Source organism: Annulohypoxylon maeteangense (assembly GCF_022496945.1).
Source record: "Annulohypoxylon maeteangense strain CBS 123835 unplaced genomic scaffold GGS22scaffold_33, whole genome shotgun sequence".
In the NCBI taxonomy this organism is placed as follows: domain Eukaryota; kingdom Fungi; phylum Ascomycota; class Sordariomycetes; order Xylariales; family Hypoxylaceae; genus Annulohypoxylon; species Annulohypoxylon maeteangense.
The window spans coordinates 1-131,560 of NW_025953280.1; the positions used below are offsets into that span (position 1 = coordinate 1).

At 42.8% G+C, this 131,560-nt stretch overlaps 38 protein-coding genes across 38 annotated transcripts in view; 12 read left to right on the plus strand and 26 right to left on the minus strand.

Annotated features, from left to right (window-relative positions):
• Positions 1-9,185: 9,185 nt before the first annotated feature.
• On the minus strand, positions 9,186-11,769 carry GGS22DRAFT_176130 (uncharacterized protein). The gene is made up of 4 exons (XM_047963364.1): positions 11,569-11,769; positions 10,689-11,464; positions 10,011-10,628; positions 9,186-9,956 (listed from the first exon to the last, which is right to left on the minus strand). The coding sequence occupies exons 2-4, from the start codon at positions 11,141-11,143 to the stop codon at positions 9,242-9,244; spliced, it is 1,788 nt and encodes a 595-aa protein (XP_047813811.1). The 5' UTR covers positions 11,144-11,464; positions 11,569-11,769; the 3' UTR covers positions 9,186-9,241.
• A 53-nt stretch (positions 11,770-11,822) lies between these two features.
• Positions 11,823-14,425, minus strand: GGS22DRAFT_176133 (amino acid transporter). The gene is made up of 2 exons (XM_047963365.1): positions 12,444-14,425; positions 11,823-12,376 (listed from the first exon to the last, which is right to left on the minus strand). Exons 1-2 carry the CDS (start codon positions 13,773-13,775, stop codon positions 12,116-12,118), a joined length of 1,593 nt encoding a protein of 530 aa, XP_047813812.1. The 5' UTR covers positions 13,776-14,425; the 3' UTR covers positions 11,823-12,115.
• Positions 14,426-15,181: 756 nt separating this feature from the next.
• GGS22DRAFT_100931 (uncharacterized protein) lies at positions 15,182-18,405 on the minus strand. The gene is made up of 2 exons (XM_047957679.1): positions 17,533-18,405; positions 15,182-17,473 (listed from the first exon to the last, which is right to left on the minus strand). Exons 1-2 carry the CDS (start codon positions 18,119-18,121, stop codon positions 15,480-15,482), a joined length of 2,583 nt encoding a protein of 860 aa, XP_047813813.1. The 5' UTR covers positions 18,122-18,405; the 3' UTR covers positions 15,182-15,479.
• Positions 18,406-19,159: 754 nt separating this feature from the next.
• GGS22DRAFT_176138 (uncharacterized protein) lies at positions 19,160-21,109 on the minus strand. Its single transcript, XM_047963366.1, has 5 exons — positions 20,685-21,109; positions 20,240-20,606; positions 20,068-20,185; positions 19,927-19,991; positions 19,160-19,871 (listed from the first exon to the last, which is right to left on the minus strand). Exons 1-5 carry the CDS (start codon positions 20,826-20,828, stop codon positions 19,459-19,461), a joined length of 1,107 nt encoding a protein of 368 aa, XP_047813814.1. The 5' UTR covers positions 20,829-21,109; the 3' UTR covers positions 19,160-19,458.
• A 422-nt stretch (positions 21,110-21,531) lies between these two features.
• Positions 21,532-23,627, minus strand: GGS22DRAFT_176142 (FAD dependent oxidoreductase). The gene is made up of 5 exons (XM_047963367.1): positions 23,087-23,627; positions 22,730-23,011; positions 22,417-22,642; positions 22,229-22,341; positions 21,532-22,120 (listed from the first exon to the last, which is right to left on the minus strand). Exons 1-5 carry the CDS (start codon positions 23,544-23,546, stop codon positions 21,762-21,764), a joined length of 1,440 nt encoding a protein of 479 aa, XP_047813815.1. The 5' UTR covers positions 23,547-23,627; the 3' UTR covers positions 21,532-21,761.
• A 196-nt stretch (positions 23,628-23,823) lies between these two features.
• On the minus strand, positions 23,824-25,878 carry GGS22DRAFT_176145 (outer membrane protein, OMP85 family). Its single transcript, XM_047963368.1, has 4 exons — positions 25,758-25,878; positions 25,583-25,693; positions 25,321-25,507; positions 23,824-25,257 (listed from the first exon to the last, which is right to left on the minus strand). Exons 1-4 carry the CDS (start codon positions 25,788-25,790, stop codon positions 24,023-24,025), a joined length of 1,566 nt encoding a protein of 521 aa, XP_047813816.1. The 5' UTR covers positions 25,791-25,878; the 3' UTR covers positions 23,824-24,022.
• A 569-nt stretch (positions 25,879-26,447) lies between these two features.
• On the plus strand, positions 26,448-27,602 carry GGS22DRAFT_101036 (ubiquitin-conjugating enzyme). The gene is made up of 3 exons (XM_047957680.1): positions 26,448-26,673; positions 26,760-26,839; positions 26,893-27,602. The coding sequence occupies exons 1-3, from the start codon at positions 26,647-26,649 to the stop codon at positions 27,575-27,577; spliced, it is 792 nt and encodes a 263-aa protein (XP_047813817.1). The 5' UTR covers positions 26,448-26,646; the 3' UTR covers positions 27,578-27,602.
• Positions 27,603-27,880: 278 nt separating this feature from the next.
• GGS22DRAFT_101042 (potassium/sodium eff) lies at positions 27,881-31,675 on the minus strand. Its single transcript, XM_047957682.1, has 3 exons — positions 31,120-31,675; positions 29,070-31,023; positions 27,881-28,991 (listed from the first exon to the last, which is right to left on the minus strand). The coding sequence occupies exons 1-3, from the start codon at positions 31,593-31,595 to the stop codon at positions 28,212-28,214; spliced, it is 3,210 nt and encodes a 1,069-aa protein (XP_047813818.1). The 5' UTR covers positions 31,596-31,675; the 3' UTR covers positions 27,881-28,211.
• Positions 31,676-32,512: 837 nt separating this feature from the next.
• GGS22DRAFT_176153 (amidohydrolase 3) lies at positions 32,513-34,681 on the minus strand. Its single transcript, XM_047963369.1, has one exon. It carries the CDS (start codon positions 34,493-34,495, stop codon positions 32,855-32,857), a length of 1,641 nt encoding a protein of 546 aa, XP_047813819.1. The 5' UTR covers positions 34,496-34,681; the 3' UTR covers positions 32,513-32,854.
• Positions 34,682-34,983: 302 nt separating this feature from the next.
• GGS22DRAFT_101073 (carbohydrate-binding module family 18 protein) lies at positions 34,984-35,866 on the minus strand. The gene is made up of 2 exons (XM_047957683.1): positions 35,300-35,866; positions 34,984-35,179 (listed from the first exon to the last, which is right to left on the minus strand). Exons 1-2 carry the CDS (start codon positions 35,644-35,646, stop codon positions 35,104-35,106), a joined length of 423 nt encoding a protein of 140 aa, XP_047813820.1. The 5' UTR covers positions 35,647-35,866; the 3' UTR covers positions 34,984-35,103.
• A 1,328-nt stretch (positions 35,867-37,194) lies between these two features.
• On the plus strand, positions 37,195-38,001 carry GGS22DRAFT_182626 (Metallo-hydrolase/oxidoreductase; the record flags this gene model as incomplete). Its single annotated transcript, XM_047963988.1, has 1 exon — positions 37,195-38,001. One exon carries the CDS (start codon positions 37,195-37,197, stop codon positions 37,999-38,001), a length of 807 nt encoding a protein of 268 aa, XP_047813821.1.
• Positions 38,002-38,146: 145 nt separating this feature from the next.
• Positions 38,147-39,658, minus strand: GGS22DRAFT_101083 (uncharacterized protein). Its single transcript, XM_047957684.1, has 2 exons — positions 39,584-39,658; positions 38,147-39,263 (listed from the first exon to the last, which is right to left on the minus strand). Exon 2 carries the CDS (start codon positions 39,199-39,201, stop codon positions 38,293-38,295), a length of 909 nt encoding a protein of 302 aa, XP_047813822.1. The 5' UTR covers positions 39,202-39,263; positions 39,584-39,658; the 3' UTR covers positions 38,147-38,292.
• Positions 39,659-42,298: 2,640 nt separating this feature from the next.
• On the minus strand, positions 42,299-44,407 carry GGS22DRAFT_182628 (arginyl-tRNA synthetase; the record flags this gene model as incomplete). Its single annotated transcript, XM_047963989.1, has 4 exons — positions 42,299-42,716; positions 42,770-42,919; positions 42,974-44,031; positions 44,117-44,407. The coding sequence occupies 4 exons, from the start codon at positions 44,405-44,407 to the stop codon at positions 42,299-42,301; spliced, it is 1,917 nt and encodes a 638-aa protein (XP_047813823.1).
• Positions 44,408-46,511: 2,104 nt separating this feature from the next.
• GGS22DRAFT_176159 (HET-domain-containing protein) lies at positions 46,512-48,722 on the minus strand. The gene has a single exon (XM_047963370.1). The coding sequence runs from the start codon at positions 48,306-48,308 to the stop codon at positions 46,569-46,571; it is 1,740 nt and encodes a 579-aa protein (XP_047813824.1). The 5' UTR covers positions 48,309-48,722; the 3' UTR covers positions 46,512-46,568.
• A 949-nt stretch (positions 48,723-49,671) lies between these two features.
• Positions 49,672-50,972, plus strand: GGS22DRAFT_182630 (uncharacterized protein; the record flags this gene model as incomplete). The annotated part of the gene is made up of 4 exons (XM_047963990.1): positions 49,672-49,792; positions 49,918-50,019; positions 50,101-50,277; positions 50,353-50,972. The coding sequence occupies 4 exons, from the start codon at positions 49,672-49,674 to the stop codon at positions 50,970-50,972; spliced, it is 1,020 nt and encodes a 339-aa protein (XP_047813825.1).
• Positions 50,973-52,021: 1,049 nt separating this feature from the next.
• Positions 52,022-53,878, plus strand: GGS22DRAFT_101136 (uncharacterized protein). The gene has a single exon (XM_047957685.1). The coding sequence runs from the start codon at positions 52,233-52,235 to the stop codon at positions 53,772-53,774; it is 1,542 nt and encodes a 513-aa protein (XP_047813826.1). The 5' UTR covers positions 52,022-52,232; the 3' UTR covers positions 53,775-53,878.
• Positions 53,879-59,548: 5,670 nt separating this feature from the next.
• Positions 59,549-61,339, plus strand: GGS22DRAFT_198407 (uncharacterized protein; the record flags this gene model as incomplete). The annotated part of the gene is made up of 1 exon (XM_047966130.1): positions 59,549-61,339. The coding sequence occupies one exon, from the start codon at positions 59,549-59,551 to the stop codon at positions 61,337-61,339; it is 1,791 nt and encodes a 596-aa protein (XP_047813827.1).
• Positions 61,340-61,744: 405 nt separating this feature from the next.
• GGS22DRAFT_176165 (uncharacterized protein) lies at positions 61,745-63,521 on the minus strand. The gene has a single exon (XM_047963371.1). The coding sequence runs from the start codon at positions 63,460-63,462 to the stop codon at positions 61,765-61,767; it is 1,698 nt and encodes a 565-aa protein (XP_047813828.1). The 5' UTR covers positions 63,463-63,521; the 3' UTR covers positions 61,745-61,764.
• A 175-nt stretch (positions 63,522-63,696) lies between these two features.
• GGS22DRAFT_176168 (Thioesterase/thiol ester dehydrase-isomerase) lies at positions 63,697-65,194 on the plus strand. Its single transcript, XM_047963372.1, has 8 exons — positions 63,697-63,806; positions 63,957-63,997; positions 64,050-64,065; positions 64,122-64,187; positions 64,253-64,367; positions 64,434-64,499; positions 64,559-64,637; positions 64,695-65,194. The coding sequence occupies exons 1-8, from the start codon at positions 63,768-63,770 to the stop codon at positions 64,771-64,773; spliced, it is 501 nt and encodes a 166-aa protein (XP_047813829.1). The 5' UTR covers positions 63,697-63,767; the 3' UTR covers positions 64,774-65,194.
• A 205-nt stretch (positions 65,195-65,399) lies between these two features.
• GGS22DRAFT_193693 (fatty acid transporter) lies at positions 65,400-67,716 on the plus strand (the record flags this gene model as incomplete). Its single annotated transcript, XM_047965410.1, has 4 exons — positions 65,400-65,412; positions 65,514-65,636; positions 65,713-67,216; positions 67,476-67,716. 4 exons carry the CDS (start codon positions 65,400-65,402, stop codon positions 67,714-67,716), a joined length of 1,881 nt encoding a protein of 626 aa, XP_047813830.1.
• A 1,245-nt stretch (positions 67,717-68,961) lies between these two features.
• On the minus strand, positions 68,962-70,114 carry GGS22DRAFT_182634 (uncharacterized protein; the record flags this gene model as incomplete). The annotated part of the gene is made up of 3 exons (XM_047963991.1): positions 68,962-69,059; positions 69,136-69,397; positions 69,449-70,114. The coding sequence occupies 3 exons, from the start codon at positions 70,112-70,114 to the stop codon at positions 68,962-68,964; spliced, it is 1,026 nt and encodes a 341-aa protein (XP_047813831.1).
• Positions 70,115-71,240: 1,126 nt separating this feature from the next.
• GGS22DRAFT_182635 (amino acid transporter) lies at positions 71,241-73,057 on the minus strand (the record flags this gene model as incomplete). Its single annotated transcript, XM_047963992.1, has 3 exons — positions 71,241-71,690; positions 71,820-72,778; positions 72,871-73,057. The coding sequence occupies 3 exons, from the start codon at positions 73,055-73,057 to the stop codon at positions 71,241-71,243; spliced, it is 1,596 nt and encodes a 531-aa protein (XP_047813832.1).
• Positions 73,058-73,488: 431 nt separating this feature from the next.
• GGS22DRAFT_198414 (uncharacterized protein) lies at positions 73,489-74,527 on the minus strand (the record flags this gene model as incomplete). The annotated part of the gene is made up of 1 exon (XM_047966131.1): positions 73,489-74,527. One exon carries the CDS (start codon positions 74,525-74,527, stop codon positions 73,649-73,651), a length of 879 nt encoding a protein of 292 aa, XP_047813833.1. The 3' UTR covers positions 73,489-73,648.
• A 630-nt stretch (positions 74,528-75,157) lies between these two features.
• Positions 75,158-76,794, minus strand: GGS22DRAFT_198416 (uncharacterized protein; the record flags this gene model as incomplete). Its single annotated transcript, XM_047966132.1, has 7 exons — positions 75,158-75,253; positions 75,308-75,594; positions 75,835-75,942; positions 76,013-76,111; positions 76,188-76,261; positions 76,320-76,565; positions 76,630-76,794. 7 exons carry the CDS (start codon positions 76,792-76,794, stop codon positions 75,192-75,194), a joined length of 1,041 nt encoding a protein of 346 aa, XP_047813834.1. The 3' UTR covers positions 75,158-75,191.
• A 728-nt stretch (positions 76,795-77,522) lies between these two features.
• GGS22DRAFT_182637 (HET-domain-containing protein) lies at positions 77,523-79,555 on the minus strand (the record flags this gene model as incomplete). Its single annotated transcript, XM_047963993.1, has 3 exons — positions 77,523-78,391; positions 78,521-79,222; positions 79,276-79,555. The coding sequence occupies 3 exons, from the start codon at positions 79,553-79,555 to the stop codon at positions 77,523-77,525; spliced, it is 1,851 nt and encodes a 616-aa protein (XP_047813835.1).
• Positions 79,556-79,843: 288 nt separating this feature from the next.
• On the minus strand, positions 79,844-81,481 carry GGS22DRAFT_176189 (uncharacterized protein). Its single transcript, XM_047963373.1, has 2 exons — positions 81,008-81,481; positions 79,844-80,866 (listed from the first exon to the last, which is right to left on the minus strand). Exons 1-2 carry the CDS (start codon positions 81,433-81,435, stop codon positions 80,014-80,016), a joined length of 1,281 nt encoding a protein of 426 aa, XP_047813836.1. The 5' UTR covers positions 81,436-81,481; the 3' UTR covers positions 79,844-80,013.
• A 427-nt stretch (positions 81,482-81,908) lies between these two features.
• Positions 81,909-83,156, minus strand: GGS22DRAFT_198418 (uncharacterized protein; the record flags this gene model as incomplete). Its single annotated transcript, XM_047966133.1, has 1 exon — positions 81,909-83,156. One exon carries the CDS (start codon positions 83,154-83,156, stop codon positions 82,104-82,106), a length of 1,053 nt encoding a protein of 350 aa, XP_047813837.1. The 3' UTR covers positions 81,909-82,103.
• Positions 83,157-84,720: 1,564 nt separating this feature from the next.
• GGS22DRAFT_101329 (transcriptional activator of glycolytic enzymes-domain-containing protein) lies at positions 84,721-86,606 on the minus strand. The gene is made up of 2 exons (XM_047957688.1): positions 85,543-86,606; positions 84,721-85,372 (listed from the first exon to the last, which is right to left on the minus strand). Exons 1-2 carry the CDS (start codon positions 86,110-86,112, stop codon positions 84,842-84,844), a joined length of 1,101 nt encoding a protein of 366 aa, XP_047813838.1. The 5' UTR covers positions 86,113-86,606; the 3' UTR covers positions 84,721-84,841.
• Positions 86,607-94,904: 8,298 nt separating this feature from the next.
• GGS22DRAFT_193701 (uncharacterized protein) lies at positions 94,905-95,687 on the plus strand (the record flags this gene model as incomplete). Its single annotated transcript, XM_047965411.1, has 1 exon — positions 94,905-95,687. One exon carries the CDS (start codon positions 94,905-94,907, stop codon positions 95,685-95,687), a length of 783 nt encoding a protein of 260 aa, XP_047813839.1.
• A 512-nt stretch (positions 95,688-96,199) lies between these two features.
• GGS22DRAFT_101357 (P-loop containing nucleoside triphosphate hydrolase protein) lies at positions 96,200-98,730 on the minus strand. The gene is made up of 3 exons (XM_047957689.1): positions 97,044-98,730; positions 96,725-96,965; positions 96,200-96,665 (listed from the first exon to the last, which is right to left on the minus strand). Exons 1-3 carry the CDS (start codon positions 98,511-98,513, stop codon positions 96,565-96,567), a joined length of 1,812 nt encoding a protein of 603 aa, XP_047813840.1. The 5' UTR covers positions 98,514-98,730; the 3' UTR covers positions 96,200-96,564.
• Positions 98,731-105,382: 6,652 nt separating this feature from the next.
• On the minus strand, positions 105,383-105,969 carry GGS22DRAFT_176197 (uncharacterized protein). The gene has a single exon (XM_047963374.1). It carries the CDS (start codon positions 105,744-105,746, stop codon positions 105,531-105,533), a length of 216 nt encoding a protein of 71 aa, XP_047813841.1. The 5' UTR covers positions 105,747-105,969; the 3' UTR covers positions 105,383-105,530.
• Positions 105,970-106,343: 374 nt separating this feature from the next.
• Positions 106,344-107,377, minus strand: GGS22DRAFT_176200 (uncharacterized protein). Its single transcript, XM_047963375.1, has 2 exons — positions 106,732-107,377; positions 106,344-106,654 (listed from the first exon to the last, which is right to left on the minus strand). The coding sequence occupies exons 1-2, from the start codon at positions 107,210-107,212 to the stop codon at positions 106,635-106,637; spliced, it is 501 nt and encodes a 166-aa protein (XP_047813842.1). The 5' UTR covers positions 107,213-107,377; the 3' UTR covers positions 106,344-106,634.
• A 2,422-nt stretch (positions 107,378-109,799) lies between these two features.
• Positions 109,800-114,236, plus strand: GGS22DRAFT_176201 (uncharacterized protein). Its single transcript, XM_047963376.1, has 2 exons — positions 109,800-112,080; positions 112,141-114,236. Exons 1-2 carry the CDS (start codon positions 110,236-110,238, stop codon positions 113,782-113,784), a joined length of 3,489 nt encoding a protein of 1,162 aa, XP_047813843.1. The 5' UTR covers positions 109,800-110,235; the 3' UTR covers positions 113,785-114,236.
• Positions 114,237-114,554: 318 nt separating this feature from the next.
• GGS22DRAFT_176203 (uncharacterized protein) lies at positions 114,555-117,038 on the plus strand. Its single transcript, XM_047963377.1, has one exon. It carries the CDS (start codon positions 114,949-114,951, stop codon positions 116,674-116,676), a length of 1,728 nt encoding a protein of 575 aa, XP_047813844.1. The 5' UTR covers positions 114,555-114,948; the 3' UTR covers positions 116,677-117,038.
• Positions 117,039-117,296: 258 nt separating this feature from the next.
• On the plus strand, positions 117,297-120,404 carry GGS22DRAFT_176206 (glutamine-dependent NAD(+) synthetase with GAT domain-containing protein). Its single transcript, XM_047963378.1, has 10 exons — positions 117,297-117,511; positions 117,593-117,673; positions 117,744-118,281; positions 118,402-118,425; positions 118,476-118,859; positions 118,922-118,959; positions 119,091-119,578; positions 119,631-119,645; positions 119,705-119,736; positions 119,833-120,404. The coding sequence occupies exons 1-10, from the start codon at positions 117,458-117,460 to the stop codon at positions 120,339-120,341; spliced, it is 2,163 nt and encodes a 720-aa protein (XP_047813845.1). The 5' UTR covers positions 117,297-117,457; the 3' UTR covers positions 120,342-120,404.
• A 4,859-nt stretch (positions 120,405-125,263) lies between these two features.
• On the minus strand, positions 125,264-125,795 carry GGS22DRAFT_101474 (uncharacterized protein). The gene has a single exon (XM_047957691.1). It carries the CDS (start codon positions 125,692-125,694, stop codon positions 125,407-125,409), a length of 288 nt encoding a protein of 95 aa, XP_047813846.1. The 5' UTR covers positions 125,695-125,795; the 3' UTR covers positions 125,264-125,406.
• A 102-nt stretch (positions 125,796-125,897) lies between these two features.
• Positions 125,898-128,192, minus strand: GGS22DRAFT_193707 (ubiquitin fusion degradation protein UFD1-domain-containing protein; the record flags this gene model as incomplete). The annotated part of the gene is made up of 1 exon (XM_047965412.1): positions 125,898-128,192. One exon carries the CDS (start codon positions 128,190-128,192, stop codon positions 125,898-125,900), a length of 2,295 nt encoding a protein of 764 aa, XP_047813847.1.
• Positions 128,193-129,503: 1,311 nt separating this feature from the next.
• The window catches only part of GGS22DRAFT_176219 (uncharacterized protein), a 2,929-nt gene continuing 872 nt past the window's right edge, over positions 129,504-131,560 (plus strand). Inside the window, exon 1 of the mRNA XM_047963379.1 lies at positions 129,504-131,305. Coding sequence (XP_047813848.1) covers positions 129,941-131,305 — 1,365 coding nt within the window. The 5' untranslated portion in view covers positions 129,504-129,940. The remainder of the gene's footprint in view (positions 131,306-131,560) is intronic.

The following is a 131,560-nucleotide window of genomic DNA, read 5'->3' on the forward strand; positions in this document are numbered from 1 at the left end:
GATTAATTTAATTCGATTAATTTAATTCGATTAATTTAATTCGATTAATTTAATTCGATTAATTTAATTCGATTAATTTAATTCGATTAATTTAAAGTTAAGTTTTTAATTTAAAAAAAAATGAAATAAAAATTTATTTAATCGAATAAAAAACTTTAAAATTAAAATAATTAAAATAATTAAACGGTTTTAAAAAAGTTAAATAATTAAAAAAGTGGTAAAAATAAAACCGGGTTTATTTATTCGAATATATTATTTAATAAAAAAGTTAAAATTTTATAACGTATTAATTATTTTTTAATATTAAGTTCGAATTTACCCGCGATTTTTTTTTTAAATTAAATTTATTATATAAAATATTTATAAAATAATTATTAAGTTAAATCTTTAACTTAATTTAAAGAAAAAAACTTAAATAATTAATTTTTAATTAATTATTTAATTAATCGATTTATTTACATAAAAATTTAAATAATTTAATTAAATTAATTAAATTAAAAATTAAATTATTAATTTATTTTAAAAACATTTAATTATTTATATAATTAAAATATTATATTTAAATTTAAATAATTAATTATAAAAAAAGTTTAAAAGGAAATTAAAAAATCGTTAAAAATTTATAAAAATTTATAACGAGGTTAATAAAAGAAAATCGAAGGATTAAAGTTAAAATTACGTCCGGGTTTATATTTAAGTTTAAATTTAAGTTCGAAAAAATAAATAAAAAAAAAAGTCCGGGTCCGGGTTTAAGAAAAACGGGGGTTAAATCCGGGAAAAGAAAAAAAAATTAAAATCGAAAAAAAAGTTAATATTAATAATACGAAAATAATTAATTAAACGTTTTTACGAACACGAAATAATAAAAAAAAATTCGAACGAATAAATATATCGAAAAATCGAATTTTCGTATAAATTAAAATAAATAACGGTTAAATTTCGAACGTTTTTTAAAATTTAAATTATTATAATTTTTAATTAAAAAGTTTTTTAATTTAATAATATATTTAATTTTTTTATTTAAAAATAAATATATTAATTAAATAAATAAAAAAAACGAAACTTTTAAAATTAAAACCGAAATTAATTAAAAAACTTTTAAAAATAAACGTAAAATTAAAAATAAAATTAAAAACGTTAAACATTATTAAATTAAATACGAAAATTTTTAAGTTAAATATTTAATTAATTATTATAATAAATACGATTAATTTTATAATTAAAAATAATAAAAATAATATAAAAAATATAAATTTTAAATCGAAAATAAAAAAATTTTTAATAAAAGTAATAATAAAAAAATTAATATTATTTTAATAATAAAAATTAAAAAAAATTAAATTATATTAATAATAAAAAAAAAAAACGTTAAAAATAATTAAAAAAAATTATAAAAATTATTAATATAAAAAATAATCGTTATTACGAAAAAATTTTAAAAATATTTTTTATTTTTTAACGAAATATTATTATACGGTTAATTTAATATAAAGTAAATTTAATTAATTTTATTATAATAAAATAAATAATTCGTATTAAAATTATTAAATTAAAAATAAAAAATAAAATAAAACGTAAAAATTATAATTATTATTTTTATAATTATTATAATTATAATTTAAATAATATAATTTAAAATTTAAATTAAAATTAAAATTAACATTAAAATTATAATTATTAAAATTATTATTATATACGAAATTACGAAAATTATAAAAATTTTTTAATAATTTTAAATTTTTATTATATTAAAAAACTTAATAAACGAACGATTAATTTTAATATTTTTTTAATAAACGAATTTAAAACATTAAAAATTATTAATTTTAATATATTCGTATTTTAAACTTGTTATTTTTTTTTCTTTTTTAAAATATAAAAATACCGAAATTAAAAAAAAAACTTAAATTTTTTTTAATTATATTAATTAAATATAAAAATTTAATAATAATTAAAAATTATATAAAACGTATAAAAATTTTTAATAATAAAATAATAAAAAACGAAATTAATATAAAACTAAATTATAAAATAAAACTTAAAAAAATATAACGAATAATTTAAAATAATTTAAAATTAATATTAAAAAATAAAAATAATAATTAAAACGGTAATTTAATATTAAAATTAAATATAAAATTTAATAAAATAAAAAAAAATAATAACGAAATAATAATAAAAATAAATAACGAAATAATAATAAATTATATAATTATAAATAAAATCGAAATAAAAAAAATAATAAAAAAAAATATTTATAATAATAAAAGAGCAATGCTAGCCGCGCAGTATGGGGTTCGGCTAAGTTCCCGCGCAGTAACGCTAAAATAGTGCGTTCGAAAGAGTACCTGATCTCCCATAGTAAAAACCATACAACTGTATGTACTCTCGAAATAAGCTTTTCGCGCTAGTCCCACGCTAATTCAATTGAACTTGTACAGTTTCCGACAAGTCCACACTTGTCTTTTCTCTTGTATCAACCCATCTTTAAGATCCCTTTCTCGATTCAATTTTCGATTCAACCTTTCGAAACTGACTTCATAGAAAGCTGTTGTATTGACTGATACATAGTCGAAAGGACTGATCAAGGCGAAGATTTTTCGATGCGAAAGGCTGGCTTCAAAAGAGCATCTACTTCCAGTTTCTGGATGTTGATCCTGTTGCAATGAATGCGATCGGCCTTGAATTCAACGATGCAGCAACCTTTCGATCTCTAATCACGGTGCAACCTGAATCATTCAATTGCTCTCCTCGATGCGATTACGTCAATAGTAATTATTAAGGATTTGACCTTGAATTGATCGAGAAACAATTGATTCAAAGTTGAAGGTGTTTAAAAAGTTACAAGTGTTAGAATAAGGTTCGAGACTAAAACAGGTACATGCTCCCCCATACAAATCAGTATGGGACAAAATGTACACCGTTCGTCGGCATTTCTTTTATCCGATACTGCGCGGGAAATTAGCCGAACCCCATACTGCGCGGCTGGCATTGCTCTAATAAAATAATTATTAAAATTTAATTTATCGAAATATAAATAAACGTAAATTATATATATTTAAAAAGTTTTTTAAAATTTATAAATATTAATAATTTATTTATTAAAAAATAAAAAAAAAATATTTAATAAATTTCGAATTATTCGAAAAAAAAAAAAAAAAAATTTTTTTTTAAGTTTTAAATATTTAAATAATTTTTTTTAATTTTTAAATATTATTAAATAATAACTTTTTTATTATAAAAAGTTTTAAATAAATAATAATAAAATTAAAAAATCGAATATAAATAAAATTTTTTTTCGATATATATAAATAAAAAAAAATAAAAAAATAATTAAATTTATATATAATTATAAATTAAAAATAAAAATAATAAATAATTAAATATAATAAAAATATATATAATTACGTTTAATAATTTCGATTAATTATTTTAATATATTATAAAATAATATAATATAATAATTAATTCGTAATTTTTTAAAATTAAAAAAAACGAAAAAACCGAAATAAAAAAACGAAAAATATAAAATATATATATATAAAAATTCGTTTATCGTTTTAAAATAAAATAAATAAAAATTTACGTTAAAATAAATTAAATAAAAATTAATCGAAATATAAAATTTTTTTAACTTTTTTTTTTATTTTTTAAAGTACGGTTTTACGCGAATTACGGGGATTTTAAAAAATAAAAAAAAATGTTAAAAAAATTTTTCTTAACGGAAAGTTATATATAAAGGTTTAAAGGAAAAAAAAGTTTAAAAAAAAAGAAAGTTAAATAAAAATAAAAAGTAATATCCGCTCGAAAGATTAAGAAAATTTCTTTACGATAAATAAGTTTTTTAAATTTTTAAATTAATTTAAAAGTAAGTTTAAAAGAAAGTTTAAAAGTTAATTAATTAATTTATAAATTAATTTTTAATTTAATTTTTAAATTAATTTAAAAAATTAATATAACGATTAATTAAATTAATTCGTAAATTAATTTATATATTAATTTTTAATTTAATTTTTAAATTAAAAATTAAATTAATAATTCCATTAATTTAATAATTAATTAATTAGTTTATAAATCGGTTTTTAATTTAATTTTTATATTAAATATTTAATTAATTAAATAATTAATTATATAATTAATTAATTAATTATTTTATTTATTCGAAAATTAATTTAAAAATCGGTAAATTAATTTTTAAATTAATTATTCGATTAATTTAATAATTAATAAATTAATTAATAAATTAATTTAATAATTAATTTAAAAATTAATTAAATTAATTTTTAAATTAATTCTTAAATTAATTTTTAAATTAATTTAACGATTAATAAATTAATTAATAAATTAATTCGATTAATCTTAAAATTAATTTCAAAGTTAATTTAAACGTTAAATTAATTTTTAAAAAAATACGATATTTATTAATAAATCGATTTTTAGTTTAATCCTTAAATATAATTAATATTTAATTAATAAATTAATCGCTACATTAATTAAATAATTAATTAAATAATTAATTAAATAATTAATTAAAAAGTTAATTAAATAATTAATTAAATAATTAATCGAAAAATAAATAAATAAATAAATAAATAAATTAATTTAATTTAAAAATTAATCGAATCGAAATTAACGTAATTAATTAAAAAAAATATATTTAATTAAAAACGTAAATAAATTTAAAGTTTTATTAAAATTTAATAACGCGTTAAAAAAAAATTAAATTAATTAAATATATCGAAATTTCTTATTAATTATTTATTAATTAATTATATAATATTACGTAATTATAAAAGGGGTTTTATAAGTAATAAAAAAAGTTTAAACGTAATAATATTTTTCGAACGGAAAATTATAAAAAAATAATATTATTAAAAAAAAATAACATTAATATTAATATTATATATATAAATAAAATCGAAAATAAAAAAAAACGAAATAATAATTTAAAATAACGTTACGAAATTAATATTAATTAAAAAGTAATATTGCTTACGTTATATAAGTTTTAATAATACGCGCGTTATATTAAAAAAAAGCTTAACGTTAATTCGAACGCGTTATAAATTATACCGAAATTTTATTATATATTTATTTAACTTTTTTTCGTTTTAATTATATTAAATTAACGTTTTAATCTTTAAAACTTAACTTAATTAAAAACTTTTAATTTAAATTATTTTTTATTTTTTTTTTAAACTTTTAAATGTAAATTTAATGGTAAAATTTAAAGTTAAAAACTAGCCGTAACTTTAATCGATTCGAATTAATTTTAGCTTGCTTTAAGTTTAATTACATTTTATCGCTTCGTTTTTTAACTAAATTAAATATAACTTATATTATTTAAAAACGCTTTTTAAAAATAATTAAATAATTATAATTATTAAATTTTTAATTATAATTTAATTAAGAAACAATTAATTAAAAATTCGATATAATAAAAAAATATAAATGTTAAAATAACTTAAATTAAGGTACTTTAGTTCCCACTTAAATTATATGAAACAATATATACACCTTTCGCCGGCGTTTTTCCGGGCCCATACAACGTAACAACTAACGCCAACCATACAACGCAAGCAGTATTACTTTTAAATTAATAATAATTATATAAATTTTTATATAATTTAATTAATTAAAATTTTTAAATAAATAAATTTACGATAAATAAATAAAAAACAATTAAAAATTATATAATTACGAATATTTTATTATAAATTTTATTATTATAATTTAATTATAAATAATTTAATAAAAAATAATTAAATATATTTTATAAATTAAAATTATATATATAAAAATAATAAAAAAATAAATTAATTTAATTTAATTTAAATTAACGTTAAATTTAATTAAAATAAAAATTATAAAATTTTATTTATATTATTATTATATATATTTTTTTTTAATTTAATTAATATATATAATTTTAATTAATAATTTAATTTTTATATTAAATATTAATTTAATTTTATTTTTTATTATATTTATTATAAATTTCGTTTTTTTTATTTTTTATTTTAATAATTTATTAAATTTAATTAAAAAAAATTTTTTTTTAAAAAATAATAATATTTTTAAAATTTAAATATATTATTATATATTTTATATAAATTATAATATCAATTTTTATTATAATTTAATTATAAGTAATTTAATAAAAAATAATTAAATATATTTTTTAAATTAAAATTATATATATATAAACGGTGAAAAAAATAAATTAAATTAATTTAATTTAAATTAATATTAAATTTTATCGAAATAAAAATTATAAAATTTTATTTATATTATTATTATAAATTTTTTCCTTTTTTTTAATTTAATTAATATATATAATTTTAATTAATAATTTAACTTTTATATTAAATATTAATTTAATTTTATTTTTTATAATAATTTTAAAAATTTTATTTTATACGAAATTTTAATAATATATTATATATATAATTATTTTATTAAATTAATTATTAAAAATTTATTATAAATTTAAAATAACGATATTTTTATTTAAAAAGTTTTTAAAAAATAAAATATTTTTAAATATTTTTTAAAAATCGAAATAAATATATAAAATTAAATTATATTAAATTTTTATTTTATTTTTAAATAATATTATTTACGTTATATAATTAACGTTAATTATTATTTTATATAAACCGGAAAAACGCCGGTAAAAAATGTATATATTATTTTATATAAATTTAATAAAATTTAAAATATTACGATTTAAATTTTTAAAATTAATTTTAAAATTTATATTTTTTTTTAACGTTAAATTTTTAATTAATTATTTTATAATTAAAATAATTTTAAAATTTCGATAATTATTATTATTTAATTATTTTCGTAAAACGTTTTTAAAGAATTTTAATTATATTATAATTAAAATTTAATTAAATTAAAAATTTACGATTAAAATTAAAAAAAAATTAAAATTAATTTAAATTAATTAAAATAATATTTAATTTTTTATTTTAAATTTTATAATTAAATTTAAATTTAAATATTTATAAATAATATAAAAAATAATTTAAAATAAACGTTTTTAATTAAATTAAATTTCGAAATTTAAAACGTTAATTTAAAAAAAAAATTAATTAAATATAAAATAAAATTTTAATATAATTTATTATAAATTTAAATTAACGTTATATTTTTTTAATATAACGCGTTTATTAATTAAAACGATATAACGTAAATAATATTATTTTTATTTTTATTTAAAATAATTAAATATAATTTTTTAAAATTAATAAATTAAATATTTAAAAATTTAAAAATTTTCGAAAAAATAAAAAATAAAAAATTTAATTTTTAACATTTTTTTAATTATTAATTAATTAATTAAATTTTATTTTTAAATAATTATAAATTTAATTAAAGTTTTTACGTAATTTTAATTAATTAATTAATAATTAAAAAAAATTAAATAAAAATTATTAATATGTTTTTTAATTTTATTTATAAAATATTTTAATATATTTAATTAATTTAAATTTTTTTTAACCCGTCGTTAAGTTTTAATAAAACTTTAAATTTATCCGTATTTTTAATTAAATGTATTTTTTTAATTTATTATATAAATTTCGATTTAATTAATTTTTTAATTAAATTAATTTATTTATTTATTTATTTATTTATTTAATTAATTTTCGAATTAATTTTTTAATTAATTTTTTAATTAATTTAACGATTAATTTATTAATTATATATTAATTATATTTAAAAATTAAATTAAAAATCGATTTATTAATTATTAAATTAATCGTTAAATTAATTAAACGATTAATTTAAATATTAAATTTAAAATTAATTTACGAATTAATTTCGAAATTAATTAAATTAATTTATTAATCGTTAAATTAATTTAATTAATTTTTAAATTAATTTTCGTATTAAAATTTATAATATTTAATTAACCGTTAATTTATTATAAATTTATAATTTAATAATATAAACGTTTAAAAAAAAACCGTTAATTACGTGTTTTTTTATTTAATTATTTATATTTTAAATTAATATTTTTTTTTATAACGTTTAAAAATTTTAAACGTTTAATATAAAATTTTCGATATATTTAAATGAAAAATTATAAAAATTAACGAATAAATAAAATTAATAAATAAACGAATTAAATTAAATTAAATTATTTAATTTTTTACGAAATTTTTTACGTATATAAAAAATTATTTATAATTTTTATAATTATAATAATTATAAAATTATTTATTTATTTATTTATTTATAAAAATCGTAATTAAATTTTAAATTATTAATAAATCGAATAAATTAAAAGTTTTAAAAATTTTAAAAACGATTTTAATATATATAAATAAATTTTCGGAAATTTTTTTTAAAATTTTAAAAATTTAAAAAATAAAAAAAATTAAAATTAAAAATAAATAAATAAAATTAAAGTTTTATATAAATTAAAATAATAATTAAAATAATTATATATATTAAATTAAAAATTTAAAATAATTCGAATTATTATTAAATATTTATTTAAAATAAACGTTAAATTTTTTTTAACGTTTAAAAATATATAACGTTTAAATACGAATAATTATTTAATTTTATAAATATTTATAAAATTAAATTATATATTTATAAATTTTTAAAAAATTACGCGTTAATTAAAATAAAATAATTTAATTAAATTTTTAATTAATTTATTAATTAATTTATTAATTTTAAATTAATATAAAAATTAAATTTAAAATTAATTTATTAATTTTTAAATTAATTTTCGAATTAATTAAATATTTAATTTTAAAATTAAATTAAATATTAATTAATTAATTTTTTAATTAATTATTTAATTAATTAAATATTTAATATAAAAATTAAATTATTAATTATTAAATTATTATAAAAATTAATTTAAATTAAAAATTAAAAATTAATTTATAAATTAAAAATTAATTTATAAATTAATTAATTAATTTTTAAACTTTTTTTTAATTTATTTTAAATTAATTTAAAAATTAAATTTAATTAAAAAAAATTATTTATCGTAAAAAAACTTTTTTAATTTTTCGAACGAATATTATTTTTTTTTTTTTAAACTTTTTTTTCCTTTTAAACTTTTATATATTACTTTTTACGAAGAAAAAACTTTTCGACCTTTTTTTTTTTTTTTTTTTTTTAAAAAAAAAATCCCTTCGAAATTCGAACATAACTTTCGAAACTCGATTAAAATATATTAAACTTATTAAAATAAAAATAATTCCTTTCGTTAAACTCGATTACATGTTTCATTTTCAATATCGTTTTCTAGTCCCCAATCTTTAAAACCTGAGCCTCGCGCCCAACTAACCCCTTTTTTAACGTGTGTCTCGCGAATGGCCCTTGCATCCCTTTCATATACTGCGCCGGTTATAGCAATAGCTAATACAAATATCCACACGTCTCCTCCCTTCATAGCACGCCACCATCGTCGCTTAACACCTACCTTCCACAATGAGTCCACGCTTGTTCGTGCGCTGTATAAGAATACGCTTCTTCCTTCTTTACGCTCCACCCATGCCCATAAGCCCGCCAAGAACCCGCCCAGGAAGAAACGTTGTGATGGTAGGAATCCACGTGGCAGCCAGGTCTGGAAGAAGCAGATGCTTGCCCACGCCGTTGATATGCCCCCTGTAGCAAACATCGACATCCGGAGAATCCTAGTTATGAGGCGATTTACAAGGTACAATGGTGAATGGTATAGTACTTTATATCGTGGAAGCATGAGTACTGAATAGAACAGCAAAAAGAACCGGCTCATCCGTGGAAATGATCGTACCCAAAATGTAAGATAGGTACGAAGACAGGAGGGGTCCGAGGGATGGAGGGTAGCACAGCTCAAAGAAGTGATTAGAGGGTGAGCTCGTGAGACTAAGGGAGCGACAGCTGCGAGTGTTGATGGTAAGGTTTCCTGTTCCGGGAATAGTGTCGGTGGAACGAATGTCCTTTGCAATCGTTAGCAGCATGTCATATATAACACGGAGTGGAATTTTACGTACGGCCAATTCAGTTTGGCCATCTGAGCTAAATTATCAGCAATCTCCCAAGCGTTAGGCCACTGGTTCCCATCGGGAAGATTTCTAGGCGCCCCATGAATATAGGTGGTGGAGTTCTTCCAGATCATGTCGACAAAGGCAACTGGAGATGACTCCTGGTCGAACACTACTGCGTGCAATAGCTGTCCAAAAGCAAATGGCTGAAGCATCCAACTCCCCCACCACCACGGACGCTCTCGTTTGACTACCCCCTTCCCTCCTGCACGGACCTTCCAGCCCCAAATTAGCCCCTCGTCCTCGCATAGGTTCCAGCCAAATTCTAGAGCACGGAATATAGCTGCGATGGCTACTGTCACGCGCAGCTGCTGAGAGGGATATATGCCTAAAGCTAACCCTGCAAGGCTAGCACCAACAGCCGGCGCATAGGGGGATGTAAGTGCTTGTGTTATCCTAGGGTTTCTATTGCGGAAGGGGGCTGCCGACTTGTCTAGTAGATGGGCTCGTAATCGGCTGAGAAAGCGAAATAGGAGGCGGTACATTAGTAAGATGGTAGATAGCGATAGCGACAATCGAAGACCAGAAGACTTGTAAAAAGGGTGTTTCTTCTTCGGTGCAGCCGTCCTATAAACATGTTAGCATTTGGCGTCACTTATTCCGTCGACGCATGTTATCACTTCTTACTCTTTCTGCGACTTTAACCTCATCATCACCGCCTCGTAAGCTCGTACTCCCAGGCCAGTGGCCATAAATACACGCAAAGAGTCCCTGATAGCACGCGCATTATACGTGTCTCCCCCATCGTCACTGCTCTTATCTGGCCTCTCTTTCCCTCCATCGACGTCTCCATCTACCATGGAACCCCTCCTTATCCCACCGCCCTCCATATACCTTTCGACGGCGTTTACGCTAGGTACCCTCTTTCTCAGCAGACGCGACCGTGATAAGACATATTTATGGAGAGTTTCATATTCGCGAGCTGAGATGGTATATCTTATGGCATTGCGAAGGACTGGGTCAACGGGAGACTTATATTTCGATTTCGAGTTTGCTCTGGGTCGCGATATAACCTCGTACTGACTTGGAATCTCAATCGGGGGAAGGGTAGGCATTCTCGAAGCCTCAGCCTTGGATCCCATATTTATCTAGATTGAATGAACAAGTTTCGCGACACCGTGGCGAATTGATGCCTAATGGATGGTTGCGGCGAGATTCGAGCGAATATATCCGATAACTCCTTTTCTTTCCTCCGTGCCCAGCTAATTACAGAAAACGCAATTATCACTTTGTCTCAGCTCAGCTAAGTATGGAATTTTTGGTGAATCATGTCAATTCAGCTGCAGCGATTCGACGTCGCACCCGGCGGGCTGGTGTTCTTAACGATGTGTCGGTCGATAACAGCCTCGTAGCGGTAGAGGGGTACACGGTTCGGATGAGACGAACAAACATTGATGATTATGCTAAGCGTTTTGATTTTAGAACTTATGTGTACAAAATAGAAAGTAAGAGGGGCTTGGAGATGGGCTTGATGGGGTTTGGTGGTGGTGGTTTTTCTTGTACATACAAAGTAAGGAGGAAGGGCACAAGACGATAGGATAAGAACCGAGCTAAGTTAGGTTAGGGAGGAATCGTCGCGTGTCCAGGCACGACGTAATAACATTAGAACTTTTACATGTGCAGGAACTATACCTACTAGCTAATTACCGTATTTCGTCCGATGCAATTCGTCCCGTGCAATTCGTCCCGCTGGCTACCTACTCGGCACGTAAGATTAAATGATATAACTAAATAAGTAACCACAATGCAACTTCGAAGTACATGGTATATTTGCTTTGCCTCGGCTCGACTGGCATGTGAGCGACTATATTGTGGGGGTGGCACCCATAGCAAAAGGTATGTATTCTCATACCAGTCCGCCCTCATTACCCATTGCGACTGTCGGTGCGACTTACTATACATATGTAATTATACATTTTATTGAGAAATACTGCATATTGTATATACGCGCACGCACGCACACGTATATAGTTGTCCTATCCTGTCTTCATCCGACTCCACTAGTTACGTCGGGAAGATGTTGGATTATCCATGAACTTTTACCATAGGCTTATTCATGCTGCAGCTTTTGAATCAGTCTCGGTTGCGTGCTCCAGTATGGCTTCTACGCCCTCGATCTTGCCCTTATCTAGCCCCTCAACGCTTACATGCGGCCCCGTGTAATTCTTGCGACCGTCGAAGATCCATGTAACCATGGCGATGATTAAAATAACACCAAATGCAACAACGCAGTAGTTCATGTTCTCGCTTGTAACCGGCAACTCCGGTGGAAAGACGAACAGGACAGTTGTCAGGATTGTCCAAATTATGCCAACCTAATTTAGCAACGAGTTAGCTTTTGTGATCTCCGTTGCCAGGACTCGGATGGGAGGGAATACTGACTAAGTTCAAAATCCAGCCGACCACACCAGGTAACTTGAACGCGCGATTCTCCGGTAACATCCTACGTCCACGCAGCACGTTAATAGACGGCGGGATGGCGTACGTCACGCCGAGAGCGACAACAGATGCCGATGTGATAGCGTTGAAAGTGCTCGATGACCCGAGGAAGATGCACCCGAACACGACGACCCAGGCGGCTGTCCAGAGCAGCGCGTTCAGCGGCACGTCCAACTTTGGATGAACTCGCGCAAAGATATGGCTGAATGGAAGCCCGCGGTCTCGTGCAAACGCGTAAGACATACGGCTGCTCGTCGTCATTAGTGTCGTCGCAGTGAAAAGCATGCATACGAGGGGGAACATTAGTAAGCACACGCTGCCCGCGGAGCTTTTGGTGGCATCCATAAATATTTGTAGTAGAGGGCCAGCGCTAGACTCGATTACGTTGTCGATGTTGTCGACGCAAAACAGTAGGCAAGATAGAAACACGAAGCCTGTTCCCATGCCGATACCAATGCAGTAAAGCATGATCCTCGGGCCACGGATATGTGGTTGCGGGATCTCCTCAATCATGTGAGCCACGGCATCGAAACCGGTGAGCGCGAATGCGCCCTGTAGCAATCCTAGCAGCCAAGACACGCCATCGGGCCATCCGACCTCATTGATGAATTCGCCGTAGACGAAGGCACCGCTTTGGTAGTTTGGCGATGCGCACGCGAGTATGGTTATGCTAATGACGACGAACCCTGTCAGACTCCAGAAGAAAGCGGCCTTGGTGAACAAGGGTAATAATCGCGTCGAGAAGGCATTGATAAAGAGCGCTATGAAGGTAAAGCCGATGTAGATTAGGAACTGATGCCAGGACTTGGTCTCGTAGTCAGGATGCAGTAGCGAGATGATGTTGATGATGAATGTGCTCCCTAGCAACCCCCCCGTGGCCGTCAGCGCGACCCACCCGCTTACGTTAATCCAACCAGTGGCATAGCTGATGCTCCTGCTCCAATTCTTCCACGCGACAATGGCGGCCCAGTGATACTGTCCTCCGGCAGTTGGGTAGGCGGAAAGAAATTCAGCTAACGAAGCGGCGAGACACAAATTGCAGATACCTGCTACCATGAGACCCCAGACGACAGAACTGGGTCCACCTGAGGGCAAAGCGAGGGAGATAGAAGCAGCAAGGGCGGTCCATGTATTAAGGATGGCGAAGGCGAGCCCAAGCATAGAGATCATAGAGAAATTTCTCTTGAGTTCTTGTTTGTGACCAAGATGCGCTAGCGCTGCAGCATCCTGAGCGATGATGCTGTGGCGCCGACCTCGTTCTTCGATCTCACCCATAGTTTTCCTTTTCCTTCGACTAGCTTGGTTCTGGTCCTGGACCAAGTTCCTTTCCTTTCCCTACTTTCCTCTATTACCCCCTCCTTCTTTTTCTTCTCTCTCTCCTTTCTCCCTGATTTACCGGATATGACGAGTTTTGAATTTGCGTCTCGATGCTCAATATGATCGATGTCGAATATATAGAATATATGATACTCCGAAGATATATCCTAGCGGGAAGACGTCCCGGATAATATATAATTTAAATTATAAACATATAACCATACCTGCCTACCGACCTAAATATGTGGTATTTGGTAGAGGTACAATATATTGTTTAACCCGACAGCAGAATGAATAGAGAGGGAAGGGAAAACAAAAGGAAGAATGTAGAGAAGAAGAGGGTGATTATGACTTTGGAGGGAAAGCGTTCTCGGCCCTGTTAAAAAAAAGCTAATTCTTATCAAGCATCCTTAGGGTTTGATCTTGTTATTCTATTACATTACATATGTGTATTCTATGATCTCTTTGTTCACCGAGTTAGTGGGTCCCGTATCTGCTACTTACATGTATTTTACGTGAAGTCTTGCTCCAGCGCCACGCTACGCGGGGCAGACGGAGACTAAAAAAGCTTGAACTCCGGAGCCTCTGTTTCGGCCGGGGTATCGATCGTGCCATTGCCTAGCGGACTCTTGCGACGTCATGCCTGTTTTCGGTTTAAGATTGAACCTTACTCCATACTTACGTACCTTGTAGACTCGGCTTCCCCGCGCTAATCTAGAACTTAGCTAACGTTAGAAGGAACAACTCATTATTTATTACCAATTTAGGAATGTATACCCGTAGTGTACCGCATCTAAGCTCCTGTACTAGGTAGTACATATGTGTATGTATTACATAATGTAGTAAACACTATCCCTCATGTCGATGATAAACGAAGCCATGGATATCTCAACATAGTTTTGATCTTCATATTCATCATCATGGATGACGACGAGGTTATCATAAAAACACTTTTAACAGGGCCTAGGGTATCGGCTCTACGAACATATGTAGTAGATAAGATGGCCCGGATTCGGCACCGTCCACCCGCTTTTTTCCTGTTTATCCTTAATTCACACGTAGCCATGCCTAAGCAACTCCTTACATTCCCACCGCCGCCTTTACCCTACGTGCAACTTCTATGATTCAGATCCAACCGAGCAATTCCGGCCGGTGTATCAAATGTGAACCTGTCCGCATCCGCATGCCTCCCTAACTCCGGTGCCGATGGTTTTATGCTCGAGAAAAGAAATGGGAAAGGGGGGGGGGGGGATGAAGAACTTTAGCGGCGGAATTCGCTTGCAGAAGACGTGGATGAAGTGAGTGAGATGAATGGGGTAGATAGGGTATTGCAAAATAAAAAATGGTGCTCGTTAATCCTTTCCTGCTATTCGCAATCCTCCTGTACTGTTTAACCCCCTTTCCGACCTATCATTGCCCGTATTCACGACAGTAGTAATTAGCTCGACCGAGCGAGTATTTTTTAGTTGGTTTTATGGAGAACCTTCATACCCGGGGTGAGTCGATAGAGAGATGGTGAGCACCATAGGAGATTTGCTGTTAATAAGAAAAGACAAATGACAGAACCGCCATGCCATGTAACATAGGAACCTTCATTCCATTGTGTCGACCAAATCTGCCACCCAATCATGAGTCCCGCTACGCGATACTCGAGTCGGGAAGCTAAACCATGGAGTTCCGGGACTCGTACTGTAGGGGCTTTAATTGGTGCTGGGACCCGTCGGAAGCAACGGCGAATTGCGAGACCCACGTACGTACCATCCGAGGAAGCTCGGCACCTGTGGGCTGGATTACGGTCTCCTCCCAATTCAGCACGTCCCATGGCTCGACTATGGCGTAGCGGCGTTGAGCTGACAGACGTTGTTGGATGTCTTCGGAATTGGGAACTAGTCCGGCACGGACCGCTTCAACAGCGCGTAACCGTCGTGCCTCTCTCTCGGCAACCACATCGGCAATCGCATGGTATCGAATTTGTGCTGTATGCATACCCGGGATCCCGTCGTTCTGCGAAGTGAGTACCCTGCAGAGTTCGTTGAACGGCAAGTTGAGTAATATACGTGAAAGGGCCGGAGACGAATTATCAAGATCACGGAGAGGACCCGCAGCATCGTCTGGATAGGCAGCCGGGAGATCGCCGAACTTAATGCTGGTTAGACGTTGGGATTTTGTAGGACTGCGCATATTCGTGCCTCTAGCGATGGTAGGTATAGAGCTCATTGGCGAAGGTGTAACGCCTGCAGCTGGCGGGATACGCGCAAGTTTTGGGGGGTCATAAACTGACGGGTCGAATTCGAAGTCAACGGGAAATGCGTTGACGATGAAATCCCTGATTATATCCCGAAGGAACCCAACGTCCGGACCGTACACGTAGTCCAACTCAGCGTCCTGGTCATCATCGTATTTTTCATGGCGCTGTATGGCACCTTCAAAAACGAAAGCGAGAGCATCTTCCGCAGTGCTCCAAGTGAGGAAGTCGGCTGCCATCCGCAAGCCGCGCAAAAAAACGTCGTGCATGTTCAGCAGGTGGCCGGCGGCGGCGTAACCCAGACAGAATTCGAACCGGTCCGCTTTATCATCACTCAATTGTAGAGTATGAGTTCTGCTAGTTAGCATGGCAGGGGTGAGTAGAGGGTAAAGGTACAACCGCCGTACGGCATTCCACCAAGCGTCAGAACGCAGATATTGGTCATCTGACTCGACGGTGATGGTATGGGAACCAAGATCGGTAGCGCGAGCAGCCATGATATGCTGCCTTAGCGCCGGGCTACGGGCAAACACAAGCTTGTGGCCGGTAATCTTGACCGGGTGGTGTAGCCGTTTAGTGGGGACCAATTCCAGGACGCAGTCGGTAAGTTCTTTGTTGTCAAATTGATCCTGAAAGTACGCAATGCTATCCCCTAGACCATTGTCGCTAATGCCGGGGTATCGGGAAAAAGGGCCTGGGGGCATAAAAAGCGGAAAGTGAGGGCCTGCATGTGGATGCCCGACGGGGTGCTCGTGATGACCATGACCGGCATAGGGAGGGCCGTTAGGATGATAAGGAGGCACTGCCACATTCTCGATGCCATTCAACTCGCCCGAAGCATGCGAGCCGTGGATGCTGTGAGGCGTCTCGAGGCCATATCGAGCGACGCTGGGGGAGAATGGGTCGAACGGGGCGGGGGCGGGGGCGGGCACCTGCCCGTACGTATCGATAGTGGATAACGACATGACATCAGGGCGAAATTGTGTGTTGATGGTACCAGGGAAGCCATTTCCGGAATGTGCGTGGTGATGGCCGTTAGGTCGCGGATGTATACCATTCTCGCCGTTGATGGCCATGGTTGGAGGATGTGGGGGTGACACGAAACCGCTAGGGGGAGGTACCGGCGAAGGTGTATGCGAACCGGCAAAGCCGCCAAAAATGACACCGCCACCATTGCTCACATGGGGGTGGTGTTGAGCTTGGTGTTGACGTTGGTAATGGTTGAGGCGGGGCGGGCCGTGAATATTTGAAGGATCTGGTATCTCGTCGGTCGAAATCTGATGCTGTAAAGGGTGGACAGGCAGATGGTGGTGACTGAGGGGGGGTTGCTGTTGGTTTAAGAGAAGACTAGGCGAGGATGGATTTGGCTGCGGCTGTGGCTGCAAGATATGTTGAACTGCATCGCGCGCGCCTATGAAATGTAAGAGTTTATAATTTAACAGAGGAGCATTGACTGGAGATGTGGGTTACCTTCACCGATGTCATTCGCCGAAGCAGTGACAGAAGCGGAACTAGAACTTGATCCAGCACTGGGCACAGCATGCGCTACGGACGGGATAGATGCGTGTTGAATAGTGGTGTTTGTCCCATTTATACCATTTACGGAAGCGGTGGTTAAGGTTGGGCCGGCAGCGATAGCGGCAGTGGAGGCGGAGGTAGAGGTAGAGGTGAGAGCATAGAAATTCTTGTCGTTACGTTCATCAAGTGCACCGTTGGTAACGTCGGTGGCGTTTTCGGGCTTCTCCACATTTGAACCGTTAGGAGCCTTGGCTGGCCGTCGGAGAGCTTTTACGCCATCTAGAACAGGACCCAGAGTAGAGACGGGAACAGCGATATTATCACCATGACCGGCAAGTGCTGCCTCTAGCGACGAGGCTGGGAAACCGTTGGTCGAGGAGGGTGTCGAGGTATGTTTGGCTGGTTTCGTATGCTGCTTAGGAATCATAGGAAGAGGAATGGCTGGTTGCACAATCGTTCGGCCTTGGGTTACGGCGGACGGTTTCTTCACATGGCCGGAAGAGACTTTCCCAGGTTTAGCCTGGCCCTTGTGAGGCGCCATGGCGAAGGTTCCCAACTCAATTGTCGCGTATCTTAGTCGCCAACGGTCATCCAACAATCGCAAGGTAGACCGTGAGGGATATGAATGGAATGGGGGAGGTTATGAGGTAGACGATGCCGGAGTTGTAGTTGGAGTCGTTGGAGCAAGAGCAGGAGCAGGAGCTGAAGCTGGAGAGCACAGGATATCCGGGGCGTGCGCAATAGGATGAGAAGAACGTTAGGCATTCGGCTATAACCACAAAATCAGATCCGGAAGACTGCAACTCGGCCGGAGCTCATTTATGTTGTGGGTATGAATTAGACCATCCCAGATTCAGGTGAGAAGATAGAGAAAGAAGGTCGATCCAAATACAAGTAATAAGTAGAGGTGATGGATGAGGTATGAGGTAGAAATAAGTAGTTCAGGTATGTAGAGACATAGGCATGTAGACATGGAGGTAATACCAATAAAATGGAAAGCGTGGTCACACCGTCAAATGTTTGTATTGCTATTGTAGCTGGTCATTATTAGGAGAAGGCAGGATGAAGAAGGGATTGACAGTGATGGTGAAAATTACTTGAAAAATGATATGGATGTGATTGTGGGCGATTGGGTTTCTACCTCAAGACTCAGAAGTCAGGAAAGGTATCCAAAGATGAACGGCGGATGGTGGTGGAGGAAGTTTGGGGGCAACCAGCTCTTAGCAGCTTTGGCGGGGATGAAAAGTCCGAGATTTTTTTTCCCTTTCATTTTTTTTTTCATTTATTTTATTTTTTATTTTTTATTGCTTTTATTTCTACAAGTGAGATTGGCTTATTGACACCTGCCAGCAGCCGCTCATCAACTACATTTTGTGGAGTTTGTACCTGAAGTACCTGCTTGCCCCGCGTTTATATACTCGTTAGCGTTAGCGTTACATCTACCATGACCTCAGCTAGGTAGGTACTAGTAGTTCAATGTTGGTAGGTTAGCAGCTGCAAGAGCAACCTTCACATAAAGCTGGAGTTCAAATTTGTTTTCCTTTTCATCTCTCAATCTCTCATCTCCTAATTTATATGTATTAGGTGTAAAAAGTCATAACCAAAAAAAAAAAAGGCATTCACACCTTAGCTTATACAGTTCAGAGCATTTTAATAAGCCCTCAACTACCTGATTGTGGAAACTAAGTCGAGCCCGTTACCTACACCTAGTATTTATAATTTGTTTCTTGGTACGTCTACTTAGTACTTAGGTATGCATATATACCTACATATAGGTCTATATGAGATTACGATTATGACCTGCGTCTGGATGTAAACCACCTAGTGTTCTAGGTTACCATCTCTAACTCTAGCACCTATCAGCCTATCTGTCGCTCATCAGCTGCGCAGCGGCCATTCAACAACGTCCTTTTGGACACGGACCTCCTTCTTGATCCATATCACACCGGCATCCCGATCCTGATAATTTGATATTATATCTTCCAAGCTATCATTCCGCGACTTCATTTGTCTGACCGGAGCCGGTTTCGTTACATTATCTTCTGTTCGTCTTTGCGAAAATGAAAACGAAAACTTCGAATCATGCGCTGGTGGAGGCAGATATGAAGTTTTACGTTCGTACATGACAAATCTGGGTAGCTCGTTGGCGTGGCTGTTTTGGCCATGGCTGGAATATGCGCCAGCAAATCCCCTCGTCTTGAGATAGAGCGGCCGTAGAGTAGGGATACCGAGGCAGACCATGGCGACGGCGATTTCCGCACCGGCCCAAGCAAAATAGGGCACGAAGTTTACTGCATTTACTCGTCAGGTCTTGCATAGCTCCGTGCCATCGGGAATTCTACTCACATGTATAATTAAATACATTCAGCCGCGAGAGGACCACGGTCCGAGTAATGCCACAAGCACCGGCGCTGCAAATATATGTTCCAAAATTAGCCCGATTCCATTCAGTTGCCCGCGTCGAGGTCTGTGGCTGCTGTAGCTTACATTATCCCCAAACTCATCCCCCCCGCCAGCATAAACTTCTCCCGACGAGGTATGGGAAGCGATTGGGTGAACACCCAAGGGAAAATGGCGAAGAAGAAGTCGCAAATGCTTGACCAGACTATGACTAACGTCAGCACTCTAGTCTACGAATAATTGAAAATTTAATGCTTACCTCCGAGGCCGACGCTCATAGGTTGGATCCTTAAGTTCCACGTTCCGGGCGTGCGCAACGGATCCCAGCTCGCTCTGATCGGCGTTGTTTGGTTCCAAAGCATGATGGTGAGAGCGATTGACGTAGCGGCGGTGACGACGACGGCAACCCAGAGGACGGTCTTATGCCATCTAACTTGGACCACGCGAAGCAAAAATAGACCCATGGAGAGTTTCGCCATGGCATTTCCTGTGATGGCGAAGCTGTTCGCAACATAAGTCCAGAATATTGCATTCGAGCTTTCGTCGATGCTCAGCTTCCAGAAGTTCTGACCTAGACCATATTGGACGGATATCTGTATGAAAACAGCAAAACACAGGAAGAACGCCTACACCACATGAATCGAATTAGCTCAGACACAGCGGCTGTGAAGCTGGTGAAGCTGGAAGAAGTCAGATTCACGTACTCCCGTCCAAGCATACATGTAGTCTTCGGCACCAACAAACTTGACGATCCATATGCGAGTGTATAGCCTGAGAGCTACGAGTACTAGGACTAAGGCCACCATTGCCCACATGGCATATGACAGCTGGTGTCCTGGGTGCATCATGAAATGACGAGATTACGGGGACGCACATCGCATAGATGTGAGACATACAAGAGAGAAAAGAGAAAATCTAGAAGTTCGAGGGTTTAAGCTCAAGGTTAGCTAAGTAAGTGCCCTGGTGAGTAATCAATTCCCGACCTTGGTCACCCTGGAAATCGATCGATCCGGGTAGGGGTGGGCATGTGCACATGTAAGCTAGTAGATATACTACTTACATACCGATTAGGTATATAGTAGTGATAACGGGTGAAATCTCCGGTCGAGATTGTGAACGAAGCCAGGGCATTGGATCCAATGAGGTCTTACATTGCAACGAGTCGACGACGTTACCTGTGTATGGTTCACGCGTGATTGTACTAAGCGCCACTAACAGAGTTCGGGAACCCAAGAGTCCACATTCGCAGTAACGAATCGATAACCCTCGATGCAAGTAAGTCCATGTTCGTCATTTATTCCTACGAGATAGTACCCATCCACCCTTGACCCATCTTTGATCCACCACTTCCTCTACCTACCGGATTGGTAAAAAAATAGACGTGGTCAGCCAATCAAAATCAACAATCGCATTAGTGTTGTTCCCCTTGCCAACAAATCCCGCCAATGAGGGTTGAGTAACGACAAAGGCAAGCTAGGGCTAGGCGCCTATCACATACATATGAGGTGCTCCTCAATCTAGATCAATTGACTATCCTAGACATTAATCCGTACTGGGATAAGAGATGTTATTATTGTCGTCGTCGTCGTCGCTGTCGCTACCGTTTTCTCTCTCCTCCCCTTGTAAGGAGCATAAACGGAGATGGTCTAACCTGACCTCTCGTCATCATTTCCAATATGGCTACCTGATATACGACGTGGCCTCTAGAAAAGAATATCGGGACGCAGGGGAGGGAGGGGGAGCAATCGGAAGATGATATAACTACCTAGATACATTATAAATCATTGGTCTTTGAATGACCAATCCGCCTCGGAGGCCATCGTCTGCCTTGATAGAACTCTCCAGCCTTCTTCACCTTCCTCTAAGCCGTTCCTCGTGTGATCGCTACTGCTTCTCCACCGCCACATGCGACCGTAGACAGTCTGCGACCCCTTGCCTTCGAGGATCTTGACGACTTCGCGTCCAAGGATGGGCAGGAATTTAAAGCCGTGGCCACTACCGCCAGAACAGACCGCTACTCCGGGGCGTCCAGGGACAAAGTCGACAACGAACGAGTTGTCAATGCTATCAGTATACCAGCAGAGTCTAGTGGACGTAATGCCTAGCGGTACTAATTCCGGGAAGTTGACGGATATGTACTCTAAAGCGTGATACTAGTTAGTTAAGGAGGTTCGTTTCTTATTCTTATTTCATTCTGGTTTTCTACCATAATCTCAAAAACTTAGCATATCGGCGCTTTGTCTCTTACCTTTGATGCCATTTAGGGCATCAATCGGAATTCGCGTTTCCTTATGATCGGTTACATGGGCGGTTCTGGGCACTGATATACGCTGTTCGCGAACATCTTCAAAATTCGTCCACCTATTGCCCTTCGAATTAGTCTTGCCCGTAGATAGGATGAGGCCTGCGTTTTGGTGTTAAGGAAATATCTCTAACTTTGTTTTCCGCCAACCAATCTTGAAAGTACCGTTTTCGTCCCTGGGAAGACTATACACTTCTTTACCCTGCCGCGAACCCCAAGTTATCACAGGCTGAATTTCAGGAGCGAACCGTTTCCACAGGTCAGGACGATCCTTTGGAATCGTAACGTTGGCTACTGAGCCGGCTGTGGTTTCCAACAAGCCCTGGACTTCTGGAATCAATGATGGGGTCCATCCACCACCTATGCCGAGGGTTTTTTATTATTCTTTAGTAAACGGATGCCTCCCTCTAAATTATGCGATATGCTGTTGGATTCTGAATGACTTACCGGCAACTACGACTATATTAGCGGTATGTTGGAGGCCGTCGGCGGTATGCACCACAGGTTGATTATTCGTGGTTGTAATATCGATAACCTTGCCACGCCGCGGGTCGAGTATCATCTCAACGCCAGCCCTCTTGGCGAGATGCTGAGCCCAAGCACAGCTTTTATGCGCGTAAACGAAGCCGGCGGTGGAATCGAGGACTGCTTTGTGGGTCCCGAACCTCTCCTGGCGACGGCAAGGGTCAAGCTTGTGTGCCCAGCCTCGTTCCCTTGCCCGAGAAATATCTTAGCGCGATAATAATACAGAGTCAGAACCCGTGCCTTGAAGTTGTGGTGGTGCGTTCTAGTTCCCTAACCTACCTATATCATCGTCGGCTATAAACTGGAACTCCCTAATCCCCTCGCGTTCCATATTCTCTAGCGTTGCAATCTCAAAATCACCCAGATCCGATTCGCAGCTCATGCGTAGCATCCCTGCGTTCCACCAAAGCTTTCTATCACCATACCTTAAGCGTTCTGGTAACTCGTTGATCGATGCCTCCTCGATTTCGCGGTTCCACTCGTCCCACATCTTAGAGGCCTCGGTGGCAAGCCTCTGATACTCAATTTCTGAGCCGTAGCTGAAACGGATGATCTTATTAAGGTCGGCCGAAGCTGAGTCTACGCCGCATGATGGGTCGTAAGCCGTGTTGGCGGTATCTTGCATATCTAGGACAGTGACGTCCCCGTATCCGGAACGTGCTAACCATAATGCAGTCGAGATGCCGAAGACTCCGGAGCCAACGATGAGTATTTTAGATGAGGAACTGATCGTTGCCATTAGGTTGATTCGATCGGGATTGAAGAACTGGGTTGGTAGGAGGGATTTTCTCGTAATCGTCGAATAGGTAATGAATCCATTAGGAACAATGTGATGGAAACCCCGCTATCTATGCACCTAAAGTATTATCTCCACTGCCGACTAGGAACTAGCCCACGGGATAGGGATATGAAAGCTGAAATAAGACACCTACCAGGCTATGGGAGATGAATAAAACCGAGAAAACACATGGCGAAGAAAAGCAAATTCCGAAATCCAAATCGTATGGATTGGAAAAAAAAAGCAGAATTGAGGATAGGTAGACTTAAGACACGGGATTCTATCATCAGGCATACCTTTTTTTCTTTCTTTTTCTTTCTTTTCTTTTTTAGATATTGTGAGCGGGTATTTACATAGGGAGGTGGACAGGATACATATTTACAAGGCGGCTTGCCTCATTTCTGCTGTTAAGTGTAGCCCTAGAGGATGCCGCAGCACTATAAGAAATTGATTCCTACACCAACCTGCAAGCCTTTACGGGCCTCCTCTCCTCGCCTCATAACTAGTGGTAAGCTGAAGTTCAGCTCGAATCTGGCAACGGGGTGAGCGTATACGAGTCCTACGCCAGCAGCGATGCTGGGGAGTCCCGTGCCGAGATCCTTTGTTGCCGAAACCATGCTATCCCATACCGTGCCGGCGCTCAGACGTTGACCAGATGCAGCATTACTACCTCTCGCCTTGTTTTTCATCGCTACTAGCCGGCCGCCGTTGGCGAAGAGCTGCAATCGGAAGGGGGACTCCGGCCCTATCCTGGGGAGAGGAACAAGTATATTGACACTCCCTGCGGCGAAAACGTCGCCGCCGAGGGCATCGCCACCGTCCCTGGGGCCAAGGCCACCTAGCGAGAAGCCTCTCACGTCCGTCGGCCCTCCAAGGGTAAATCGGTCGTTGATTCTGCTAGGCGATGCACCGCCGAGGCCGTACGATAGCGGGAGGGGGTAAAGCAAACCTGCCCTGAAGCCGCCGCCGATGGATATGCCCGATGGTTCTTTGGCGCCGGGTAAATGGACCGGCATAGCTCCGGCGACTTCAAGCTCGCTCCTGGAGAAGCCAACATCTCCGCCTAGAGAACCCCACCCTGCGAGCTCGGTAGTTGTCTTGATCAAGTATCCATTTTGCGGCATCATGGGGTTGTCTCTTCGTTCCCGCTGGAACAAGTAGGATATCGCACTCTTGGCAGAGTCCCCAGCGTCGCCCCGGACACTGGGGCTCGCCTCAACTGAGAGACCAGTTAATTGTCTCCAGGCACCTAGATAGCCAAACTGATGCCGATCTCCGTTGTCTTTTAGCCAATTTAGCTTGACACCCCCACCTCTCAGAACTTCCTCGTGGCTCGCCCAAGGCTTCTGGGTACTGCTTGCTAGACCGTCGACGCTCAGGCGTAAGTTGGGATTGCTTTTGACCGGAGCACCGAATTCGGCGCTGTATGCCGAACGCGTCCGTGTACCCGCCGAAGCATTAAGCGATAGAGATTCGGCACCTCCAAATACGTTGCGCCAAAGCATAGACCCATAAGCGGAACCTTCTGTGTTGCCCAAATCCGTGCCCGTCTTGAGAAGGAGGCGAGACTTTTCGCGTACACGTAGGGAGACGTCAAGGTCGGTTGGAGAAGAAGATGGGTCGAGATGCGACGGGCGGGATAAGTAGAAGATTATGTTGGGGTGAAAAATGTCTTTGTATACCCGACGTCAACACGCGAGTTCTAGAATACTAAGTTCGATGATTCAACTCATACCGAATTTGTGTAGCTTATCGATGGTGCCGCCAACTTGCTCCATCATGCTCGCAAGTGTATAGTTGGCATTGCGACTGTCTTCTACTAGCGGTTGGAATAAGGGCTCGAGGAATGATTTGCGAGTATGCTTGGCGCCATGGATTTGAATAGAAGAGATAGAGATTGGGAGCGTTTGATTTTGCGACAGCTATATCACTGTGAGCAGCGTGTACAAGGAGAGTTGGAGGAATGAGTTGGAATGATCACAAATGAAAGCACTCACCAATTCAATTGTCCTTTGTGTGTTGTGTGCGTCTTGTGCGCGGGCTCGTTCTGCTACTTCTGCTTTCTGCTGTATCGACGCAGTCTCGGACTTTAATAATCCCTCGAAGACCTGTTACGAACCCATTTCTTAGTTTATTTTGTCAGGACGAACTTGGCTTCGAGAGAGATCTTACATCGTCGCCTTCAGGAGAAGCGTTACGAGCCATTTCGGAAAGAATGTCTTTTCCCTCATTAAAAGAAGTGGGATAAAAGGTGTGATATGGAGTATAGAAAGAGAGCTTGACAGGGTTAGGATGGTTAGCAGCTGCCAGCTGGAATCTCGGCAAGGTCCGGAAGGGGGCACGTACTTCAAGGTTGTTAATTTACATACATAATAGGTACCCAGCACCTGGTACTTACACGTACTCGATACATGTACGTACATAATCTACGAAGTAGACACCTAGATATGACGCAATTCGTCGCTCCAGTCTAGGATAATCCGTGCTACTTTAGCAGCTTAGGTACATATATATGTAATCAATATACCAATCTTAGAATTCAGGAATCGTGGCTTAAGTATACACATGTACACAGTACAGCGTACCTTACCTTGCGATACATGTCCATGTATTTTAAGGCCTATCTAGTACCTATTATCTACCTGCATACATGTATGCAGTGAACTTCATCAGCCTTATTTTATCCCTAAACCCCCAATCCTTAATTAATCTTTAATCCTCTCTAGTCCTCCAGTCACCAGTCACCACAACTAACAATTGATACTGGCTACACACTACATAATATTTCGCGTATTCGTTGCCGTTGTATCTTTCCCCTAGTCCCTCGTTACAACACCGTAATTGAATACGGCTGATTCCATCGATTTTATCGTACCAAGGAGAAGAGACGACAGTGGTGCACTGCGCACACGACATACAGTCGTGACACATTTCTTTTTCATCTTTCTTTTCCTACGAGATATCCGGGTCCCTACGACTAAAGCAACCGCATCAACACCAATCAATACACCAAATACGACGTCAAGCGCGAGACAAACGGTTAACTACACGCATAAACACCATGGCTAGCAAACAAGCGAGTAAACGCGTACGTACCTACATATCCTTTTCTTATCTCTTCATCCCTCTGTTCGATATAACATAGGCTATCTAACATAGTTTCTATTACTATAGTTGGCGCGCGAATATAAGAGCATATCAGAAAACCCCCCTCCGTATATCAGTGCTCATCCATCAGAGGCCAACATCCTCGAGTATGTTCCGGCCTTTTTTCATCAAATATTCCCGATTCGCTAATCAGAAGTAGGTGGCACTACATCATCACCGGTCCCGAGGACACTCCTTACCATAATGGCCAGTATTGGGGAACCTTGATCTTCCCACCCAACTACCCCTTTGCGCCTCCGGCTATTCGAATGCACACTCCTTCTGGCCGTTTCCAACCCTCCACACGGCTATGCCTTTCGATCTCCGACTTCCACCCACGCTCCTTTAATCCAGCCTGGGAGGTATCCACCATCTTAATCGGTCTGCTATCTTTCATGACCTCGGAGGAGATGACTACCGGCTCCGTCTCGGCTACAGCACACGAGCGACGAATATTTGCTGCAAGATCCAGGTGGTGGAATTCGACAGGAGGTGGCTCGCATGCTAAGAATCCTGCCCAGAAGGGAAACGTAAAAGCCGGAGATGGTGGTGCCAAGTTCAGGGCCGAGTGGCCCGAATTAGACAAGGAGAATTGGCGATGGATTGTAGAGAGCAACATCGACATAGCTACAGGCGCCAGGAATGGGGGCGCCTCATGTGGACCACAACTAGGTATTGCTGGTGGCAGTGGCGGCCAGACCCAGGCCGTCGTCGATGCCGTCGTCCAGCGCAGAGACGCCGGAACGGGATGGCTTAGTCGCAATAAGCTGTTAGTCTTCGGAGGCGTAATATTCATATACGTCCTAATTGCTCGCATCCTTGGAGAAGGAGAGAGCACTCCTTAAACGGCTAAAGGACCTAGCTGCATCCCCCCCCCCTTAATCCATAACACCGCTAGACAGATTGGCCCTCATACAGAGCCTTTCTAATCATTTTATCGAAGCTAGTAGCAACGCCCACGGCATTGCCTCCAGTTGGGAAAGATACGAGGTGATACAACGGCGGTATAGATTGTTTTCGGCGAAAAAAAGGCGGCTGCGTCTCCGCGATTTGTGAGGACAGTGAGCATCGAATGTAAGAGGTGGTTGGCTCTTGACGATGTTCTATCTGCCCCGGTGTATTATAGATACCTAATAAACACCTTCTCGGCCGCCGTCGCAAACACATACATAATAAAGGTAAGGAGTGAATATAGCTGATATTTACGCGAAGTTATCGCCTATCTATGTTAACGATAGAGTTACTGTTATTGTCTCCGTCATGTGTCCTCCGACCCTCGATTGCTAAACGAACGTGTGGTTGAGTGTCCCTCGAGACGACGCCGACCATCTTCAGATAGGAAATGAAGACTAAAGAGCGCCGAGAAATAGATGAGTTTTAGGATTGTCCTTTTCTTCCATGTGAAAGTATCCGCTTCGACGCCACGGGTAAAATTTAAACCCACGCCGCATCTCACCCCGTTTGAAAAGTAAAACGTCCCTAGACTTCGCCAACGGTAGCTTGACCGTAGACGATGGTCCTGACAAATCGCCGTTTCCCTGCCTTCCATAGCTCCACTAGAGTAACATAAGCTACGACACATGCGGCTACAACGGCCCACTCGATGCCGATACCTTGGTGTTTGAATACTGCCTTATCGATGACCGGTAGGTATATCACTGGAAAGGTGATGACGAAACCTGCCACCACGGCCCCAAAGAGAAATTTGTTCTTCCACACTGTCCTGAAAACCGAGAAAGGTCCGGTATAGATTTCTGGATACATGTTAAATAGAGAGCGAGTGAAGTGCTTCACTTCCCAGGCTGTGAAGAGTAGGAGGAAACTAAGAGTGGCATATGTTGTCGCGCGGGCTCGGTAGACGCCGTTGCATGACTCGTTGTATACCGCGTTGCAGTTAGAGCCTAGATTGCCGTACCACGGCGGATCCCCGTAGATGTCTTCCATCGAAGTGTAGATGACAGAAGTAAAGGCTGCGATGCATAGAGATCCCATAAAGATGCCATACGCCATCTTGTCGGCGATTATCTCCTTCGTGAAGATGCCTACGCGTAGGTCATGCGGCGGTCGCAGCATAATGTCGGGTTGGGCTTCTTCGAAACCAAGACCAAGGGCTAAGAAGGATGATGTGATCAAGTTTGCCCATAGAATCTCGATAGGGGAGAGCGGAAATACCGATTTATTGTCCTCGTCTTTAAACGCTAGACCGACAAGTAAGAGAATGACTTGCGCGATATTGGAGACTAAGAGGTGAAGTAGAAACTATACGCCAAGTATCTTGTTAGTGATGAATTTCTCGGGCCTGTACTTTGCTTGCATTGTATGGTTCAGGTACTTCACCTTCTGGATGTTGTCGAATAATCGTCTCCCTTCTTCGACGGCGGTCACGATCGAAGCAAAGTTGTCGTCAGTAAGAATCATATCTGCGGCCTCCTTGGCCACATCACTGCCATTGAAACCCATAGCGATACCGACGTCCGCCTTTTTCAGGGCAGGTGAGTCGTTGACTCCATCGCCAGTCATAACGCAAAATGCACCACGGCGATGTATTGCCTCGACCATGCGTACCTTCGTCGATGGGCTGCAGCGAGCCAGAACCAACGGAAGCTTTTCCATGTGGTCGATCTGGGCATCAGACATAGCATCGAAAGAAGCGGCAGGCATGATAGCACCTGCTGCCTCGGTGGTGCTGAGCCCCCTGCCAAGAACGCCGACCTCGTGCGCGATCGCTGTCGCAGTTTTGATGTGATCGCCGGTAAGCATGTGAACTGATATACCGGCAATACTACATCTCCTCACTGCGTCGGCCGACTCTAATCGAGGGGGGTCATATAGGCCAACGAGGCCCAGAGGCGTGAGATTGCTTTCAGCAGCATCCCGAGTATCTCCAAGGGCCGCGCTATCTTCAACTGTCTTGTGAGCAATGCACAAAACTCGAAGGCCCTCGGCAGCAAGAGATTCCGCCTTTGCAGTAAACTCGGCCTTCGTATTGTCGGGCGTGTTAAGCAGTGGCAACAGGACCTCCAAGGCGCCCTTGGTATATACGTCGGCCGAGCCCGAACCTGGGGGTGAGTATATAACAGTCATACGCTTATAGGAAGAGTCGAAAGGATGCTCCGCAAGCAGACGCACGCCGTTCATCTGAGAAACGGTCTCTTTGCTCATGCCAAAGCGCATCGCAAAAACATGGAGAGCAATCTCAGTAGGCTCACCAACCGCGGTCCAACTCGAGACCGCAGCAGTCGAGGTGGTCAGGGTCTCGGCAGCGTCCTCGCTCGGCGCCGGTTTTCCGTCTGTTACCGTTGAATTGTTACACAGAGACAGACATTCTATGAATTTCCTCGTCGACGGCTGCAACCGGGAGATCGATAAGGCACTGGCTAATCCGGATTTCTGAGCACTCCAAGTCACTGATCCACTGGATGGATCGAAAGGATCGGTGCAGGCTTCAACGGTTGCCATGGATCCGTTGCGAAGCCATATCTTTCTAGTGATCATCTTGCCTTGAGTCAAAGTACCGGTCTTGTCGGAGCAAATATTGGTCACGCCCCCAACAGCCTCTAATGCGGAGAGTTTTCTGACAATTACATTACCCTTTGCCATAGCTTTCGTTCCGACAGCCATACTGATGGTCAAGACAGCGATGAGGGACTCGGGAATGACAGCAACGCCTACGCATATACCGTAGATTAGAACTTCATCGTCAATATCCCAGAGGCTGGCGGAAAAGACGATAAGAGCAAGAAGGACTGCTAGAGCAAAGAGAAGCAATGCAAACTTGCTTAATTTGATCTGGAGGGGTGTGCCGTCTAAACCCAGAACACTGCGCATGCTTGTGCTCATGCGCTCCCAATAGGTAGCCAGCAGAGATACGCCGTCGTTCGAAACAGGGCTCGCGCGGAGCAACTGAGCAATCTTGCCCACCTCGGTACTCATACCAGTGGCAACGGTAACGCCCTTCCCACGACCACGCGTGACAGTGCTTGCAGAATACAACATGTTCACACGATCGCCGAGAGGAATATCAGCATCGCTCAACGCCGCCCTCGGGTGCTTGCTAACGGGCAGAGATTCCCCGGTAAGTAATGCCTCATCGGTTGATAGATTTAATCCGTCAACGAGTCGAAGATCCGCCGGGACAATATCGCCGACGTGAAGTAGGACAATATCACCTCTGACGAGTGTTTCAGCCTTGATGGTGGCGACCTGTCCAGAGCGGATGACCTTGCACGTCGGCGCGGACAATGCATAGAGCGACTGGATAGTCTGTTCAGCACGATAATCTTGAACGAATCTGCCAAGTATGAGTTAGTATAACACGTTCACGATACTATCCACGTATCAAAGGTACTAGGTAGACGGTATTTTAACGGCTGGGGCTGAAACATACCCCACAATTATATTTAGTGAGATGACAGCAGCAATAACGCCGCCTTCGATGTAGTCATTGATGGCAAATGAGAGGGCCATGACGATGATAAGGACCATTGTCAAACTGTTGGACACCTGCCTTAGCAGAATTTTCCATACGGATAACCCTTGAGCTCCCTCAACCTTGTTCGGCCCACCGAACTGAAGGCGACGAGCTGCGTCATCGCTGCCGAGGCCATTATTAACGTCGGTTCTGAAAATAGTCTCTAGGTCCTCAACTGCAAGTCTGTGAGGTTCAGGGTGGCTCCCACCTGCTACGGATATCGCGAGTCCCTCGCGCGGGAGAGAGTTTGGAGAACTAGCTATGATGCTGACAATATCCGTTGCCGTGTCCCGATTTACGTGGCTAGGCGGAGTTCCCGGTGTAGCGTAGGTGTAGCCACATATAGGGGGTTCAGTCGACTCCTCGACAGCAGGTTGATCTTCTATACCCATTCACGTGTCGGTAAGTAGGTAGATAAGTATTATGCCGCGACGGATGAGGGGGGATCCGGGAAGGGGGTTGGAAGGGGATCTTATATGATCTTTGAGGATCTGTGTAATCGGAGCCGAGATGAGATCGTGGAAGAGCGGAGGCTAGATATAATACGACCTACTACTGACCGTCTTCGACCCCGCCTAGTTCATTCATTGCTATGTGGTATAGCGCCCAACCTGCGCCAAGGGAGTGCCTCGACGCAAGTAAGGCGGATTGGGCATAGCATTCGTATGAGAGGCATTGATTGGACTTCGGGACCTGGTCATAAAGAGGATTGCATAGGAAGACAGGGAAGGTAGGGAAGGTCAGGGAAGTGCGGGCAGGGAATAATGACGATTGGATGCCGAGAGAATTCTCTAATAGGATCTTGGTGATAATTGGATATCTGCGATGCTGCGAAGGTTCAATAAGATGTGACAGGTAGAATAGTAGGCCAATAGAAAAAGAAAATTCCATGGAATATTTAGAGACCGAATGTTCTTGGAATCTTGGAATCTTGGAATCTTGGGAGGTTAAAAGGTTGTAAGGGCAAGGGTTCGGTTCTGAGCTTCTCCACTGTAGTTCTAAACTTCCTGTATATCTATCTGTACATACATATATATAAACATACATAGGTAGGTACCTACCTATTATGCATGTATCCACGGATTTACATCAATTTACACATATATGTATGTAGAATCTGTCGCACCAGCGGTACCTCCTAGGTATGTACGGATATCACGACCTTGCATGCTGCGTGACCTTGTCGTTCTATTTTCTCGGCAGGTGGGAAGAATGAGGCTACACTTTACTTGTTACGGAAGGCCAAGGCCCTTATTTCTTGGGGTTTCTTGGGGTTGACGTACCTATGTTTATCGTACATAGGTACTTCGTATCTTCAATATTACCTACCTAGTATCACCTACCTAGTAGCGATTGAGATTGATTCTACATACATCCATGGATACACGTACATAGGTACTAGGTATGTATGTAGGTACCTATATACAAAGGCAGGTAGGCAGGTACCATGTCGAGATATATATAATGGAAGCCACATACGTATGCGTTCTTGTACTTCGTAGACTTGGAAGCTTCGGTCTTCTCCACATCTCCATCCGCTTCTTATACCGTTCCCTCCGGATAGTCAATGAATACGTGCCCCATAAATGCCGAAAACGGTCCACGGCCCCCTCCCCCCCTTTTTTTTTCAAAAAAAAAAACTCCGTTAGCCTTAAGGGTACGAGGTGCTCTGGTCCGCCTCGGCGTCAAAGACCTTCTTCCCCTGAAACCAGGTCTGTAGGATTTTTGCCTCTAGCAGCTTACTTGCATCCCATTCCATATCCACCACTGCCATATCTGCCATCCGTCCGACCTTCAGCGTACCGGCCCATCTGTCCGCGAAGCAGCTGTACGCCGATCCTTCCGTCCCTGCCGCGATAGCCGCCGCTAGCTCTAAGGCGAAATGCGGGTTCACCCGGTCCGACAAGGACAGCTCTCTAGCAGACCGCCGTGTCGTGGCGGTGTATAAGTTCTTCAGTGGTGCGTGGGGTGCCGTGGGAGCGTCGGACCCCAATGCAAGTACGGCGCCTCCATCGGCAAATTCTTTGTAGGCGAACGCGCGCTCGCAACGGGCCGGTCCGAGAAGAGCGGGCCAAGCTCGGAGAATGGCCGGGTCTGCGTGTACCGGTTGGATGGATGCGGTGATGCCCAACTTACCCAACCTCGCAGCATCTTCAGGCGACGCAAGCTCGAGATGTTCGATTCGGTGTCTACGGCCGGAAGTGCAATTCTGCTCCAGTGCGTCGATAGCAACCCGGATGGTCTTGTCGCCAATTGCGTGTAAGGCACATTGTAGGCCTGCAGCGTCCGCCTTCTTTACGACGGGCCCTAGTTCGTCCAGTGACCAGATAGGGTCACAGGATACCCCGTTTGAGGCGTAAGGCTCCAGAAGTCCTGCGGTACAGCCGTCAATAATCCCATCGCCGATTACTTTGATGCCAACTATGCGACAGTCGGGGCTAGTGTCTGCGTTGAACTGCGCACTTAACTCGATTGCGCGCTCGACTTGGGCAAGGTTATCCGCTTCCGTCTTTCTAGGGGTGATGAGCCAATGGACCGCGATTCTCATCGATAGGGTCTCTTTTTCGCGTAATATTTGCAGAGCTTCCCATGCATTCTCGTCCATGGCCATCTCTACTAGCCCGGTATAGCCGGCTGAGTGGTATGCCCTAACCGCCCCCTTCAACGCGGCTAATTTCTCTTCCATGGGCGCGACTTTGGCGATATGCGGCCAGACGATTGTGACAGCAGCCGCCTCTGAGAGAAGCCCGGATGCCTTACCATTCTCGTCACGGTGGATCTTCCCGCCCTCTGGATCCGGCATATCTTGCACTCCCATCTCGTCTAAGGCCGCGGTGTTGCACCATGTCGAATGTAGATCTTTCGAGTCGATGAAGATGGGTCTTGGGTCCAAGTCGTCTATCATGCTGGCCAAGGCCTGCCCGTCGGTCATGGAATGCATCCACCCTTTACACATGACCCGAGTTACGGACGGATGTGCTACTGCGAAGTCCTTGATTGTTTTCCGGATGTCTTGTAGATCCTTGCATGTTTCCAGTCCGGCCTTCTGCAGGGACTGCCCGAGCATCAAGAGGTGCATGTGTCCATCTATGAAACCCGGTAAGACTAAGTGGCCGCGCATGTCGTGCTTAGCCACCCCGGCAGCACTAGCAGCTCTGATTTGCTCGTCGCTCGCATTTCCGACGTGAATGATCGTCCCGGACCCGTCGACAAGCAAGGACTCCGCAAATGAATGGCCCTCGCCTCTAGATCCGGACCGGAAGAAGCGTCCGTTATGGAAAAGAGTCGCCATCGTACGTAGGAATACGGAAATAGCCCGTTAACCTTTCCATTAAATTTTGTCAATGTGGCTGCAACCTATTTAACTCCGTCGTTGTCTAGATTCAGAAGGTGAGCTGTAATCTCCACCCTAGTTCGACGCCGCGATCGGCCTTCGATCTTCGGATCACTACGATCCCACCTTAGCTACTAGTGAGAGTCAGAGTTAGCTAAGACTAATCCTTGCTATGTATGCGATGCATACAGCGTGCCAGAACGCTGGTGTTTTTGACTCTTCATAGAATGCGTTGAAATTTTATACCAATTTCGCCGTTACCTAGTTAGTACGTGTATCTAGTATTCTTCAACTACAATATTCGAGCTAATAAATAGCGGATAGGTACCTAGAAGCCTGATGGAGATGGATTGTAGAAAGCCTTCTTCCTATCTTTGTACTACTGTATAGGTACTGTATGCTTCCCGTTATGATTTCACGCCATGGGGAGCCTGTTGTAGTGTTTTCCCCCTTAATCTCTTTTTTATCTTCTTTTCTCTTCGATTTTTTTATCCTATGTACTTTCATAAACTCCGTTATAGCGTAACGTGTAAGCTCCGAAGAGATCGGGCTCGGACGGCCACCAGTCATTGACACTTCCCGTAAGTCGATTGGCAGCCGTTCGCGGTGAGACAATGGTCAGTCGTGTTTCCACAGTAACCTCTGAAATCCGATAAGTTAGTATACATGCGCGACTGCTGGGTACCTGCTTGTCGACTACCTAACCCACGAGGCAGTAGCTAGTGAAGGAAGTAAATTTACACAAGGGCGATAGCGACGTACGACACAGAGCAGCAAGTGCCGCCTTCAGCTGGACATCGGTAGCCGTACTGACCGACGCCTTCGGATCCGCATGTACCGTCTGGAGAGATGGTTTTGCCATCGACGGGTTTAATGCAGGCGCTGGTTGCGTTTGAAAACTTGTCCTGACATCCTACAGTCGTAAGGCAATATTCGTCCGTCGCGCCGCAGTAGCCGCTGGCGGAACAGCACTTCTTCGCGCTGGGACACGTGTAACCCTTACTGTTGCCGGCTTTTGTCGTGCCGCAGGTCTCGTCTGGCGAAACTTCGGACCAAACCGCGGTAGCAGCTAGTAGAATGATGGCAAGGACTGGCTTACTACCAAACATATTGACGACGAGTTAAAATTTCCGGATGGTTCGGGGTGGTTAGATATATTCGAATGATTTCGAAGTTACCTATGCTCTCTCTCCTAGTAGGCCAGGATGTAGATAATAGATAGGTAGTTAAAGATCAAAGAAACTGTGAGGTTATAAGAGGGCCTGATATTTTCTTTATACGTTGGGTCATCCTATCTGGCCTCTCTGGATCGAGTTTCTTCGATTAGGGTTCTCGTGCACCGACTTGGACGACAAACGCGCGTCCGCATTCCCACACCGGAAAACCCAAGTGGATGGGAAATCTGGATATCAATGTTCGTAATCTGCTAGGCACTCTGGGCTCTGGTCTGTGTTACAGATCTTCAGGGTCGATTACCGCAACGGAGAGGTAGATGCATCTTATATGATTTACCCGAACTCTCCCTAATTCTGGCTGCCTCAGGGTGCAACCAATTGAGCAGCCTAGAACAGGCGGCAAGTACCCGTGGCTACGACCGGTGCGGCTCCCCATCGTAGTGAATATTATTCTAGATACTGCCGGTGTCTTGGGTCAATATAGATCACGCCATCATCCGAGGAATAGGAAATCAGGGCCCCTTGGAGTCGCATCCGGGCGCCGGCCTGAATTACTTAGGCAGAACAAGCTTAAGGGAGTCGAAAAAGTAACGAATCTCATGAAAAGAAAATCTGAAAAAATAAAGAGAAAAAAATACTTCGTATTTGATATCGGCATAGGTTTTCTGCCATCTGGGTACCTGAAGATGATGCTATCCTATGTAGGGAGGTACAGATACATACCTATCTACATACCTAGCTTTTAACATTTGTCGAATATATTGCCTGTATTTTTAGAACGGTGAAATAGGTTACCTAGTACCTTCCGTATGACGACCGACAAATGTACTCTATAGTACTATTATTGATATGCTGCCGATCAATAATATCTCCCGTATCCCGAACATATGAACGGTCGTGGGGGGTTGGAATATTTCTAAGGTTGTTATTTGTTGCCTAGAAATTGGCTATGTATAGTGTGCCCTGTGCCTGTGCCTGTGCCTGTGCCCTACAAAGGGGATAGACAGGTAGTTGGTAGTTTCACTAGAACAGGATAGCAGGACCGGGGTTCCGGGGCGACCTATCCATGGATCCTACCTAATTAGTAACACTCCCCCGCATCTTCAGCGCTAATGACTGATGCTATCGATCAGTAGGTAGGTACCTACCTAATAGGTACGACTACGCTGTTAGTTGGCGATCTTTTGAACCAGTAATGTAAAGCCTTTGCCTTTAGCGCATATTTTACACGTTTAGCGCCTGCCTACCTACCTAGGTAGGTATGTAGTAAGCAGTAGGTACCTAGTAGCTGTAGATTACATACAATTACTTAATGTCTCTATTTAAGTTTGTCATAGGAGTCGGGTAGGTACTAAGCGTCGTCCTAACGTTACAAATTAATATATATATATATTCTATTGGGATGTGATGCGAAACAGAAATCTGGGTGGAAGCCGCAAGTATTTGGGAGCCTTTGATGCAGTATCTCGGATTATATACAAAATGGTTGATTCACCTTTCAAGAGCAGCGTCTCCGTCACGTATATCGGTACAGCAACGGCAATCCTAGACATCGAAGGCGTCACATTCCTCACCGATCCTTATTTCTCTCCCGCGGGGACTGAATGGGATGTTGGAATTGCTACACTCACTAGTCATTATGAGCCGGCCCTATCCCTAGACCAGCTCCCCCCCGTCGATGTCGTCCTGCTAAGTCACGAAGACCACCCCGATAACTTGGACGAGCTAAGTCGCGACCGTCTACTCAGCGGCCGGCGTGTTCTTACCACGGTTGATGGAGCCTCTAAACTGAACCCTAGGCCTGGCGTCCAGGGACTTCGGCCTTGGGAGAAGACCACCTTAAACGTGGGAGGCAAAGTCTTCCAAGTGATAGCCACACCATGCCAGCATCTGCCAGGGGGCGAGTGTACGGGATTTTTACTTACGACCGTGGAGTTCGGAACGACAAACGGGCTGCCAAATGCGATTTACTTCTCCGGCGACACCGTCTATCTAGAGGAACTAGCCAATATCAGAGACAGGTTTCACATATCATTGGCAATATTCAACCTAGGTGCTGCGTCTGTCATGCTTCCAGGCAGTGCTGAGCCATTACTTATCACGATGGATGGAACAACAGGGGCGAAGCTATTCCGCGAGATTGGGGCTGATATCCTAGTACCCTTACACTTCGAATCGTGGGATCATTTTTCACAAAGCAAGGAGGCTCTAGCCACGGCGTTTGAGAGCGCGGGGATATCAGATAAAGTACACTGGCTGGAACCGGGAAAATCAAAACGTATCCTGTAGAGACACGACTATGTCGGGGGTTTACATTTTGATAACATGATCGCAAATACCGAGAGGAAGATATGCATAACGAACATGAAATTTGTCAGAGAGCCCTACCCTTCTTGGAAGCGCCTTAGATTATCCCCTCCATCTTTGATCTATGGTATCTATTCTAGTCTTTTCATTCAACATCCTCCCCCTAACCTACCAGAAATGAAATATCATAAATCCGCCTCAATTAACCAGGCACCTAGGCAGTCACATAACCGCGCCTACGCCACAGGCTGACTTGTGCCTAAGGGCGATCTATTAACTTGATGGATTTGTTGGATCTACGTTCTGTTGTCGTTTCCCCTTGATGCTCAGTCCCCACTCATGTGCTGCTTTCGCGATCTCCAATGCTGCCGCCTCTATCTGCTTGGCCCGAGCAATCACATCTTCTTTCCCATCGCCATTACTCATCTTCAATGCCTTGTCAATTAGATCGAGCACTTCCAAATGTATTGGATCTGAGGCGAACGACCTCTTGATCTGGCTCGGAGTCTGTGTTCTGGAAGGTAGCCTTGGCCCTGTGGAGGATGTCTGCGCGTCGCATTGACTATCCTGCGCATCGTAATGGCAGTTACTGCACGCCAGTCTAAGTGCGCCAATGCTGTCGTGCAATTCCTCAATTCCATCCAACGGCTCCTCAACTACGCAGTCTGGCGATATACCGTGGCCTTGCTGGCAATACGTACATCGTGATTGGGAAAGCATCATACCTCTCTCATATAGCATGGCGGCTTCAACAGTTCGTGTCGAACCTAAATCGGGGCGTTCACGACTATTTCGACGCCTCCAAGCTCTTCGAATCGGCATATTTCCTAGTCTTTGGATGGCGGGCGTCTTGACTCCTCCAGAAGGAGGTAGGCAAACTGGGTCATAGACGTAGTCCCAGACCGCTGGCGCTTTGGCTGCTCCCTTGAGGTCGCGATCGATGATATCCATCGCCTCCCAATAACGGTCCCTCATCTCATATCCTTCAATGCTCTCCGATCTACGTCTCGATCGCCTTCGAAGTGGCCTCGTCGTAGTGTCAACGGGACCAACTTCATCTGCGGCGTCTGACTGCGTCTTAGGCTCGGGTGGAGAGTCTAATAAAGTGTGCCGTTCTGGAAATGTATCGTCGGCGTCGGAGCCTCGAAGGGTCATACGAGCGATATATCTTCCATAAGCCATGTTTGAATGAGCATGTAGTCTGATAGAAATTGGATCGAAGGGACACGAACGCTGGGTCAAACCTAAGCCATTATTAACGAGACTTGGGGCGAAAACGGGAACTTTAAATATCTTTTTTGTCCCTCTTTAAATAAAAATGAAAGACAAAACATTCATTAGAAGAAAAGCAGAAAAAAAGAAAAGAAAAGGAAAAGAAAACATCGTATTTCTATCTACCAAAGTAGGATTGATAGAACCATCGTAGCTATTCGCAGCTTGCCCTAGTCGATGGAGCCCTAATTTGACTATGTAGGTAAATATTAGGTAGCTGTTTGGAAATTCGTCAACCGAACTCGGTCAATGGGATATCCTATCCTTGTAGGGATTGACGCCACCTACGTACATATTTTGACGTTTATATACCTGCACTAGATTTGGTTGAACCTCGAACGCCTTCTAAGGTTAGGTATCATGTCCTATAAATGGAGTATTGCGGTACTCGGCGACGTCTTTCTAGGATTAGAAATGAGAATAGGTAGGCACCTGCCAACTAGGTCCTGTAAGGTGAGGGAAAACCCCCACGATCAAACGGGAATAGCTCCGTGTGGGGAGTTCTTTTTTCGTGTTCTCTCTTCTAGGGGAAGTCTACGTGGAATCTACCGGAGACGTCCCGCTGGTAAATAATATCTTTGGCGACCCTAGCAGCTAGACGCTACCCCGTATATCGTGTAGCTCTATGGAGATGTGGAGTCTTGCGTCCTAACTCCAGACTATTTTCTTTTCCCATGACCTGACATAACCCGCCCATCGAGGTTCTAAGCGGGGGAACAGTGGGCCAATGCAATGTGGCGCCGCAAAGCTGGAGAACTTTCTAACCCCCTTTTCCCCACCTAGTCTGACGTCGTGGGGGAAGGATCAGGGAGGATGAAGGAGAGAGAGGACAGCCAGTTCATGTAGGTTAACCATAGGTATGACATCTATACAGCGTACAATGTAGGTACCTATGTAATCAGTTGAAGATGATAGGTTCAACGTTGTTACATGCATCAATGTGGTGTCGGTTATGTATGTCACTTGGCTGCGCAGAAGTACCTACCTAGGTACGTAGTAATGGCAATATGTATACTAGGTACCTAGTAGTAAAGTCCGCCCTCGGCCTCGCCGTGTCAACCACATGTGTACCTGTAGTATACCTCATACATCATACCTAGGTAGATATGTACATGGAGTAAGGCACATCCAATATTACAAGTTACAAGTGTGTACCCACATATGTAGTGCTACATTTACCTATCTACGTAATATCACTAGATTGATCGCCCTATGAATTCTTTTATCCTAAAGGGGAAAGAACAAGGATGTAGCCACCAATTAGAATAGAATAAAAATCATAGCCGCCTCTATTCATCAATCTCTACCAGACAGGTACATATAGAATTAGTTAGCAAATACCTAGGTAGGCTTCTTACATATCCTGTCCTGCTAGTATACTCCCTGGGAAATAAGCAGGAAGATAGCCATCTTAGTTATCGCAGGACCGGTTGTTCGCGCTGTCGTAGCCTACGCACTTGGTTCTGACTTCTTCGATTTTGATCAAGAGTTCGACCATATGAGTGCATCGGAAACGATGGGTCTAAGCTACGAATATTATCTGAAAGCGTCCGGAATTTTGTCTTATTAACCGTGGACTTAGGTGCCCTATAGCTACCTCACCTTCATCGACCGACTGGTTAGCTTTTAGAGGCCAAGCGTTGAGCAGCCGTATATCGCTTAGCCGAGTGAAGTCAATGGCCTCGCTCAATTGAGTGTGAAACCCAGAAAAATGGTTAGTGTAGCTCTTCACAGTCTCCATCTCGACTGTAATAGACCCAAAGACTTGATATTGGTACTTCGTTACTAATATATATACTCTTAATGCATACCTAGACTTTGACATGATCTTGTATCCCATTCTTGATCTCATGGCTAAGTGACATTCGTCACGTACATGTCTCATAATTTATGTCGGCGGGTGCTGTGTGTACAAGTTTGAAGAGAGACGTGCTTGGATCCTTTGATTTCAATACCTTACCTCCCTTTCTTGAAGTATGAAAAATGCCTAAGTCATCCATATTTGCACCACCCATGGACATCCACGAAGAAGGCCGAAACCACAACCTTGGGTACTTATGTGTGCTATTAGGTTTAGGGGTTGGAGCGATTATGGCAGCATTTATTTTAGGCCAGGTTCTTACCAAAGCCAACACATGGATAGATCGCTTCCAGGAAGGAGAAAACCCTGGATTGGGACATGACTACTACTCGAGTTGGACACTCGATGACGAATTCTCCAACCCGGAGCTTGCCTTCCGCTTCCCCATATAAGCACAAATATCGTTATGAACTACGGATATTCAAAGGTGTCAATAGGAATCTGCCTCCAGCCTTGTACTAGCGATGGGGTATGAATGAACACTGCCCATATTATAAAGGGTACAATGGTTTTCGAGATTAAACATACAACTTTTCTTATGCAGGCAGATAGGCAACGAGCGCGAGTGTCACGGTATGGCTTGGATGCACGCCTCACCTTGTTGTCTACTACATTTCATACAGGTACCTATCTGTATAAGAAAGGAAGTAGGTTGAGAGGTAGGTAGTAATTAGTGGAGCTGTTGTAGATGAACAATCTGTATCACAAGTGCTTTCTTTTTATTCATTGGTATGATCTAAATAGGACGCAGGCGCAGGTAATACCAATACCACAGGATTATGTGTATCCTAAGCACATTTATCTCCACATACCACATCTTGAATTGCATGGGTTTTGGTCTTTAGCATATAAGACTTTGCACGCGCCTGCGTATGGTGTATGGGTATGGGGAAGATACACTGGTCTTCCCTTAATAGGTAGATGTAGTAAATAGATGGGGGAGATTCATCACTTGCGAGGTATCAGGTGGCATTGCTGACAACCTGGAATCTTACCATACAGTTTGATAGTCCATCACACACGCGCACGGTCACGAACACGCTCTGCAGTAAAGACGTATCGGATGACGACGTCTGATCAGCGCCACCGCTGTCGTTTACATCCTGCGAACGTCAGAACATTGTCTCTAGCAGCTATGTTGAAAGCCTACCTCTGAAGTGGGCTTAACCCAAGTAAGCGCATGCAATTCCCGACGACTATTTGGGCGGCGTCATAAAGCGCCATCCTGGATGTCTTGAGGGCCGGCTCACTGCCTACGACCTGAAGCTGGTCGTAGCTACTGCTGATGACATGCGTCAGCCTGAAAAGGTAGGTCACGACCGTAGTTGGCTCGAGCGTCCGCAGCGTATTCTGGGCTACGTCAGGCCATTGGGCTAGTAGACGAACGACATTTACAGCGTGGGGTTCGGTGAGGAGGGATAAGTCGGCGTTAGCCAACTCCTCATCAGTCACATTAGCCCGACGCTTAATGGAGGATAAGCGGGTGTGCGCGTATTGCAAGTAAGGGCCAGTATCCCCTTCAAACGAAGTCATTACCGCTAGATCGAAGGTATAGTTGTTGCCCCTAATCAACGTCCACATCAGTCCCCATTTCATCCAAGGAGCATTTGTACGAACCTCTTCCCGCTCATATCCTGCGTCATTACACTGCTGATGCCGAGGGTATCAGCGGTGCCTTCGGGATCCTCGACCTGAGAATATTTGGCATCGTTCTTTCGCATGACATCGTGCATGTGATCGGCGCAATCCCTTAGAATATCATCCAGGCTATATATTTCATAGGTTAGCTTGGACCTTGCGGTGACGAATCAGAAGACATACAACTTGACGGTGCCTTTCCGGGTACTCATGCCTTGTACTAATCCAAAGTTGATATGTTGGCAGCGAGCGGCGATGTCCTTGTAGCCGAGAAGGTCGATGATCTTGAAAAGTTGTTGCAGATGGAGATCTTGCTGACTTGCGACAACATAGATCATGTGATCAAAATTGTATTTCTCATAGCGACCTAGGAGTTCGGCGATATCTCGAGTGAGATATAGGGCTGTACCATCCCTTTTGCGGATGACGGCTTTACCAAGGCGCTTACCTTCTTTGCCCGGTAGGAGCTGGGTGAAGTCGACGAGAACGGCACCCTGATCCTCTCTTGAGACACCCTTTTCGGCCATCTCCTTTGCGACTTTCTCCATAGCTTCTTCGCTTACCTGACTTTCGCCGCTGTATTCATCGAACTTGATATTAAGCCTCGCATACGTAGCCTTGTAGCGGACGATGCTCAAGTCCCTGAAGCGTTGCCATAAGGCCAGAGCCTTCTCGTCCCGATCGGTCATCTTTCTGAAGTAACCTCTGGCCTGCTCATCTAGACTGTTAGCTAGGAGTCCAGTGACGTCTTGGCCCTCCTTTTTCTTCGCCTCGATGGTAGCTAGTTCATCATCCTTCTCAGCGTTTATGCGGACATAGAGCCGGAACAGATGGTCGATTGGGTCTTTCTTCAGCGCCTCCTCATCACCGTATCTCTCATAGGCCAGAGCGAGGAGACCGTATTGTTTACCCCAGTCGCCGAGGTAGTTGATTCTGACGACATCCCAGCCGGCGCCCTCGTACAAATTTGCCAAGAAGCTTCCAATGATGGTTGAACGGAGATGCCCGGCGTGGAATGGCTTGGCGATGTTGGGAGAGCTGAATTCGATAACAATGCGCTTCTTGCCTTCACCGGGATTCTTAGGGTCTTTTAACCCTAGAAAACGATTTCGGCCATAGTCGGCGCCGAGCTCCCGAATCATAGGGATGAGTGACTGAGTAAGGGGGCCGCTCTTAGCGAAGAAGGAGAGAAAGGGACCGTTGGCAACCGGTTTCTCGAAAAGGGGGTCGTCTTCGGGAAACTATTCGGGACTTACAGTTAGCTCATCTTCTCTAATGCGTAGATAGCTTGTGCTTGCGCTTAAATCAAGAGGGATTGTCTTTTACTTTAGATGCCCATTCAGCTCCTAACACGTCCGGCTTTGCGCCTTTTATTCGGAGGGCAGGAACAGGCAATATAAAGTCTCCCTTATCGAGGGCATTTGTCCAAGAGATGACAGGGCGGATAGTCTCAGCTGCCACTCCCGTGATAGGAGCGAGGGCCTCGGCAATATGTACACGGTATAGATCAAAAGGGTTGACTTCAGGGTACGTCGCGGGATATTTATCGGCGATAGATTCGAGGGTTAGGTTGTCCAGCTTCGAAAGAAGGTGATTTATTCCGCTGGCAGACGCCATGGTACCAACGGCGCGTCTCTGGAGGAATAGACGAAGGTGGGATGAATTTTTACGACTAAAGTTATTAGGTCTAGAGATAGTAGAATGAGGGTTCCTTAATTGCGGTTGTCGAAGTAGTCGAATCGCGCGAACAGTAGCAGTTCTGTGGAGTAAATACCGGTCGACGTTCATGAAGATGCGACTTTGGTGTTTTTAAAACTTATTATCGGCCTCGTCTGACTCATGTAAAGAGGAAAGGAGAAAAAATAATTAGGCTCTGGAATTTACCCCTCCCCCGCGTAGATGGGAATCGCACATTCTTATTGGGTTGCTAGTACTTTGTACTACTAGGTACACACCTACCTTACCGCCTTGGGGGGGGTTATTTTTACCGTTATTTTTCTGTTCATTAAATATCGACCGTATTTATGCGGCTTAATGCAATGAACAGCTCCTTATTCGAACGTTCGAAATTTGATTGGCTTATCTTTTGAACCATATTCATACGGCTCTTTCTTAAAACGCTCATAAATTCAGTAATGCTAACCTAATTGAATCGTTGTTTCCTCGCTCAGCCAATTGAATCGTATATATACAGCTCAGGTATCGCTCAATTTGGATTAAACCGTTCAATTAATATTAAACCGCTCGAACTCTTTAAGCGCTCGAATTTCGAACCGCTAATGCAATAAGGTCACGTGCACCGGGCCATTTTAGGTTAAAAGCCCCCGCTTTCTAGGTTGGTCATATACTAAAACAGAACCTTATTCACTTACGCGTAGTATTCGCACGTACATATGTATGTAGTAAACCTTGTAGTCCCAGTAGTCAAGTGGCAATGCGACCGTAGCTCATCCATCCAATTAAAATCAGTAAAATCCAGGGTTCAAGTGTGAGTATTTGCAAAAACTGTACAATTGAACTGTGTGATTATATAATAAAATGAGTAATTCTAAGTACTACTTCCATATAAATAATATGGAAGTAGTACTTGGAAATATCTCTTTTTTCTTTTTATTCAAGTGGTGGGGTGATTGAACCGTTTAACTGCTTAGCGGCTCAAAAATCTAAGCCGCTTAATAGATTGAACCGTTCAAAAGGTATTTTGACGGCTCATCCTAATTGGAGCGTTCAATATTTAGAATGTTTAATTCGAGTGAGCTAGTCCAAATTTAGAGCGTTCGAACTTCGTTGAGTCGTATTATTGGCTGGAGCCGAAGCTAAAATTTTGCGCGCAACGTTCCATAAAAGTAATTGAGCGGCTCATATTTGGAGCCGTATATATACTGTACATATACGGTTAAAATTCCCCGGGAAAAACACCAAGGTAGTAGGTACCTATCTAGGCACATGTAGGTAATAAATCATTCCCCTTACAGCATATGTACATACTACTACAGAGGTGCCTTTCAAAAGATTTTACCATAGACCAATCCCTGTCAGCTGTAATTAACAGCTGCCAGCTCGGATGACAGCTATAACACTAGCTGCTGTGTTGCTTCGAATAAATCATTAATTTTAATTATTTATTTCTTTTAATACGTAACCTTAAAAACTTTAAATTTTACGTATTTACGAATAATACTCGATATTAAATATTTTTAAGGAGTTTTTATTTATTTAGATCTTAAGGCGGTTATAAATTATTAACTAGAGGTTAAGAAGTAATCGAGGAAAATGGGCGATATCATCTGCCAGCTAGCAAATAAGAACTTACAGCTGGTTCCGTAACTAACAGGGATTGGCCCATCGTAAAATCTTTTAAAAGGCACCTCTGTACATACGTAGTACTTAGGTATGTACGTACTATACTGTACCAAAAAAAAATAATTATTTGGGCAGCTAGGGTAAAGCTACGGCACTGAACATTAAAATGCATGGTGATGGTGCCTAGGTCTGTACATATTAGTGCTGGCTACACTAAAGTTCGCCTGTACGAAGTTACCGCGCTTTAATTAACAAAAATACCAGTAATTGGGTAACAAAGTACCTTTATAGAAAACTTTCTATACGATTTACATATAAGAATACTTGCTAAGGCTCCTATGTTGACAAAGTACTTGAGAATAAGAAAAAATCTCTCGCAATGGAAAGTATTTTGCTAATTAAAGCGCACTTTCTAGAGTGTATACATCAATCAATTGATGATAAGTATAAAAGCCAACTTGGGAAACTGTATTCATTAGAATTGACCTATAGATATATTCTTTCTGAATAACCCCCGCATTAGCTTCATTCCTGTACGGCTCTGCTTAGTCTCGATGCTTTCTACTTGAAGTAGCGTAGCTGGAATCTCCATGCCCGTCTCCCCGAGGTTAAGATGACCATCTTTCACTGTGTGAATAAACCCCGAGCATTCTGTGGACGTTCGATCAGGTAATCGCTGCAAGATATCTTCGACGTGTGATGGAAGCAGGTCATCTCGGGTGAGGGCGGAAGGGATTCGGTTCGAGGCAAAGATTCCGTATAGAAGCCACCCGGATGACCGAACGCAAACAATGCTGATGCCATCATCCCTGTCTCTGACTTTCACCTTCCACATACCCCAGTAATATGGACGCTGAAAGCTAAGCAATATAGAATTCCTCAAGTCCCAGTCTGCTTGCGGAAATACCGTGATACTGTCAATGTCGAAGATAGAATCCGAGAACCTAATTTGGATCGCGTTGATGCGGCTATTCATCACCGTATCTTCTAACGAAGCGTTATCCTTGCAGCATATGTATTGCGGGTGAGCGAGCTTCGCTGCTGAGTATACGTTCAAGTCAAAAACCGTGGTCATAGGCCAAGGCTTCCGTCTTGCAAAGAGACCCGGCCCGTACTGCCGCAGAGAGACGGCTAGGACTAGTTTTCGCTGGCGCTCGTCGACGCAGCCTAACGACATGAAATAGCTGCCTGCCTGGTCCGCTTCTCCTCGTCCAACTCTAATTAAGCCGTCCGTCCGTAAACCACGACTAGTGAGCCCGTACTCGCCCCCGTTGTTCCACTCGAATGACGGCTTCACAAGTCTCTGGCATCCTTTAAACTCGGCTGGGGAATTTGCCATCAGCCCGCGGAAACGACGCAAGTCATTCACGTCAGCCTTCCAGGCGAATATAGAAAGATCGTGGCTGGATCTGATAATTTCTTCCTGCAAGCGGATGAAGGCTTTCTCGCCCTCGCCGTAAAGTAATGGTATGTTGATATCGAAAATGCCGAGGAGGCAGTACGCAATATCCTCCACCCTCGTCGTCGTACGAGTTGAGGCCCAGGACATGCGACGGCCAACCAAGATTTCGTCAAGGGGCCTGCCTTTGAGGACGCTCGTGTCGACCCCGGTGATCCACGAGAGGACACAGGCCAGCTCTAGCTTCGATCCAAAATAGTTCCATTCTTTGTCGTAAAAGTTAATCCGGCTCGGCGCGATTAGCTCTTGCAAGGTCCAACCGCGAGAGAACCATTTGCAGTTGCCGAGGCGCTTCTTGACCCTATTCCGCAAATCGATCTCTGCGGCCGTCTGCTGGGGGAGATCTCCATAGAATCCTTCCCCCTTCGCTTCCAAAGCCTCCCGAGATTCGAATGACGTTATGGCCTCGGCTAGCGTCTTGTCTGGAAAGGAGGCGAAGTCGCATAGCCAGACGAAACAAACAACAGCCTTCTTATACCACGCGAACATGGAGTTGATAGCTTCTGATAGCTCGGCGCTGCTCGACTTGTCGATACAACACGTATCTACCCAAGCATAGTTAAGATCATGTTCCAATGCGACCCTACAAGTAGCCTCGATCTTTTGATAACCCTCCTTCTTGGATACCTTATCCTGATTGCTCATGTCGATGAATGCCACCTCCTCATCACCCCAAGTGTGGGATAGGATCGCGTAAGGCGGGACATCTTTCACGAACTCCTCGAGATTCAGGGATTGGCAATTGATCAACCACATTACCAGTCAGGGCTTGTTTCCATGGTAGAGGCCGGAGACATGCGTTTGTTATATGGTGTAGAGGTATTTTGGATGATTGCGCGCCATCAGTTGGAAATGCAAGGGGGAAAAGGTCGAGTGGTCAGGGTTGTTTTTATTTTACTTCATATTTTTAACATTACCGCGTCGCTACTCTTCCCATCCCCTCCCCTGTCGGACACATGGGAATTAGTAACGTCATGCCAGGCAACATTGATAGTGTCTTTGAAAACTGTGCAGGAGTAGCTGCTGCGCCCCATTGCGTACGATAGTCGCAGTGTCTTTCAATATTATTGTTAGAAACCGGTGTGTATCTCACATATTAATTAAAACGGGATCGGGTAGCACGGGGAATGAATTTTAGGCTGCTACGCCGTTGAGATGATTGGTACCTGGTAGGTACCTACCTAGGTAAATTTGGTGGGATAAACAAAAAGCGAGAGACCTCAGGGGATACTTGTAGTAGGTACTAATTTAACCATTAGGTAAGTATATACCTGGTCTGAATGGCAAGTTTTAGCACACTGTCAGGTACAGAATTCAACTAGGGACCCCTTGTGTGGCTAACAACTTTTACTCCTTGTAGTTTAGCCACAGCATTATTTGACCCACGAGTACCCGACAGTGTGCTAAAACTTGCCCTTCCGACCATAGTAGTAGGTATGCACCCAAGTATTGCAGAATGCTGGAACGCTCAAAGTCCACGATAGTTAAACCGATTTTATAAGTAACCCACCCCGGTCCAATCTAAATACATCGAGTTATTATTAATATGTGTAAATGTAGAAAAATTGAAGGTAGATGAGACTATTAATTCAAGACAACTAACTTCATAGAAATATACCTAGGTATTTGGTAGGTAGTAGGTACCTACCTAATTTATACCTATTTTGGGGAACGGGAAAAGCTACTACATTGAAGCATTGACCACTTTGCACTTACCTAGGTAAGCAGCTAAGTACCTAGTAGACTGCAGCACCACTTTTACTACATGTGGGTATGGTATTGTACATGCCAGGTGGCAGGTGCAGGTGGCAGGTGCAGGTGCTATGCTAGGTGCTAGATGAGAAAGTTACGTACAAAGTTCAGAGAGCTTTCCTAGTAGCTTTCTAGCTTTCTAGCTCTCCAGTTTTCCAGCTTTTCCTAACCATGGATCGTACATCCTATCTCCAGCATCGCCAGCATCGCCAGCATCGCCAGCATCTCCACAGACTTCACAGACTTCAGACTTCGCGAAACTCGGGCGATATCCATCTCTATTCTCCGTCATATCATAGTCCTACCTACTAAATGAATTGAATTTTCTTTCTCTTCTACGTACCTCTCTATCCACAAAGTTTCTATGATGTCCGCAATACTCAACATGGTTGCTAAATCGCCCGCACCCGGATCCGTAAACAGTAACAAAGAGTTGCGCGGCATTAAGCGCAAAGCTAAGGGTGATCCTTATGATGAGATAGACGATGGTATGAGAACACTTGAGGCTTTATCGAGGCTTTTTTTTCTATGTTTAACTAGTACCTATAACTACCTTAGGTATCTAGGTATCTAGTAGGTATATACCCAAACGCCAACTGACTTGGACAAGCAGACGACCCGGCTCAGAAGACACGACGAACTAGATTGCGTATTTCTTCCGAAGCACCGGTTCCTAGTATTAAGACTCGGCCATCCTCAATAGGCAAGCCTAATAGTACGCTTCAAATTCGATGGCTTTTTTCCTTCTTTTTATTATCATTGTTTTTACTACGATCGTAGCTTACGTGCCTAGTAGATCGTCGGACTCGTTCTTTGGGAATACGAAAGGACGTTACTGTTGATGGGCCTCGCGCCCACACATCCTCAAATATAACTCGTCTAAGCGATACTCAACATTCACGGCTAGAACCTTATCCCGAACAAGAATATACCAAAAGCTCGCTCGTTCCGATAGCTGATATGGGTCTTCCTGGTAAGGATTCCCTTCTCCCGATGGTGCCGCGTGTATCACCAGGCGGCTGATTTATGATGTTTTCTGGTCGAGCAGAATCCCCCACCGGTAACGATACGATCACAACTTCACGAGGTCCTGCCCAATATGAAACTGAGTCTGTCGATAAGGTGTACAAGACGGGTGGGGAGAAAGGCAAGGGAAAGGCGATTCAACCAAATCATGAGGTAAAGGAACGGGCCGATATGGATGAACGTGAGGAGCACGAAGTTGATTCCCTCCTCAAGCATCGGATGGCCCTGAGTGGCAGCGGGAAGGTCGAGCTTCTCGTCCGCTGGGTCGGGGAGGAGGAGGATGAGGCTACGTGGGAGTTGGAAGAGGAGGTACAGCGAGGCGCTTCAGAGACTTTATACACCTACTGGAAGACGCAAGGTGGTCGCATCAATGCGCTATTCATAAAACCTAAGAATGCGCCGCCGGAGAGCTACCACGCCTTCAAAATTCTCGGCCATAACAAGAAGAAGAGAGGCGGGTTTGAATTCGAGGTCCAATGGGTTGGTCACCCTCCCACTCGCGGCGAGACCTCGGTAGAGGCCGAGCCCAAGCTGAGGAAGATTGCGCCAGAAGCTCTCGGCCAGTACTGGGAAAGCGTCGGCGGTCGTGATAATTTTCTAGCCAAGCGCGGCCGGAACAGGAAAGCGAGGATCGACCAATAAGGACAGAAAAACGATCTACCTCCCCATCTACTTGTACATACTTCGTCCGTATTCTCTTTTTGTCGTTGCGGAGCATCATTGGGGCATGAGGTTGCATCTCACGGAGTTAGAAGGACGAGCTTGTAGCGAGGTTCATTTTCCTTATCTTAAGGGCATGTGGTATGCTCAGACATACTCGCCCGACATTAAAATCGGAGTATGATTATTCTACAACAACATGGCGCACTTCGGTATCTTTAGGATCAATTAACCCTCATTGATATTTTATCTTAGGGACCGCTCGATCACATCATATACAAGCGCGCCCCTGTCGGCGATCTTTTACTCACTCGTCTTGGTTGCGGATCTAAAACATAGGATCCTATAGAACCCGCCGACATATATTTGTCCGAGGAACAAAACCAAAGCGGAATATATGGATTGTTAATCAACCAAGTTCGATTCGACATGACCTAAGATGGTATAATATAATATATTTCTATAAATCGACGCAACTCGTTAGAAATGGTCAGGTTGTGATTGGTTCCAACCCCGAATCCAATAAGGAAGATTCATCCCCATGATCCCTTCTTCCTCCCCCCCCTCTCTCTCTCAGTCAACCGAATGCGAGAAGTGATAATGGTTAGGCCATTCAACCAGCTGGTAAGGTGGATTAGCAAGCCTGTTGCCGAGCCTCAATGGACTCTTGGCTACTAAAACGACGGCATTGCACAGCCGTGCTGCGCCACCCCGTTCCGGGTGGCCTGTTCTGACTTCGCAACTGCTACTCCGGCGTGTTTTCGGTCGCCGAGGGGGCCGAGGGGGCCGAGGAGGCCGAAGCCCGTGGAAGGTTGACATGCATTCATCCTTAAAGACATCTGCCTAAAATCTAGACTCGAGCCTTCGCCATTTGATTTATATTTTATGGGTAACTGGAATTTCAACGAGGACTACAAGTCTCCTCGCCCATCTATTCTAAAATAGTTTGGTAATATATTGTACGAACTATATAAGTTTACTTTACGGCGGGCTCTGACATAAGGAGAGTGTGAGAAGGTGAGAAAAAAAGATAGAGAAAGAGAGAGGGAAAGAGAAAACCTCGGCAAGATTTTTTTGAAAAGAGTAGGTAGCTATGATCAGGCCAAAAGAAGACGACCGGCTCTCGACCAAGAAATCCAAGTCCAAGGTCATTCGACCCCTTGGCTACGTGTAAGCGTAAATACCCCGTGGTCTAAGTCGGCTTTGACTTTGACACGTGATAGGGAACGGTTCGAAGCTGCTATGCACTCGCTCGGATTTTACCACAGCTCTATGGTCACATGTCGGTACTCGATTCCCGAGAGCTTTTCCGTGGGACCAGGTGAGGAATCGGAGTTACAAGCAAAGTTAGAACAGAAGGTTGAATTGGCGATCGCCAAGGTCGTCTTGGATCACCCGTCCCTACGGGTAGGACTGCGTGGCGAGCACGAGCGTAAGCCAGTATTTGTCGAGCTTGAGGCCGTTGATTTTCGCCGTCATATCGAGTGGCGCCGCTTCGATAAGGCGACGGACTACGAGTCTGAATTCCTGGTGCTCATTAGAAGTCGGCTCAACATTAAAGTCCCACAGCCGGAGGATACGCCGTCGTGGCGGATCCTTGTGCTACGTGTCGAAGGCGAACGGGTTCTAGATGTCATGTTCGAGTGGGGACATGCGCATATCGACGGGATGAGCGCTAAGATGTTCCACGAGGATCTGCTTCGGAATCTAAATGGCGACTTCGCGCTACAAGAATTCAAGAATCGGATATTGACGATCCCGCCCTACAAGCGAAGGGATCTTCCCCCATCTTTACATGCGTTGACCAAGTTCCCCATCACACCAGGCTACGCGCTGGCGACGCTGTGGGATGAGTTAAGATCGCCGCGGCTCTTAGAGGATTCAAAGTCGGATCTACACGCCACATGGGCACCGATCCGACTACAGCCGTACGTGACGCAGTACCGGCACTTTAGCATCGATGGCGAAGGACTGCGGAACGTTCTAGCTGCCTGCCGTAAGCACAATACGACACTAACGGGCCTGATACAGTCCGTCGTGCACGTAAGCCTAGCGACGAGGTTATCGGCGGAGGACGCGCGCGGGTTTCTCGGTTGTACCATCATGAACCTGAGGCCGCTCATGTGCGCATTGGGGGCAAAATCAAAGGTTCTTACGTCGTCGGGAATAGATCCGAAGAAGACCATGGGTAACTTCGTGACTTTGTTAGATCACGAGTTCGACGCGAGGTGGGTTGCTAGGATTAGGACGGCGAACGTGCCTCAAGTCGAACATTCGGAGGTAGACGTAAGAGACGGAATAGAAGGCGAGAAAGTACCCGAAAGGCGCATCGTCGCCCTTGAGCCACTCGTCTGGGAGATGGCGGAGAGGACCCGTACGGCCATACAGAAGCGGCTAGATGATGGGACCAAGAATGACATAATGGGGTTGATGAAATTCATCCCTGACTATCGTGCATTGCTTAAAGAATGGGCAAAAAAGCCCAGGGGTCACTCCGCCGCCGTGACAAACTTGGGGGTCATCGATGGCCATTCCCATATTGGCGTATCTGGTGATATCGGTACTACCGCCGAAGCAGGCGGGAAGTGGACTATTGAGAGGGCGGTATTCTCCATTAGTCCCGAAGCCCACGGCACGGCATTGTGCATATGCCCAATTGCCGTGAAGGACAGGGAATTGTACGTATCGTGCGACTGGCAAGATTGCGCCGTAGACACAGCTTTAGGAGAGGGAGTCATTGCTGATCTGGAATCATGGTTACGGTTTCTTGGAAGGAATGCATAGAGAAGATGTCTCGCATCGTGACTTGCGAAGGCTGGTATGTTGGCGTCGCAAGGAATAATCAGGGAGAGTAATATCATTAGGAGGACAGCGGAAAGGTATCTCAAAGCGAATATGTGATATTTAAACGAGTTCAGCCAGTTCGCTTACCGGAATACGAAAACTGCCATCTTCAGAAAGCATGGGAAACATGGGTAGATCTCGGAGAATTCAACTGGGAAGAGCTGATTCTATATATATTCGATGATAATGAGTACCTTGATGGCCGTCGTGGAAAACCAGGATTGAGTAGGTAGAGAAGGAGACCGCGACGGAATTTCCCAATACACAATAATATATTTTATATTATCAAACTACCTCCAATTACCTAGAAACATATTCTTTGCGTTAAACTTGCCCATAATATATATCATTGCCCATCTCCTAATTGTTGACATATTAACAGATCTTTCCATCCCCAAACAGCTCACGATACCATAGTGCAATCTCTAAATGTAAAGGATAGGAACTCGTACATTATAACATATCTAAGAAAGGAACTGTAAGAGCGAGCGGCACCAGGACCACTGACCGTCTACCCCCACACATTGGTACTGTATCATGATGTAAGCTATACTACTAGCAATACCCCTATATTAGATGCACATACGGTCATATCCGACCCGGCACAACCCTTTGCGTATCTATGCATGCATCATCCCGCAGTGCAGCTCGAAAAATACACGTAAACGTTATCAAATGACCTGATAATATATTACGTCCGTTCTTTGCTCCTTGGAATTGAGGCGCGGGAATGCTGTCCACGTTTGAATCCTCTTAACCCCTTAAGGTTCCCTAACATATAATTACGTGGATAACATGTATGTATCTAGAGCTGCCGTAACGTGTTATGTGGTGCTCCGTTCCAGAGTACTTGGCGCGAGACGGCTAGAATAGCCACTGGAAGTCCCTGCGTTCAAATTTCCCCGCTAAGTTGCGATAAGACGGGCAGGACGAGTTAGTATAAGAAATCTATAGTTAGGAAAATATAACGGATAGCTACCTACTAGTGCCGAGAACGTGGGAGGATTACGACGTCGATTTGGAGATAGCATATCGTAGCCGATGGAATCCGTCTTACAAAAGCTACATTAATCCAAGCCGGCAGGTAAGCAGACTCGCTGAGCCCTGTAAAGGAGAATGGAGAAGTGGCCGTAAATTCTAGCTATTGAAAATAGAAATCACAGGACGACAGAGTAACTGTTTGTCAGTGGCAAGTATGATGGATGATTTGGGAGAAGGGAAGGGGGGTTAGAGAAGCGTGGCTGCGTGGGCGGCGAATAAGGGACGTTTGGTAAGATCTGCGATGTAACAGGAGCACATGCAGGCATCTGTCGTGCAGACCACCCTGTCTGGCTGACACGCAGCGTAGTAGGTTCATGTCCTAAACCAGAATCTCGAGAAGTGGACCCTCGAATGAAAATTAGCTCAAATGGAGCATGAGCTAAGCTTGAGGTGCTATAGCTTAGGTATCATTGGCTCCTCGGCTTTGGGAGACCGTCATGAATCAAAATTATGTCGACCAAAGCCGCCGCGACGGACAGCTGCAGGGCTTCGAAAACGTGGGGAGGGTATGTAGACTCCCTAGGTATTATAGGACGTCGCATCAACGAAGAACCAGTTGTAAGATAACCCGACGAGTGGAGCGTGAAACGTGAAGCGTGAAGAAAGGAGATGGATGACTTGTACGTTCCTCCCTGGCATCATACGGCATTAAAAGGAGAGACAAAGTCATCTCTGATCCTGATCGGCAGGATGATAATAACGCACAAACTTCGCAAATACTGTACCTACATACATGTAGGTGGGTAGGCAGTTAATGACTAAGGTTGCCACCGTACGGAAAAAAAAAGAAAAAAGGGAAAAAAAAAAAAGATATGGAATCAGTAGGTAGGATTAGCGGAATTGGGCATATAGATGTAGATGTAAATGTAGGCAGATGTAAACGAGGATCTACCTAGGCTGCTAGGTACCTACTAGGTAGGTAGTAGTAGAGTTGAAGAGGCGAGTACATGCACATTTGTGTAAGTACTTAGATAGGTAGGCAGGTACTTATTTGAATACTCGGCCGTACTTACCTAGTACCTATGTACTGGCCGGAAGGCGAATAAACTAACTCATTTTATAAATTAAATTGATATATTTCTTTAGGACTTAACCATTACATACCTACCTACATATTGTACCTAGGTACCTAGGTAGGTACTTTCATATCGTACCCGACTTCTTTGCGCGACTTGTGCGGCAGGTAAACCTTGGAACCTTGGATAGAAAAGACAAAGTGTGGTGAGACAGGGCGACATCGCGCTGAAAAAGCGCAAACCCCGCACAAACAGCGCATTATCATTTGCCACCCTGATTGGTCAATAGCCATTTCTGACCCCCCGATTCAGAATATCCACTGACCCACTCACCGATCACTTATCAGCATATAAAGCTTCGACGTAGAGCCACTTCTTCCATCAATTTCCAACAACATAAACACACACATACTTCCACAAGCACTAAAACTCGGCTACGGCAATATCTATTACGTTGTTTCTCAGAAATAAACGAAAATTATCAATCAAGATGAAGGGCGACTGCAACTGTGCTGACAACTGTAAGTCGGATATCCACGTCATTTGTCATATGTCTTCCCCGCCATCCTCACAAATAGCCCCCCCCATCACTTCGCCGCATTCATCTCGCGATTTTTCATCAAAGATGAATCCTGCAACCTTCTCCCTTTACTAACTTAACTTCTTCATCAGGCGAGTGCGGCTCCAGCTGCGCCTGCGGCAAATAAGCGGCCATCCATATACAAGTGATGGGTCTGTTACATCGCGCCAGTTTTCACTTCATTCTTCACCGTCAATCATCTACCACCCTTGTTCAGTACGGCCTTTAATCTTTCGGTCCATCGGGGGTCATTCTTCACGATGGGTACAAACGCATATGGGGATAATGCATCTCGGAGGATACTTGGAGGGGCATAAGGGATTTGAGGAATGGGGAAGGGAAACCGTGACGTAGCTAATCGCTAGCCACTCCTTACCTAGCGTGAAATAAGAATTTTATATGCCCGCCTAGGTACCTATACATGAATGATCGTTCGATCCTCGTTCCCTTCCATATCTCATCGTGAAGTGCCTTCTTAGTAGCTAGTGATAGGGATATGTCATGTCAAAATCATCTCAATTCTTGCAATTCTACCTCTAACATCTAGGTAAAGTCTCGATTCTTCGTAGGCATCGATATTACCTATGTAGATACCCTATATAGTACATGCTTATAGAGCTACATGCTACCCACAAGGTAGTAACTTCCATACTAGGTACCTATAGTATAAATAACATCAAACATTATGTAAGCTTGACCTACCTAGGTTAGGTGCTACCCGTAGCACCTGCGGCTAGCCGTCATATGTCAGGCAAAACTCAAATCTGTTGGCCAGGGCAGATACGTACATGGGATGTCCAATCATGTCGACATCCACGACGTCGGGACCATTCTATGATCGAAACCATCAGATCATAAGAGTTACTATGCCGGGGACGTTGCGGGCTTGTGTAACTGCCAAGACCCGAACGATCTAACTTCAGCCGAAGATATCATATATACACGGTTTTTTCGGGAGCCAACTTCCGCGCCGAGATGTAGAACTATGATAAATTTGCAGTCGAGAATCTATACATATAAACGCTAGCTTATCATTTTCAGCTAATAAGATGTTCTTTAAACAGATTTCATGGCGGGTAGTAACTTGAGGTGAGTTGAGGAGATCGAAGAGATCGAAGAGACCGAAGCGGAAAGTATTGGGCGGTTGGGAGTCTTCCCCCAAATTGTACGTATCAGGTATAACCCGGACCGTGATAGTGAAAAAGATGAAATAGGTTTGCCTATTATGTATATAGGACCCTAGGACCTCTTTCATAATGGGCATAATGGTACCTGGTGATTTTTGAACGGAGTATACTAGGTAGGCAGTAGTCACCGGCGATTTTAACTGGCCTACTACATACATGTAGGTAGTATTTATTATATCTTATCCATAAGTAATATGATGGCCCTGGAGCTACAACTGTAGATTTCCGGTCATATTTAAAATCGTGTATATACAAATTGGTGGTTGGGTCTGGAAACTTTGGTGGTCTAGCATGTCAAGGCTGACAGTCGTTACTGTCCCTCCTAACCCAATCTATTGATATCAATATTTACAGCTACCATTTACCACTCGACTTTGTCTCTTTTTTTTCTTTATTGCCAACCTAGTACCTAGGTACCTTTCTTCGCTCAGCAAGATTATCATCAGTCAATGCCTGGTAAGTCATTATATCTCCTTTTCGACTATCAGCTATTACACACATACCAGCGTACCTTCAAGTAGGTCACTTGGATGTGAATACCTCTGATGTAGCGGTACTGTGTATATATTACTAGGTACTAGGTACAGGGTACCTATGTACAAAAGTTCCTAGGTGTTCAACTCCAGAATTTGTCACGCACACTGCTGTCGGCAAATTCACCATAGCCAATTGGCAAATTCACCAATTTATAAGCTGATAGCGACCCCCTCTCTCTATAGTAACTCTTTCAAAAATCCACATTTTCAGATCTTTCATCTTTTCTCTCTATTTCTCTCCGTCTCTCCATCTCTCTATCTCTCCCCCAATCCATACCGATACACACCGTCATACACATAACAGGTTCGATCTTAAAGGTAAGCCTCTTCGTATGTAACATGGTGATCCAGACATTGCGCGGACCACGCCATGCTGCTTCTTTCTTTCTATTTATTCACGTCTCACGTCTCTTCCCACCACCGTCTATTTTTGATTTTCTCGTTACCTCCTCTACTACCGCGTACCTACTAGGTAGGTAGGCAGTGATGCTCGTTCTGTTCCGGATAACGAATTTACTTCTGACAGTCAACCATACCTTCTATTTATTTCTCTTCTTACCTAGTAGGTATATTAACGTTATACCTATCTAGCAGCCTTATTAATGTTCGTTTAACCTTGGATTGAAAACACATTTCGTGAAGGTATCTATTTATCTAGTACCTGATGGTGGTCGACGCCTACCTGTTACCTAGTATCCTACCTATTACAAACTGTTTTTCATTCTCATTTCACCTCTCATTCTCATCATCGTCATCCGAAATTCCACGACTAGCTAAACTCTCTCTCTCCTTAACAAATACAGATTTTGTGATATTTTCTTTCTGATCCCTCTACTACCTATACATTCATTTTATATCCGTCTCTACTAGGTATTAACAGGTCATCATTATAGTTCCCCTTAATACGGTTTCTACGATTTCACACAGTCCTTAACCTACAACCATCGCCCATCTTTTTATTATTCCTGGTGTCATCGACATAAACCGTTTAATCTTTCGAGGTAAATTGTATTTATCAAACAGGAGCAATGTTCTGCTAACTTACGAGACCTAGGGGTATATTCTAGCTTCGGTGACTCTACTGTTGATTGGTAACGGTAGACTGGAACCGGGCAGCTTGCACTATCTTACCATACCGCACCCTCGTTCGTCTTAACTTCCAGGCCGTGAGCACACCTCTTAGCTATATAGCCCGAACAGAACAATTCTAGGATGTTTTGTATATTTTCTTACTGGGAATAGTACCTGCCACGGAAAGAAAGGCTCTCGACCTGATAGTTGAAGATCATAGTTCGTTTCTTTCTTTCTTTTTATTTTTCACAACTCATTGCGGATTACAATACTTGCAGATACGATGAGTGGCTACGTTCCTTACGGTCCCGGCAGCTGTTCTGCTCAGAAACTCAACAGCTTTCCCCTTCAGAACATCGGCAGCAGCCCCTGTAATGGAGATCCTGTCAGACAGCGGCAGTTGACTGGACACAGACGTCAACGCCCGGACCTTATTGGATATAATTTCCCAGAGCACAAGCCCGATGGTGAAGCTGAACGTGAAGCGGAGCGTAAGCCAGAGCATAAGCCACAACAGAGTTCCCTACAGGAGTTACTGAAGAACGCTGGTCCAGACGACGGACCTTACCCTTGGTTTTCTCGCCCTGTGCCTAGGATCGATTATTGGGCGGAGAGCAACGTTGATCGCTGGGACCCCTATCATCCACAATACGCTGGAAACAACGAGAATCGCAAACTCCCCAGCATTGAGCTACCGCCTGCAGTTTCACCGATCTCTTCGTTTCAGCTTCTTGGAATGACCGGCTCTGTGGCATCTAGCCAGGATTCCCAAGAGGAGCCGTCGTCTCAGGGCCGTGATACACGAGCTTCGTCTAGCGTGAATGTGCCTATCCTCGCGTCCCCTGGAACAGGCTCGAAGACGAGGGCTATCGCCGCATTCCACGACGACCGTCTCCGGACACGAAAGTGCTGCTTCTTCTTCTACCCGTCCCACAAGAAGGCGACGCGGATCATCTACTCGAGCATGGGCATCATGATCGTCAGCATCATCATCAGTGCTGTTATCTATAATACTACCCAGGTAGAGGGTAGCATGAAGATAGCAATCCTTACTTGGCTGGGAGGAAGCGTCCTTATCCTTGTTCTGCTCCTTATATACAACAATGCACGAGCTGGCAGACTGCAAGAGTGGGGCCGTTCTTCAGGATATAACAAGGATTGGGTTGAGTTAGCTGACATGATCGACAGTTTATCTGCCCCGAGCCGCGTGCATCTTCACGATAATGGTGTTGTCTATCGCGCCCACGCCGGAGGTCAACTCCCAAGCTTAACTAATGTCAGCACCACCGTTCCTGGCCCACCCGACACGGCCTCAAAGTCCAAGCCCAAATCAAAAACTTCTACCAACGCCCTAGAGAGCAACCGAGCAACCCGAGGTGGTTGCGGCATGCCGGGACTCCTAGGACTCCTAGGGTCCTCACGATCTTCGACCGAGTCGCAGAAATCTGTGCGAAGCACAAGCACAAGCAAAAGCACGCAATATTGCGACGCCAATGGTATTGGTATCGCAAGAAGTGATTCGCTGTGTAGAGAGGAAGAGATGGTCAAGACGATGAAGGATCGTCAAGCCATGCTGCAGAAGCAGGAGGCCCAGTCGGCAGATATTTCTGCTACGCTTGTCGCGGGTTCGGATTCCGAAGACTCTATCAATAAGGCGTCATCGACCGTGCAGCAAGGACTGGCATCGTTGACTAACTTCAGTCTGCCTGAACCTTGTCGCCCCCGTAACAAGTCCGAGTGGGGATATGGTTCGGGACTCCCGCCTCGGGATACCTGGTGTAGGGAACCATGCGGAAGCATGAGTAACCTTCGCGAAGATTACTATGGCAACGAAAATCCAGGATCTTCTTACGCGGCCTCACCTGGAATAGCTAACGGTGGCGTGATCCCGAAGCGTAGCAGCTCCCTTGCAGCACGCTTCAACGAGCTCACACCCATTAGTGAGAGATCTTACGAAGGTCTAACTCCCTGCAGCCTTCTTTTGTCTCCTCGATCACCCTCTCGCTCTCGTGGCACCATTCTGTCTTCACCTCCTTCGGCGCACATTCCTTACATGGGCTCGAACTTTTTCTAGTTGTGCGTTCGGCTTCGGCTTTGGATGACCTATTTCAATCCAGTCACCTTTTGACGACGTCATTTGGGAAGAGATTTGGATTTTCTTTCATGGGCTTACGACTAACTATGGCTACACGATACGACGATCGTGTGCGTATAGTCTGACGATGCAGATGGGATTATGTAAGATATGAGCAATGAGGCCACTAAAATAAAACTGGGGGGAAAGGGGGGAAGAAGACGATCGTAGCACCGGACTTGGGCTGCTCATCCATGTAGGATAATGCTGAGATAGCAAGAAGTTTGGGTTTTGTTTTAATGTCTGATGTTTCATGAGGCCTATAGAGGGCTACGGGACAGATGAATTATAAACGTACCCGAATATAAAACAAAACAATGCACTGGAAGACTAGTTGTATTATTGCATGTTAGGATCCTTCTAGCTTAGATTGCTCTCTCTGCACGAGCACGGTTCTCCCTATATCGCTTCTCCTTTGATGCCGTCTTTCTTCTTTTCCTCCATGAACGGTTGAGATCTCCCCGGCTCTCCCAGAACTGTCTCTGGAAATCACTGGTTGGGACTTGATTGTCACCGTTGACCGTCATAGCTTGGTCATTGACACCAGCCGTGACAGTAACTTTGTTCCCCTGGTTTCCGTAGCTATCATCTCCGTCCTCATCATCCTCTGCTCCATCATCTGCAGACCCATGCCTTGGCCAAAGATTGAATGTCCGACTGCTGGGATGTGCTGTATCTGGGGTAGGGGCTGCACTTCGTACATTCCTAAACTCGAAGTCTTGCTTTGTGAAGGGTGTCATAGGGGGCTGGCTTGGAGGCCCCATGGTCTTCTTATGCTTGATATCATCACCATCATCATCATCATCATCGTCGTCGTTGTCGTTTCCATCAAAGAAACTAAAAGGTTGTGCTTCCCGAGCAACTTCTCCAGAGATAGCTGTATCTCCTTTAGGCCGCTTGTATAAGGCTTCGAGAGGGTGCACTTTTGCTGCAGCAGGCGTTACAGGTGGTATCTTGATGGTGAGGCTTGTGACTGAACTTGATGATTTCGGTCTCGCGAATTCTGTCTTAAGAACAGAGACGGGACTACTTAAGCTGTAGGTTTCTACTTTGAGAGGCTTGGGGGGGGCCTTAGTCTCCGCTTCTTTCTCATCTGAGCTTTCTACCTCTTGGGCACTGACTTCTATGTCATCGGATTCATCGGATGAAGAACCGCTGCTGCTTGTGCCGTCATCCTCTTCAGGTAATGGGTGGGTCTTATGCAAATCGGTCTTCGCTATAGTGGGATTTGAAGCATTGCCGTTCGGTTTCTTGCTCAAGACAGACTCCACGACGTTCCCGTTACCATCTACCCAACCAACACCATCCTGAAAAGTCACCGCCTCAGGTGTAGACTTTTCTATATTGCTTTTTAAAAAGGAAGGATGCTTCATGGTTTTCTCAAACTCGTGTATAACCAATTCACGATCAATCTTCCGCTTCTTCTTCTTTTGACCTGCAATCTCTTCGCTGGAATTTGATGATGAGCTGACACCCGGGAGCTTAGTCTTGAATAGACATTCCGGTCCATCCGTATATTTCGACTTCACCTCCCTCTTCTTCTTCTTCTTTCCCTCCTTCTCGTCCTTTGATTTCTTGTCCCCTTTGGACTTCTTTCGCTTTCCATCAATCATTTCGCGTTCCGATGTTGTCCACCCTCGCTTGACCTTGCGGTTTTCCAGCTCAACGCCGAGTGTGATATCAACCTCGTGCTTCCTCTTCTTTGATTTAATCTTCTCCCTCTTAGCTCCGGTCCCGTTGGTCTCGCCTGTAGGTTTGGGGATGGACTCCGGGTTGGCCTTCTCGACGCGCATCTTGGATCCCCTCAGTGTGGCTCCGTTGAGTTTTTTTTTGATCTTCTCGGCTTCCATAGTGGGTAGATCAACGAAGCCGTAACGGTTCTCAGGGAAAGTCTCGAGGACGTGGTACGAGATGTTGCGCGCGCGAGGTAGGACAGAAGAGGGGACGACAGCGCCCAGCAGCGACTCGTCTAAAGGAGTTATATGTAATCGTGTATAGGAGATGGCTGCGATTGTAGAGGTCGAAGTCTCTAGGGATTCAGAGTCTTTGAGAAACGTAGTCATGGTTATGCTAGCGCGATTGATTCCATGGCGTGCTTGAATTCCTGAAGGTCTAGGGCTTTTGAAGTTTTGAAGTTTTAAAATCTTAAAACTAGAAGAAATCAAGTTCCTCATTTAGCGCCTACTCCACTTTACTGCTTAGATAATCATTGGCATCACTGGGCAGCAGGCAGGTAGGTACATGTAGTCACTTACTTCGTACCTACCTACATATGTATACAATATTCCATATTTCGTTATATATTTCCCCTCAAAGCTAAAGTATAATTATTAGGTACCTATCTAAGTATATATTATACATCCTCACAATGACACGAAAACTACCACCACTTCAACTTGTGAGATCAGTCAGTGAATAAATTTTCAACTTGTTTTTTTCATTATCTCCTATCATTTCTTGTGAAGGTTTTCATTTCATTTCATTTTTCATTTTTATTGATATTTTTTAGGGGTCATTAAAAAGATACGAATTGTGGCTAATCGTCTTTCCATCTTAGGTTATGAAGTCTTTCATAAAAGAATCAGGCCTAGAGCCAAGGTGAGCTCCATTCTCGCGTGTTTAGGTATTGCTCATGCTCATCTTCACGTAGACTCCTAGGCCCCCATGTAAGTAGATGGATGCCAGGATGAAATTAGGGATCCTGCTCCATTGACGAACCTAGTTCAGAGTTACAGATGCTGTCGCTGGCAAAGTTGACTTCGAGCTGGATATCGCCAAGGACCATACGGTGAGATAGCGGTCTTAACCCTAAGATTCATGCACAACAGTGTATGTTAACCACTCGCTCTTCAGAACCGGCTCAAAATACTACACGGAGGCACGATTGCTAGCATGGTAGACCTGGGAGGTTCTCTGGCTGTTGCATCTATGGGGCTCTACGCTACTGGAGTATCGACAGACCTAAACGGTGAGCCTCGTCTCGTGAACAGCACCATGGCGACGCCAAACTCGAGACAAAGCTAATTAGTTTCAGTCACATACCTGAGCAGCGGTGGAAAAGTTGGCGATAAGATCAGTGGTACCGCGATATGTGATATGAGTGAGTACCATCCCTAGGTAGTAGCGAAAATAGGAGCAGAGCCTCACACTGTCGTACAGTGGGTAGGAGACTAGCCTACACCTCCGTCACATTTAGGAATGCCGCAGGAGAGCTTGCGGCAAGGGGAAGTCATACGAAGTCAGTCATCATCCACGACTGTACAATACACATACGATTCACATCTAACTCTTCTAGATACGTGGCAAATGCCTGGAAAGAACAGGAATCACTCTTCGTCCCTCCGGACGGGGCAGAAATTGACGAAGACGACTGATCTACGCTTGCCAAGCTACCTACATGTACCTATCTGGCTATATATGTATCTAGATCTAACCAACTCTTATGATCTGTTATATGCGACCATGGCGAATATTGAATATTGAATATCGAATATCGACGTTTGTGTAAATAATTAATAGGAATAGAACGAATGACTACTGCCGACCAAGAAACCCGGAGATTGCGGGGCGTATTTCCAACGGCTAATAAATACATGAAATACATGAAACACATGATAAAATATACACAAGAATATTGATTTCCAAGGTTATGAAAGACTGCTTTGTGCAATAAACCTTGCCCCCACAAACTGCCGTCCTGACTCTTGCTAGACCCCAGTCGACTAGACGAATATAGTTAAGATCCCGAGGTCACCCTTCGGCTGTATTGTATGCGCGTCTTATCCCCCCCCCCCCTTTTTTTTTTTATTTACTTATTTTTTATACATCTATCTCGTTTCATTTATCCTTGAATGAGGTTGTTGTTCTAAGATGCCTTAATAACATTCCCGGTTTAGTCTCCGACTCGACTCTGAGAAGTACTAGGTCTATGATGCAACTCCAAGTTCTTTTGTCGGATTTCCTACGATAGCGACTTTCTAAGCGGCAGATAAGAGGGAATATGGCTGCAATCGGTGAGCTTCTAGCCCCTCCCGTCAGCGATACAACTGTCGGGTGGGATCCGAGACATGATATTCCAACCCCACAAGGTGCCATGGCTGACAGGTTAACACAGCAGCGGCGTCGATAGCTGCCACGGCGGCCGGTCTCACGTACCTCGACGGGAAATGCAACCTGCGGCAGGATTGGCAGACCATCCGCTCAAAAAGTAAGGGTGCAAAGCAACTTCAGAAAGCAAGTGAGTGAATTGGCACTGTCATCCGTGCACGACAATTCTGCGGAATCTTAGTCTCACAACCATACCTGGAATCTAGTCCAAGAAAAACGTCTCTCATCCTATTATTTCTTCGAGAAGCATGCGCAGTCCCAACCCGGCAAGGAGTGCATCTGGTCGCGCCAGGGTAGCTATACTTATGCCGAGACATATTATCGAGCAAACCAATATGCGCAATGGTTCCTACGCGACGGTGGCGTCAAGCCTGGGGACCTAGTGGCATTCTTTATGGCTAATAGCCCGGATTTCGTTTTCGCTTGGATGGGGTTATTAGCCATCGGCGCCGCCCCTGCTCTCATCAACCACAACCTGACCAAACAAGCTCTGCTGCACTGTCTGGGCATCGCCGAGGCCAAACTCGTCTTCGCCGATGGGGCCCCTCAGTTGCTAGAGCGCCTTGACGCTGTTCAGGATGAGTTGGCTTCTCGGGACGTGCATATCGTCAAGCTCGCCGATGTTCGGCACGCGATCAACGGTACGAAGGGTGAGCGGCCACCAGACGACATACGCGACAACAATGTCCGGCCAGACTCGGCGTTCGGCCTATTCTACACAAGCGGTACAACTGGCCTGCCAAAGGCCTGTGTTCTCCCTGCGGCGGCCGGTTTCGGGTACGGCTCAAGCAAAGAGTGCGGCTTCTCGTATGTCGCGGGCGAAAACCAGCGCTACTACGATTGCATGCCGCTCTACCACGGCACGGGTGGGATCAGCGGTATGACCCAACTCCTAACGGGCCAGACGTTGTGCATCGCGCCCAAGTTTAGCGCCTCTGGCTTTTGGGATGACATCAGGGAGAGCCGGGCCACCTGGTTCGTCTACGTGGGCGAGACTCTGCGGTACCTCCTGGCAGCACCGCCCTCGCCACGCGACAAAGACCACTGCGTACACTCCATCTACGGCAACGGCCTGCGACCCGACGTCTGGAAAGCGTTCCGGGATCGCTTCGGCATCGAGACGATCCACGAGTTCTTCAACTCGACCGAAGGTATCATGCCCCTAGACAACCCCGCGCGCGGCGATTTTCGTGCTCACGCGGTGGGCCACCACGGCTTTCTGCAACGGTGGCGTTTCCATAACGTCTTCGTGCCGGTCGAGATCGACGTCGACACCGGTGATATCGCACGGGACCCCAAGACCGGCTTCGCGCGACGGGTACCTTATTCCGTCGGCGGCGAGATTCTCGTCACCCAACCACCCACTATCACCCCTGGCTTCCCTGGGTACTACCGGAACGAAGAGGCTACTTCCAAGAAGTACGTGCGCGATGTATTTCACAAGGGGGACTTATACTACCGGACAGGCGATGCGCTACGGCGCGATGACGACGGACGCTGGTTCTTCCTCGACAGGTTGGGCGACACATTCCGATGGAAGGGCGAGAACGTGTCGACGGCCGAGGTATCAGAGGTGCTAGGACGCTACCCAGGTGTAGGCGAAGCGACGGTATATGGTGTATCGCTGCCGAACCATGATGGCAAGGCCGGCATGGCCGCTATCTATGTCGATCCGACCGCCAAGAACTTTGATTATCAAGGCCTACTGAAGTAAGTTTTTCTTCTAATTTTATCCCCTATTAATAAAATCTCCGTCACATTGTCATCGATGTACGTGTGTAATGCAATGCAATGCAATGCAATGCTCACCGCTCCGCCCCCAACAAAAAAGAAAAGAAAAGAAAAGAAACAAGAAAAAAAAAAGACGCCACAGATCCTACCTATCGAAGATACTCCGTATAGTCGCACTCCCCTTCCCTCTCACCAGCCACTTATCTCATATCTTACTCACATGCACCAAAAAATTTAGGCACGCTCGAACTCACCTCCCCAAGTACGCCGTCCCTATTTTCATCCGCCGCATCGCCGCTCGCTCTGCCACCCACAATAACAAGCAGGACAAGGTTCCGCTCAAACGCGCTGGCGTGGATCCAGCTCAAACTGGACCCGATCCCGTCCTTTGGGTCGCCGACCATGCCAAGGGCGACGTCTACGTCCCCTTTACCCAGAATGACTGGGAAGCGCTCAAGGGCGGGCGTGCGAAGTTGTGATACAATGAGATGGTTCCAATTCGACCGGTCTCTCAGATTAGCGAATTCCGATTTTGGGTAACTGGAAACGGCATGATGTAAAATTTAGAGTTGAATCTTGATATATCGTACCTAGTATTTGGAATATGCGAAGATCGCGTGAATGGCGGTCCATACGCAAGCAATATACATAGAGGCTAGACGGGAGAATAAAGGTACCTACCTAGCTACGAAGGAAAATGTTTGGGATCGACGAGATGTATACATTAGACATATATGACATTGAATAGGGTACGCATTGCTGTCCGATGTAGCTCCGGTTCAGTTGCGAGTTCATATAAACATTATTTTAACCCGCCAGCCTACCCTGACGTCATCGATAAGCGCAATTGCTAGGATGCGAATGAGCCAAGGCAGAATGTGATTGCAGCTCAACGTCCCGAAAATAAGCAGGATATCCTTCCCGTTTCCGACGCCTCGACATGGGTATATCCGATTCATAAAACAGCATGGCCTCGTGTCAGTACAAAGAAAACGGAAAGTCATTGGATTATTGTCGTTTCTTTCTAACGCCTACTTTGTACCCCGAACTTTTATCTTTAGGATATGGCCGTTGACGAGTGTGATATGCGGGCTATTCAGATGGCGCCGACCGCCTCTAACTTGGTGCAGACCTTCTGGGCCATTGCTCCGACGTGTAGCCAAAGGGCCTATGGCATATTAGATCACATCCATTCACGCGGGAACGGGTGTTGACATACTTACTCGGTTCCGTTGTCTTCGCTCTTGCTACGGATGGGTCGGGAGTCGATGTTGACGTGTCTCGTGATATGCTACCACGTGAGCCGTTAATGCGAGTTCGAGCTCGTAACTCCTTCATAGAACGAGGAATAGCCTTCTAGTATCATATGTTAGCGGTGGTAACCCCCAACCCCAACCCTTAAGGATGTGGCACACCTCGCTGTCGGCGTCCGAGAGATTCCAAGGGTCTTTGTTTGCAACTAACTCCGCGTAGTCCGGGCGTGCTACGCTTCGGGGTGTGCGGCGTGGTTTCTCAACTTGCACTTCTTCCTTGTCAGATTCATCTTCCGCGACGGGGCCTTGAGATTTGCCAGATGGCGTGTAATTATTTTCTTCCTCTTGCCGTTTGAGCGCATTGCCCAGGTCAGCAGGGATTGTTCTCGTTCTTGATTTTCCGGGCACGACTAATAATGTTAATAGTTTGGTACACTTGTAAAGAAGTATTTTAATTGAGGGAATGCATTTTCAAGGTATATGAGCAAAATGTTTATACGCACATGTATGCGGCGATGGTCCAAGATGCTCCTTAATCCAATACTTGGAGACCATGCTAGAACCCTCGACTAGGGGTATAAGTTAGCATGAGAACTTAGGTACTGAAAAGGGGGGGAAAGGGAAATATAGGATGCAGATACTCACTTTCGCAGGCAAAGTTTTCGAAAATATACTCGTTAGTTAATTCATCCCCATCTTTCCCTGTCTCCCCGTGATTTTGGAAATGCTTCAAAGCTCTGTTATAGGCTAGAGGTGGATCCGTGAAGAATCCAGCCTGACAGTTGGATCGATTACATCGAATGACAAATAAACCAGGACGATTCACATGACGAAAAATACGTTCCCCTGTCTCCAAATTTGGAAACGCAATCTTTCGGAAAATGTCAGATTGTATATGGCTTAGAACCTGACAGCATTGTTAGTCGGTAATATGGTGAAGCTCGTAGGTAAAATTCACCTTTCCGCTATCTACTCTCCGTCTCTTTGCGCTTGTGTTTCCATCTCCATCAAATCCAGCTCGCTTGGGGGTTTTATTAACAGCAGAGCTCTCAGATAAGATCTGGTCCTGTATTCGGTGAACGATTTTTGGACCCGTGGTAGGTGATACGTTGATATTCGTAGGGCTTGAACAACGTTCCTTGACCATATTGGCGGCTCCCTGGTCGAGAATTTGCGAAGCCGAGGGGGGTACACCTGATAAGAGATCGGCGTCAAGAACAGTGCTAAAATAGTTGTCGCGAATAGGCGACAAGAAAGGCGTTGGGGGGCGTATTGTCAGGGTCGAAGCACTTGGAATAATACTGAGGTACTTGGGCATCATTGGAGTGAGTTCGGAGATTGTTGTTTCAATAATGTCCGGGTCGACCTCAAGGAGTTCCAACTTCTTACGCAAACCTCTGATCAGCTTTTCCTTATCTTGGTCGAAGGCCTGACGCTCCATGTCCACCTCTCTCAGCAGTGCTCGCAGCTTAGGAACATGACTTCGCGCCAAGGCATCATCTCGCTCGCGAGTCAACTGACGCAATTCTGCTTTGACATAGGTGGAAGCGAAATCGGAAATTGCAGTGTTGAATAGTTTGCCTCCGGGGCTTGCATGATCATCCGGCGGCGTTTCCTCAGCCATCTCGGACTGAAGGTTGAATATTCATGAGAGATGTATCCCGTGACTGTATGATTGGTAATCACTGACTTGACTTGACTTGACTTGACTTGATTTGATTTGATTAGGTTAGGGGTTCGCGAGTTGAGAGTTCGAATTCGCGGGAGTGATAGTAGATAGTGCCTGGTAACGGATCGGGATCGATAAATGGATAGAAACGAACGAATAAACGAGTGAGCGGAAGAATTGAATCGAGCAGATCGAGCTGGTTCCCTTTGACTAGTAGTACGCAGCTTCAGCTCTTCTCCGCACTGGAAGCGCCGTGGAAACGAAGACGCAGAGGCATCAGCTAAAGCAAAGGGAGTAGTACTACTAAGTATGCATACCTACCTACCGACCTTCAATGCTATGTAGAGTGTGACGGAGATATGCACGTGCTATGTGTAGGTACCTACCTACCTAGTACTAGGTAGGTTCCTATAGTAGAAAGTACTGGTCTAACCGAAAATCGAGGGTACCATACCTCGAAAGAGACCGGGACGAATGATGAACTATCAACAGAGGTTTAATTCAAATATATGCCACCTACACATTACTATGTAGTTAGAATAGGTAGAAAAGAAGAGAAAAGAGAAAAAGAGAGAGGGGAGAAATTTTTGGCCGGTAACGATTCGCCAGGTAGAGAATTAAGAAGGGGAGTGAAATTGCGAGTAAAATGTAGGTAGGTATAGGTAGGTACCTAGGTACATACCTACGTAGGTAAGAAAAGTCGTGGGGAGAGCATTCCAGTTGCTTAGGACGCAGCCTGGAGGTGAAGCTTAGAAGGTACCTACTGTATTGTACAATACATGCAGAGAGGGGTAAGGGTACCTACCTACCTACTGTAGGTATCTAATACTATCTGAATCCCACGATTAATCGAGATGCAATACCCCTCTCCTCTCCCCGCCAATCGTGTAACATGGACATGCTCTCCTCCCCTTCCACCCCAAAAAAAAGGAAATGTGTAACACAGAGGTAATAGTAATTAAAGTTATAAGACGACTTTGTATACACACCTAATAGACCGATAATAGGATTAATGCTGAGCTAGATATATTTCACAATAATGCTCCCCTACTAGGTACTTAGGTATAATAAGGGGGGTCGACTACCTCGTCTTGATCTTCTTATATCGAACCGTTTCTTTACCGTCGTCTTCGACAATCCTGTGGGCTTCGATCTTGTAACCTCCGATAGCTGGCCAAAGCTTAGACCAGCACGCCCAGTACACGCCGCCAAGGATCAACACGCCTACTCCCACAACCGGGAACACAAAGTAGGGGTAGCCTTGGGCGTTCCAGTCTCCATTCGGCGGGACGAACGGGACAATCGCGAGGAAGACGTTGGCTAGTAAATATAATACGCTGATAGGCAAGTACGTGCGCCACGGCGATGACCAGTTTTCCGATCTTTGGTAATGGAGATAGATCAGTCCTCCAGTGACGAATGCGTTAATCCAAGCACCGGGATAGGTATATAAATTGACGAGGAAGTTGTACGCGGGGCCGGCCGGAGGTGCAACAAGGACGACGACCGTGACGATCCAGTGTAGGAAGAGCTACATACGCCGGGTTAGTCTCCTATCACCATAAGACTATGAGATCATGAAACCACGAGATCACGAGATCACGAGATCATAGGATCATAAGATCGATTGCATCGGGAGAGGGGGAGAGGGAATGCCTACCGCAGCGGCCGGTGCATTAAATGGCTTGATAGATGCCCAGAACTTTCCGTAGGGCAGAAGAGCCTCCTTTCCAAATTCTTGGTTGAGCCTTGAATGCGCAAAGCTCACAGCCAAGACGTTGCCCAAGTTACTCAACGCGACGAAAGCCGGGAGAGCTCGTGCTGCCGCGCTATCTCCGAATACATTGCGGAAAAACAAGCCAGCCACCAGGACCTCGGACTTGGCGAGATCATCCTTGTCTATGGCAGCAAAGTAAGCTACGTTAGCTAAAACGTATAATACGGTAACGCCCCCGATAGCAATCGGAGCGGCGATCGAGAGCGTCTTGCGCGGGTTCTTCAACTCCCCAAGCACATAATTGGCATTCTCCCAACCCTTGTAGCTGTAGATGATCTGCAACAACGCGGTCGCGTAACCATAGGCGCCCTGGCCACCGTAATTCTCGGTTACCTCAATGGCGAAGGCATTGTGGAAGTTGCCCGGGGGCGGGACAAGGAGTCGACCGGAGATGGCGGCAAAGCCCGAAAATACGATAAAAACAAGGATGACGACTTTAAATATGCCTAGGATATTTATCAATCTCAGACCCCACTTAGGGAGAGTGGAATGAAGCACGACAGCGAAGGTGATGCACGCAATCGCGATTCCACGGGCCGTCCAACCATCCCCCTCCGTGCTCCCGGAGGCAGCCAGGACGTATCGGCCAAAAGCCAACGAATTCCCAGATGAAAACCCTAGAAGAATCATCTGCGCCGCTAGAACACAAGAAGCCAGGTAGCGGGGGTGACGATAGACTCGTTCAAGATAGTTCTTCTCGCCCCCGGACAGCGGAATAGCCAAACCGAATTCGAGAAAGACGCTTAAGCCACAGAATGTTAAAATGCCACCGACGATCCATAATATGATAGAGATGCCAACTGAGCCAGTCGACGCGAAGATAGCCGAAGGCGTCGAGAAAACTAAAAATTGAAAATTGAAAAGACTGGTGAGAACTCGGTCCGTTCCGTTGGAGGATTACTTATCAGGAAACAATTCATCAGCGGCAGCTTACCTCCAGTCCCGATCATCTTATTCAAAATCAAAAATACCGCCCCCGTGACACCGATCTTTCTCGATTCAGAGTATGCAAACTGTTGGACCCCATCGTTTGTTGAGGAGGCATACTCCTCGTCTGCAGGAATGGTTAATTCCCGTGTATCGTCGCGGTCTGAATCTTTGGCCGCTTCCGTCGTCGCCATCTTATTTTTAGGTGGTGGTTGAGAAAATGATTCTTAAAGGGTGGGATGGTAACCGTATACGATCCGTAAGGTTTTGGGATAGCTTCAAGGTTAATATAGCCTCCTAGTTATATACCTCCTATTTCGTTTGGCGACGGTCGAATGGTACACATGTTGTCTATTGGCCACGGCACAATCATGCGGCACGGATTCAATATCAGGTTCCAGATCGATTCCCCCTTTTTGGGACTTGTTAGATTTTTGACCAGGGAATATGTTGTAAATTGCAGGCGGCTGAGTTTTTTGAGAGGTTCGTGTGGATGCTTGGCGATCGCACGCCATCGCACGCCAACGAAACCTTGTGATCTTTGACCGACCCTGTCATGAAAATTTGCGTCCCTAAATGTACATTGCTGGGTTCGAGCATGAGGTTTCCGTGATGTAACATTACCATAGTATGCTTTCAAACCACGGTAAACTGAGATTTCGAAAACAAGCAAAAAATCGCATAATCATTCAAGGAGGAAGGTCGTTCATATCTTAAGTCGATTCTCCGTAACGTCATCCCCCCTTTCCGTCTCATATTCTCTCACCCTCCTCTCTTTCTCATTCTCATCTCCTTCTCCTGCGCTTCTTCGATATCGAATTGGTTGGTTCATCTAACTCTATAGGCTCGATCATCAGACTTCTCTTTCCTGATTCCACGTGTTGGGTCGAACTCAATCCCTCTACCTGTTCCGCCTTCTCCTGACAACTAGCAAAGTCTTCTAGCTTATTCATATTTAACAGGATAATCGTCTCATGTCTTTCAGATACATCAACTACGAACTTGAGACCCCCGAACTCTGTCGGCTGCACATTTTTAATGTCGCTTAGCTGAACGAAATGCATTGGCGCCGGCGGGGCTAGCCTCCTCGATACAGAGCCTTGAAAGTCGACTACTTCAGGATAGAATTTACAGTACCGACATTCGAAGCCCAAGTCGTGGCTACCTTTTTGCTGGTTGTCCCGAACAGTTCTACTCGAATATCTCTCTATTTCAGCCTCTATCTTTGTCTTATATATCGGCCAAGGAAGCTGAAGTTGAAGCTGATGACGCCAAGTCTCGATTACAGTAGATAAACGGACGGGTTTATCTCCTGGTGCTGGGCTAGAATTCCGGCTGCCTATCGGTGTTCCCGACTGACCTTTCGATGTTTTCTCACGAGCTCGTCTCGCTGGCTGAACCCGCGTTGGTGCGGCGGGCCACTTGCCAGTCTTGTTAGGTTTCGCTGTACACGTCCCGATCATACGCTTAAAGCTCTCGTTCTCCTGTAGGTGATATATTGAGCATTCTTTAAGGAAGTGGAACCTGCAATAGGGTTGGTGTAAGGGTGGCGGCCACAGCCAAGATGGATCTCGATAGTCGCCGGCAGCTGAACATACGTTTGCTATAACTATTCGACTGAGGTTCTCCGTAGCATCCCCGATGCTAAACTGTGCTGTGAACATAGTTTTTCTATTATGCTCCTATGAATAATATCTAAACTTCCCTTCAAGGAATAAAGAATCAAATTACAAGTTTCATTATATTTTGGGTTAGTTAGCGGAAGATGGATTCAGTACAAAATGCGTTCGAAAATAATTTAACCGATAAACAGTCTCAATCAGATATTCTGACAATCAATTTTCTTTGTGACTCTTTGCTTGTGAGACAATCAAGACCGTAGCAAATTTGTTGGTCGGTGACAATGAACAATAATCCCGGAAACAATCCAGAAAGCTCAAACGACGATGCATACTTATCTAAACAAAGGAAGACGTGCTATTATAGTGTGTCCAAAGTCTCACAAATCAAAAGGTTATATCATGTTTTGCCCTGTGTTTGTCTCTTGTATTGAATTGAAACATCCAACATCGTTTACCTTCTAAGTTATCTAGTTAGGTACCTACTGGGTAGGTAGGTTAGTAAGCCATCAACTACCGCGATAGGTGATGAGAGTTGTTCACGATTCTATCCCTCTAACGTACCTACCTATGGATATATGAAAAGAGCGTTTGCATATTCAGTCTAAAGTCATTTACTATCTGTCAGGTACAGATACCCAAGCTAGAAAATATCTCCTCATTTAATGCCTAGGTACCTAATCGAACCCCTATTCAGATAACACTTAACCTAGAAAATCGGTTTCCCACTAGCATCAGTGACTGGCATTCCACCAGGAAGCTCTACGAGCCCTACAATCTTCTGTTAGCTTTAGAATCTAATAGCATGCCTATTATAACACTTACAGCTTTCAGTGTCATCGTCCACATCCCTTTTCTTTGTGCACTTGTTTCCTTCTTTAATTTCCTGATACCCAAGCTCGGGACATTTGAATCCATTACAGCCGGTGTCCATGACCTTTTGCAAAGCGTCACCCTTCCAGCCAAACATGTAGTCTCCATGATTGCCGAAACCTGTAGCATCGCCGTAGCTCCAGACAAAAGGCTGCGAGCCGTCTTCTGGCCACTCTGACTTATCGTTAAACGGCGTTGTATCCCACACTATCTCGTAGAAGAGTTGTGGGATATTTACCCTGGCGTATCAAAGCATATTAAGTCAGTAATTTCATATACGTCGAAAGAATAGTTATGCCTAGTCAGTTCTAATAACTTTCAAATTCAATAATGGGGGCGTTGGCAGGAATAACTCACTATCATAAGATTAGCTATCATGCTGGAGAACGTCGGGGACTCTGAAAACCATGTTTGGGGTGAAAGGGAGGAGGAGGAAGGGGGGGGGGGGTATATCGATACGATAGATCCCGAATATACACACCGGATGACTCGCTGGACATGGGCCGCCTTCTTCGAAAGTACTGCTCTCGGGGTATGAGACATGGCTTGAGTGATTAGGAGAATCTAGGTTGACGCCATCCCAACATCTAAATAGACTGGTAAGTGGTCTACGAACCAGAAAAGTTTTCTAGTTTATGTTTTCGTTGCATCGCTTACGTTGGAAACCGGAGGTTGGCCATGATGCCAGCAGGGCATGGCTCTTTTGGCATATCCAAAGTCTCATTTGTTCGCGTTAAAGGGTCTTGAAGGCAAGTACTACAAAATAAAAGTCAGCTTCTGGTCGATAAAATGCAGCTCACTGTAGATCACCAATTATTGACCAATGACTTACTAGGTAAGTTGTCGATATCTTTCGGCCTCCTTTCTAGTACGTATCGTGGGGTCGCCGGTGATCATGCGGAAACCCTTAGTTATATATGAGCGACGTATTATTTTATCCTTCCAGAGAAACTATCTGCCTTACCGGCTTGAACGCAGTGACGGTGGTGTGGTTGTAACTTGAGATGTAGTATATTGTCATACCACCGTTCGACTCCTCAAAGTAAACATTGCCTTTTTGCTCAACGCGTTTATACGTCCCATTGCGCGCACGAAAGAACATCACCGCGGTCCAATAATTAGAGAAGTCCTCTGGGAATGTGCATGTAGTGCAAGTAGCTGAGCCAGGAATGTCCAGAGTCCTGGGGTCCATCGAAGCATTGAAGGAATTCTATGGTTATGGTTTGGTTAGCTATCCGAGTTCGTTCAATATGGAATTAAATATAGGCGCATACCCCACCGATGACTTGGTGGAGGTGAGGTGACCCAATAACCCCTGGGTTGACTAGGGGGTCAAGACGCTCAACAACTAGTTGGGAGCATGAGAAACGAAGGAGAGCTGAGGCGCTAGGTAAAATAAAACCGGCTTTTGTAAATAAGTAAACCCAGTATGATCGCATCTTGGGCTATTGATGTTAGTTAGATTAGCATCTAGTTAATAGGAGTGGAGGAGGACGACGACGATATCAAGCGTTCAGCTTTCAATGTAGATATATTACTGTTTGCTTGTGAATAATCTGGAAAAGCAACTATCTGCTGTGGAATCTACCTACATATGTAGGTAGAGTAGGTACACATATAGGTAGAAAACTTAAGGTATTTTTTGGCACGGTTTTGGTATTATCAGATGCAATACAATTGCCGTTTTCGAGAGAATCGTTTAATATATTTCTACTCTACCTATATTACCGGTTTGGGCAGCGATGTTAAATGCACCAACCAAACAGACACAGACACATGCTCGTGTAGTATTCCATATAATTCTAATCTAAATGATAGTTGGATGCTTGATTTGCAAATTTTATGACTTATTGAGCTAATAACTACGTCGTATTTCAAGTGGTATAACTGATATTATATCTACCTAGGTATGTTCTTGGTTTATAATCTCGCCTCCTTTTATAAAATACATACCTAGGTACATATATTTAGCTAAGTACCTATATATATTAAATGATTCATTTTATTACAATAATTGTATTGGCCGATGCTAAAAGGTTTGCGGTTATAAGGCTACGAAGTACTTACCTACAGGTAGGTAAGTAAATACATTAAGTTGAATGAAATGTCTCGATATTCAATTTTCATATCTGCAGAAAAGCCGTCTATTTGGTTATCATCCCAATTGCTATACTAACTGAATCGTCTGGGTATGAAATAATTCCGACCTAGGCCGAAAACTGCCTAACATGCCTAGCCGTCGATAGGAAGATGCAGTTCCCTCTACACGATGTAGAATCAGTGCTGGGCCAGTTTTACCACTAAGAATATACGCGTCCATAGGATCGTCGGCACTGCAAGAAACTTCTGATTCAACGTCTATGTGACAGTCGTGCCTTTGCATCTCTTGCAACCCCGAGACTCGATACCACCGCCGGTGGTAGTCTGTATTTCCCTCTTCACCCCATAAATGAACCTGAGTTAACACGCCACTGATCGTAATAATATCAGCGCATATCTCTGCAAGTGGGTTTGATATCACTGATTTGTACGAGATATTGAGGACCTCGATACCCTTAGACACAGATGGGCTTAGTGGGTAGTGGAATGAGCCAGACACGGAAGCCCACGACCAAGACGGCATCGTTTGATCTGTGCTTCGTTTCGTAACAATTCCATTGTATTCACCAAATCGCCAATCAAGGGACCAGAAAAGGCCAGGGATAAGATTTGGCTCCCAAAGGCCATTCAAATATCGACCAAGTCCCTTCTTAAAGAAAAGTTGTGCGATTCCAGCCAAGGCAGGGAGTCTATCCCCATCGTAGGTTAACCCCTTCCGTAGGTATGCTTCGATGATATCTTGCCATAGCAGATATAATTTGTCTGGAGAAGAAGTACCTCGAAGCTGCTCATCGAATCTAGCCTTGAGATCGCTCGCAGCAACAATATCACGCGTGTTCTCGTTATACTCCCCGCAATTACACAGTCGTTTGGTGAGACATAACCAGAGCATCTCCCATTGAGTGAATGACAAGACTCGGGGTGCTAGAAGATATTCTGTAATTTCCCCCTGTCATTTAGCTGCGCCGAGGATAGAATAAAGATGGAATAAAGACGAAATGAAATAAATCTAAAAAAAAGTAAGATAAATATATAACAAACATAGAATAGAAAAAGATAACCAACCTTGGAAACACCAGGATCTCTCAAGTAAGGGAGCTTGCACCGATGATTCTAGTCCAAAAGGGCTACTGGCGAAATAAGGCGCATGTTCCAAGGCTGGGCGCACTTCTACTACCACGGCCTCCCCATCCTCGCCAGTACGCTTGACTGTATGCCTGGCGTCTAGTGGGTCGTGCTGATGGAATAATCCACCATGGCTATTGAGCGACGCGGTAGCTAATATGGTGACGTAGGCATTGCCATATACGTCCGCCATGCGCGACGCTTCATCTCTCCAATCCTCGGCGCTATCCTGGATAATACACACAGAATCGATCCAGAGATAACGGCACTGGAGCTGGCGGGTGATGAACATTGCGTCCTGGAATGTTTTGGGGAATGACTCAATTGAGACCCCGTTTTTGAAATTCTGGAGAGTCTTCTTCGTCGTTATAGTAGGCACGACGCCTCCCCAACAGTGGCTCAGTGCTATATAAGGGCCTCTATCACCATTCTCCGGCTCCTGGAGGAAAATCTTATATTGTTCGCGAGAAACATCTAGCACCCTCGTTGGAAGGTAAGTGTTGGTGAGATTCCTCTGACAGATATCATGCCCATTGTCGCAAGAGTCGACCCAGCCTTTCATCTGCGCGATGTATTTCTTACTTGAAGTGTCCGGCTCGAGACCGTTGCTGGGTATGAATATGCGGGATAGCGGATCTCGTACTTTATAGATCAGAATAGAGACACAGCTAGATAGGTTAAGGGTATTTCCCTACAGCTTTTCGTGTAGAAATGGAGTCCTATCCATTCTTTTTCGACAGGAGATTCTTTATATTTGTAGTTAAGACGGAATGAATCTTCCGCCTGAAGGAGAGCCATCCACTGGACTGTGCCGGGACTATCGAGGCAGAATGCCTCTAGACCTTCCCAGAGAATCGAACAGAGCTGACAAGTAGGTGCGGAACGCTGCAAGTCGTTACCTATGCCCCCGGTGATGAAGCCACCAGATAATCCTGGTAGAGCCTCTAAGTTTCGGCAAACTGTACATGAGTTCATATTGATGTAGTTCGATTGATCTTGCCTTTCTGTGGCGGAAGAATGCCGCTCGCTTGTGAACCATCTTTTCTGACATATTAGGCGTCGTATGTACCTACCTAGGTAGGTACTGCCTAATATGCTGGGGGATGTCAACTGCAGGGGGCCGGTATGCCTTTTTAGAATCCCGCATATGCAGGGTACAGGTATGTAAGGATTTATGGGGCGTTATAATGGATCCTAACCTAGACCGCGACCGCCTAACTAGGTACCTAGGTACATATATGTAGTAAATCTATACTTCGCATTCCTTCTTCAACAAATCGTCATGGCCATTATCATCAGTAATACTGCACGATCGTCACGATAAGAATTCATGGGAGAGCCGACGCCATGATGACCTTGAAGTTGAATACCGGCTTTCTGCTTTCTACTTTTTACTTTTTACTTCGCATGAATTCTTAAAACGCGGCACGGATCTACGTGCTCGCCCCCGTGATCTGCACCTGATAATCTAGGCCTCGGCTTACATCATTAGTAAGTGAGAAAGGGTCGTAAAGATATAGAGAGTCCGGTGTGTTAACAATCACCAAAGATGCCTCCTCTCCGCTAGCCACGGACGCTTCTGCCTCGTTATCCGACACCTCAATATATCGAACAGACCCGTTCGGTGCCTTGATTGCTAGGGATGCCGTGTATGGAGCTGCGGTACTTATAGCCACGCTGACCGATGTGCCAGTCACTTTAAGAGGGATGATGTTGGCACCCATGTAGCGAGGCTGTCGAGCGGCTTTGACCCGGTATTTCCCTCCACCTAACGAATCCAAGTTCGCATAATTAAACTCCTTTTTTTGCCTTTCAAAAAGGGCTCTAGCCTTTTCGTGTCCAATATCGACGTATGCCATCCGAGCCCAGTAGCGGCCGACGACGGTTTGAATCTTGGTGGGCGCAGAAAGCTGATCCAGAATATGCAAAGGCGTCTCGTTGCTGTCCCGCTTATACTTTCGCCAGACGTTCGGAAAGTTCACCATGCCTAACCCGGGATAGTTGTCTGGGTTGTTCGTGATATATGTCAAAAATGGCCATGCTTCGTAGTAGTTACCGGTTCCCCTTGATCCGTCTACGATGACTTGATATGAGTCGCCAATTACTTTTTTGAGGTTCATCAGAGTGTCGCCACTAGATTGATTATAACGGGACCTGGAACCCTCACAGATCGAAGAAGTGACGAATGTATCAGCAACAAAATTGGCTATCGTTTCCCACCAAGCCCCAGTGCGTCCTTGGTTGATCCAGTATCTTTCAGCGTACGTTAAGGCGTGTCCGAATTCGCTATCAGACCGACAGTCAGTACCTAGTCTCTTCTTCAAGAGGAGATTCTGGGGGGTGTTGAGCATGTGGTGGGAGCAAACACTCTTCAATCAGTCGAATTGACAAGTTCGCACCCCCAATAGAATCATCAGGGTTACATACTGAACGGTTATCGAAGGTGTGTTCATCCATTGTGTGACGACGTTCAAGAAGCTTAGCCCCGTAGCACTATCGGTCCCCGTGTTTGCTGCAGTGTTGGCTCCTAGATTGGCCACGTCATAAACGTTCATCTTATACCACGGTCCATCGTCGTTCTCCTGATTAAATGACAGGCCGGTTGAACGCCATCCCTGACCAAGAACGAAGCAATCGTAGGCGGATTCCAAAGTCTGAAGTAGAGTGTTCGCAACAGAATCGTCTGCAGCATCGTAGACGCGGAAATGCGGTGAGTCTTTGTACCTACTTCCACCAGGACCAACCTTAGTGTTGGGTGTGAATTCAGCCGGCGGTGCAACTAGTATCCGCATCGGAACAGCGATAACCCCAAGAGCCCACCACAACGAGACGACAGCTGGGTTGAATATTCTCATATCGTCTAACTTAGCCTGATAGCTTCAGATGTCTTGGGTTTTGTACATACCTAGGTATGTATGTAAAGTCGAAATATTTTTTGAAAGACCTAGAGCGACGATCACCGCTTTTATGATCCAAAGCTCGACCTCCTATGGGCTATCGCCACGGAGATGTGACTTGGCCATTCCCAGATCGGATACGTCCGAGGTCCTCGACGACATTAACCAACAGGCTAAAACAGACTACAGCCAAAGCAAGAGGTATGCCAATCAATAAATACTTATGCAGATCTTGAGTGTGTATATTATCTACTTACTAAGTATGTTTTCTTATTTTGGGTATTTTGGGTATTTTGTGGGGGGCAATTTACCTATACATCTTCTGACCTGATAATCCTTGGACATGTTGATGGTTGTATTTTCAGGGACAGTGTAAGGGTAAGGGTCTTTGCTTGTAGCAGCCACACAAAAAGACGATTACTTCAAAAGTAGGTAGGTATAGTATCTAGTATCTAGTTGGGGTAGGTAGCTAGGCACCTAGTCCCTTCACGAGAATTAAATTACTTCTAAATTCATATTTAATATTTACCTTTTCATCCCCATACTTCACAATCTTAAGAGACCCCTAAATCAGAATTAATCGCCAACTAAACACTTTGATAGCTATTCTAGACACAAACCTTAGTCTAATCGGAGTCTGATTCGGAGTCTATGTCGCTAGGAGGAGGAGACGAGAGTGGAGACGAGGTCAGAGAGGTGGAAATATTAGCCACCGTGATACAATCCTTGATACTGAGCGATTCCTCAATAGTATCGGGGAAAGGAGGAAAAGGAGGGATAGGAGGAATGTCAGGCGTACCAGAATTGAAGACAACATCGGTGTTTTGCTGCCCCTGAGTCAACGAGATGGTGTTATATATGGGGTCGAAATCCCTCCGGCTTCCCCCCATCTCATTCCAAAGCACAACCGAGGGATTATCGCCGATAGGGAGGAACCCAGCCTCGAAATTTGGCCATAGCTGAATGAGTCGCGGCCACGAAAATTTACCATCATCTACTTTGACCCATCTATCCGTTCTGAGGTTCAGTCTTCGTGATAGTGGCTCGTTGCTCTCCGGGTTCGGATGGCTGCCCGGACGCGGAGGCAGCGCACCGGGTCCGGTGTTCAAGTCCCAAAGTGTAGCGAATTGACCGATGACCTCCCTGGAGCATGTTATAATATAGGTCAAACGTGCGTATCGCGCCTCGAGCTTTGCTTGCTGGACTGAATCTATTGCCTTACAACCTTGGCTATTATCACTCTCCGCCATCTCGGCAAGAAGTTGCGATATCTGGCTACGGTGCTTGTCGGCAATCGCGAGCTCAACTCCGGACTTGAAGAGCCAGGCAGCAATCAAAAGTAAGGATGGGTTGTACCCGAAGTACGCACTTAGAAAGGAGGTATCTTTAGTTTCATCGTTTGTCTCCTCGACAAAATGATGATACTTAACTTGAGTCTGACAGCTCCCATCCCTAAACCGGCATACGAAGTGCCTCTGAAGCCGACAGCACCTGGGGTGGAAGGGACAAGACTCGCGAGGAGGAATCGGATCGAGTATATGAGGATAATCACAGGGTGGGCTCATCTGAGGATCTTGCCACGGGCTGTAAACCGTATAACCGGTGACTGGATTTATGATGCTTAGGTGGCGTGTATCATGCTCGCGAACAGTGTTATGGACGTATAAGTCGAAACACATCTTGGATATATTTCAAGGCAGATGCGTTATATTACGAATAAACTATAGAGACGATGCAAATACCAACATTAAAGGTGCGATGGGCCTTCTTCTCTTTAGTTCACGATGAGATTTTTGAAACCGGGATTTTCGTAATATCTATTGTGGATTGGGTGGTGAGAAAAGTACGAGTGCCATCGCTTCGGTTTATATATGCCTCTTTGTCTTCTATAATGTGATGGTATTTGTCCTCTACAATTCAACAACGGCATTGTGCTTGAACAAGCTCTTTGTCTTACGTCAAAATGTTTTTAAATGTAGGGAATCCTTTCAATTGTCCATGAGAATAGAACAAAGGCAACCAGGATCGTTTTCTTCGTAGCTTTAAGAAATCGGACTTGTTGCTAAGCTCTTCCTCGCTCCCCCCCCTGGATACTAGTCAAACCCAACTACCGACGTCAGGTCCTGTATCACACCCTCCCTCACCTTCGTCGTCATTTGGCATCGACGTGGACTAGTTGAGAGGATAGAGCCCGCCGATTACACTGGATCATCCAGGCTGACCGTCGCGCCAAGAATCTAAAATAAAATCATCTCACCCCCATGGCAACTGTAGCTCGGTCTACAGAATGAGGAGTAGCTCGGTAGACCTTGATTCAAGAACCCGGAAATCTAACTACTGTAGCTAGCGTAGCAATATGCGGCTGAGCACACAGTAACAGAGTAGGTAGGACATCGAGTAGGCGGATTACGCTGGCGCCATAGTCGTGATTTCCCGGCTGACGACTAGGTACTATGAAGTCTTATCGCGTCAAGACGACGGCAATATATTTTCTGGCGGGTTCGGATACGCGGCTTCTTTTTTGAGATAGCTAGGGGCTGGCTCAACCCATGGGCTTACTGTGATGACCGATGCACCAGTTGGGTAGTCTACAGTAACGCTGCATATTGCGGCTTTTGTGTAACCGATCTATACCGTTCCATACCGTTCCCGTGGATCTTTGCACTGCCGATTCCGATTATAAAGAGCTTGGTGGATGAGATCCGCGACGGAAACTCCCCATCTTAGGCATACCGAAACACCGAGCCTTCGGTTCTCCCCAATTGCACCTGTTGGGGATATCTAGCGGGAGGCGCGTGACCATACGATAAGAACCATTACTCTGCCTTAGAGGAGGGACCTTTTCCGGGTATGGCCGGCTACTTTTCCGTCAAATATACAAATATATGACCAAATAAGTTATACCGAACAAGGAGGGAGGGGGGGAGCGAGCGGATTCTTTGTCAACAGTTGCACAGCTGACGAGGGTGATTTGAGGGCGTGTTGTGTAATAGTTTGGTAGACTACGTATAATCGAAGAAATGTCATGTTCCTAAGTTCGTGTCTAACGCCTTCCCCCCCCTCGCGTCTCCCTCCTTTCTTCCCTCTCCCAAGAAAAACAAAGTCATCGTGATGATATCTCATTACCACGTATCTTTGCCTAGACGCAAGACTGAGGCATTCCTTTCGTTCAGCCAGTGAACAATGAACATGAGGCTAATATATCCTGACGAGACTCTCTCCCTGTGACCATAGTGATATGCCAATTCCGTTGCCGCAGCCCCTTCGCGACTAGACCCGTAAATGCAGCCTTTCATATATGACGTGTGGTATCATACCGCTCTCCAAATAACGCCGGTCCCGAATCAAGTAGTTTGCAGCTGTCCTAAGCAGCCAGGCCCTCGTCCCCCAACCCCTTCTCCTTTCGTTCGTCCTGAAGCATCCGAATTAGTTTGTTGATCGTGTTGCCGTCGCGTAGCTTCTCCACCTCTCTCACTGCGTCGTCTTCGTCCAAGCCCTCGGCCATGAATTCCTTGATCTTATCCCATATGACTTTTCTTCTCGAATACCACGTGCGACCCCGTGGCTCAGGCCGCCACCGCGAGCCCCAAGTAGCGTCCAAATCTTCGATAGCAGGCTGACCGTCCATTCCTTCACGGTATTCCCTCCAAACCTCCTCCACCGAGGAGACAGTTCCGTATTTGTATTGAGGTGGCCCCGCGGATTGCGGTGTTTGTGCAGATGGTCTGGGCTGAACAGCCTGGGAAGAAGTAGAAGGGGAAGCCGGGGGAGGTCTGGCAGGGCGGCTTGGCGTTTGAATAGGAACCGGCGGTCCCCGAGAATACGGAGTAACCGACTGCTGCTGCGGTGGCGGAGGGATGATGGGACGCACGGAGGGGTCTCGAGAAGTAAATGCCTAAACAAATGCAACCGTCAGTAATTAATATATATAAATTGCATTATTATTCTTTATAATATATTTTTCTCTTCTTTTCTTTCTTCCTTCCTTCCTTCTCCTTCCTATTCTCTTAGGCAGTTGCCGAAGAGACAAAGAGATTCAAAAATTGAAATAGTAGGTAGACATACGGATGCTGCAGCATGATGGGAAGCTACTAAGCTTCCACGGAGGTCATTTAGCTGCTGGCTGATAGCGTCGAATTGAGAGGAGATATGGGCGACATAGTGTTGATGTTGCATCTGAATCTGTAGAATGGTGGCGATCAATTGTTCGGGAGACCTGCCTAGGAGCTGCTCTTCGGTGATGACGGCGGGTAGGGACATGACAGCGTGAGGTTGAAGATAGGATTGGGTTGCGGTCGTAGTCGGAGTGGCCGAAACTGAAGATGAAGAGGCGGCGGCGGCGGCGGCAGAAGCAGCAGCCAAGGGACTTGGATTCGGGATCGGGTTCGTTCTGGTACTGGATGTTGCTTGCCTTTTTGAAGGAGTGGCGCTTGTACCGGCACTGCGCTGCAGGTCGGCTGCAGCTGGTCGCTTCAATGTTGCCCCTGTTGCCCCTGTCGGTGCTGCAGGGCCAGGACCAGGTACAGGTACGGGAGGAGCTGAGGTAATGGTACTAGTAATGGTGGTTGAGCCCGTGACAGCGGCCGTTGATGGGGGCGGTATGTTACTAAGGCCGGCCGAAGGCGAAGGCAGCATGGCGGGCCCCTTAACCAGTAAACTCTTCCGAGAGTTTCCAATGTGGAAAAGGGATGGTATAAGAGAAGAGCTTCCAGGTTTTATGGTGGGGGGTGGGGTGAGAGGAGGGAAAAAAGTAATAGCAGGGAAAGAGGAATATAAAAATAAAACAAGTTAAGATAAAATAAGTAAGGTAAGATGTAATAGGAAATGAAATAGATAGAAGTGGAAGTAGAAGTAATGACAAAATAATAATAAAATAAAAAATAAAAATAATATTAAAATACTTCGAGGTACCGTTATGTTCAAGAATGGAAAAGAGAATAGGAAGACGGGGAAGGAAAAAGAGGGTAAAAAGAAAAAGAAACTTTTGAGACGATCAGACGGACGTCCGGGCTAGCCGGGGTCTTGTTTTCTTATTTTTATTTTTATTCTAAAGTCGAAGAAGAGATGAGAAGGTGATGTAAGTGACGAAAATAGTAAGAGTAAGAGTAATAATAGAGTACCTAGTAAGTAAGTGTGTAGGTAGGTAGGTGAGTGAGTGAGTAGGTAAGTTGCTAGGTAGGCAGGTAGGTAGGTAAAGAAGTAGGAAGGAAGATAGGTGTAGTAGGGAGGTAGATGATAAGTGACGACAATGTCAAGGTCGAGAGAGGACGGAGGGCAATGGTCGAGGTCAGATAATAATATAATGGTGAGATGAGAATAGAGTATGGGATTGGATTAGGGATAGAGATAATGCTCAGATGGTGACAATAGCGGTGATAATAGCGATGGCGATGACGATGACTATGACGATGATGGATAATAGATGAGACGCGACTACAAAAGAAAATGTCGGCGCCTGCATCAATAACCAGCAACAACAGCACCAACAATACTAGCAGTGCTAGCAGTATTAGCAGTACTAACAGTACCCGACTACAGCAACAGCTCCTGTAGCAACAGCTACAGCTACAGCTACAGCAACGGCAACAGCATCAACGTCAACGTCCCGTAACATCAGTACCAACATGGGGAATTATCGGTATCGGCATCGGCATCGATATCGACATCGACATCAGCGTCCCATGAACTTGGGTATGGGTATCAGCATCATCAATAAGAGTCGATGTATGTGTGTACGGATCCCGTATCAGAGCAAAGCAAGATTACCATGCGGGAGATGCGGCGAACTTCACCGGAAACCAAGGATGGCATTCCTGTCGTCTACATATGTAATGCAATGTGCGTTGTCCCGGTTTGTGTTGCCATGGACGGGGTCACCTGCGGTGTGTCGGCTTTGTCAACGTGTTGGTGACATGTTGCTGTGTGAGAGTGAGTGAAGTAGGTTATGTGAGATTCTCGAGGAAGAGAAGGGAGAGGGAATGTATGAGAAAAACTAGGTAAACTATAAAGTGTACGTGCGTCGATGTGTGTTGGCCGTTTATTTTTTTTGTTACTTTGTTTTATTTCTTATTTCTTTTTTCTTTTTTCAATTTTTCAATTTTTCCTATTTTAATCCATATAGTTCATTTACGATTTTATTTCTTATGTACATAATACAATATGTATATATGAGATGTGTAGGCATTTTTGGATTTAAAACCCGCTTCTTTCTTGTTTTACTTTTTTCTCGTTGACTTGGTTTGGTAAGATAGTTTTTTTTTTTCTACAGAAACGGCAAGGGTAGGTTGATTCAACAATTAGGCATTGGGCAATTAGTGTCGAAGTCCTCGTTGTAAGGGTACATTTATCTTAAATAATGGAGTACTTGAACAGGTAAAAGCCGGCAGGAAAATACTTCCTGATGTACATTTTGAGTACATGTATATGTATGTAATATTGTTCAGGTGGTACAACTAGCAAGGTTAAGGTCCAAAGAAATGTGGAATCAATAAACATTCGTGGGGATTAATGAACTTAACCTTAAGTATTGAAAAAGGAAACAATGGTAAGCTAAATCACGTGAAATTAAAGCTGTCAATTTTAAAACTTTATTCTTTTCGTTACATATAGAAATCATACACTTAAATTTACACACCATTACTAGATAATATTAAAGTATTACAGTCGTGATATGTACAAACTAGGTAGTCAAGGCACCAGGCATACCTATACATACCTATATTGAGGTAACACTTTATGGAGAACATTAGCTTGAGGTTGGGTCTAATCCTTGGCGGTCTAGCTAGTCTTGGCGGGCATCTTGGCCGTTCGGCAGGGACTACAAGGACCCAAGAACCGCAAGCGACCCTGTAATGGTTCTGGTTTTACAAATAATGGTAATAGGGTAACATCGTAACATGCAAGCTGCATACCCAAACATTGGAAACCTTGGGACCGTTAGAGCCCTTGAAAACGTCCGTACACTTTAAGTACCGACTTACATACATGTTAGATACCTAGCATGTATATGTACTATTAGGTAGGTAGATAGGTAAATATATCAGTGTATACCTACTAGGTATCTCAACATGACAGGCTTCGGCATAAGTTCCGGATTGTGTCTCTTAGGTACCTAGGTATCTTCAATCCGGGACGAATCAACTCCGAGGTCAATGTTAATCCCAGGTACCTAATGTACCTACCAGGCATTGCCAGGTGGGCAGAAGATTGTGAGGGGTCTAATACCTGATACATCATGTGTACTTAGTAACTTAGGTTCCAGGTAGATGACGTACGCGTCACAAAACATGGCAGCGACAACATTGAATGAACTGTGATCTGTAATAGAAGCCGCACCGAGTGCACTGACCGCACTAGAAGCTCCAATAAGAAGTGCAACTTGGAAGTGACAGACATCAACATTGAACAATCTTAGTACCGTGCTAGTACTACCACCTAAAAGGCAACCGATCTGGAAAAGATTACTGTATCGCCATGTATATGTATATTTATTTGCATCCTTAAAGGTACCTATGTATGTATGCCTACCCAGTACATACACTGATGTATAGTAGTACGTAAATCTATTCCTTAAACTCTTTTCCGATCTATCTAGATTATATTTGACAGAAACCCCAATGATGCCCCATGAGATCCTCCGTCATCGAATCATCTGATAGATTTGATATAATCCCTTTTAATAAACGCCCATTGCATCGCTAAGCCCTGCACAACATCCGATTTTCATCGATTCTCATGATCTTTTTTTCCCGGTCCGTGCCCGTCGATGCTTGTAGATACTTGCCGGTGCCTGTCGCCATGCACAAGATAGATTAAGGCGAAGACAAATAGATTGACGTCGTGGCTGGGGCTTTGGACCCCGAAATCCGAAAAATGTGTCTCGTATCCTCAACCGTTGACTACCTACCTACATACCTACCTACATACCTACCTACCTACCTACCTACCTACCTACCTACCTAGTACCTAAAAAGTACGTAGCGACTAGTTATCTTACTCTCTCTCGCTTTCGTACGGCTCAGCTGAGACATACGCAGAATTCACTTCCTACAAGTTGTTATGCTATCTAACGGTCGAAGCAAGACTTCGATTTCTCAATTGGGTATTTCTGTCTTCCATTGTTGTCTGCCAAGTCTCTCAGCCATGCCAGAGACTTCATCATCACAGTCATATTCGACACCCTGCTTTGGAGTCAAATCAATCTCTTCTTGACCGCACATCACCTCTATTACCTAGAAGCATCTATTTCTCAAGGGCGCTACTATTTAAATCGCCCTTGGTTATTATGTAGTTACTAGGTACCTAGAGTATCTGTATGAAGTCACCACCTATATATCGCCAAGGCATTATCAGCTCCGCGATTCTTCTACAATCAATCACCCAAAGAAGCAGTATACACCATCCTGACTCACATATTGATTAGGTAATAATATCATTTAATCATGGTTGTTAACATCTACCTACCTATAGTGTACTTTTACGACGGTAGGATAGGATTAGATCAATAATGAAATTATCCAAATAGGTTAAATGCAAACTAAAAACCACTAGGTATGCTACAGAGAGTGATGCTTTCACGTGATATAATTTGGTTACGGTAGTGTGATATAAATATTTACAATCCCCTCTGAAGGTTTGAACAACATAGTTTCCCGAGACCATATATGACACTACATTCTCAGGTGTCACTCGGCGGAACTAAAAGACAAGAAAACAACGACGTCGTTGCACGGGGAGCTCCAAACTACTCCCACTAAGAACAACACGGTATAGATACAGATGAGGCTCCTTGTCTATGCTATTCCCAGAGCTGACGACCAACAGGATGCTTATAGACTCAACAGACCTCCACAGGCTGAGTTCTGATCTCATAGATCTCTATACCCCTAGCTACTAGTCTTCCTTCGGGCCAGACTTCTAACACCAGGTGTTTGACAAGAAACTAGACACTCAATGGTTTCGTTCTATTTTACAATAACCTTTTTAATATCACCAATGTGATGGGATTCTAGGTCTCTATCTTTATTCCCTCAACTAGAAATAGTTTCTGCTCAGGGGCCGATGATGAGTACCATTCTGAAGAGATCAATTATGCTAATGTAAGGAGAAGGAGCAGAATAGTCTAGTCATGTTATAGAAAATATAGACATCCATCTTCGCATGTTATCACATATGATCACGAGCCGGAAGACTCGCACGCCGTGCCTGAAATGCGAGAAGGCTCAATATATCAGGTTTTTGACACGGTCATAATATCAAGCTTATCTCTTTGGCTGACTGTTTGATGTAGGTGGGCATCAAGAGGTAAATTTCATCTAAGAACCGTAATAAAGGTTTTTTTGGTCGATTGGGAATGCCACTCGTAGGTCAGAAAATCGTTAATACCACTGACACAAGATATATAAGGCGTAAAATCATGTAATATTCATAGTCTTATGTTTCCAAGGTTAGGTACATACCTAGGAACCAAGGTAGGTATATTTTAAAGTTGTCCCACCAAGTCATATAAAACTATATTTTCCTTCTTGATTTATAATTGTAGTAAACTGTTAGTTAACATTATGAAAATAATTATTGCGGGCTGGCTTTTATTGCTTGTAATAAATTACATGTTATCCGGCTTGTGAATGTTGTTGTTTAGTGGTTTGTGTTAGACATCGGTTTTCTTCCAGGTTAGTAGTTAGAGGTTTATGGGATTAGGATTCGACCCATTAAGTTTTTGTAAGGGTCCTGTTGGCTGCTAGTCCTAGTAGCAGGATAGATAAAGAGCTTTACCTGTATGTATACCGTGTTTTCCATAACGAGAATAGTTAGGAGCTTTTCGCGTAACAACGTTGTTGTTTCTTAGTTTTTTAGTTCCACCTCGTGACAGTTTGGCTTAATTGGTAGATATGAATTACTGAACCTGAGGCTCAATCCCATGGCATGACAATAATACTAAAAATTTTTAAAAAGTATAATTTTATAATAAATTTAATCATATAAAAAAAACTTAAGCTTGCATCATTATTTATTATTAGTCGTTTATTATTATATTATATATTGAGATTTAGCTTATCTGAAGGTCCTCTTCTTGGGTGAAAACTTGCCGATGATTAATCTCGTAGCATAGACCTACCTACTTGCTAGGTATGTATTCTTAAAGGGAGTATCCTAACTAGGTACCTATGCACCTAGTATATATCTACCTAACTGCCTACATGTAGGTATTTATCCCCTACTCAGTATCGACGACGTTTGAGCTATCATCTCTCTTAGTCGGTATCATATATTTACAGCTACGAATCAGAATATCATGTCCTCCGCTCCCATTACTCCACTGTTCGCATCTCGCGGCTCTCCAATATGTTAACATAAGCCATTTCATCAGCGGTCCATTCATCGACCGCATATACCTATAGAACGCGGGATCCACTGCCAAAAATACGGCCGTAGCGCAATGTTTTATTCGCGACATACACTAGGTAGGTACCTAGGTAGTTCTATAGATAATTCGAAATATTTAACTACCTACATATAATGGATCACTTTAGTCGATTTACCCCACCCCCCTATTTATTACAACAAGCCATTGCACATATTAAGGATCATGTGAAATCCATATATGCGATTGTCTTTTTCTCGCCTATTATCATTATGAAAAGGATATTACTACGCTCCTTAGCAAAGACTACCTTCGGCTGAATGAAGTTCTGGGTATAACTGGCAAGGATGCATATATGAATTATGACGAGACATGCACGATTGAGATACATGTAATAAATAGCATATATTGAAAAGTCGATATTAAAATTTAACGACAGACCTTTTCCCTTCCCCGCCTCCCCCCCAAACATTACCCCCACGGAAATGGGGTTTCTACCTCTACCTACTAGGTGCATAATGTGGCTTGTAGTTATCTATTACCTATATTATGTATATAGATCCTAGGTACATAGGTATTTAAATTTATCACTCCGTCTCATCCAAGACTTCCCAATCGCATACAATGTTTTTACGCCTGGCATTTCCCTCGTATCACGGCATAGATACCTATATTACATTACCTGCCTAGTCGTCCTGTTGAGACACGTCACGCAGACTCGGCGGCATTGACAGGTTGTCGCGCGCAGCCATGATTTGTGTCGGCGAGTCTTCGGGTCAAACGCTGCTTAAGCAAGCCGTCAACGTTGCTCGAAAATTACGCTGTACATCAAACGTGACCAGCGAGTTCAGGTTATTCCATACATACTAGATATATGTCGGTACATATTTTGGTATGTAACTAGGTAGGTATATACGTACGTACATATTAGGAATGGTAGCCTCAACAGCCTATGCAAAACAGAATGCCCGAGATGCGAGGTCTAACATCTGAACGCAATGTCATTGGAGAAAAATCCTCGGGAGGTCTAGAAGCAAGCGACCGTGCCTGAGTGGGACCGGAGAGCTGCACCAGAACCAGGGTGCCAGGGAGGAATAAAATAGCCTTCTGACGGGGTTTCATCAACAGGTACGCGACATGCCATTATTGGCTGATCGCTGGCCTGGCACATGCACGAAGTACGATTGGTAGAAATTGTGCCAGGTGATAATGGTGGATACAGGTCAACTTGGTTAAGGGATAATAAACCCAAGCAACTCTCATGATGCGCGGGATCGAAAGCCAAGCCACCCCCGGTCGTTACTTGTTACTTGTTGGCTATTAGGTATAATGATGGTTTACTAATAAAACACATAAAAAAAAGCCTTAGAGATGGTACTAGGTAGGATGGCAGGATGACATAGCAGGAAGGGAAGCGAAGCATGTGAAAATCCGGACCTCGCACAAGCCTGCAAACTGCAAGCCGCAAGCCGTAAGCCGACAAGCTTCTGAAAATACATACCTCCAGGCCTACATTGGTAGGAACAAAAAATATCAGCTCGATGATAATTACAATGTCATGAGATCCCCTCATCTTATTATTACATACACGGTAATATTACTTCCTATTTCCTTTCTCTTACAGCGAAACGGATCCCGATTCTCGCTGGTATTTATTCGATTCTTCAGCGACATCGGATTACATACCCAACCCATTCAACCGCCGTCGCAGCGTCGCCAATCTGAAAAGACTAGGGGCCATCCCGTTCCGTCCTGGCGCTGTACTATGTATGCACGTTGATGCAAGGGCTACGATCGTTCTGCCCGACACCCACGAGACCCACGAGGAGCACGGCAAAGAAAGACCAGCATTGGTCGTATTTCGTTATTTAAAGGATACATGTAGTTATTCCCCCCTCCCGCTCGCATATCGCCGTTAATAAAATTATTATTATATACAGCAGGAGTACGAGTAGGAGGCAGCAGTACCTACATACCATTGGTACCGTCACCAAGGGTTGCAAATCGACGGTTTTCTTCAACGACCGGATGCTTACCTACCTACTAGGTACCTACTTAGAAGGTAGCCAAGCCCCACGATCTTTTTATTTTATTTGATTTGGAACACCGGTCCCCATATTCCGGTCCGTCACTACTGCAACCAACGACGGTGAAGGACGTGGGGACCTCTTGGTGCACCGGCGGGGTCACGCCGGCCACGATAATTGTCTCCTGGTTCCTAAACCAGTCAAGCGACGCCAGACCGCTTCTTCACCCAACAGAATCTTAAAATACACTATCTAAACATTCAATAAAAATACCTACCTACCTACTCCTATCCTTACGCTTTAGCCCTGGGGGAAAGAAAGACTATTCCGTACACAGAGGGGAACAGAGGGGGCAAGAATCAGGGTTATTGTCCGTCGTTTCGAAGCTGTTTATTTCCATACCGTGTGCGTTTTCCGCCCTGATCTCTCTTGTTTATGGGTATGTTCCAAGGTTCGCACCGTCAAATCACAAATCACAAATCACAAATCGCAAAATTATATATATCATTTCTTGCCGGCATCCGAAATGCCTACTAGGTTAGGTAGAGGTACCTAGTAGGTATTTAAATCCAATCGCAAGATTGCGCCGCCGCCGTCATCTATGTTTGCAACTGCGCAGACTGCATAACGTTTTGTTAACAGTACCATATCGTCTACCTTGAGCACGATAATGCATATGAGTCCAGAGATATTGGAAGATTTATCTACACTATACATACACGTATCCACTTGCAATCGCCCTGACCGTTTTTTTATCTAATGCAGATTGAATTTCATACACATCATCTCTCCCCATTCTGGAGTAAAATTGGACTCAGACCGCAACTTTTCCGGCTCCCTGACCATCTGTTCTGCGTCACGGTTTCACCGCGGCAACGCCTCTTTATTCATGGTGTTGTCGCTCACTACTTATCAGTTCTTATTCTCCTCAGTGTTTGTCTTCTAGTCAGACATTCCACTTTCTTTCTATGCTTACCTAGCTATTGGGATAATAATTTCTCCCGTGCATCGAAGGAACCGGATCAATGCCATCAAAGATGCCGCGATATTCTCCATTACCCACAAACCTCCGACGGTCTCACTCGGTCAATAGTGTTGCCACGTCCGATTCTACGTATCATAGCTTCCATGATATTGAATTGTATGAGCCTTCGGTGGCGTCTCCCTCTGCAGGAAGACGCATGCTTTCATGCAAAGAGGACAAGTTCGAGTTTAAACCAATACTGCGCCATGACTCGGGTTATGAGTCCATACACCCCAAGACAAGGGCCGGGTCTACTACATCATCTCATCCGCGACGCAATTCTACTATATCCACCACTTCCTCCCATTCCCGCCTCCATTCCCATTCCCATTCCCGGACGCGGCCATCCATACGTCGTGCGGCAAAGTCCAGTCCAAACATACCCCTAAAGCAGCTTGGCGCACAACCTATGCACTCGACGAATTCGCAGCAGCCAACCACGTACTACTACTTTCCGCCGCCGGAATCACTCTCCGGAAGCCATGGTGAGGATGAGGATGAGGAGCACGATACCGAGCCTTCGTATCCCCCTCCACCGCAGACTACGCATTACTGGACGAGTGACCACACCCGGCGCCTCGAATACGCTGCTATCGACGCAGCGAGCCGAGGTGTCAAAGGTTGGTTCATGAAGCACGTAGTACCAGACTGCTTCGTCCCAAAGGCGAGCCGACGGGTCGGGTTTGACGATGACTCAGGTAGTGTCAGGCGGTATCGATTAGAACTCGACTGTGATGAGGCTGGAGAGAAGAATGCGAACGGAGGCAAGAAAATGGGTTGGCTTCTGGGCCGATAATTAACGACGAATGAATTCACGCGGCGACAAACGAATTAGAGGATCACATTTTTGCATCCGCATGGTCGAGGCGTTGTATACCCACTTTGATTTTCTGAATTTTTGAACTTTGCCATTTTATACCTAGATCCCTATCTAGGCATATTTCAATATTTTTCAATTTGAGAGGCTTGGGTTGCATTCGATTGAGTACGGGGTTTAAAAATAAATAAGGGGGAAGGGGAAAGGGAAGGGGAAGGGAGAGGGGGGGACATCTTGAGGTACATATGATTCGACTTCAGTCAAGACTGATTTCCAGATTATGATACGAAACTACCCAGGTACCTAGTAGACCGGTAATACCGCTAGAGCGAAGAAAGAATTGCATAGCATAGCTACATTACCGAGCGCCGAACTATCAAAACAGGACCGAGGGCACGTACATACAGACATGTAATGACGGAGCAGATAACTGCTTGTTAATAATCGCATTCGACATACATATTGCTTAGACCGATGCGAATTGTCAGTGATCCCGATTCGACGAATAGGGTCAAATCTTTGAATGATTATGATATTGCGTCGAGCTATCTCAAAAGATACTCCTAAACGAGCTCGCGAGCCTGAATGGTGTATCAGGTACGTAGCGAAGGCATCTAAGACTCTAAGTGGTACTCAGTAATCAATAGGTTATGACACATCCCCTATTTTCCCTGACACTCTACTTCGTAGATCTGACAAAATACACAGACATGTATCATGATTCGCCAGAGAAGATTACCGTAGAAGTAAGGCAGGAATAGAATCCCTACCTAGGTAGGTAGGTAATTCGCTCCCGTCCCATAGTTTAGGAATAAATCCAAGCGCCTCCATTCAGCAACACTTCATTCTGACTTCCTCACTCATCTGATGTTTCATAACCATCCGTAATGGCAATTATCTCGTCATCTTGTTCTAGGTCTACGGCGGTTTTGATGCCTTCTAAGGGGGGCCATTCGCCTGTACGTAACCGTTAGAGTCGGACCCGGATCAGGCTAGAAGATATAGGGAGGCTCTACCTTTCAATTTAGAATCGACGAACCGTTTGCAAGTTTTCAACCCTCTCTGGAGAACATCGGTTTTCTTTGTCAATTCTTCCCGCTTTGTCCGACTTTCCTGGGACTCGCCAGCGATGAGCTCCACCAGGTCTGGTGACATCTTGAAGACCGCCACAGGGGAAAGTATGTCGGACAGGGGCATGATAATCTTTTGCTCGATAACTTCGGTGGCGATGCTATCGATAAAACGCTTGAGGGCAATCTATAATCACGACGTAGTCAGCAGATAGGCAGCGCCAACTACAAAAAGTTTCGAGCCTTGTAAGGAAGCGAAACGAACCTGGTAGTAGGCAAGCATGCGGTCGAGAGCTTCGCAAGCTGCGGAACGTTCGATACCCGACCCGCTATGCTTCGCTAGGTTCTCCACAAGTGTATTAAAATTATAATAGCTGTTATTTAAGTACTGATTTCCTCCGATGGACGCGAGTCCGAAAAAGTTCTTGACGATCTTGGAGATCTCATCTTTTGAACGACAGCAGTGGCCGTGGATGGTCTCGGCATATTCGTGGTTATAAGTAATCGGGTGGACCCGACGATGCGAATCGAGTAGCTTAGAAGTCTTGTTTTTGGCATTCACGAGCAGCTTATCAAGAGCTGGCTGTATTATTTTGTCGATGAGAGCATCGCTGATGGACGCATCGGCAACGTAGGTGGCGACCAGTTCGAGGAATTCTCCGACCGCCTCCCAGGCCTTCTTGACGTGGCCTTGCGCAATTCTCTCCCACGGTAACGACTGCTGTTGGAATAGATCAGCTACGATCATGCTGCTGAAGATTCCAGGCAGCTCTCGGCCTCTGGTCCTCTGCATGATGTTCTCGACATGGTCGAGGAACTTGTCCCTGGTAACCAGCTCGGGGTCATTAGGAGACTCCTGTTTCCCGCTGCCAATCTCACGTCGGTGGCCGCGTTTCACAAGACCTTCCGCAAATTCCTTGTTCAAGGCTTGTATCACCGCGCGAATGCGTTCTTGGTATCCTTGATCTGTTTCGGCGTCTTCGAAGAAGGCACTGTTGTAAGTACCGCTGATGGAACGTTCTACAAGTGATTGGAACTCTTCGCTAATCTGTAGAAGTCGAAGACGCTGTTCGTCAAGAGTGCGCCGTGGCTCCCCAAGCTTCTCGAGATCTTCTCGCGAGTCATCGAGCTTTAGATTTATCTCACGGATCAAACTTGGCAGTTCAAAAGCAATCTGCCGGAGCAATACATTGCTGAGCTTCTTCCTTAGCTCATTAATACCCAGCATCGACGAGGGCAGCTCGTTCCAAACACCCCTCGAAAAGAAAAGGGCCTCTTCGGCATTGCGATGGCCCAAGAGTGACGACCCTTTCTGGGTTTCCGAGTCGAGGTTCTTTAGGACGTGCCAGCCGAGATCGAAGTTGACTTGATTATTCCTCGCCAGGGAAACATAGAGTGCCTCACTACCGGACCCCTGAACTAGTGTATCCGGCTTTGTGATTACGCCCATAGTCCGACTACCCCTTTTATCCACCTCCCGAGCGAAATTCAGAACCACCTGATTCGCAAAGTCATTCTTGGCGGAAACGACAGCTAGAATGACGCTTCTGGCTTGTTTCATATACCCTTTAACAACCTTTCTGACCAACTTTACATCTGCCGCACTTTGTAGTTTAGTCTCCGAGTGGATGAGGCCGGGCATGTCGATTATGGTAAGATGGGGACGATCGGGTCCTGTTATCTCTACCCGAAGCCTGTCCCTAGAAAAAGCCTTGCCTGATGTTGAGATTCCCATGGCTGATTTGGCTTTCTCGACTAGATCCGGAAATCCCTCGAACCCTTCAAGTTCTTGGTGGAATTTGTGAAGGTCTTCTTGGGTCGGAGTCTTGGTGGCATTATCAGGGATGATAGAGACAGTCACTCCGGTCTCTGTCGATCGCCTCAGAACTAACTCCGTAGGGAAGCAAGTGCAAAGGTTACTTTTAACTAAAAATGGGACTCCTTATCACGAGGCGGAACCAAAAGACTAAGAAACAACAACGTTATTACGCAAAGAGCTCCTAACACTTTCGCTATAAAAAATATAGTATACATATAAATAAAACTTTTTATCCGTTTTATTCTTAAGATTAACGGCTAATAAAACCTTTATAAAAACTTAATAAACCGAATCTTAATTTTATAAACCTTTAATTATTAACTTAAAAAAAAACTAATATTTAATAATATTTTTTTTTCGAATAAATTCGTTATAAACTTATATAATAATTTAAATAATTTTTTTATTTTAAAAATTATAATTATTATTTATTATTTTCTTTTCATTTAACTTTCCCGAATTATTATTATTTTTATGCTTTTTATTTTATTCCCGTAATTATAAAGTTTTAAACTTTTTAAATTAAAAAAAAAGTCCGAGCTTTTTTAAATTATTATCGTAAAATTTTATAAATTAATTATTATAACTTTTTAAATTTTTAAACGGTTATTACGTAACGTTATAACTTTTTTATTTAATAAAATATTTTAAAAATCGATTATTTTTCTTATTATTTAATATATTTTTAAACCGTTATTTTTTATTTTTATTTCTTTTTATATTCGTCGTAATTATTTAATTTTTTTTACGTAAATTTATTTCGGCATTAATTTTTTTTTATTTAATATAATCCGATTTTACGTAAAATTTAAATAACGAATAATAAAAAATAAAAAAAAATTTTTAAAAAAATTTATTTAATATAAATAAATAAAACTTTAAATACATTTTATTAATTTTAAATAAACCGCGTTATTTATTATTAAATTTTTTTAATAATTTTAAAATATATAAATTTTTTATATTTAATTATATTAAATTATTTTTATTATATTTAAAAAAATTAACTTTTTTAAAATTAATATATTTCGTTTAATTATTTTAAAACTTTTTTATATTATATTTTAATTTTTTTATAACCGCGTATATATTTTCCACCGTTTTATTAATTTCATTTTATTCCGTTACGTTTTTTTTTAATAAATTTAAAAATCGAAATATTTAAAATTTTATTTTAATTTTTAAATAAAATTTATAATTAATATAAAATAATAAAACTTTTATAATATTAAATATAACGTTATTAAAAATAAATTCGGTAAATAATAATTAATTTATTTAATCGTTTTAATAATAAAAAATATAAACGCGAAAATATTACTTAAATATAATATTAATAATTTTCGTTTACCCGTTTATTTTTAAATAATAAATTATAAATAAACGAAATTTTATATTTAATTTTTTTAATAATTTTTTTTAAAAATTCGAAACGAATTAATAATTTTTATTAAAAATTATAACTTTCGAAATATTATATAAAAAAAAAACTCGTTAAATAAACGCGTTTATTAATATTCGAATATTTAAAAACTCGTACGAAATAAAATAACGTATTTTAATTAAACGATTTATTATTACGAATATATATTAATACGTAATATTATATTAAATATAATATAATAATTTAATAATATAATTAATTAAAATATTTAATTATATTTAAAACGAAATATTTAACGTTTTTAAAAAACCGTTTAAATTTTAATAAAAAACTTTAATTTAATAATAAATATAATAAATTTTAATAAAAATAAAAATTTCGTAATATATTTTTAATTATTAATACGTTTTATATATTAATTTTATTATTTTTATTTCGTTAAAATATTTTATTATTAATATATTATAAATTTTTTATATAATTTATATATAAAAATAATTATTTTTAAAAATAAAAAGTTAACTTTAATAATATATTTATTTTAAATAAAGTTTATAATTTTTAAATTATATTTTAAAGTAATTTTTAAACTTTTTTAATTATATATTTTTTTATAAAATAACCGAAATTATATTTTATATAATTTTATTATAAACGTAAACCGTATTTATTAAATTTTTAAAGTTTTTATTATTATTAATTATACGTAACTTTAAAAATATAACGTTTAAAGTTAAAAATTTATTTAATAATAATTACTTACTTATTTAAAAATAACTTTATCGTTTTAAAAATTTTCTTTTTTCGATATATTTTTATATTTTTTATTTAATACGTTTAATTTTACCGTAATTTTTTTTAATTTATAAATAATTTTAAAATTAAATTAATTAAAAAACTTTATTTATTTCGTTTATTTTTAACTTAATAATTTAATATTTATAAAATATTTTAAATTTTTATAATTTATAATTATTTTAATTAAATTAATAATTTTTTATAATTTAAATTTCCATTTTTTAAAAACCTTAATAATTACGAGAAATTTTTTATCGTAAATTTCGTAATTATTTTTAATTAAAATATATTTTACCGAAAAAAAAATTATTAAACGTAACGTATTAAAATTATTATATTAAAATAAAACGCTTTTAAATATTTAATCGAAAACGTTCGTTTTTATTATTATTTTTTTCGTAAAATTAAAATAAATAAAAATAAATTTTTTTATAAAAATATTTTTAAATATTTAAAAAGTTAATTTATATTTATTCGATTAATTTTAATTTATATTTTTATAAAAAAAATATATTATTAATTTAATAATATTTAAAAACTTTTTAATGAATTTTTTATAAAAATTCGTAAATTTTAAAAACTTTTATAAGTTTTTTTTATTTTTTAATAATTTTTAATTTTAAATTATTAAAACTTTTTTTTAATTTATTTTAATTTTTTACGTTAATATAATTAGTTTAAAATATTTTATTTTTATCGTATAAAATTTACATTTATTAATATTAATTTAAAAGTTTATTTTTTTTAAAAATAATAAAACTTTTTAAATATATTTTTTATATTTTTCCATAATATTAAAATAAATAAAAATATTATCGAAATACGTAAAAACGAATTTATTAAAAAAATTATATAATATATTATTAATAAAATATTAAAAAATGCTTAACGTATTATAAAATTTAAAAAAAATCATAAAATTTTCGTAAAAATTAAAATAAATAATAAAAATTATTTTCCATTTATAATTTTTAATTATTCGAACTTTATTAAAAATAATAATAACGTTAAATTTAAAAAAAATCTTTATTAAAATTAAAACATTAAACGTTTTTTTAATTAATAATAAAAAATATCGATTCTTAAAAATTATATTATTTAAACTTTAATAATCGATATATATACGCACATTTTTTTTTATTTTTTTCGTTAATAATAAAAATATTATTATAAAAAATAAAAATAATTAAATAAACTTTATTTATAAATTATTATTAAAATATTTTTTAATTATTTTTAATTTTAATTAAAATATTAATTTTATTTTATTTAAAAATAAATTTTTATTTTTTAAAATTTTAATTTTATAATTATAAAAACGTTTTAATAATAATTTTTTTACTTTAAAAAGTAAAAAAAAGTTTAATAAATTATAATAATTTTTAAAAAGTTTTTTTTTAATTTTATCGTTTATAAAAAGATTTTTTATTTTTATATATTTATTAATATTTTTTATATTTATTTTATATAAAAAATATTTTTTATATATATAATTAACGAAATTATAATATTTAAAATTTAAACGTGTTTTATACGCATTTTTATTTTTAATAACGTTTAATAATTTTCGTAATTTCGTTTTATTTAAATTTAATAATTAAAAAATAAAAAAATCGGTTTATGTTAATTTTTTAAATAAAATTTTTAAAATAATAACATTTTTTTATTTATAAAATTAAACGAAAAATATAATTAAAAAAATATATATATCGTTTTTATTAATGTAATTTCGTAAAAGCTTATTTAATTAATTAATTAATAATTTTTTAAAAACGTAAAGTTTAAAATATTTTCGTTTTTTTTTTAATTATATAAATTTAATTTTTAAATAATAAATATAATAATAAAGTAAATTAAATATTACGTAATTCGTTTTTTAATTAATAAATAAATTATAACGTTTAAGTTATAATAATTTTAAAATTAAAAAGTTTTATTCGTTAAAATTAATAAAAAAATATTTAATTAATTTAAAATAATTTTTAATTTATTAAATAATTAATACGTTTTTTATTATTTAATTTATATAAAAATTATTAATTAAATAAAGTTTTTTCGATTTAATTAATTATATTTTTTTAAAATTATAAACGTTTATTATTTTATAATTTAAAAATATAATTATAAAATATTTTAAATCGATTAAAATTAAAAAGTTAAAATTATTATTTTATTTTTATAATATTAATATATTTAATATAAATAATTTATTATTAATTATTATTAAGTTTAAATATAATATTTTTTTTTGCGGATTTTTTATTAAATTTTAAAAACGATTATTTTTAAAGTTTAATTTTTTAAAATTTCCGTTTTATTTTATTTTTTTTTTTATTTTTATTTACGTTATTTATTATTTATAAAAAATCGTTATAATTTATAAATTATAAGTTTTATTATAAGTAAAAATATAATTTTATAACCGGAAATTTTATTATTAACCGAAAAATGTTAATATTATTTATATTTAAAATTATAAATTTATTAATAATTTTTTATTATTTAAATAAATTATTTATAAAAAATAAAAATATAAACTTTAATCGTTCGAATATTTAAAATTTAATATTTTATAAATTATTATATAAAAAATTTTTATATTATAATAAATTATATTTTTAATAATTTTTATATCGTATATTTTTTTATCGTTTAATTTTTAAATATTTAATTTTAAAATAACTTTTTTTTTTATAATATAAATAAAGTTCGTTATTTAATTTTTTTAACGTTTAAATGTAAATAATTTTTTAACTTTTATTATATTAAAATTTATAAAGTTTTTTATATTAACATTTTTTTTTTAAGTTATTATATTTTTATAAAAAGAAAAAATAAATTATTAAAGTTAATAATAAATAATTTAAATATTTAAAATCGTTTTTATTTATAATATTATAAATTTATAATATTTTTTAAAAAAAAACGAAATATATTTATTTATTTTTTAAAATTCGTCGTATTTAATTAAAAATATATGTTTATTATAACCCCTTATAATTTTTAATTAATTTTAAATTTTAATTTAAAAATTTTTTCATAATTATTTAAATATAAATTTCCGAATATTTTTATAAATTTTATTAAAAATACGTTAAATAATTAATTTTTTTAAAATAAATTATTTATTTTTTAAAATATTTAAACGATTTTATTAATTATATCGTATATTTTTTTTAATATTATTATTAAATTTTTAACGTAAATTTATATTTAAAGTTCCGGTTAAACGAAAAAATTAAAAATTTATTTTATATAAAATTATATTTAAAAATTTATTAATTTTATTAATTAAAATATTACGTATAAAAAATAATTATAAAATATTTTATAAATTTCGGTTTTAATATATAATTTTAAATAAATTTTTAATTTTTAAGTTCGAAATAAAGTTTATTTTTTTTTTATATTTTTTTTTTTCCCGTTAAATTTAACGAAATTTTTAATTTTTATAATTTTATTTTTTTACGTACCGATTTTAAGTTTAAAAACTTTTACTTTTTTTTTATTTTTATTAATTATTATTTTAAATTTTTAAATTATAAATATTTAAGTTTATTTTATACTTTAAAAATAATTATTATTTTATTTTAATAATATATTATAATATTTAAAATAATAAAAACGTTATAAAAAAATAAAATAAAATTATAATTAACGTATACGGTTATAATTAAAAAATAAAAATTATTATTTTTATAATATTTTAATAAAATTTATATTAAATAAAATTAATTATTATTAAAAAATTATTTTAAATTTAAATTTAAGTTTTAATTTATTTATTTAAATTATTTAATTATATTAAATAAAATGTAATTTAAAATGTAAAATAATTTATAATAATAATATTTTATTTAATAAAAATTTTTTTTTTTATATTTTTTAAAAATTAATTATATATTATATTATAAAAATTTATATTTTAATTATTTTATTATTTAATATTTAATAATATATTTAATAATAACGTATATAATTACCGTATATAAATTAATTAATTATTTTATTTTTTAATATTAATAAATTAATATTTAACGTATTATTTTAAATTTTTTTTATTAATATATAAATTATTTTTAATAATAAATTTCTTTAATTAATAAATAATATTTAACGAAACTTTAATTAAAATTTTAAATAAAAAAATCGTTCGTAAAATTTTATTAAAATTTAAAATATTAAAATAATAATTAAAAAATAAATGTTACGAAATTTATAATTATTAATTAATAATAATTTTAAATTTTTTATATTTTAATAACGTATAATAATATGTAATATTATCGAATAATTTATAAAATTTTAAATAATATAAAAACTTTATTAAATAATAAATAAAATTTTTAAATAACGTTATAATATTAAATAATCGTAAAAATGTTTTAAAAAATATAATAAAAATTTTAAATAATAAAAGTTAATTTTATAATTATAACTGGTTTTATAATTATAATTAAATTGTTAAAAAATCTTAACTTTTTTCACTAAAAATATTAAAGTAACTGGTAAAAAACTAAAAGGCTGGGTATATTTATTATAAGGATAAGGCGTAACAAACTGTCACGAAATAAAACTAAAAAATTAAAAAATAATAACGTTATTACGCGAAAAGCTCTTAATACTCTCGCTATGGAGAATACGGTATATATATAAATAAAGCTCTTTATCCGTCCTATTCCTAAGACTAACGGCCAATAAGACCCTTACGGGGACTTAACGGGCCGAATCCCGATCTTATAAACCTCTAGTTACTGACTTGGAGGAAGACCGATGTCTAACACTCCTGAAATAGCCTCGAGTACCGAGCTCTTTCCAGAAGATTGATCGCCGCATACAATGATCTGCGGTAGAGAAATGTAGTGATCGATGCCCTGGAGGCGCAAGTGGTCGATAGAATCGAGGAGCTCGAGCTGATCTTTGGAGCAAAGACCGTTGAGCGTCTCTACGTTAAAAGCTAGCACCATCTTATCTCGTACTCTCAGCTCCCGGCTCAAAGTGCTGAGTGATTAGTTTGAAACGGCGGGCGTGATGGTAAGGTACCTAGCAGGTAGCTCTATGATAAATATGGTGGTCCTAGCCAGGTATAACCAAAATATAGTTATCTCTCATGAGTGATAGAGTCCCTAGGTATGTTTTCAAGGCTTCTCAAATAATGAAAATTAGTATGAAATATCTAGAATATTCTGTGTACTGGCATATCGTAAAATTTTAGTCGTAAAGATTTTGCTTTGATGGAAATGAGACATAGCCATGCAGGAAAAGACATAGGTATTTCGGCCTGAGTCCCATGATTCTCGCCTGAGGTTTTTCACGTGCTTTTTCTTCATAGGCTGCCCTAGCTTTAAGACAGAAAGCTGATAGGAACACGTAAGTGATGAAAAAGAAGCTTCTTGGTTGAGATTATTCTTCATTACGTCGTGTTTCCATAGACGTTTTCGCTCGTCAAGTTTTGAAAGTGACAGACAGGTATGATTGGGTGGTAATATTCTCAATATTGGAGCTATCCATTGGGGCAGCCGGTCTACTGTCACATTGCAGAGCGGCAGCAAAGAACAAAAATCGAGGTTTTCAAGTAGATAAGAGAGAACACCTATCCTTCAAGTTTTGGGTACCTATTCATAATTGGGTTTCTTTCCAAAGAATACCCGGATCAAAGGATCCATCATCGGTTAACTTTGATACATACCTAAGTCCCTACCCATCTACCTACACGTCCGAGTAGGTATATATATACATTTACCGACCAACCTATTTGACGAACGTACATCGGTGTTGGCAAGAAATCGAGCGTGATTCTCCCGCACATACTCGTTGGCACGGGTTCAACAAGACGGGCAATGCAAAACGTCCAGTTAACATTGTCGATAAATTACTGCAAGCTTAGACTTAGCATATGCAGACATGGGCCCAAGAAAATAAGACGATCGCCAGACTTAAGAGTCGACTTACTTGTTCCACTACCTGGATTTGCGTTATTCCAAACTCCTCCTCCCGCAACAAGATCGTTGGCTGTCACTGCCCGATCGTAACATGCACACTCCCACAGTATGTGATCTGGCGGGTTTCCTCCAGGCGTGTTGACAAAAGCGCCCTGAAAGTATTTACCACTTGGCAGCCAGGTTCCTGGGTATGTAGTATCGTTGCCCGCTAAGCAGATGCTACCACAGGTGTTAAGAACTTTAGTTTTATTGTTGCCGAGCCAGTCGGTCTTCTGAAAGCTATACAGTTCGTGCATGTCTGAAATGTTTGCTCTGACATGCCATATGCCTTCATTTCCTCGGTTTATGGTGGTTTGTGTGGCGAGTGCCGACGACGTACACCCCGTAGGCGTTGGCTTGTTGTTGACACGGAACGGTTCCGGCACATAGAAGCGTTTAACTGCCATTGCGCCGGTGGTAAAGGCGAAGAGAACGAGTGAAGTGAAACGCATGATGAATCAGTTTTGTAATATCAAAATACTGCCGTCTCGTGTTGAGCTGTACGGAATGAAAGAGCAGCGAAGTCTCGCATTTTATCACCATACATTTTGAATAGATATATACCTACTAGTATATTCCTTGCTGAGGAGTATGGATATTTAACCGGGGCTAAAAATAGTGATAGCGGTGCAGTTGGTTCCTAGCGATCGACTGGATCGTACGTCGCCTATAGTAATAGAACGGAATAGGCTGAGCTGGCTGAGATGAGATGAATGGTCACTACAAGGTTTCAGTCATGACTGTCCAATGGAACCCCAATAAACCATCGCACCATGGTCCCCGATCTCCGCCATCTTACCCCTGATTTACCCCTGATTCGGATTTCCGTACGTCAGATTCGGCCACTACCAATGCGATGATCAGAAATTCTTAAGATCTTCCAGTTTCCTTAATTACCCTATGCTTTCCCCCAGGATTACCCATAAATCATGAATGTTTTCTTAACGTTCCATTACCTATATATGAACCAAGCGCATTTTTTAGGTATGAAATTCCTTGGAAACGGCCACCATTTACCCCGTCCTACTATTTCAAAGAGAAAATGTGTCCCCAAAACGATATGCGAGGAATTTTCTTTTCATAAATGATCAAGAAGATCTTAGTATTGCGATCAGAAATGAACATTGGGCGGGCTTCGTCTCTCACGGGTTGAGCTGTTTAGAGATGTGTTAGCTAAACGTACACCTTGATCAAATATGCAACTGAAGAGGCCTCCGGATCTACACGAATGCACCATCTAGGATCATTGTAAGAGTGTATACCTCATCACGTAACGTGTGAGCTTTAACCATAAGAAGTAGCTGTAAAATGGGTAAGGAAGCTACCAATGAACCTGTCAGTATTGTCAGGTCAGTTTGGGAACTAATATGCTAGGTGCGGATTTAACAAGATTTCATTAGATACCTAATAGGCTATTAATTTATTATTCCCCCATAATATGTTCCTATTCGCTTTACAATCGGTTGTTCACGATATGGCTTAACTACGTTCAAACTAAATATAAGTATCATGGATGTTTGTTGGCGATTTAAAGATAAGAAATGAACAAAATTTTTTAAATTACGTAGAGATTCTTTCTCTTGCTATCTTATTACTCTGTCTTAAAGTATTTAATATTGAACTGCGAAAACAAAGCTCTATAGGTAGCAGGCTATGAGTGACGTCACGAGGCGGAAACAAAGAACAAGGAAACAATGACGTTGTTGCGCGAGGAGCTCTAAACTACACTCACTAAGAAGAACGCGGCATATATACCTAGGCAGCTAGGTACAAATGAGGCTCTTTGTCTGTTCTATTCACAGGGTTAGCGACCAACGGGACCTTACGGAATCAACGGGGACTACTTTTAATAAGTGGGAATTGTTAATGTACTTAGTTATAATGATTGTTGTAAGATGTGAGCGAATAGTCGAGTAACATTTTTTAAAAGTTTGTAGTTAAGACTTTTTTACTTATTACTTAGTTAGGCACTAGGTACTTACCTACCTAAGTAAATAAATAAAATATGACTATTCGAAGAATTTGTTTATCTCTCTTTTACTTCATTTACATCAAGATCGTATCCTGGAAACTAATGAGACGACCTCAAATCTTTACGGTAGAGTTGATGATAAAGTAAAGGATAGGAGGATGAATGATTGCTTGAACCGAACCTAAAGGAGACTAGTACATGCAAATACATGCAAAGATGCAAAGATGTCACATTGCACGGGATTCCTTGAAAAAATTCAGCAAGACAGTGTTACGTAGGTATATTACTTCACTCGTCCAATGGAAGTCCTCTCTACGGACCTATTGTCGTTATCGTATGCATGACTCCAATATTCTCTAAGACATTGACAGACATTAATTACAGGGCTGAGACTCTTTAGCACTTTTTATTCGCTTAAAGCATCGAAGTGTGGTAAGACAGTATATAAATCTATAAGTGGACTTGTTCATTACCCCATTTGAAATTATATACTTATTTTTCACGGTCTTATCTTATTTAGTATGTATGTAGGTACCTATTAATTGTTGGCTTATGTACATATTATCGACACCCACTTCCCCGGAGCTTTCAAGTTCAGGGGAAGGTACATGGGTTGTACCTGCAAGCTGCAAGGGCATTAACGTAAAGAGTTAAAAGTTGCAGGGTACATAGGTGGTAGGGACTTGGCAAGCGAGACGCTAGCGGCACATTAGGATATCGGGCTATCGGGTTGCTGGGATACCTGGCATCCCACCCATACACGCTTCTACATAGTAACCTAACTACTTGCTGGCGAAGGTGGGCAAATTGTGAACGCGTATGGAGGACTTGAACTCCCTTTCTGCTTCTTAATAAGTGGCGTCCCGACGCGGTTCCTCAAAATTTGCGGAAGTCCCCTAGCGACCCGTCTTTTATGTTGGACTAAACTTGAACTTACTATTACGTACCTACTATATACCTGTATATATGTAGGTACCTAGTAGCATGTACTACTATTGTGTAATAGATGTACCTATATATGTAATGATCAAAGCTCACCAAAAGCCTACTTTATTCATCTAGACAGCTGTTAGGCAGACTCATAGCTAAATTAATAGCGCTTTGACCTCCAGGACTCTTTCTCCCCAAAGAACATTGGAGATCAAATTACGATCCAATACCTAGTATCAGCCTCCTGTTGTTTATTGGTGGCACTTTCTTTAACCTTGTCTACCTATTTGTGTTAGGAAAGTACTTAGTACGTGTAAGCAAGGTTTGTAATAATAACCCGAAATCTAATATTGACTTGGTTTTTTTTCTTCTATTCTACCACGAACCCTCCCTCTCCTTTCTCGAAGATTCGTCACATCGATTGTACATTGCACCGGCTCAACATCATTTACGCCGTCTTTGTCAACGGCTGCCATTACTCGTCTTGAGTTTAGGGTATCTGGCAGATGCACTCACTATCTTAACCCGCACCGCCTTACCACTGCACCAACGCACCGCCGCGTTATCGTCAAAATGGACGAGAAGCGTTTATCCGGTGCTACTGGTAGCAGGCTCAGTGCCATCCCTAGACCGACGTCACGGCTCCCTGTGCCTCGATCGAGTATTTCGAATGTGTCAGCTGTCACTTCTACGCCTCAAACACAACAACCTACTGAGCCCACACGCGGACGTCCGACCCAATCGGTGAATACGAGTGAGGTTCGAAATCCTCGATTACGCGCGACAGCTTCAAGAGAACATATTGGTGCACCAGGCGCACCATCGACAGTACGCAGAACCCAGAGGTCGGCCGCACCACCCATAAGCTCACAGGCCAATCGCCGAGACCTGGGTACTGGAAGTCGTAGCGTGTCTCGCGGATCTGGGCACGTCGCTGGAAAAGATAGTCGAGATATCCGTGACGACTCTTTCAAGAAACCCTTGGTCCCCCGACGACGACCTTCAACTCAGTTTACTATTGCCTCTCCCACGCCATCAAACCAAGGGGCGTTATCGCCCGAAGAAGATGACGATGTAGCTGTCGAATCGCTTCCACCGCTGATGAGGTCTTCCGACGACGACGTTACGTTTGATACCCTTATGTCGAAACCGAGGAAGCCTCGCCCGTCACTTACAGAGAGAACGATGGAGACACTTTCGCAGTTACCCTCGTCTCCTGCCTTTAAACGACGTGGCAGTGACTTTTTTGGGACTGAAGCACCACGGAGACCTCAATCTAAGGGAAGCATGGGATCGAGGTCAAGAGCAGGCTCGAGACCTGGCTCTAGTTATCAGTCCGATGGTTCGACCATACGACCAGCTAGATCCTTAAGTCGGCCAGGATCTAGCTCGGGTCAAGTAGACAACCACTACCCCAACTTCCGAGCCTCCACCAACACCTACAAGCCGCCTCTATCAACTGTCGTAGGAACTCCAACAAAAAGGCCATCTGCTACCGGATCCAGGACTCCCCGGCCTGGCTTAAGCAAAGCTCCGTCTCGGTCTTCGTTGTCGGGTTCGGTTGGCCCGTCGACGCCGAGTCCAACCAAGCATCTCGATGCTTCCGTCTCTAGGCTCGGGTCGAAGACCGTTTCTACCCGTCCCCTCAAGCCGAGGGCCTCGATGAATAACCTATACAGACAACCCTCGTTACCATCACTGGATAGATCGATCTCGGATGTGCCACCAGGCCCCTATCGCAAAGCTTCGCTTGTGTCCGCCAAGTCTTCTAGCACGTCTGGTGATGGCCGTAACCTTTCAAGTGCCTCCACTGCTTCTACGGCGTTGACAGTGGACTCTATCGAGGAAGCGCCCGCGTCTGCGGTTAGAAAGTCGTCTGCCGCACTGCGGGACCAGATTGCAAAGGCAAAAGCCGCGAAGCGAGCTGCGTCACGGCAGGCTTCGGTAGCTATGAGACCCGAAGCCGAGGAAGCCCCCGTCGTTCCTACAGACACTACATTTGATTTCGGGCTGTCCGATGACCCTTTCGGCCAACGTAGATTCGAGAATGCGAACCGCCAAGTTATGCAATCTCGAATTGATACTGCAAGAACTACTGGAAGACTTAATATTGCAGCTATGGGTCTTAGACAGATCCCTGTAGAAGTTTTGAAGATGTACGACTTGGAGTCCGTGGATGGCCCTGGTAGTGCATGGGCCGAGAGTGTGGACCTGACCAGGTTCGTGGCCGCCGACAATGAGCTAGAAACTATCGACGATGCCATCTTCCCAGATTCTGATCCGAATGATTTCTCAAGCGAAGAGGAATGTGAGGGGCGCATATTCGGCGGACTGGAGTCCTTAGACTTGCACGGTAATATGTTAATAGCTCTACCTATGGGCCTGAGGCGTCTCCAGCTACTCACTTCGTTAAACTTGGTAAATAGTCCCCTGCTTCTCACATTGCCTAGATTAGGACGCGAGCTAATTATCTAGCAGGCGTCGAATAAACTTACGAATAATTGCCTCGAGGTAATCTCGCAGCTGAGTACGGTTCGAGATTTGAAGCTCGGCAATAATCTTCTTTACGGCCGTATGGAAGAGAACTATTTTTCTAACTTGCAAAATCTCGAGATCCTTGATCTGCACGGCAATAATATCTCATCTCTGCCAGATGGTATCGATAAGCTGGGGCGCCTCCGCATGCTTAACTTGAACGAGAATGCTTTCGAGACATTGCCATTCGGAAGTCTCTCGATGCTCCCGCTTACTGAATTGCTGGCTCGCAAGAATAAACTCTCTGGGACACTGATAGGCCCTGGCGTAGAAGGCTTCCCGCAGCTTCAGATACTCGACGTGGCGGCTAACCAGCTACAATTGATTGTAGACGGCGCTCAACCTTTGGAGCTGCCATCGCTCCATCAGTTTACCATATCTTTGAACCGCATCGTATCACTTCCCGATGTGAGTTCCTGGGCCAGTCTCCTCACCATCAATGCGGACGAGAACAGCATAACTGCCTTCCCAGAAGGCTTTACCAGTCTCCGAAACTTGCGCCATGTTGATTTTACCAGCAATGATATTCGGGTCATCCCACCAGAGGTCTCTCGGATGGACAGTATCGCAATGTTGCGAATCACTGGCAATCCTTTAAGGGATAGGAAGTTTACGTCGCTCACGACAGAGGAGCTGAAGGATGTGCTGGCGGCAAGGATGGAGCCGGCAAACCAGCCTGAAACCGGCGGAATGGTGCATTTTGGAAATGGATCCTCGGCCGCTCCACCTGTCAATAATAGTAGCGCGAGCTTAGTCGCGCCAGCAAGCGGTGATGACGACGACGAGGGACGCTTGACAGATGTTGACGACTTTGCTACGCCACCGACCTCAGCACCTCCTTCTCCGGCTCGTTCTCGATCTCACACACTGACTAGCCAATCGTGGCCTATGAAGCCAGGCGGTCTTCTTGATCGGTCGGATACGCAATCATCTAGTTTACATCCGGTCATTTGCTCCAAGATTTCTGCGGCTCATACTGTGCGTGAAGTACGCCTCCAGCAAAATACCTTTACCCAATTTCCGAACTCGTTGTCCTTTTTTACGGATACGATTACCTCCCTGTCGATGGCACAGAACCAGCTTACGGGAGAGAGCTGGTTAACGGAGCCGATTGATCTTACGGCTCTCCGAGAGCTTTCTCTAGCTTCAAACTTCATCACAAGCCTTACGCCTCTCACGACAAATCTCTGTGCACCGAATCTAGTGAAGGCAGACTTTTCATTTAACAGAATAGTAAAACTCCCGGTCCTGCGGGAGTTCTTCCCAAGCCTCACCATCCTACTTGTCTCCAATAACCGCCTAGAAGAGCTTGACCCGGAGTCCATCAAAGGCATGAAAGTGGTGGACGCTAGCAATAACGAAATTGCGCATTTGAACCCACGTATCGGGCTCCTCGGCGGCACGGGCAGCCTCGAGAAGTTGGAGGTTACCGGAAACCGCTTCAGAGTTCCTAGGTGGAATGTGCTGGAGCGAGGGACCGACGCAACGCTCCGGTGGCTCAGGGGTCGCGTCCCAGTTGCCGAAATGGCCGAGTGGAAGGCAAGATCGGGGGAAGCTGAAGAGGATAGTTCCAACGAGGTTGATTGATATTACCTAATAAATTAATAGACCAGAGCCGGCAAATGACAGCCACTGTATTTCTGGTTGAGGCGTCTTGGGTGGTTATGATGCGATACCCTGCCGGCATATCCTATGCCGTGATATAGATACTAGGTCCCGTTCGCACGACACTAAGGGAGTTGGTTGAATTGGGGGGTTTGAGAATGCATACTGGTTATGGAGTTTGGGGAAAAGGAGGTGAAGCCTTACGAGAACAAAAACCAGTCATGTGAACTGTTAATATTTGCGTGTACGAATAAAAGGTGTGAATTTGCCCTATTATTCTTATGGAAGTTTCGACTGGTATATAATAATTGTGTGCATTCAAGAGCATTCAAGATATCTGGATTTGTCTACTAGGCATATATCGAAAAAGCCGCCTGGGCATGTTTATAGCGTAGATTCAGCATATTACTAATAAGTACCTAATAGGTACTACCTACCAACCCACCTACATACCTACCTGGTAGGTACCTACATAGTAGTAGCCCTACCTAATAGTACTACTAAGTACCTATCTATGTAGGTACCTAGGACCTAGGTAAACTTTCAACCCCAGCGGGTCTTGCTAGCGGCATCCATAATGTATCACTGGGCAATTGCACCAGGTACGATTCGAGGTTACAGGTACCTAGGTAACCAGCCTTCAAGTTTTTCAGGGCAACCAGGATCAAAGTTTTAGTGGATTCTAGGTAGGTGCTGGTCGTTGGGGGACCAATCGACATCGTTCTTAGAAAGTTTTCCCATCCACCTCATCCACTTTGCACTTCACATTTCTCCACTTACACGCAAACGTCCTCTCTCGTTTACCTACCATCTACAGTCTACACACCTACCACCGACATTCCCTCGAGTCTTCATACATCTTCGTTCAACAAGTCTGATGTGATAATCGAGCTTGTACCAAGATCTCTCTCCCCCTTCTCATACATTTTTTTTTATCTTGCCCCCCGACCCTTCGAGGCATCTTTTGATCTCTTCCCAGGAGCGTATATCACCTTGGACTTAAAAACGCTTCCCCTGTTACCGCCTCGTATACGGGTACCTTTTTCTCTCATCACCAGTATCATTTCGAAAACATAGAATACAATTTTTGTTCACAGTATACTTCAATATTCTACTTTATTTGGTATATTAACAACGAATGCAATTATGTTTGCGGACACTGATGCGATAACCTCACGCCCGAACGGCATTGGCGCCGGACTCGTAGAGAGCGAATATGACCACATTCCTTCCACGCCGCCTGATGTTATGGCCATCCCCCATTCTGCATCGCAACAATCCATCCCTTCCACTGAAGCGCCAAATTCACCCGTCGATCCTCACTCTCCGTTCAAGGCGGAATTAAACGACGATCACAATCCGTCCTCCCAGGTCATTCCCTCATCCTTGACTCCGCCTCCCTCGTCCCAAGTTCCCCAGACGAACGGTGCCTCTGGCATGCCTCTAGGCTATGTTAGTTCCCAAAGAGCTAACATGTTTTCCCCACCCGCCACGATACCACGATCCCTCGTTCGCGATACCGGCTCTACATCCGATTTTGTTGCTCCAACCTCAGATCAAATATCAGACGGTTCGGCTGATGAGCTTCGTGCTATGGTTCAGGCATGCCTCGCCGAGAATGCGAGGTTGAAGATGGAGACAGCACATCATAAGCTGCAATATAGTTTACTTAGCATTCAGGCTGATGAAGATGCGAAGAGAGCCGCAGTAGAGCATGATATGACACGGCGGGAGGTGGAGGTGTTGCGTATGACGGAAAACTCCCGCCAGGCTCGTCGTGAGCTGAACGCGGCTGCCGAATCGACGCAGGTCAAGTATCGTGAACTCCAAGCTCAGCATGAAAATACTGCCAAAGAGAACGAAGCCCTTCAGAAGCGCATTAAGTCTGCTACCAAGCTCATCCAACAGCAGAGCGAGGAACGAGACGGCTTAGTCGAGGAGCGGGATATGCTCCTCAACCGTATCCGCGAGAACCGAGAACATTTCCACATGCTTTGTAGCCCTGGTGGGGTGTTCCACGGGGCTCTAACACCTAAAACCCCAGCAGCTGCTTCCCCACAGCAGTACCGAACCACACCACGCCAGACGCCTAAATCTGCAAATCGGGATGTCCGTCCTGATAATTACAATAATCAGGTCGGGTTCGCCGCCCTGCTTCAGGCTCTGAGTCACGACAATAGTGCGCCGTCGACCCCGACTGCGGCCAATCGCCCAGCCCTCCGAGCACCACCAAGACATACCCGCGGCGTTCAATCTCTATCTTCTCTTCCCACTACGCCAACCTCGCGCGCTCGCGGAGAATATTCAGCTCTGTTACCCTCGGTCGATTTAGTACCGCAAACCGAACCGCCGAATCGATACGGTAACAGTCGGTTTGCTCTTGAGACTCCGGTACAGAAAAGAGGGCGTCAGAGCCGGGAAAGCACCATCTCTGCCGATGACAACAATGAAGAGTTGGCTCGCGCGGCTCTGGAATCAGTAGCAGCGGCCACGCAATCATATATGTCACAGGAATCGCGAGCTTCTCAGCGGCGGGCCGAGAACGAAGAGATTTTCGAGAGCCAGGCTAGTCAAGCGGCATCCGAAATGCTTCGTCGCGATCCACGTGAGAGCTTCGAGGTTGCCAGTTCGGTCGGGTCTCGCGATGGCACACCGGTACCGTCCGAAAAAACTGCCAAACTACAGTCGAAGCTCTTTGCGGGTCTGAATAAGGCAGGCCTTGCTTCAGAGAAGAGGAAGTTCGGCAGCGGCGCAGATAGTGGTGACACCCGACGAGAAAATGTCATGAGTCCCACGAAGAAAATTAGGTATGGGGCCGGGAGCGAGGCAAATGCTCGGGTTGGCCTAGGAATTCGCTACAGCCAGGAGGCTTAAAAAGCCTTGGATGATAACCCTTGATTATCTCCTTGAAGGCTGAAAGGTGGTTGGACATCATTTGGGGGAATCAATGGCTTTGGTATGATGATATGGTTCTCGCTTTGGACCCGGATGATGACGGCGTGAAGGGATGGATGATGAATGTATTATACCCCATTTTGATGTCACGGCGTTTGGCTCCGGTTTCATTTCGTGCTCAGAGCTAGCTACGGTGTACAGCAGCTTAGCGGAATGCTCCTATCGATGAATTTGATTGATGGACTATATACCTACCTAGGTAGATACGTAGAAACATGATAGGCAAATTGACATAATAGCTCCTAGCTACGAGTTTTCCTATTGATATCATCAAATAAACCTAATATGAAACGTGAGCGGTTCTCAAAATATACAAAGATTAGACCTTGAGTACCTAGGTAATCATCATTTCATACCATTATATCAATGAAAAAGGGGGTTTTCTAACTACCTAGGTATGCATGCATTTCAACGGTTATAAATTGATGGTTTAAGAATTATTTTTATGCAATGAATTCAAAGTTTATAAATCGAGGTTTTAATAGAACCCCTCTCCCCCAAAACCCCCAGCCCAGCCCCAGCCCCAAAACCTTAACGCCATAGCCGAAGCCGCACCTAGACTTAAAGTTATGTAGCTCTGTAGACTTGGTCGCCTCGTCGAACAAGCAAACAATTGTGACATTCACGACAACTTCCACTCCGGTTCCCTTTTATTGCACAACTCCACCTAGCCTCTTTGGGACTCATCTCTCCCATCACGATGGGTCACCTCGTAACTGTCGCGACTTGCTCACTAAACCAATGGGCCCTAGATGTAAGATTCCCGCAACCGAATATAATCTCAATAGCCATCGACATCGGCCTTTAGCGAGAGACTAATAACGATATGCAATAGTGGGAGGGAAACGCTCAACGTATCATCGAGAGCATACAAAAAGCCAAAGCAGCTGGTGCACGGCTACGTGTCGGGCCAGAGGTAAGTCTCCCCCTTTCGGGCCAGGCTTGATCTTCTTACATGACAACCCTTTTAACTCGGGGCTGGTCAGTTAGAAATATGCGGCTACGGATGTCTCGATCATCTGATGGAGCAGGACCTCTACCTACACTCCTTGGAGATGCTTAGGCTTATCCTCCTTGATGAGAGTTGCCATGGAATATTATTGGATATAGGCATGCCTATCCAACATAGGAATCAACGATTTAATTGCAGAGTCATATGCCTCAACTCTAAGATACTCATGATCAGGCCTAAGATGTGGCTTGCAAACGACGGAAATTACAGGGAAATGAGATTTTTCACCCCGTGGATGCACCCGCGAGAGGTCGAAGATTATCACCTACCTCGTATGCTCCAGGAAATCCAAGGGGCTATACATGTACCATTCGGCGATGCCGTTATTTCCACCCCGGACACTTGCATGGGCGCGGAGACTTGCGAGGAGCTCTTCACTCCCGCAGCACCTCATATTCCCATGAGTCTCGACGGTGTCGAAATAATCACAAATTCTAGCGGGTCGCATTTCGAACTTCAGAAACTTGAAACTCGACTTCAGCTGATAATGGAGGCTACTCGAAAATGTGGAGGTTAGTGCCAGTTGTTCGGCTCCTCATGACACTGTCTTTGTTTATGTCTATAATTTATATTCCTTATTTGTCAACAGATCGTTCGTTTGTGGCACATGCTAACCTTCGGCCGTGGCTTAGGCATCTATCTTTATGCTAACCAACGTAACCATCCCAGACTCCGGTCAGAGAGACAGGCGCTAACATAATTGTAGAGGGTTGCGACGGTGACCGGTTATACTATGATGGTTCGGCCATGATTATTGTGAACGGGAACATTGTTGCCCAGGGTTCGCAATTCAGTCTCAACGATGTTGAGGTGGTAATAGCAACCGTAGACCTAGAGGAAGTCCGTGCCTACCGATCAGCTATCTCTCGAGGCCTACAAGCCGCCAGCTCCAATGCGAAGTATAAGCGTATTCAAACCACATTTGAGCTCAGCTCGGAGGAAGACGATTTCGACGTCGGAAAGCGTCCATCGCCGCCAATAAAGCCCCGGTATCATACGGTGGAAGAAGAGGTTGCCCTCTCCGCAGGTTGTTATCTATGGGATTATCTGAGGCGTTCCGGCGTAGCAGGATACCTAGTCCCTCTAAGCGGTGCGTGTCGTCATGGACTTCCTTCCCATTTACACATCGGACTAACTTGTATAACATAAAAGGGGGCATAGATTCTTGTGCTACGGCAACTATCGTTTATGTGCGTATCTTTTTTCTTTTCCAGTTCCTATTTGATGGCTGTTTCGCGAGTAGAAGAACTCTGGACAGTGTGTTTTTTTTCGCGTCGCTACTCTCGGGATAGATAGAAGCCGCTAACACGTGCTATCACAGTCCATGTGCCGTATCGTGATGGACGCTATTAGAGAAGGAAATGCTCAGGTAATTGAAGACGTTAAGAGACTCGCTAAGTACAAAGGTGAAGATATTCTTCCTGATACACCCCAAGAACTTTGCAACCAGATATTCTCAACCATATACATGGGCATGAAGGCGCAGAGTTCCCGCGAGACGAGGGCGCGAGCGAAGAACTTAGCAGAAGCTATAGGGAGCTATCATGTTAACCTAGACATTGACAACATCTATAATGCCCAGAAGGCACTAGTCGTTAACACGCTCAACTTCGAACCGAAATTTAAGGTCCACGGCGGCAGCCAGCAAGAGAATCTCACGTTACAGTGTCTCCAGGCGAGAATTCGTATGGTTACGGCCTATGAATTCGGGCAGATCTTGCCGACCGCTCGAAGTAGACCCGGCGGCGGAAGCTTGCTTATCCTTGGAAGTGCGAACGTAGGAGAATCTCTACGCGGCTACCTAACAAAGTACGTTCTTAACTCCAGTAGACTTTTATTATGATTCTGACATTCTTTCAAGATATGATTGTTCAAGGTCGGTGAATGGAATATTCTATACTACAAACTACACTCATTGACATTCTCCGGATCTAGTGCCGACATCAACCCAATCGGTTCCATCGACAGTACGTGTCCCCTTCAGCCTAGACTCTGACTCGGCAGTTATCGATATTATATTACTAAAAAGAGTGAATAAGTACTAATCCTCAATATCGTTGCAGAAGCCGATTTAAAACTTTTTATAGCATGGGCCGAGAAAAACTTCAGCTTGCCATGCCTACACGATTTTCTCACTGCTACGCCGACTGCCGAGCTGGAACCTGTGACGGAAACGTATGTTCAGAGTGACGAGGCAGATATGGGAATGACCTATGCCGAGCTCACGATTTTTGGACGCCTGCGCAAAGAAAACAAGCTGGGACCTTTTGCCATGTTCCAGCGACTTGTTCACGATTGGAGCGCTGATCGCGACAAGGGTCCTGACGACGATGCCCCCGAGTACACGCCCGCCCAGGTAGCGGAAAAGGTCAAGCGATTTTTTCATTTCTACGCGATTAACCGCCACAAAATGACAACTCTCACGCCTGCTCTACACTGCAATCCGTATTCTCCAGATGATAACCGGTTCGACCTCCGACCCTTCTTGTATCCCTCGTTCTGGAAGTCGTGGTCATTTAAAAAGATCGATTGGGAACTGGAAAAGATTGAGAAGCGCATGGCGAAGAGATGACCCTGTACCGAATAAGCTAGCCTTTTATTACATGAGATATAAAATATATCGATTACAGAGCTGTTACTTAGTGTCACGAGGCGGAACCAAAGAACTAGGAAACAACGACGTCGTTGCGCGGGGAGCTCCTAACTCCTCTCTCTATGGAGAATACGGTATACGTATAATAAGCAAAGCTCTTTATCTGCTCTGCTTCCAGGACTAACGACCAATAAGACCCTCGGGGACCTAACGGGGGCTGAACGGGGACTCTACGGGCCGAATCGCGATCCCATAGACCTCTAACTAGCTACCAACCTGGAAGAAGACCAGACGTCTGACACTTAACATCAACTGGTAAAAACATACAAACGTTGCCTATCGATGAAGGGCCATGCTAAGGCTCTGGGTTAGAGGCCGAAATAATGGAAGATGTATGTATCCATGGATGTGTAAAAGACTTCAAGCTAGTCTCACGATAGGATACGTAAAATCGCATACTTCTTTACTTGCTTCGTAGAAACCACGAAAATAAAATGTGCTTCAGGCATAGATTATTATTCTTGGGTACCTAGTAAGAATCAGGTGGCTGTCTTATTATTCACTAGGCAGCTAGGTACCTATCGAGTCTGCTGAGTACATCTTTGCCGCCGTAACAGATTCTGCTGTCGCTATTAAGAATCTCGGAGATGATAGAAATTCCGACATTTTCGAGGGCTTCCTCGTAAGGGGAATATGGGAAGGCCATTTCACGAACTCGCAAGACGACTTCCTACCTAGGTAATGCCTTTGCTAGTAAGATTAATTGAATAGGAGGTTATCGTTGAATTCCCCGAATTTTGAGTCTCTATACTAAAAAATGTAGTTCGTCGATGGTTTAACTTGTTGGGAGGATTTATATGATTACCTAGGTATAAGAAGTTTAGATAACCTCATACACTACAAGGTAGACACGATAACAATGATAGACTAAGTACCTAAGGAAAAAAAGCCCAACAATGGCTTACCATTGACACATACTTGGTTGGGTACATACTGTATATTATCCCAATCATTAAATTGTGAATTAATATAATTCTCGTAGAACTTAGCACATAGATCGTAAGACATGGTGAAAATACCCCCCTAGCGATGATCCCTCGGGTTTGCCGACAACATGTCTATGACCAATTCGCGTGATTATAAGCTGGAAACAGAGAGAATCTTCGCCGGTGAATTTCTTACGCATAAACGGGGGTGATTTCGGACTAAAACTAACCTTTGAGGTCCGGTGACTGCATTGGTAGTACTCTCAGGGGTCGTAGTTCTCCGTATTCCACGCCTAACGCGTGGGGGCTATATTAAACCGATTGGCTACCGCTATGTGTAAGGTCTCATGATGAATGACAATGCCCTTGCTATATCTGTGGAGCAGAAGAAAGCCCTCGTGAGTATAGTCCCTACCTAGGTAGGTATTCGGTATTGATATTGCCTAGGCGATCAGAATTTGGCTGAGGTCGGCGAGCATTGAGTTGTACCTGAATTGCAGAAACTTGAATAATACAAAACAAAATTTAACAACAAATGCGAATGTAATCCATTATTCTCGTAGTAAAACGCTATGGTTGCCGTACCGACCGGTTTCCCAGGGGTAAAATGTAGAACCTTGAGGGCCACGACCACGACTTTTTAAACCCTGGTGGTTTCCTCATCCGTAATTCGTAGTCCGTCACCCGCAATTCGTCTCGATACTCTTACGCGCTCAGAAGAAAAAAAATCTTGCAATTTGAAACGACAGATCTCTTCACGATACAAAAGGGGCGCGCATCCTCATCCACCCCTAAAAACCGATAGTCCCACTATCCAACCATCCGTGTTAGTTAATCCTCACATAAATTCGGCAACGGACGAATGGAATAAGAATGGGACTGGAGTTCCAATACTCTGAACTCCAACAAGTTTAGAAAGTTGTAGGCTCGGTGTCTGAATGGTGCCTCGGCTCATCCCACGTCAACATGTCTAAAGCCGGTCTTTCCACGCACATACATACACATGTAGAGGATATATTGATATCACTAGCAGGGTCAGAATCATCAGACCTCACCAGACCTTCTACATGCTGATTAGACCTGCCCACTTGCTACTCCTAGGCATATCTAGCCAAGACGCCTCAAGGAGTTCCAACCAAGCAGGGAGCAGAAGCAAGTATGATCCGCATATGTGGCCTAGTCGGACTGCATCTCTTTGTCCAAGGAGTACCAACAAGTCCGGTTTATGAATTATACGAAACCGCACAGTGTAAGATCTATGGGGTAACTTGACAGCGAGATCAAAACAGGTTGATGTTTTATGGATCCTGTCCTCTGTGATCCGAATTACTGCCTACCTTTTATGTTAAACTTATGCTGAACTTAATGGAATACTTGGGCTTGATGACAATACGCCGGAGCCTCGAAAGACAAAAGCTTCGTGGTGGTTAATAAAGAGCGAGTCTACCTACCTACCTACCTACCTACCTAGTAGGTACTAGGTAATCATAATATTGCCACCGAAACTGGTCCGGGGGGACTTCAAGGAACGCAATCCCTTGCAGTCCTGTCTGGCTATTTATTCTATCCACTAACCTACGGCGTGTACCATGGACTTTTGATTTATTACCTGTAGAAAAGGGAGTTTAGATGTACGTGCCTAGTAGGTAGGTAAATGTTTTCCGCCAACCACAATTGTTGATCCGGTAGATGGAAAATTGATGTTATATTCAGTGATCAGATGGACTTTTTTGAACTGCCTAGGTAATCTAGTTCTATCATCTATTCGTAAGATATTTCCAGAAAACCGTGACACATCCCTTTCCAGAAGTGGGAACATGGTAAGGGTAATGTAGGCGATTAACCTTTTTGTCGAAACGAAGTAGAGTCGTGTTGTCATCATGAAAATAGCATCGGCAGGTAAATATGTAACAAAAAATCACCATCTAGAGAGGTGCTTTCTATGCCAATCCCCATGCCAATTTAACTAGGTCAGTACTCACATCGCGACATTCATTGGCTCCTTACCACCGAGTTCATTAGTCAATGAATACTACGAGTATCGGCACAAGAACATCAAGCCGGATTACAAACAAAGCTAACACGGCATACAGGTAAATCAGGTAAATCAGGTAAGGTTAGGTCGGTTCTTTGGGAAGTGAAGTTTTACGCTGTAAGAAAATTTTCCGCTGATGTCGATGTTGCATGTAACCCCTTGCAGGTCTACAGCTGTTAGGCAGTGAATATCTCCGGGTTCCCAACTATGGCACACAGTGTTAGCCTACTGCGTACGAATCTAGATTATCCCTTGTCGCCAAGACTGCCTGACGCATCGCTACCCATAGTTTAGCTGCCATTGAAGCAATGTTCGAATGGGCATTAGAAAGCAGACATCATACTGCGTACCGTATAACTGCGGGACATGTTGCAATCCTGAGTTTCGATGTTGCTATTTTCCTACTTTCGTCCACACTTGTTGATCCTGGTTCTAAGGTAGCTAGATACCTGGTAATAAGTGTTTGACGGAGATGCCCCCTATAGCATTTCCTACTTACTATGTAAGTGTCTAGATAGGTAATCAAGTGTAGGTACCTACTTTTCTTAGTTTCTAATCCTCTGATTTACCCAAGCTGTTGGGTAATCTTCAAAAGGGAATCCGCTGAGCACGTTGGCTTAGAATTATCTCGTCTCTCGGCTTGCTTCTTAAGAGTCGCATTGCTATCTAGTCTCTAGGCAGGCTATGATAGGCGTGTTTCACTTGCATGAGCTGAGAGCTACCTAACTTATTTCATCCAAGCAGCTACCTCTACGTACATACCTAGAGCTAGAAGTGACTATGCTGTGATGCCGTTTCAAGCGCACACCGTGGGAAGCCGATATCAATCCAACCCACGTAATGTACCTAGTAGATTAGTAGCGGATGCTGAGCTCGGATCTCAATGTGTTAGTTCATTGGACCCCGTTTCTACTTACGATACCGACAGCTGGATTCTATTTGTCAAGCGAGCTCAAGCGGATCGAGCAACGCGTGGGCATCCTGATATGGTCCCGAGGCGTCGTATATCACCTGCAGGCCAAGTCTGTGGGGCTCTCGAAGGAGCCAAAACTCGGAGAAGACCGTCCAAACAGCAGTTATCGGATACCGCACCTGACCACACTCCCGCAGCCTCGATCAGCATAAGATCCCACGCCTCTGATCAGAAACGTAGCAAATCCCGTTCGAGGGCGACGCCACGAACTCGACTAGCGTATAGTGTATAAGCCGACAAGTGTAGGGATGACAGAGGACGGCAATGGGGGGAGGCGCATCGAGGGAAAAATTGGAAGTCGGGCTTAACAGGTGGGAAAACGTACGTAGGCTTGGCCGGCGGCGACGATGCGGAAATTAAAATTGGTAAAAGGGGAGAGAAATGTGCGTCATACGAGCATGGCGAGGAGCTTCTCTCCAGAGCCGCTCTATAGATTCTCTGACGCCACGGTAGGCGGAAGCTCTAGAAGATATTAGTGAAGCTATGGGTGAAGCTCTCTCGACATCCCTGCCGATCGATACCTAGGCATACATTAGCTGGGGTTGCACGACTTCGACGTATTGAATATCCCCCGCACTAATCTCTATCCTATTCGGTATCACGATCTGAATGGAGGGTCAGCATGTGATAGCAAGCCGCTCAAGCCGCGTAAAGCGCCAACTCACACACCCACACCCACATCCACGCCCACGCACACACCCTCTCACACACCCTCACACACACCCTCACACACACACACACCCCCCACGACAACCGTGGAGATAGTTAGCTGTAGACGATCGAGAAGGGCGAAGGTGACGTTGGGAGGATTCCCGACACGACTATTCCTCGTAGCTAAAACGACTATTTAAGGCCATCAAGCTCCCCCCTTTTTTGATAGATTGGAATAGCTACAGAGACAGATAATAGCTTCGTACAACCACGAGACCTCATATATCAAACATATTTCGCCTATATATAAACTTCGGTTTCCCCCCAAGCTACCTACATTCAAAATGGAACCCGCCAGCTGTGGATGCGCTACTTGCTCTTGCTCTGACTGGTAAGCTCTCAATTCCCTTGCATGTAGTTCACATCTCTCTTCCCTTTCTCTGAAATGTTTATGGCTAACGTCGGACTAAAAAATACAGCAACTCCTGCTCCTGCTGCGTAAGCACCCCCTCCCTCCCATAAGACAACTCTGATATGCCGTCTCCTCAACTCACACGTACGTACAGAACCACTAAGCGCAGCACTACTCGGTTCGGAAACGATAAGTCTTTGCAGGATTGAGAGAGAGAGAGAGAGAGATGAGTATGGTATGAGGATCAATTGAGAGATTGCAGGGGATGTATACATCAAGGGGTGGTGCTTGCTTTGCACGAGACTCCCGTCGCTCGAGTCGTTCGCGCCGCATGTGGTAATAGTAGATTGGCTAGTCGCGTCGGGAGAAATATACGCTCTTTTCTTTGAAAATCCATTGTTCTATCATGCTTGCATATGGGTATCATTATGCCAACCTGCACCAACGCCGTCTATCTCGTATGCCGTTGTTCGTAAATTCATTCATTAGAGGGTGCCCAATTGATTAGCCAACCCCTTGCCCTGTCTAGATTGGGGCCCTCAGCTTCGCATGCCGCAATACACCACTCTATATCCCAGTCGTCTTCGGCCGCCAGCATCTCCGCGAGCTTCCTCCTCCGCTGATTCGCCTCGTCGACGCAGAAATTCATCGATTTCTGCGTGTCGCGGACGTAATCCATAAGAGGTCGGATCTGGGGTAGCGCGAGCTGCGCGGTCGACGGTTTTGGCTCCAGCTTCAGATTGGCGCGACCCGTCTTACACCACTCGTTAGCACACCAGCTCTTCCCACATCCTTGCATCATCTGCGTTAGATACCGACGCTCGATGCGTCTCTTCAAGGCCTTCCCCTCCGGATCGTATAAACTCACGTAGAGCGGCGAGAAGCATAGGGAACATAACCCGATATCGTTACCGGGACCTTGACCCATTCTGGTACCAGCATTAACAGTCCCGTTCCTGCCGACGCCATGTAAGGTCCGCCCGCAGTTGGCATTCCTGCAGGTGGCAGGTTTTGGCCGGTGGGCTTTCTCGAGTTCGTGATACTTAAGATGCGTTGACATGTCGCGAAGCCGGATGATCTTGGAGCACAAATGGCAATCCGTAGTTCTTGCACCATCGACGAGCTCATGTTCTGTGAGGCCAGTATGGAGCATCTCGGCGGACGGGTTGAACGGGTCGCCTTCTTGACAAACCTCTAGGTGGCAGAACTGGCACAAGATGATTTTACCAGGACAAAGCGTAGTACGGTGGCGGGCTATATCTGGAATGGAATTCGAAGTAAACGGACAAGACGGACATCGCCGTTCGGTATGGTAGATGGAGTCGTGTTTGGCCTTGGTCATCTCCGACGAACCATATGCCTCGTCACGAGGACAATGCCAGTGCTCCCTCCACTCGTCCGACATCTTCTGGAAGACATTTCGACATTGAGCACACGCTATGTTATTGCGAAGACAGAAGTTTTCATGCAGAATAATGGTGCGCTTAGGGATCGGCTGAAGGCAATTCTTGCACATCTCCTCATCCGGAGACACCTGCATTTCCAAAGTCGTCGAGTCGGAGGCTGGTGGCGCTTCCGTCGTCATCGCGTTGTTCTTAATCCTCAACTTGTATGGGAGAGGGAGGGCGTCTGTTGACGAGGCGCCCGAATTAGGGACGTATCCAAAAACGGAAATCAGCAGGCTCTCGGCATTCTCAAGCTCGACATTAGTGGGCTGGATAATTATACGCTTGCTCCCATATTCTGTGTAGCTGAAGGCACCGAAAACATGTTCTGACTGGCGAGGCACCGCTCTCTGTCGCGAAGATTTCGGACTCACGAATAGGTCTATACCGTACTCGTCCTGTAGCTCGCTAACCTCAATCTCGAGAACCCTCGACCGAGCCCACGAGGGAAGTTCGTAGTCCACATAATCTCCAGGAAGAACTTGGCCGCCAACAGCTTTCCAAATATTCAGTTCCTGGCCAACCGAACTACCACCTACGGTACCTGGTGCTTTCTGCTGCCTGGCTATAATCTGTCTCACGGTTTCCCTAGCTTGCGCCTCATCCAAGGCCTCGATGTCAACTTCGAGATCGGTATTCACGACGCAAATCCCGTCTCCCTCCGGCCTGAACCTATCAACAAGAAGGCGGAACAACTCGCCCTTAACGCCCGGAACGGATAAGATTGCGCCATTTGTTAGGGTTGTGAAACTCTCACGAAGTTTCCTCTCGAGTAAGGATTTCCAGTCGTCGGGATTATAGCCAGCTTCCAATGGCCTCAAGCGAATATATGCCCCTTTTGGAAGATGTTGCGCGTGGACAGTAATCCGTGACGCCGTGGTTCCGTTACTACACAAACCATCCTCCTCCTCGCCCGACGTGTCTTTAGTTAGATCAAACCCTAAAGCTTCTGCTAGATATGGGCTAAGCAGCACCTCGCCTTCATCGGCTGAGAACTCGCGTATGCCAGCGTAGACAGCATTTCCGTTGGACGGGTTGACCAGACGAAACATAAGCGGGCTCGGGAGGTGCTGATAAGGATCACCGTCGAAAGCATACGGGGCCCGGGCAGACGAGGACGCGGAAGTCGACGTGTATGGGCTACGAAAGGGATTTGATGAGCTCGAAGCTGAGGTAGGGTTCGGGGATGAAGTCGAAGCGGCGAGTAACTGCTCGAGGGCGGATTGGGGGAGGATGATCTTGTCACCGTTCAAGTCCTTAGACGGGTGCGTGGCTCGGGAAACAACATTCAGAGTGGCAGACCACTCAATAGTAGCTTGTTCGGTCATATTGGATAAAGGTTATACAATGATGTCGGATCTAATAGCCACCTTTCTTATTATAAGCTTATAAATTTATGAGTGTATGAGAAAAAATTAAACGGTTTAGAAGCTGCGAGAGACATCCATCCCTAAGAGGATAGAAGAGGGAGGAAACAAAAAGGATGAAAGGTGGGAAAAGAAACGGAAAATAGAAGGGGAAAAAACAGATGGATGTGTGATGGGGCCAGCGGTCAGGCCAAGTGAAAATAAGTTGACAAGAAACGAAGTTGTGTGGAGAAGTTCATTGTAGTTGAATCGTGGATGAAGAAGTGCAAATGATGAAAATGACAAAAATGACGAAATCCGTCAGCTATTTCCCTCGAATTCCATGACGCAGTTATCTAGCCTGCTAGCATGCTAAAATTAGTCTGTACTCGAGAAATACAAAGACTCACTTGAGAGAAGGAGTGTTCTCGCAAGTAGATCGGTAGTTACTTCCGTAGATTGCCGACGAGGACTACTAGGTAGGTAGCGGGGTTTTTAGGGGCCTAATAGGTACCTATGTAAGTACTGTAATACATCCATGGATACATGGTAAATAAAACGTGTTACCGGTATCTCCGCCGCTTACCGCATCAAGACTAAATATTTCTAATCTTGAGAACATTGCCAAATTACACATGGACAAACCAGAAAACATGAGAAACTTAACTAATTAAACTGGACGACGGTTGATAACAATAATAATAATAGCTCCAACCGCCACAACCACCACAACCACCACCATTATCATCATCGTTATCGACATGTATGTATGTATACTCCGGCCGAGAAGTTCCAAGACGGAATAGTGCAGGATTGTAAATCTAGAGGAGGCTAAGCAAGGAGTCAAGCATGATAGTGAGATGGTCGAGGATGTCGATCCAATCCTATGCCTACTAGGTACCTACCTACCTACCTATGTATTAAGAAGAGTTATTTAAACAATGGCGACTATCCAAACAACGACCACCAACGAATGCACTATGATTTATAGTTCCCGCATCAACAAGGAGGCGAATAACTCGAATAAGTTGACTATTGAAACCTCGGACAGTTCACAGTCTAGATTCGAGAGTACTATGTATTATCTGATATCCAAGTGATGCGATGTGATGCGATGTGATGCGACGCTGTCGGATCAACCTGCCAAGGACGGGCAAACTGCAAGACTATTGCATCCTTACCACAAACGATACGCAATAGTGCATCCGTCTGAATGAGCGAGAAGCCCTCTGCCAATGCTTCCATATCTCGGCCCTTGGGATTTGGGTAGGGAGTAGAAGTGATTAAACACCTCATTCATCGCCCTCTTTCTCCTCCGCATTGTATAGGTATTCATAAGCCTATCCATGGATATGATATCGAGCACTCATATATTAGGTAGCTACGTCTCTCCCGCAGTCCCGTCATCTTCCAGCTACATACATATATCCCTACCCACTTCTGGTATAACTACTGCTAGGTACCTCTTACCCCAGAGTCCCAGAGTCCCAAGCTGCCCAGACCCCACCACCCCTTGCTGCCCTTGGTAGGTACTATCCACGCCATCTAAATCCCCCTCCTTCTATTAATAATACCTAGGTACCTTAACTTCGTACCTGACTACCTTACTTCGATCTTTCTCTGTCTAATAACCCAGGCTTCTTACCTTATTCATTCTTAATCACTTTCTTTTCTGGCTTATCGTCGCATCGCGTTCTTTCTTAACCGGCAGCTGGTCTGTATTTGTCTGCATGTATGTAATGGCATCAGGACTCGTCATTCAACAACACGCGCGCGACTTTTCCGGTTCCGGTTCCGGTTCCAAATTCGAATCCAAATCCGAATCCACGGACGAGATCACTCTCAACCCCCTCTTAAATCTCCTTACCAACACTCTCGTCCTACACCAGACCATCCCCTACCTTCCCATCTCGAGCCTTCTCAACCTCTCCGCCACCTCTCCATCTTTCCGCGATCTTTTACTGCGCCGTACCCCCGGTGTCTTCCGACATCTCGATCTAACCCGAGTCAAGACAGCACAGTTCGAACTCGACGGCGGCATCGATCATGGCGGTGAGGTATGGCGCAACGTTCAGGTCGACGAAAACCTAACCGAGGATGACTTTTACTCGGGCCCGTTACGTGGCATCATTCAGAATATCCGCCGTCGCGACATCTTGCATCATGTGCAGACGCTAGTTCTCGACGGTCTCTCGGTCACAGCCGAGTTCTGTAACGACATCCTTGTCGATCCCACCCTTCGTGTGCGCATTTTGTCTATCCGCGACGTCAAGAACCTTAACGAGCGCAAGCTGATGCAAAGCCTTCGATATGTCTGCCGGTCTACTCGACCAGACGATACCCCTCGACTGAAGGGCCTATACGTGTTTGGAGCCCGGGACTCACCTGACCTAATCGCATCATCTTCGCCGGTGGAAGGACGGAACGAAACAGCTCGAGGAGGCTCCAACATTAGCATTGGGTGGAACCACAAATCTCAGCATGCATTGAAGGAATCATTCCGGGCCGAAGGTGACGATTGGTATCACAAGAGAGGGCGCATTATCGGCAGGCACATCACTGACGGCTGGGCAGAGACGCTTCTAGATTGTCGGGATATGATCAGGTTCGACGCCGTCTTATGTACTGGACCTCGTCATCAGAACTCGTCTGCGTTTAGAAAGATGCCGGTCGTGCCGGGCGGAACAGCGCCAGGCGTCGAAGGTCTGTGGGGCGTCGCAACTTTCGCCCTCGGCGGGTGCGCGTCTTGCGGATCTTCTCCCGAGGGCTTCACAGAATACGGGGATTCGCCGGCGGAGCACTTGCCGCTGCTGGCTCCCATCCCGCTTCATTCATCGACCATCAAGGCGGCAACTCATCCAAACCCAACCCCAAACTCCGGACCCGGGATAAGTAAGGAGGTGCACAAGTTTATTCCTAGGTGCCTGGAATGTATTCGCGAGAGATATTGCTTTAGCTGCGATCAGTGGTGGTGCGAGTCGTGCTATCAGGTACCGAGCCGGCAGGAATTGGGTGACCAGCACGTCCACATCGTCGACCAGACTAATGGCTTGTTGGATTACGAACTGGCAGCTCTCGAGCCGTCCAATGTCAAGGTACGGAAGGGTTACTGTCTCAATTGCCACCCGCAACCTACGGAAAGGAGACCCGGAATTCGGAACCCCTTTCCATCCTGAGCGGTTGCGAAGCCATGTAGCGAGGGACATAATAGCCACCACAACCCCTATGACCCAATTTCATGTAAAGGGATGGGCGAGAGTGGACATATCGACTGCTTTCGATCATCCTTGGAAATTGTATGCGGCGAGAATCCCCAAACGTAGCCACGTCCTCTCCAGAGTCCCGTTGAA

Bases quoted from the DNA above. Each gene is read 5' to 3' on its own strand.
- GGS22DRAFT_176142 (XM_047963367.1), bottom strand. From the start codon at position 23,546: ATGGCAACGATCAGTTCCTCATCTAAAATACTCATCGTTGGCTCCGGA. The intron at 22,643-22,729 runs GTAAGTCATTCA...CCCTCGGCATAG, and splicing joins TAATATAGTCGTAGTTGCCG to GTGGTGGATGGACCCCATCA. The intron at 22,121-22,228 runs GTAAGAGACAAA...ATCACGCTTTAG, and splicing joins TGCCCTAAATGGCATCAAAG to AGTACATATCCGTCAACTTC.
- GGS22DRAFT_101042 (XM_047957682.1), bottom strand. From the start codon at position 31,595: ATGGGTATAGAAGATCAACCTGCTGTCGAGGAGTCGACTGAACCCCCT. The intron at 31,024-31,119 runs GTATGTTTCAGC...CATACTTGGCAG, and splicing joins TCACTAAATATAATTGTGGG to ATTCGTTCAAGATTATCGTG. The intron at 28,992-29,069 runs GTGAAGTACCTG...CTTGGCGTATAG, and splicing joins TATTCGACAACATCCAGAAG to TTTCTACTTCACCTCTTAGT.
- GGS22DRAFT_176203 (XM_047963377.1), top strand. From the start codon at position 114,949: ATGTTTGCGGACACTGATGCGATAACCTCACGCCCGAACGGCATTGGC.
- GGS22DRAFT_176168 (XM_047963372.1), top strand. From the start codon at position 63,768: ATGACACGAAAACTACCACCACTTCAACTTGTGAGATCA. The intron at 63,807-63,956 runs GTCAGTGAATAA...TTTCCATCTTAG, and splicing joins CACTTCAACTTGTGAGATCA to GTTATGAAGTCTTTCATAAA. The intron at 64,500-64,558 runs GTGAGTACCATC...ACTGTCGTACAG, and splicing joins TACCGCGATATGTGATATGA to TGGGTAGGAGACTAGCCTAC.
- GGS22DRAFT_176145 (XM_047963368.1), bottom strand. From the start codon at position 25,790: ATGGCTCGTAACGCTTCTCCTGAAGGCGACGAT. The intron at 25,694-25,757 runs GTAAGATCTCTC...GGTTCGTAACAG, and splicing joins CTTCTCCTGAAGGCGACGAT to GTCTTCGAGGGATTATTAAA. The intron at 25,508-25,582 runs GTGAGTGCTTTC...ACAGTGATATAG, and splicing joins CACAAAGGACAATTGAATTG to CTGTCGCAAAATCAAACGCT.
- GGS22DRAFT_176130 (XM_047963364.1), bottom strand. From the start codon at position 11,143: ATGGGATCCAAGGCTGAGGCTTCGAGAATGCCTACCCTTCCCCCGATT. The intron at 10,629-10,688 runs GTAAGAAGTGAT...ACATGTTTATAG, and splicing joins AGGTTAAAGTCGCAGAAAGA to GACGGCTGCACCGAAGAAGA. The intron at 9,957-10,010 runs GTACGTAAAATT...ACGATTGCAAAG, and splicing joins ATGGCCAAACTGAATTGGCC to GACATTCGTTCCACCGACAC.
- GGS22DRAFT_176201 (XM_047963376.1), top strand. From the start codon at position 110,236: ATGGACGAGAAGCGTTTATCCGGTGCTACTGGTAGCAGGCTCAGTGCC. The intron at 112,081-112,140 runs GTAAATAGTCCC...ATTATCTAGCAG, and splicing joins TACTCACTTCGTTAAACTTG to GCGTCGAATAAACTTACGAA.
- GGS22DRAFT_101083 (XM_047957684.1), bottom strand. From the start codon at position 39,201: ATGGCTTATGGAAGATATATCGCTCGTATGACCCTTCGAGGCTCCGAC.
- GGS22DRAFT_176138 (XM_047963366.1), bottom strand. From the start codon at position 20,828: ATGATGCACCCAGGACACCAGCTGTCATATGCCATGTGGGCAATGGTG. The intron at 20,607-20,684 runs GTACGTGAATCT...CATGTGGTGTAG, and splicing joins ACATGTATGCTTGGACGGGA to GCGTTCTTCCTGTGTTTTGC. The intron at 19,872-19,926 runs GTGAGTAGAATT...GAGTAAATGCAG, and splicing joins GAATGTATTTAATTATACAT to TAAACTTCGTGCCCTATTTT.
- GGS22DRAFT_101357 (XM_047957689.1), bottom strand. From the start codon at position 98,513: ATGGGAATCTCAACATCAGGCAAGGCTTTTTCTAGGGACAGGCTTCGG. The intron at 96,966-97,043 runs GTTCGTTTCGCT...TCGTGATTATAG, and splicing joins GCATGCTTGCCTACTACCAG to ATTGCCCTCAAGCGTTTTAT. The intron at 96,666-96,724 runs GTAGAGCCTCCC...GGTTACGTACAG, and splicing joins CGTCGATTCTAAATTGAAAG to GCGAATGGCCCCCCTTAGAA.
- GGS22DRAFT_101474 (XM_047957691.1), bottom strand. From the start codon at position 125,694: ATGTATACATCCCCTGCAATCTCTCAATTGATCCTCATACCATACTCA.
- GGS22DRAFT_176189 (XM_047963373.1), bottom strand. From the start codon at position 81,435: ATGAGAATATTCAACCCAGCTGTCGTCTCGTTGTGGTGGGCTCTTGGG. The intron at 80,867-81,007 runs GTATGTAACCCT...TCGGTCTGATAG, and splicing joins ACACCTTCGATAACCGTTCA to CGAATTCGGACACGCCTTAA.
- GGS22DRAFT_176165 (XM_047963371.1), bottom strand. From the start codon at position 63,462: ATGACTACGTTTCTCAAAGACTCTGAATCCCTAGAGACTTCGACCTCT.
- GGS22DRAFT_100931 (XM_047957679.1), bottom strand. From the start codon at position 18,121: ATGGCGCCTCACAAGGGCCAGGCTAAACCTGGGAAAGTCTCTTCCGGC. The intron at 17,474-17,532 runs GTAACCCACATC...TACATTTCATAG, and splicing joins GGCGAATGACATCGGTGAAG to GCGCGCGCGATGCAGTTCAA.
- GGS22DRAFT_101136 (XM_047957685.1), top strand. From the start codon at position 52,233: ATGCACTCGCTCGGATTTTACCACAGCTCTATGGTCACATGTCGGTAC.
- GGS22DRAFT_176197 (XM_047963374.1), bottom strand. From the start codon at position 105,746: ATGGTGCTAGCTTTTAACGTAGAGACGCTCAACGGTCTTTGCTCCAAA.
- GGS22DRAFT_101036 (XM_047957680.1), top strand. From the start codon at position 26,647: ATGGCTAGCAAACAAGCGAGTAAACGC. The intron at 26,674-26,759 runs GTACGTACCTAC...CTATTACTATAG, and splicing joins GCAAACAAGCGAGTAAACGC to TTGGCGCGCGAATATAAGAG. The intron at 26,840-26,892 runs GTATGTTCCGGC...AATCAGAAGTAG, and splicing joins TCAGAGGCCAACATCCTCGA to GTGGCACTACATCATCACCG.
- GGS22DRAFT_176159 (XM_047963370.1), bottom strand. From the start codon at position 48,308: ATGTGGTTGATCAATTGCCAATCCCTGAATCTCGAGGAGTTCGTGAAA.
- GGS22DRAFT_176153 (XM_047963369.1), bottom strand. From the start codon at position 34,495: ATGGCGACTCTTTTCCATAACGGACGCTTCTTCCGGTCCGGATCTAGA.
- GGS22DRAFT_176133 (XM_047963365.1), bottom strand. From the start codon at position 13,775: ATGGGTGAGATCGAAGAACGAGGTCGGCGCCACAGCATCATCGCTCAG. The intron at 12,377-12,443 runs GTCAGTATTCCC...TTGCTAAATTAG, and splicing joins TCGGCTGGATTTTGAACTTA to GTTGGCATAATTTGGACAAT.
- GGS22DRAFT_176206 (XM_047963378.1), top strand. From the start codon at position 117,458: ATGGGTCACCTCGTAACTGTCGCGACTTGCTCACTAAACCAATGGGCC. The intron at 118,960-119,090 runs GTGCGTATCTTT...GTGCTATCACAG, and splicing joins CTACGGCAACTATCGTTTAT to TCCATGTGCCGTATCGTGAT. The intron at 119,737-119,832 runs GTACGTGTCCCC...ATATCGTTGCAG, and splicing joins CCCAATCGGTTCCATCGACA to AAGCCGATTTAAAACTTTTT.
- GGS22DRAFT_176200 (XM_047963375.1), bottom strand. From the start codon at position 107,212: ATGCGTTTCACTTCACTCGTTCTCTTCGCCTTTACCACCGGCGCAATG. The intron at 106,655-106,731 runs GTAAGTCGACTC...CTAAGCTTGCAG, and splicing joins AAATCCAGGTAGTGGAACAA to TAATTTATCGACAATGTTAA.
- GGS22DRAFT_101329 (XM_047957688.1), bottom strand. From the start codon at position 86,112: ATGCTGCCTTCGCCTTCGGCCGGCCTTAGTAACATACCGCCCCCATCA. The intron at 85,373-85,542 runs GTATGTCTACCT...GCATTTGTTTAG, and splicing joins CCCATCATGCTGCAGCATCC to GCATTTACTTCTCGAGACCC.
- GGS22DRAFT_101073 (XM_047957683.1), bottom strand. From the start codon at position 35,646: ATGTTTGGTAGTAAGCCAGTCCTTGCCATCATTCTACTAGCTGCTACC. The intron at 35,180-35,299 runs GTACGTCGCTAT...ATCGGATTTCAG, and splicing joins GGCACTTGCTGCTCTGTGTC to AGGTTACTGTGGAAACACGA.